General features: G+C 38.0%; 9 protein-coding genes and 3 non-coding genes across 31 annotated transcripts; 3 read left to right on the top strand and 9 right to left on the bottom strand.

Moving 5' to 3' along the window:
• Positions 1–20,756: 20,756 nt before the first annotated feature.
• nkx6.1 (NK6 homeobox 1) lies at positions 20,757–27,993 on the bottom strand. Its single transcript, XM_077232926.1, has 3 exons — positions 24,266–27,993; positions 23,914–24,086; positions 20,757–23,179 (listed from the first exon to the last, which is right to left on the bottom strand). The coding sequence occupies exons 1-3, from the start codon at positions 24,804–24,806 to the stop codon at positions 22,934–22,936; spliced, it is 960 nt and encodes a 319-aa protein (XP_077089041.1). The 5' UTR covers positions 24,807–27,993; the 3' UTR covers positions 20,757–22,933.
• A 76-nt stretch (positions 27,994–28,069) lies between these two features.
• rpl17 (ribosomal protein L17) lies at positions 28,070–31,227 on the bottom strand. The gene is made up of 6 exons (XM_077232932.1): positions 31,100–31,227; positions 30,983–31,023; positions 29,348–29,482; positions 28,681–28,779; positions 28,335–28,526; positions 28,070–28,147 (listed from the first exon to the last, which is right to left on the bottom strand). Exons 1-6 carry the CDS (start codon positions 31,137–31,139, stop codon positions 28,100–28,102), a joined length of 555 nt encoding a protein of 184 aa, XP_077089047.1. The 5' UTR covers positions 31,140–31,227; the 3' UTR covers positions 28,070–28,099.
• On the bottom strand, positions 28,226–28,291 carry LOC143741218 (small nucleolar RNA SNORD58). The gene has a single exon (XR_013204969.1). It is a non-coding gene; the product is annotated as a small nucleolar RNA SNORD58 (small nucleolar RNA).
• LOC143741217 (small nucleolar RNA SNORD58) lies at positions 29,227–29,293 on the bottom strand. Its single transcript, XR_013204968.1, has one exon. It is a non-coding gene; the product is annotated as a small nucleolar RNA SNORD58 (small nucleolar RNA).
• LOC143741219 (small nucleolar RNA SNORD58) lies at positions 29,567–29,634 on the bottom strand. Its single transcript, XR_013204970.1, has one exon. It is a non-coding gene; the product is annotated as a small nucleolar RNA SNORD58 (small nucleolar RNA).
• Positions 31,228–56,736: 25,509 nt separating the features above from the next.
• On the top strand, positions 56,737–61,384 carry nefma (neurofilament medium chain a). Its single transcript, XM_077232907.1, has 3 exons — positions 56,737–57,838; positions 58,697–58,821; positions 59,242–61,384. Exons 1-3 carry the CDS (start codon positions 56,810–56,812, stop codon positions 60,575–60,577), a joined length of 2,490 nt encoding a protein of 829 aa, XP_077089022.1. The 5' UTR covers positions 56,737–56,809; the 3' UTR covers positions 60,578–61,384.
• A 2,692-nt stretch (positions 61,385–64,076) lies between these two features.
• nefla (neurofilament light chain a) lies at positions 64,077–71,911 on the bottom strand. Of its 2 annotated transcripts, XM_077232915.1 has the most exons (6): positions 71,605–71,911; positions 67,111–67,182; positions 65,630–66,810; positions 65,429–65,553; positions 65,041–65,354; positions 64,077–64,949 (listed from the first exon to the last, which is right to left on the bottom strand). In XM_077232915.1, the coding sequence occupies exons 3-6, from the start codon at positions 66,668–66,670 to the stop codon at positions 64,390–64,392; spliced, it is 2,040 nt and encodes a 679-aa protein (XP_077089030.1). In that variant the 5' UTR covers positions 66,671–66,810; positions 67,111–67,182; positions 71,605–71,911; the 3' UTR covers positions 64,077–64,389. The 2 variants fall into 2 exon arrangements, with proteins under 2 accessions (XP_077089030.1, XP_077089031.1); XM_077232916.1 differs by lacking the exon at positions 67,111–67,182 and having other exon boundaries at positions 65,630–66,625; positions 71,605–71,813.
• pgam2 (phosphoglycerate mutase 2 (muscle)) lies at positions 67,903–69,795 on the top strand. Its single transcript, XM_077232931.1, has 3 exons — positions 67,903–68,451; positions 68,819–68,999; positions 69,401–69,795. Exons 1-3 carry the CDS (start codon positions 68,035–68,037, stop codon positions 69,568–69,570), a joined length of 768 nt encoding a protein of 255 aa, XP_077089046.1. The 5' UTR covers positions 67,903–68,034; the 3' UTR covers positions 69,571–69,795.
• A 5,017-nt stretch (positions 71,912–76,928) lies between the features above and the next one.
• crkl (v-crk avian sarcoma virus CT10 oncogene homolog-like) lies at positions 76,929–82,982 on the bottom strand. Its single transcript, XM_077232927.1, has 3 exons — positions 81,745–82,982; positions 80,301–80,772; positions 76,929–78,930 (listed from the first exon to the last, which is right to left on the bottom strand). Exons 1-3 carry the CDS (start codon positions 82,053–82,055, stop codon positions 78,796–78,798), a joined length of 918 nt encoding a protein of 305 aa, XP_077089042.1. The 5' UTR covers positions 82,056–82,982; the 3' UTR covers positions 76,929–78,795.
• Positions 82,983–86,989: 4,007 nt separating this feature from the next.
• med15 (mediator complex subunit 15) lies at positions 86,990–110,448 on the top strand. 16 transcript variants are annotated; one of them, XM_077232892.1, is made up of 18 exons: positions 86,990–87,144; positions 88,024–88,111; positions 88,219–88,270; positions 88,372–88,386; positions 88,493–88,651; positions 88,761–89,011; positions 93,656–94,150; positions 94,351–94,542; positions 103,946–104,053; positions 104,500–104,618; positions 104,714–104,847; positions 108,320–108,454; positions 108,539–108,602; positions 108,683–108,749; positions 108,852–109,012; positions 109,631–109,797; positions 109,882–109,980; positions 110,127–110,448. In XM_077232892.1, the coding sequence occupies exons 1-18, from the start codon at positions 87,077–87,079 to the stop codon at positions 110,261–110,263; spliced, it is 2,511 nt and encodes an 836-aa protein (XP_077089007.1). In that variant the 5' UTR covers positions 86,990–87,076; the 3' UTR covers positions 110,264–110,448. The 16 variants fall into 16 exon arrangements, with proteins under 16 accessions (XP_077089007.1, XP_077089009.1, XP_077089008.1 ...); XM_077232894.1 differs by having other exon boundaries at positions 88,372–88,395; positions 93,656–94,141; positions 94,354–94,542; XM_077232893.1 differs by having other exon boundaries at positions 88,372–88,395; positions 93,656–94,141.
• Positions 110,449–110,511: 63 nt separating this feature from the next.
• ccdc74b (coiled-coil domain containing 74B) lies at positions 110,512–119,327 on the bottom strand. 2 transcript variants are annotated; one of them, XM_077232930.1, is made up of 7 exons: positions 118,410–119,327; positions 117,810–117,857; positions 117,579–117,693; positions 117,266–117,485; positions 117,088–117,188; positions 110,761–110,817; positions 110,512–110,652 (listed from the first exon to the last, which is right to left on the bottom strand). In XM_077232930.1, exons 2-7 carry the CDS (start codon positions 117,835–117,837, stop codon positions 110,517–110,519), a joined length of 657 nt encoding a protein of 218 aa, XP_077089045.1. In that variant the 5' UTR covers positions 117,838–117,857; positions 118,410–119,327; the 3' UTR covers positions 110,512–110,516. The 2 variants fall into 2 exon arrangements, with proteins under 2 accessions (XP_077089045.1, XP_077089044.1); XM_077232929.1 differs by having other exon boundaries at positions 119,102–119,327.
• Positions 119,328–119,519: 192 nt separating this feature from the next.
• smpd4 (sphingomyelin phosphodiesterase 4) lies at positions 119,520–134,574 on the bottom strand. Of its 3 annotated transcripts, none has more exons than XM_077232908.1 (20): positions 134,444–134,550; positions 134,024–134,092; positions 133,810–133,896; positions 130,401–130,537; positions 129,603–129,678; positions 129,314–129,410; positions 129,123–129,175; positions 128,869–129,020; positions 128,653–128,785; positions 128,501–128,572; positions 125,605–125,694; positions 124,240–124,388; positions 123,958–124,048; positions 123,711–123,811; positions 123,045–123,208; positions 122,700–122,905; positions 121,063–121,293; positions 120,440–120,571; positions 120,229–120,357; positions 119,520–120,122 (listed from the first exon to the last, which is right to left on the bottom strand). In XM_077232908.1, exons 2-20 carry the CDS (start codon positions 134,060–134,062, stop codon positions 119,802–119,804), a joined length of 2,460 nt encoding a protein of 819 aa, XP_077089023.1. In that variant the 5' UTR covers positions 134,063–134,092; positions 134,444–134,550; the 3' UTR covers positions 119,520–119,801. The 3 variants fall into 3 exon arrangements, with proteins under 3 accessions (XP_077089023.1, XP_077089025.1, XP_077089026.1); XM_077232910.1 differs by having other exon boundaries at positions 134,024–134,105; positions 134,444–134,533; XM_077232911.1 differs by lacking the exon at positions 125,605–125,694 and having other exon boundaries at positions 134,444–134,574.
• Between the last annotated feature and the right edge of the window lie 9,024 nt (positions 134,575–143,598).

Below are 143,598 nucleotides of genomic sequence, written 5' to 3'. Positions count from 1 at the left end.
CAAAGCCTTGTGCAACACCACATTCCATACATCATGTTGATACACTGGATGTCTTTATAAAGGTGGAAAAACCCTGCGACCACTTTATCAAAGAACCGGTTAGTTGGTCAACACAAAGTCATTAACCTTTGACCCTGATCAATTTTAGGCCAGAGGAACAGCACCAGACCAACTGATTGTTTGGGAAAGTGATTCTCAGAAGCTTCAAATATTTTTTGTTATTTATTATACTTTACCTTTATATATACACTAAATATATATATTTCTATTTCAAATATCAAAAATGATCCTGAAATTTCTTATTCTGAAATTTCCTATTTCATGTTAATACTTTTGCATATAGTTTGGCTCTTACAGTAACATTAATAAATGTTCATTTTGGATTTTAATGACATTGATTTTTTTATTTATTTACTCATATACATTATATAAGCTAACATTGATGGGTCGCCTCTTGACATCCAACGTAAAAAATCTGTGTTCTGAAGCAAAACCATTTAACAACCACTGCTTTTTAACAATATCCTATGATATGAGGCTTGGCAATGCAAGATCTTTTAAAATAAAGAGGCAGCAGACTAGTGCAGCCCTGTAAGGAAGATTGCTAAATGTGACCTAAACAGGCAGCCATCTCCAGACCTGATTTGAAGGAGTGTCTCCAGTGACAGAACACTGTCTCCTTCATGCTCTGCTATAAATGGTTCCACTGTCGGGTAGAATGGGTGGAATAAACTTCACTCTCCAATCCCCTGGCCCATTTAAACAGCAGATGAAAAGGTGGAGGGACAGGCAATACATGTTACTCCTCTTTCATTCGGCGCTCGGCAGCTGATAAACAAAGCAGCGAATATCCAGTGCATTTTTAGACAGCCGCTTTTCACCTGTCACTCCACATAAAGAGACAAGCTGGGATTTTCACATGCTCTCACTTTCTCTATTGCTGACATTCACACAGCAGCCTCCAAATGAGTCTGTATTTATTAAGGCCTCTTTTTTTTCACTTTCTCTCATGTCTCCGATGGCATAGTGACACAAGATTAATTCCAGTCAGCTGCTAAAAATAATTATTGCATTATGGGAACAGTGATCATTATTTAGAACATGATTAAATATGTCTGCATCTATTGACTCGAGGCCCTGTGATTTATGTATTTATTTAGTCAATAGTCTAATGTAAATGATGTAATTAATTATAGATAGTGGTGTCGGGTCGTTGGTGAGAGGAACCAGGCGGGCCGCTTTGTGCCGCTCGCTCTGACAGATGTGAGAGGTGGTTTCGGAGCAGTTCAGGGAATTATTCGCCCCCCTGATTTATTTCTTTATCTGTCCTACCTCCGCTCTCTATATGTGCTCTACATCTTTCTCTCTTTTCACGACTGCCATTACACCTGATATACTTCTGACAATCCACTTGCTCATCATTCATTCTTCAAACTGAGATTAGTGTAGGGCACAGTTTAGCTCCCTGAACAGTGCAAGACAAGGCTGTGGGATGGAGAAACGGGCTGAGTGTCTAAAGGGACGTGTTCTCATTTGCAGCTGGGTAAAAATTAATGTTTTTCAAATGAAGCCAGAAGAACATGAGTAGATCAAGCTGTTCTGAGAGCTTTTTCCTTCGGTGTTTGATCTGAAATGTAGGAAATGTGTGTTGTTGATTTTTATTTACAGGTGGACTTGAACTGATATATATATATATATATATATATATATATATATATATATATATGTAATTACATTGTAACAAAGGTAAGGGTAATTTGTGTAACAATGTAATTGCACAAATAATTACTGAGTATATTACTGTGCTAATATAAACAAACAATGAAAAGTTAAATTTTTACAAACAAATTTTTACTAACTAAATACTGTAACAAATGTATTGCTCGTTCATAATTAATGCATACCATATTTATATATATATATAAGGTATACCATATTTATATATATTTTACACACATATTATATTATACACACGCATATATATATATATATATATATATATATATATACCGTATATTATACGTAAAATTGTATTTAAAAGTCAAATTAAACATAATGATTTTAACCCTGTTGCCTTTCTGAAAGCATATATTTATATTAGGCTACTTTATATTACAAAATAATAATATTAATAATAATAATAATTCTATCCATTTCAGAGAATGGCTCAGAAGGATGACTGATTTGTTTACTCCCCGTGAAAAAAATCTTTCTCCTCTGCACCGGCCTATTTCCACTCTCCCTGTGGAACGCTTCATGACTACATCCCTCCCAGAAGGATCATTCGGTCATCCTCCAGTCTCACTGGGACGTCGAGGGTCACGTAGTGTCCCTTGTCATGCCCGAGTGAAGTGATTTCCATTTTAATGTCACACTTCTAATCTCTCAAAGATGCAATGTACAAGACACAAAGGCTTTAAGTGGTCTTCATATATCACTCATTCCCTGCGCTTTCACTCAGGTAATCATCACGATTGCTCTCCATATCTCAATATCTGCCATCTGAGGTGCAATAAGAGTCCTGCCCGGCCATGGCTTACAGCCTCAGAGCAGGCTGAGATTTTTGTAGGACATCATCCAGGCCCCCCTGCCACACGTGTTTCGTGCAGCAGGGGGACTGAAATAAGTGAACCCCATCCATTTAGCTGTATCAATATTCTGCTCATTTGGGATTCCTTTAATGGATCCATATATGGCTAAGATGTTATTCACTGACCCTAATGATAATGACACCCTGACTGCAATAATCATAAAAAGTTTGCCAATAACGCTAGGTTTTAAATGCTTTATCTGAGAGAAAAAGCAACACTACGCAGAATTCAAACAAAAAAGGTCTCAAATGAATCAACCCCGTTAAACCTCAACATGCATCTTCATGCATTTCCTCCTATCGTATCAAAAAGCAATCTAAGATTATATGCAGAGTATATGTTTGCAGTAAAGCCAGCGTAGTAGAAAAGCACCACAAGCCCATCTGGAGTACGATCAAGCTGTGTGGCTATACACACTGTGTCCGGGTGACTGCTCTTCTGGCACACGGCACACCATCATTTTTCCCTGTCACGGACGAAAAGGGGGAGGAATTTGCGGAGGAACCCCACCGTGGAATGTTTATATTTCATAAACAAAATGATGTTTTCACCATTGGCTGGGACGGGTGGTTCCAGTTGCTGAATTTCTCCTATGCCTGACGCAGATTATTAATGCGCTCGAGTAACTGTTAATTTCACTTTGGGGGAATGATTTATGGGCAGGCTAAGAAGAGAGGCATAATCTAATTGAGATCAGAATAGCTGTTTCTTCTGTAGTCACGGCAGTCCCATCCAGATGGGGCACTATGATTAATACCTAATGAGCAAATAATCCATTAAATTAATATAAAACCATTTTTTAACAACACGGCTCACTTTAGGAGGGAATAAATAAATAAATTGAGACAGAAGTGTTTCTTGTCTTCTTTGTGTGAGAGCGGTTGTAATCAAACCGTGAAAAAGCTTCTCATTCGGTTAAGAGATTAGATTGTTTGCTCGCCCGGTTTACAAAATAATAACAAGAAAAGTGAGATTTGATGGTAGGGCGGACCCAAAATGCGATGGCTGGAACAATTACATACCCATTTAAATATCAAAATGCCAAACATTATCACAGCCAACTAGAAAATAATCAAAACAAAATTACTGGTGGTGGAACAAATTATTTAGTTTGAATGTCTGCCAGTGGCTGTGTGTGAATTGAAAAAGACAATTGACATGGCACCAGGGTTTTAACTTGAAAATGGATCCAATTACATTAGACACCTTAACAGAAGTTTCAGATTTAAAATATGGGAATAATATGCAATAGAAGGGCACTGATAAAAGGTTTATCAAAGTTAAAATGTTGAATAGAGTCTGCAAAATTAAACTTAAAACCAACTGTGACACATTTGATTGCTCTTTAAATGATTTATATTTATCGAAAAGGGGTATTATAATGAAGGAACAGATCCTGCATCAGTAATATCTGAAGCTTATGTCAGAAAGATCCATATTAATAAATGCTGACACCTTTCTTAGCCAATGTCCATATTGATTTTTCATGATGGTTTCATCGGTGAGCACTATAACATACTTCAGCAGTAACTTTAGCTGGGCAGCTTGACCAAAAATCATTGAAAGTCCCTTTTTAATGCTTCATTACTGAAATGGGCTGCTCACATCATTCAGCCGAGTTGCTAATGAGGTGAAGTGTGAATTTAGGTCAACAAAAAAGACCTCCTTATGCAATTATGTCAAGTTATTTATTTGCTTAACAGTAGTTTAACCTATCCTGACCGGCACTGTTTACCTTTCATATTCAGTTCTTCACATTTATACAGCTGGGTTGTTTCTTTTTAGGACTGTGAGGTGTGAGTTTTCCAGTCTCACATTTGATTTACATAGATTTAATCTTTTTGTAGTTCAGTTGTGATGTTCTCTAAAAATGAATACACATTGGTTTTGAAAATGATTTAGAAAAATTTGCATTTAATCACTATATTAAGTATAATTAAATGCAAATAATAATTGTAAATTTTATTTTTTAAATTAATAAATATATACATATTACTATTATATGAATAATATAACCCGGCTGTCCAAGCTGCCATCATCAGTGTGAAACTCCATATCATTTTATTCAGGTGAGCAGTGTACTGAGAAGAAAGACTTCAATTCACTTTGAGAGGAGGGCTGCACTTTCCATTCCATAAACATCTAGAATTAGATTGGACACACTTTAACTCATTGGCTGTAAATTGGTGAGACTTTGAGGTCACCAGACTTTACTGAGCTATTATAATGTGCCGGTGAGTGACCTCTTCAAGAAATATAGCCTACATACAACAAGACAACTAGCCTATTGCATTGAGAGTGAGGAACTGTACAGCAAACACCCCTGCCCATATTGTTCAGAACAGATCATAGGAAAACTGAATTATTAAAACACTAAATCACTTTCAGGGTCAAATATATTGAGCCTGCCTGGATGTATGTGGATGGAAGCAGATTGATTGTCTTTTTCACAGTGGTTTTACATTTCTGCATGCTCTTATGTGTTCCCTGTCTCTTATTGGATGCAAAACAGTAGGACAGATTTTATTTACTGATTCAGTAGCCTAATTGTCAATTCTTACAACTTGCACTGTCATGCTGTAAATGTAGCTATATTTAAGTTAATTCAAGGTTTAAGTGGATTTTTGGTTGTTACAGAAAAAAAGGGATTGGATTTGGAGTTTGTAGGCTATTCACCAATTGGAAGTTGATTGTGTCGAGCTTTCCGGTGACGGTCTCATCTGCTTCGGTGCTTCCATTTATGTCCGTTATGCTGCTTGATAGTGCAAACTGTTACTTGTTATCATATTGTCATATTATTTCAAAGTATTATCGTAATCATAAACACACTGGGAATGCGTTTTCTGTACAACGACATAACTCGTCGCGGCTTAACGACCACACCTACGATGCATCGTAAACCGTATTGTTGCAAATTTGTCGTTTATTTTCTTAATGACGTCACGCAGGTGGTGTAATAGCCTAATAACTTTTTTTAACGAATCCGTTTGAGATCGAATTAATGCTATAATTTTTTGCTATAGGCCTACATTATGAACATGTCATCTGAGTATAGGCTACTAATTCTCATTTTTCTCAGTTATTTTGTTTTATTTCCAGATTGAGTCCCGTTCTTATGTAGGCTAGCCTACTCGAGTAGCCTGCATTACGCACATGCGAACTCCTTAAAAACGACGCTTTAAATCTCTTGACAAACTAAACGACGTCAAATGACATTTGTTTATAATTCGTAATAAAAGATAAAGATTGTACTGAATGTCCGCTTGCTTATTTTGCTCAAGATGAGGATTTATTGAGTCCACTTACATGCAAACAAGAAATTATGCTTCTACCACAGGTCGAAGCTGTCGTTCCAACCACACAACTTTGCGATGCTGTTTGCCAATGATTGTAGGAACAATGGTTTCGGGAAACACTGACTCGGTGACGACGGAACGTGCGACCATATTGGCTAACAACGCTTTCGGAAACGCACCCCTTGTAGTGCAAATTCTTTTACCAGGGGAGGGGAGGGTGTGAGATGAGCCGGTTTTTTTACCTCGTCCTCAAGATAAGAGAAAACTAGGTAGAAGACTAGAAGTACAATGAAGGTAGGCTTTATTATCTAAATTTCTGGATGCTTCATAATATAATTTTAAATCAGAATACATATATGACAAAGGGATCTAAAAATATGGCTTCTTATAAAAAATAAGTGTTCCTGTGGCACAATTTACCCCAGGTTGGAGGTAACTTGATCCGAGTCAGTGGGTAAGTTGCACCACCTGGGTGTAAACTGACTAGGCCTACATAAATGAATCTGATTCAAACCCATGTGAAATTTTAAAGATAATTTACCTCTTTTAAAATGTATTTAATAATAATTTCCTTTTACAAATAGTCATATTTCTATTCTTAAAGCTAACTTAATATAAAACCAAATTGCGTTGTAATTTCAATATATTTAATTGTTTGCATTTCTGAAACAATATGTTGAACAAAGTTGCACCTTCCCAAAAACAGACTAAACAGAGAGTTTGTTAAGTAATATTAAATAAAATCTGAATTAGAATGAATGAATGAATAAATGTCACTGAAAATACACATTTGGTAAAAAATTTCTTGGCATGGTTTTCTGCAATGCCGAACATATTAGACTATTAGGGAGTACAGGTGAAAAGATATGACTATAATCTGGTGAAAAGCATCATCTGGTTCTTATCAGAAAAGGATTTTGGCGTAATTGTACATTTTAAACTAAACCAGTTGCATAATATTACATTGAAGTTATACCAGTTTATACTTCAAACTCAGAGATTTAACCTAATTGCCTTATGTAAGTTAATATGCTGGCTCAATTTACCCCACAGCATTTGGCTCACTTTGCCACATAGCTGCCATTAATGTTTAGCTAAATGATTTGCATGGTTTTATACATTGCTAAATCCCCAATATTGATCATAAATATTTTTAGTCCTGGACAAATTTACTTTGACATAACAGCCAATGCATCTGTTATGCTAAAATTTTACTTTGACAAGCCAAAAACAGTTTGTAAAGTAAATGGGTGCCTTCCACTCCTCCCATGTGTTTCTCCTTTTCACAGTCTGGCCGAAATGATGCAGTTCCAAAATATATGTTCACATGACAACAGAACTGTGCAGTTGCCAAGATAAAGGGGGTGGGTCAACTTACCCAGTGGCTCATCTTACCCCACTCTCCCCCAACTTCATTTTTTATTCTTCCCATTATTTTTCCGGCAAATGAATCAGAAGACATAATCACAGAAAATAGCTTACTAATGCGTTGCCACTAAGGTGAATGCAAGTATCCTGAGATGCTGCATGTATGCATGCGTGGCAAGATTTGAATAATCTGTAAAATCAGTTTTTTTGTGCTGGCTTCATTACTCTTTATAATTTGTTTACATTTGTTTGCAATTTAAAATTTTTCACTAGCTAATGGTTACCTCATTATTGATCTTCAATCTTCAAATCTACCCAGTACATCAGCATTGCTCTCCTCACTCTCTACTTATATCAGCCTCTGGAATTAAGTTGAGAGCCATAAAGTCGACTGCCATAAAAGAGGATAAACAAATAAAAGCTGATTTGCCAAGAAAATAAAGTAAATGCACATTCCAGAACATTCTTGACAAGATTGATCTGCTGGCTTGTGAATTCGTTTATGCCTTTTATTTTCATTTTGGGGTGTGCCTATACTGGCCACACGCAAACTTTCAATTTTCATTTTCATTTCAATTTAATGATGATATTTAGTTGCAGATATTATATTATATGTTTCCCTATAGCCATACAAGTCTTGGCCACTTGGGTGGGGAATGGATCAGGGCTCTTGTAACAGCAGGAGCTGCTTTGAGACAAATTGCTACAAATTGTGAATTTTCCATTTTAGAGGATTACAAAGAGGCCCCATTGAGCTGATCTCCACAGCACACACACAAGAGCAGCAGGAAACCAGAGCAAAGCTTAATGAACAATGAAGCTGAGAGAATTATCTGAGTGACAGCTAGCGTCTTTTCAGCATGAGATCTCAAGAAAACTGTCAAGTTACGGATCCTTCTTTAGGGCAAAAGCGCAGTGGGAGAATTTATTTGATCAACTTTTGTTTTTCAAAAAATGTTGCCACTAAGTGAATTTTACATAATTAAATAAATAAAAATAATGCAATATTTAACTAAAATATAATTAATTAAAGTATTTTTTGTTGTTTTTAAAGAGTTTAGAAGTTTTTATCGATTTTTAAAAAAAATCTTTCAGTTGAACTTTCATGTGGTTTCACAGCTAAGGTCCAAATCTAAAACTGTAAATAAACTAATGACTTACCAAGCAACTGAAATCCTGATTTATGAACCTGCTCCGGTCTGAATTTTTAAATATGTTTGTGGTTTGGTCCTGAGAAGGTTAATATTTACTCTCACAGTTGTCCCACAGGCCTTCAATACCTGGCCTAGCGTGAGAACAGACACAACTTGTGTTGTCTACAAGTGAGAGGTGAGAAAGAGACAAGACCCCAGAGGAGCTTGATTTATGGTTGTGCTCACCAGAAAACGCTGTTTTATGTACCTAATCCTGCCTGGGAAAGTTGGTATACATGATAGAAAGTTGTCAGTTCCATGCAGATAGAGTGAGCAAAACAAGGCTCAAATTGTTCTTTTTTTCTCCTTGTCAATTTGCTCCCGGGCTATAATGCTATTTTCCCATGCTCGCCAAGGCCCTGTCGTTTGTTTAGCAATGTTGCAATTGGGTGTTAATGCCTCTTTAGTTATGTCACCCCTGTCTGTTGAGGAGCAAGAGAGGCGCCTCTGCTTTTCCTCTCTCAATCCTGGACTGTTTCAGATGGGGGAATTAAGACTGTGTCAATGTGAGGTCAGAAAGTGACAGCGCAGGAATCTAATCCTCTTTACATCATGACTGGGAAGAATCTGACATATCCCATGTGGTAGCTGCTCTCTTCCGCCATAAAGTGGCAGGCACTTCAGGAAACTTATTATTGATTTTGTTTTATATTGACTGTACATTATCTCTGTAAATATTATTACTCATCAAATAATTAAACACGTGGACATTAAGTATTGTTGAATTATTTTAGCATTTTACCTGTATCGTAAAGTTAGTCCGTTACAATGTGCAAAGAAATCCTATCAATAAAACAAACACTTATTAATATTATTACTGAAAACCTCTGAGGTCATTTTCACTTAAATTGATAACTGAGGCGCAAAATGCACCACACTGTAAAATATTATATGTTCAATCAAAGGTATGACAACATATGTTTTTACATTGCTTTAACTCATCAAAATAAGTTAAGCAATTTTCAACTTTTTTTATGTTATACAAGATTCAACTTATTTTTTAAAGTGTTTAATGTAATTTAAGTTGAAATTACTTGATCTAAAAAAAATTAGGTAGCAACTTTTTTCTTTTTTTTTTTACAGTGCATGTTGTAGGCTATTTATATGAAATGAGAAAGAGCATGCAAATACACTGAAAATAAATTTGGTGTAAAAGCAAGCAAGAAACCAAATTAAATTAAACTTAAGATTTTGAAATGGAAATAAATAAATAGTTTTTCTTGTAAAATTGTTCCAGTATAATATTTGATTTCATCAAACGTATTGTTTTACCAGGTGGCGATTTCGTGCGTTCCATATAAACGTATAATTTAAAAAATATATGCATGAACCACCCTTAAACTTAACCATCCATGGGGCGTAAGCAGATCACACACAAATGTATGAATGAGTTTGTACAAATTCATACAAATTAGCCATGAGTATACATGAGTATGTTTGTATGATATACAGTGTTTCCATGGACGAAAACAAATATTAAGAATTATCATACTCATAACACAACAGATGGCGTGCTTGACCATTCAGAAAAAAGTATTTCAGAGGCCAATAATAATAAGCCATATTTCAGACCAAGTCCAAAATGAACCACAGAGTTCAGTTAAGTGAATGTCTACTTTTGAGCTCTAAATTATGGTGCTACAGGACCAGGAATGTTCATTTATAATCTATGCCTTTTGTTTGCTCAGAAGCTTTGACACAGCCTTTCCAGTCTAAACTTTTGACCCCTGGTCACTGTGGTACAGCTGATGGTGTTTGAGGAGATCGTAATGGGGCTCATTTCAGATGGAATCATTCCAAGTGTAAACAATGGTTCTGATGCCTCATCCAGATTCTCCTCACACACTTCGAGGAAGGAGATCCTGGCCTCATTACTGCAGCCAGTGTGACGATCATGTCCAGAGCCATGGGGACTTGCCATTTTGCCATCTTCCATGAGGTGAACTTCTTACTATTGTCATTCGGCCAATATTTCTGGTGCATTAGATAACCAATTTACACGATGATAGATATCTAAACACTGGATTTGCGCATTCAAGCATATCAAGTAAATAGTTTCTTAGCATGTTTCCCAGAAGGGTGTTTTTGTTGATTTAACTTCAAATCAAAAGACATATAACCAGCTGTGTATTTATCTATTTAGATTTTATATTAAAAACGCAATATATGTGCATGAACGTCTTTCAATGGTTTTCACCGAAATGTCTTTGTTTTTGCTTTGTTTGTTTGACCTTGCAATCTCCATTGCAAACCAGCAATGTCTATTTCAGCAAGAACCCACGATTTGTGTTTGTTTTATTGACTGGCCACCGACCAGAGTTGTACCTCCTTAGAGTTAAATGGGTTTTCATTTTTTATTGGCAGGCCACTGACAGAGGTGTTTTATTGAAGCTCTTTAGAGTTTAACAGCTCGGAGCATCAATGTGTGCTAAAGAGATGCCAATAAAATCAAACAAAATAAAGTAAAATAAAAATGAGATGAGAAACACCTCAAACCTAATGGCAAGTTAAAAAAAAATAGAACCATTAACCTCAGGCGATTAAATGGTAGCAATGACCTGTTTAGTTTTATCACTTTAACATGCTCAAACATCATTTTGTCATAGATCTCATTGGTTCACATGCTGTTTCAAAATGTTCTGCTTCACAGTAGATCAGCAGACAAACTTGATGTGCACAGTGCACAACACTGTCTAAGTTCTTTCAAATATGGAGCCAGTAGATAAACATTTCTCTGAAAGGGTTATTGACCACACAAAGCATCTACTCAGAATAGGTTGTAAGATGCCCAAAACATAGTTGTTTTTTAGTTTTAGTTGAAGAGCGTTTATATAGTGCTTCCAATATTCAGTGACAGCAATAGTGACAAATATATCCATGAAAAATAAAGAGGTATGCATAGGATCATAGCCTGCTGAACTTGAGGTCTCGTCATTATTGATTATGGAAATATGCCTGACTATGACCTAGGCATTTTATGAGCCTTAAGCATTGATTAAATACACACCAAAACATCTTTGGCAATAAAATCAGGAGTCCATTCAATTAGTGTCTCTCCTGTCTTAAATTCTTCCTCTTTAAAAGCATTTCATTCTTTTATGTATTTACTTCATTGTCCAAATATTAAATTAAGCTCGGGCCGTACTGATGGCGAATGACCTCCTGTGGAACATTTGACCTCTGACTTTTGACGGAGAGTATCGTCTGGGGCTCTGGTCATGTGGTGAATCAGAGGCAAGAGGTCAGAGCAATGCACTTGCATGAGGCTACAGCCTCAGATTTGGCATTCAGATCAATAGATTCTCAAAGATTGACTTCATAAGTAGGTCATAAGAAGCATTTTGGATATTAGCGCTGGTCAGCAAGAGGCTGCGTAGAGTTCATGCTATGGTCTCTCACTTAAGCTCTCGCCCTAACAATAAAACTGAGAATACATGAATCATCTAAATTCAATAGGCAGAAAGAGAAAGAAAAAGGCTGGATAATAGTCTCTTCCAACAGATGATAGACATTTAAACAACCAAATTTTTGAGTTCAATTATTTTTTAGTTCAATTATTTCAATTATTTGTTTGTTTTGTTTATGGCTTTGCTTTTTTCTTTGCTTTGCTGTTGTCTTTTAAACAACTGTGTTTTGGAGTTAAAGTATTTTCATCTGTTTTGTTTTGTTTTTTGGCTTTGCTTTGTTGTTGTCTTTTTATTAAACAATTAACTGAGTTTTCGAGCTTTGCTTTAGTCTTTGCTTTGTTGATATTTTAATTTTATTTTGCTGTGCTTGTTTTTGCTTTTCTTTGACTTGATTTTTTATTGTTTATTGATTTGTTTTTGTTTTGTTTTTGGATTTGCTTTTATTCTTTGCTTTGCTGTTTTTTTTAATTAAACTGATTTTTTTAATAATATTTGTTTATTGTTATGGTTGTTAATATGATTTGTTTCTGAAAGTTTACAGATTTTGTTTAATCATTTTAAATTGTGAAAAGTTCATTCTTCATCACTGAAATTGTGCCATTAGTCGTCATTTAAATTGTGTTTGATGATGTTATTTGGGTTTTTAACACCATATTTAATTTTTTATATCGCGAGTTATTAATAAAATGATATTAACATTATTTTCTCAGTCAAATATTTAGTGTCGACCAGAGTATAGACTATGTTTTAGTGGCCAGGTTTGAGTTTCCCACAGCAGTGTTTTTACAACGATAACACATCGCAGTATCATGACCCAATATAGTATAGCTATATCAGTTTGAACCACTAGCAAAAAACAATATGAAAGACATCACTTCAGACAAATGACAGAAAGATATGCGCGAGCTCATCAATGAAATTCACGCTGCGAGTTAGTTTAAAATTCCATATTTCAAGAACCGAGCACGCGGGGCAGAAGAATACCACCCAGAGCTGCAGGGTAATATCATTTCCATGTTCACTTTTTCATCATTTTTCATCAGACCCAATATTTAATGCTGTTAGCCAGAACGCACCGGCGGTCACAATGAAAAGCTTGTCAATGGCCGCATGTGTCAGACACACAGCCGCTATTGAGTGAGCTGTCTCTGTAATGGAGTGACGAGTCTGGGGAGAGACACCCCCTGAAACACATTTGGGTAATATGCCAGGGCAGTTCCTGTTTATCATGTGATTCATTCACGAACGGGCGCGGTACATTATGTACATAATTCACTGCTTACATTTGTCAAAACATGGGTTTGTATGAGAGCTAATGATCCGCATTAAATTAATGACACCATAAAGGAGAAAAATCCACTGTTCACGCAGGCATGACAGGATCCACTGGCCCTGCTAAAGCATTAAACTTATAAGGGGGTAATCAGGCCCTGAAAACACAACATCCAGCCAAACACAACACGGCAAACGGCGCAGGCTATGTGCGGTTCATAAAACATTTTTCTAGCCACTAACCTTCTTGCGCTTTGTATAGGTGTTGTGCCTAATTTAGACCCCGTCAAATTATCACCCCCCTAGCATTGAGACGTCGAAAAATGGTCGAAAAAGTAGATTAACAAATATGAGTAAAACCTCTTTAGAGCTTAATTTGAACTAGGCCTATATGGCATTAATAAATTATTATATTATCATAAAAAATTATAAGAAATCATTATATATATATATATATATATATATATATATATATATATATATATATATATTAGAGTATAGGCCTATATAATATATATATATATGTTTAGCTCCGCCATGCAACTCTAAATGGTGCAGGTTGGTCCTTAAAGGGGTGGTAAAATACGATTTCACTTTTCTAGCTTTAGCTAGTGTGTAATGTTGCTGTTTGAGGATAAACAACATCTGCAAAGTTACAACGCTTAAAGTTCAAAGCAAACGGAGATATTTGCTTTTAAAGAAATCAATTTCTAACAGCAAACGGCCGGTAGGGACTACACGACATTCCTTCAGGGTTGCTGACATCACTAACCCCTAAACCCCTCCTCCGAGAATACGAAATAAGGGGGGCGAGGCCATTTTATATTGCTTTGGAGAAATGTTGTTGTGGTATAACTTTAGTAGGCTGGAGTGTTGCCGCAACACCGGATTGCAGGTCCACTTTGTTCAGCCTTCCTAGGGTTAGGGATCAATGGTTAAAATTTATTTTTAACTCGGTCCCTCATAATTATTACCCAAATCTCGCTCTCTGTGCTGCACATTTTACGGAGGAAAGCTTCCACAATCTTCACGAGTTCAATGCAGGATTCGCACAACGGCTTGTCCTGAAAGATGGAGCAGTTCCAACTTTAAGAACAGAAGCTGTTGTTTACGGGCCAACGATTTATGATTTATTTTTCGTCAATGTGTTTTCCTGTAATAGTTCGTATTGTCAATTGTAAGTTGTAGTAAGGAAGTAAAGAAATGACAACACTGTTTGGCTCTGCAAACCAGTTTGTTAAATGCTCAATTAAAATTATCCGACAAACACCTAACGTTTTTTTAATCTCAACATCGAACTTGGAATTAGAGTAAATTATTCTTTGATTAGAACTTTTATGTATTGTTTATCGCTTGTTTATCTACAGGCATGGTAAACATGGTTCTGTTTTTGATTTGGCTACTGGATTAAAGCCAATGTTTAGTGTTCGTTTTGGGTTAATAGTTCTGGCGACAGATATTTGGCTACAGTTGTTGTAAAAATACAAAAGTAACTGTGCCATACAGTCAGTAACGATCAGTATAGATCCGCAGTCTTTACTCAAAAAAATCCCTTTGAGGACTGTAGTATAATTTGTTAGAACGATTATATGAAATTCTTGTTTATGAAGCTTATCTTTTGTAATACTATAATAATTAGTACAATTAAATAACAGCGTATCTAAAAAGTAATGAAAGAACAACAAAAAAACAAACCTTTCTGATACGTCGTTTAACAGCCGTTCTTGAACAGGTTCTGCTCGATCATCTTCACTAACATTCTCTGGGTCTGATTGGTTTTATTGACGCCATTGTTTATAATACACCAAAGCACAAACTACCGGTAAAGATACGGGGCGTGACTTTTCCGAAAAACGTGTACTAGGCGGTTAGCAAATCACAACACACTGGGCCAGCTAACCAATCTGAGCCCATTGCGTATTTTTGAGGGACTGGATTCATAGAACCCGGAAACCATCAGACCGTTTTTACAAGGAGGGGAAGAGCAGTGTAGAATAAAGGTAAAATATATGAAAAATAATGCACTTTTTTCAAAACGAAGCATGAACACGTTACACTGCACCCCACAAACACAATCAAGCCTTCGAAAAAATGTGTTTTACCACCCCTTTAAAGCAAGCTGACAACTTGGAACAAGCTGATTGGTCACTTATGTAACCAATAAGCTTGCTGCTCAACATTTAAATAGCTGGTCACCATTCCCTATAGCAGGTTGCAGCACGCTCTCAGAGTTCGTCTAAAACTCTCCACCTTCCCCAGCTCCACCTGTATAGATCTGCTATGGGTAATTGATATATGGTGTTTGTGCAGCAGCAGCAGTATGTCTTACATACTCACAGCAGTGTATCGGCATATGTATTGGCAGAAGCAAGTTCCAGAAGCCTACTTGCCCTGCAGCAGCAGCAGCAGCAATAATAATAATAATAATCTACAACAACAGCAATAATTAACAGCAGCAATTCAGCAGCAATATAGCAGATCTATTCCGCCAAGACCAAATACATTAACATTGTCATATCCACCATGCTAAAAACCTTCATAGAGTTGTCATGATATATATATACATACAATTATTAAACATTTAAATATATTTATTTATACTCTCTCGCTCGCCCTCTCTCTCTCTCTCTCTCTCTCTCTCTCTATATATATATATATATATAGAAACAGCATTTCTTAGAGTGTGTATATATATAATGTTCATAATTATGTTCATAATAGAAAATAATCACCTAAGTAATCTTACTTTTTCTCCCCATACTCACTTTTGATCAAACCTTTGGAGCTGGATGACACTTGGCTTCAATTCTGTGTCCTCCAATAGCAGGAAGTACACTATCAGCTGATTCCTGCTCTACCCATAATCCTCCCTCTCTCTCCAATGTCACTATAGCTGAAAGATACGAGACATGACAGAGCTTGTCCACTACTTTCATTTCATTAAAAGATGTAATACATTCAGGATGCACTTTATCACCTTTTTATTGTCTTTTTAATTCATCGCACTGGTCCTCTTTGTGTCGGCCATAACTTTTCTCCCGGCGAGCGAGGGCTACGCATCTTGCCACACAATACAGCCCTAAATGCATGTATAATAAGGCTTTGATTTCAGTGGCATGCTGGGTCTCCTCAGCCAGCCAGGGAGAAATCTATTACTCCTGCCATTTTCCTAAGTGTTTGTACCCTACCATGACCCTCTACTTTATCTGTTGGTTTTTATTTTCAGAGTGCATGCTGTCCATATGTTACTCTAATAGTTGCTATAATTCTTGGCCAATAGGGCTCATGTTTTATTGGAGTGAGAAAAAAAAGAAGACAAAAAAGGAAAAAAGACAAGGCAAGAATGCATTTTAATATAAAACCTCTTTAGCAATACACTAATGGGCTGACATTGATGTATTTGCATAGAGATGAATTATACAGGCCTGGCTTGACGTGACTTTTAAAATATGATTGAGGAGGTTATTATTGCTTCACTATGCTATGTGTTAGCAGGTTATTTTAGCATGGCTAGTGCTAATAAAATGCAGGACTCAGGACTTGGCCGATGAGGGCAGTTTATTCATGGTCTGAGCCGTCTATTGAAGGTGCTCATTTTGACATTATTCTCCCCTAGTCCCCCACCACCATAAGCATTAAACAAAATGCCAACGGCTTGGCTTGCTTTATGGTTTTTGAATAACTCTTCCCACAAAAAAAGAATTAAGCAGCACATCCTTTTTCAACTATGAGAATAATAAATAAAAAAATCTTGAGGACCAAATCAGCATATTAAAATGATCAAAATGATTTGACACTGCTGAAAATGGCAAAATAGTTTTGCCATCACAAGAATCAAAATAGAAAGAAGTTGTTAGCGCATAAAGGAGCGTATCCCCGTAAGAAGAGACTTTTTTCAAAAACAAAAAAAATCTTGCCCCAAAAATTTGTTATATACACTCTTTAAAATAAAGGTTTTTTATTGGCATCTATGGTTCTATGAAGAACCTTTAAATGTGCAGTAAGCATTTTCTGAGAAATTCTGTTGAAAGTGGTTTGGACCAAGAGCCAAAACACACTTGTAGCCAATCAGCAGGTGCCTGTGTTGTATAGCCTGTTCATGAATTTGGGGGTGGAGCTATCAAGATAGGGTGTGACCCTTTGGGCTAGCGGCGTGTTTATTTTTAGTGATTTCAAATATCAACAGCATTTTTCAGAAATCGCTTACTGCACCTTTAACATCCATGGAATATTTCCATTGCACAAAAGGTTATTTATAGTGGAAAAAAGTATCTATAGATTTTTAAAATGTTCTTCACACTAAAAAATGACAAAAATGGTTGACAAAAATGGTTCTTTATGACCTGATCACTGAAAGGTTTTTCTATGTCATCACTGCAAAAACCTCCACTTATAACGTTTGTGAGAAAAATAAGAATATATAGAAACTAAGGTTCACTAACTGCGTTCAATAAACCCATCCCTTTTCCACAGTGTACGAGTCCTTCCGTCAGATTAGTTTAAATGTGCTTATCTTTGGTTGTTTACCACCATTTGATTGTGAATCAAGATTTGTTTGTAAGCCACTGCAACTAAAGGCTTTGACAGATTATGAGAACATCATTAGACAAGATTACAGGAGATTATAAACACTAGAGTCTGTTCATACCACCCAGGATGCCCCCCGAAATTTCAGCTCCTGGAGAACAATACAAATATACTCAAGAGACCACACATCAACCTCAAACCTAAAACTCCACATTCACCTGCACATACATACTTAAAAATAGCAAAAATTAACCAAGCAGATACCCAGCTAACATACACATGTTCTAAGAATGTTTTGCTAACGCTCGCATTAAGTTATTTCTAAAAGTTCTCTGATTATTTTGTAAACGTTCTAAAAACATTTTTCTTGATAATGCCAACGTTCCATTTTATAATTTTCGAAACATAATGGGAATGTTACTTCTGCAGCCCATCAAGTAGCATTAAAAAACTGTTAGGAGAAAATCCAACTTAACGTTTCAGGTAAAAACATTCAATGAATGATATATATTGTTTTTGTGCTAATTAAGAACATTAGATAATATTTTATTTACATTGTTGGAAGAGCATTAGTAAATTTGAGAGAATCTTACCACAACATCAGCTAACGTTTTGAGAACATTCCCTGTTAAATAAAAATGTGTGGTAAATAGCTTTAATATTACATGAGAGAAGAATAAAGTGTATTATTATGGACACTATGCAATCATTAAGGGAAGAGTTAAGAGGTATAATAAGAGCAAAATCCTTCATGCAAGAAAACCTCCCATGAAACTCATTGCACTGTGACAAGCGCCCGGGGTTTTCATAATAGGGGATCCCAAGGTGCTCTTTATCAGGACTCTCCAAATGGTTGAGAAATAGATAAGGCCTCAGGCGCATGTAAGCCAGCATTCATTCTCTACGGCTGCAGCCTCTTGTGACACAGTCTTGTATGTAATCTCTTGTAGTACATGTTCAACTAAGAGCACATCAATGGGCTTCTTTATCCAAAACACACAGTTATCAACAAATTAGTCACATCACTAAATGTCAAAAGACATCTAAGTGCCATGGATGAAGATATGTGTGGAGAAAAACACTTGAGTATGGGAACTGCAGATGAGATCCAATGGTGGATTATTTTGTTAATCTTTTTATCTACCCTTTTTATATATATATTTAGAAACTGAAACCAGAATTGAAAAATAAGAATGGCTCCCTTCGGATTAATGAGCCAGAATTTTAAATTTGACAAGAACAGGAATTTACCCATAATCCTCTCTCTCTCTTGTTCAGTGTCACTATTGCTGAATGGTACGAGACATGACAGAGATTCTACTTAAATTTCATTCAAATATATAACACATTAATACATTAAAATAATAAACAGGAAGTTGAACTGGAATGACAGGAACAGGAAGTTACTGCATTGGAATTTAGAGAAATGAAGCACAGGTAGCGCATTCTGCGAAATGAAGTGTTCTTCCACCCTGGTCTACAAACATTAATTCATTAAACATTACACTGTAAACTGCGATCAGTTGACTTAACTTAAAAAAAAATGAGGAAACACTACCTTAAAATTATTAGGTAAATAAACTTAATGCGTAATTGAAAAAAATAAGTTATGTGAACTTGACAATTCCACATTATTTATTTTTTTCAATCAAGCATGAATTTTATTTACTTAATAATCTATCTATATCTCTATCTATCTATTTATCTATCAATCTATTAAAAAAAGGTTTTTTTTTACTTCTTTCAAAACTTTCAAACAAGTTCAAATGTCTAGTTATATGAATTCCTTTGAATTTCAATTAATTTTACGGCATCCTGTTTGCAGCCCAGTTATAAATTTGGGAATTTAAAAGGCATTTGAAAATAATTTCTGAATCTGGTGATAAACTGTACATTTCCAATATGCATGTCATCTTAGGCAAGGGCTGTGGGAGGCAACTGCTATTTCTCAACTAATTAACCTCACTTACAACAAGTGTCTGAAGGGAGAGCAGCACTGACCCAGGATCATGTGGCCAGCTGCAGCCCCAGCACTGTTCCTGGAGCAGTACATCAGCAGGCACTCAGCAGATGCTAAGATATCTCCCCTGAGGAGCAGACGCCATGTTCACCACACCTGGACCTTGGTGATGGATCATAGTTCTACTCAGATCAGGGGAACGAGCAAGCCCGCAGAACTATATGCCTGGTCCACCTGCTCTGCCTCTTTCATTGCACTTTAGAAATGTAGGGACGTTGTAAGCATTTGAGTTGAAAATAATATAGAAATGTATCTATAACATCTACAATGAAGTATTGTTCACTTAATCATTGCCTCCATAAATGAAGAGGAATTGGTAAAGAACCCTGTGTCAATTTAACCCCACTGTATCATTCATACATAATCATAAAAAATAATACAAAATTAAAACAAATCAAAACTTCTTTATTAGTGTTCATTTACTAAACAATGGTGTGTTCAAAATCCACTAATTTTCAGTCGCCATTCAGCATTGTTTGTTCTTTTGCATTAGCTCATTTCATGATGTGCTCATTTGAAATGGCTTTGTACAGTAGTGCTAATGAGCATATTCATGAATGTATTTTAATGTGAAGCAATCAGAGATTAATTGTTGTAGATGAGAGTTCATTAAGCTCTCCCTCAACAGTAATTTGATACCTTATTGACATCAGGTCATTGGCCTACACATGTAGAAAAATAAGGATAGATTTATTAGAGTTTGACATGCTGAAATCTCGAGCCTATAAGAAATAATGCAATGAAAACAACATAGATGTTTTTGTAAAACAAGACCAACTGTTGAAGGATATAGAAAATGATAAAAAATTATATATATTTTATATAGTATTGTTTATAGTATAAGTTTTCGTATTGACAACGTTCTCTTATTTCTATTTTTTAATTTATTTTTATTTTATTTTTATTCTTATTGGAAAGTCAAAGCCCTGTTGGGTAAAGGCCATTTGATTGATGCAACAACCGAATAAAAGAAAATATGTAGTAAAAGTTGAAAAATGGCTATTTGCAGAAAAATACTAAAATGGGGAAAGACTAGTATTGGAATGCTGGGGGAAAAAAAACAAGGCAAAATTCAACATGTGTCAAAAAGAATGTTTAATTTTATTTTTTTAATGTATAGATTAAAATATTTTACATTTGCAAATTGGTCAGACCAATTCTGACACGCTCTCGATTAGACACAGATTTACAACTTTACATTTCACGCGTGTAAATTACAAAATTATTGTATGTCTAGGGAATGATAATGATAATTTTTTTAACCGTATGATTTGCTCAAAGAAATCCAAGAAAAGTTGGTAAAATGCAATTTCCTCACCTAACCATGACAGTTTCCATGATGCATCAACTCATCAGACATTCTGCTTCTTTGATTATATATATATATATATAGGCTATCTTTAAAATAGGCTAAATATTTTTTCTTTTATCGTAGAATTAACTTTTCAGTTATAAATTCAGCCTAAATTGTTTTATTTCAAACACGATTTTATTTGTATGCACTATGCACTGAGACACATCCTTGCAAAGTGCATGAGATTAAGTTCGTCTTTGTCAATTCGATAACGTGCAAAATACTGAACATCTAAAGGCTGTCATGTGGCTGTCTTTCGATTAATAACAGTTTAAAACCATTTCGTTATTTTGGCAACCCTTTATGAACCGTTAATGTTATAATCTGAGTTGCGCATCAAAATAAGTATAATTAAATTAGTAAAATGAATAGCCTAAATGTGTAGAAATAAAAAATTGAGTGTTTTTTAAAAAAAAAAGTAAATATAACTGTAGGTATACCTACAATGATAAATGTAACATAATAGATAATGCTGCATCGCTTCCAAAAAAAAAAAAAAAATCATGCTGGTTTTTAACCTGTGGAGAAGCATTGGACCTGCTGTCCTTCAAAAATACCAGCTCAAAATATTTTCTGATAGTACAACGGTGCACGGTGCATCATCTCACCTTATAAATTAAAAATTTCTGTTGGTTTGTTGAGAACAAATCGGTTGAGTGGTTTTCAATTTCCAAAGAACATGGTGATCTAATCGCGCGAATCAGCTGACATAATGAAGCTGCGACGCGATCAGCTGAAGACCAAACGCTTTATTACTTTAATTTTCCCACCAGTTATGTCCTTTTTTTCATCGACATTTCTCAATGAACGAAAATATATCGAAAAATCTAGTAAATTGTGTAAGAGTTTGGGGTAATTGTCTTTAAAACAATTAAATGTGTTCACACAGAGCAATACCAGAACATGTTTATTCAGTTACTGAAATGAAACAGATCACTGTGTTGATATTGTCGAATAAAGAATAATAATACAAAATATTTATTGGACTATATATAAATTACATTTTACTAAGTGTTGCCATGTCAATAACTCACTAAAAGTGAGACAACTTCTTGCAGAATTGAAGATTCAATAATTAATCAAGAATCGGCCAGCACATGTTTTAATGCTTGAAAACTTCGTAGTAGTTTATTCACAAAATATTTATATTCGATTTGATAATAACAGGAAAAAAAAATATCCCATATGTTTAACATTTTATTAAATAAAAGTGCAATACACAACCTGCAAGGCGCATTTTGCAGGAATCAAACACTGTTACAAACTTAAAATATCATAAATTAATCATGAAAAAAATTAAAGAAACGTTCTAACATTGGTAGACGAACACTAGCATTATATTACAAATATATGGTTAGGTGTTTGTTTATATTTACACGTGTTATGGCCTTTTTTGGCTGAGCCTAAATTTAGGCTTATGTCTTAAACCATCAGTGGTAAACTCAGAAAATTGTTCTATATTTCCATGGTTGATTATTTTTTAAGGAACAAAGGGCTGAGGCAACTTATACCCATAAACAAAAAAATAAGGGTGATAAGCACCAGTACAAATTAAGGATATGAAAATGCAAATCACAAAGCCTAAACCAAAAATTAAACTGAGGCGAAGTGAACGAATTCTGCCATGTTTACTATTCAAAATATTTTACACATAAATATTCACAGTAATATAATTCCTATGCGATACAACTCAAGCTGTTAATTTACAAAAATGTACCGTTGTCTTTACGTTGAAATGTGTCTATTGCAGACACTGATGCACGTTCAGCTCCACCAATAGTGCATATTCCTCTGATTCGCATCCTTCCTCTCAAACCAGAGCTCAAACTTGGTGAAAAACAGTAGCCTACAGTATTATTTTTGACACTTCTTGATGAATTTGACAACCCATCTCCCGCTTCCGCTTTACGAGCTCTCGTTTTCCGATGTGTGAATAATAAGAGCTGAGTTTGGTTTGTGTTTTTTCAGTAACTGTGTTATTTTTTCATCGTCCGAGTTTGGGTCTAAAGGTTTGTTGTAGTCGTCGTCGTCGTCTTCATTTTCCGAGGCCCCTTTCAGCCTTTCGGTCTCTGAATCTTGTTTTTTCTTCGCCGTGGCCATTTCAGCCGCGTGCCGTTTTCTCCATTTTGTTCTTCGGTTTTGAAACCACACCTTTACAATTAAAAAAAGAGAGATAAAAACGCATTTTAATCTACACGGAAATTATGATTTATCTTCATCAAAAAATCAGCATACCAAATGGGAATTACAATAGCATGTCGTCCAAAAAATGTGTTCAGTGTCAAACAAATTAAACAGATTTTTCCTGCATGAAAAGGCTGATATATATATAACACAATAATAACTTGAACAGAGCTCTTTAAAGAACATCTCTGTATCCTAAACTCCTAATTTCACTTCAAGTGAATATTCCAATTGGAAAATAAATGGTCTATGTCAAATAAAAGCTAAATCAAATAGCCTATATCAACGGATAAAATTCGACCAGTTTTCTGAGGTATTAAATTAAATTAAATAGGCTAGTTTTAGGCTATTGCAATAATTGCAACAACAAAAAAAGTGCAGTTGTGCACATTACAATTTTATACAAAATAATTTGTTTTACGATAACTCCATGACTGAATAACTGTAATATAGCCTATAAACGAACATATTTTTTCTCATTTTTGCAACGTTGCATTAAAATGTAAATACATTAGAGAAATAAACTGATGTAGAACTATGTATAAAAGTTATAAATTAACAGATATAGGAAGGTATGAATAAACACATTAGGCCGATCCCACACTGAATTCTCTTTTTTAATAGCTAGACATTGAATTAATGGATAATCAAGTCAGTCAGGGTGTCCCCCTCATACATAAACTAAACTAGGACTGTCTTACCTTGACTTGGCTCTCTGTCATTCCTAAAGAGTAGGCCAACCGCGCTCTCTCGGGTCCAGCTAAATACTTCGTTTGCTCGAATGTTTTTTCCAGAGCAAAAATTTGCTGCCCGGAAAACGTTGGTCGAGTGTGTTTCCTTTTTCCATCTTTGTCCAGCAGCACTGAGTTTTGATCTGTAGGAGGACAAAAAAATAAAATTAAAATAAATTAGCTATTGTTATTTTTACACCTTATTTTGATTAGCAGTGTTTGTGCTTATTGTTATCAAGTAGGCTAATATTTTGGATGAGTAGCCAAATTAATCGCTAACAGCCTTTCAAGAAAGTTAATCACGAATGAATCGCGCACTTACGTGGTGAACATGCAAATCTGGCGTCTCTCCAGTGCGGGCTTTGCATGACTCCAGGCCAGAATATCGGGGTTCTGCCTGGCAGGTCTGTCAGTGGTTTTGGGTAGCGAGCCACCGCCACTGCACTGGGGCTGAAATACAGCCCTGGAGGCGGCGGGGGACTCAGGCTGCTGAAACGGGGCAGTCCGGACAAGATCCCAGCGGGAGAAGAAGCCGCCGCTGCCGCTGCCATTCCGGCGACCATCGATGGGCGACTGAGGATGTCGTTAATTCCGTGAGGGGTGGCGACCGCGCACTGATGCTGTGATCCGAGAGCTGAAAGTCCACTGGATGTTTTGATCCCCGGGGACGACACGGGGATACCACCTGGATTCGGAGAGGTAGCTGTCGGTGAAGTGGAGGATGCTGGTCCAGTGGAAGATAACGGGTAGGCTGGGTAAAGGGGTGTCTTCATTTCGGTCATACTGTGTAAAGCAGCCAAAGGTGGGGTATTGAGTAGGAAAGCGCTCTGGCGAGACCCGTCCATTTGCCCCACCGCTAACATAACCAAGAAACTACAACTTTAACTAAATATTGCGCAAGAAGCAAGACGGTGGAGACCGGAGAAAAACGTGAACACAACCGTAGAATAGCCTACCGAAAAGGAAAACCAAAATAGGCTACCTCACAATCTCACAATCTCAAGCCGTCAGACAAAACGTAATTTCTCTAAAAAAAATCCCAATCAGATGTACTGAAGCTTCAAAACCCATCTCCTATGGCAAAATCCATTCCCTTCTTTCAGAGCTTGCAAATATGGCATGATACAACAGAGAGTCGTCCTTTAAAAGATAGAGTGTTTTGAAATCTATAAATAAAAAGAGAGTCTTTCTGGGTAGTTCACATGAAGATCTGGAAGATAATAAAACATTTTCATCAACCTGCTGTCTTTTGCTGCAAAAAGTCAAAACTTTGAGAGCGTGCCTGGGAAAGTAGAGGGGCTCGGTGGGATGTGATTGGCTGAGCTCGGCAGTGACGTGCTCCGTGTCAGCTGAGTGCCTCTGTCTGAACTGAATTTAGGAGTATGTCCTCATTGGTTCTCATTTGCACATTAAAAGAGCTGCCATCCGACCCACTATTAAATACAAAAAGGGGACAAAATCAATGTAGTCAATTTGAGATCTATTTCTTAAATAAAGGGACATCTGGATGCGTGCCGGTCATGTGAGGCAGCGGGATATCTTATGAGCTTAAAAGTCTCTGTGGATATGCAGCGCTTAAACACTCCGATATATCACAACACAATCACAGAAGGATGAAGCTTGAATAAACACTATCATTTTACTAAGATACACCGGTGTTTTGCCAGATGAGAAGTTTGTGTCATATTTTTACTCTAATTCATTTTATAACTGTATAATTAATCTCTTTTAATTTCTTTTATAACTGTTTTAATTTTCCTTTCCATTTATTTTGTGATGATTTTAATTCCTTTCTGTCTAAAGAACTTTGAATTGCCATAGTGTATGAAATGTGCTATATAAATAAACTTGCCTTGCCTACTAGCAACTTTGAGCTCCACCCGGTAGCTACATAGGCTACATTTCCCACCTTCTCATCAAAACCTTCCGCCGCTTTTTTTTCAAATTGATATTGGAGTTTTTATTATTGGCAAATATTACTGTATTATTTCATTGGTTTCTTCTGAATAAACTAAGCGCCAACTGAATACATGTGAAATATTAGAAACTCACAGGTGCAGTCTTAAAGGTTCTGTAGTCTACATCTCTCTATATGCATATAAGCCACATGCTGTATTAATCTAATTAACAAAATATCAGAAGTCCATTAAAAATAAAGAGGCTGACTTGTACAGAATATTATTTATATAGCCTAAGTTATGCAAAAAAACAAACAAAAGGAAACATTTTTTGTCACGGAGTAGAATAGCAGAGAAAAGGATACATCATCTAAGGTTTATAACCTAATGTAAACTGCAAAGTGTTGCAGCATCTAGTGGTCAAAGAGTGAAATGGCATAAACTGGGAAGTGGGAACTGATGCAACCCCTCCTGTTGCATTAAAAATTACCTGTCGTATATTTTCATGTTGCATAAAATTTATCTACACAAATGAGATTCATAGATTTACTACGTTACAAATAAAACTGAGCTACAAATATGTACATACTAACGCATATTAGTACTATAGAGCTCTATTAAATTATGGATTTTCTGAGGAATAAACAACTCAGAAATAGCAAAAATCCCAAGAGGAATTTACACGTTTTAAAATTTAAGTCCAGAAAAAAAAATCCTTTGTATTACCTCCGTATATAGCCTACATAACCTAAACTGAGTCCCTCAAGAGAAAAGCTCTTGGCACTTTTATTTTGTGTGGACGTGGACAGATTTGCGGCGCTGCGGCGCCCTCTAAAGTTGAACATAGCGTTATGTCTTCTGGTATTAAATTGCACGGACTTCGTGCCAAAAACACAAAACGATTTTTAAATAAGGCAAGACTTATTTTATATAATAAACTTATTTTAATCTAACTATAAATACTTAGTCAATGTTTTGTTATATAAAATATATCTATATGCATATTCTGGTTGTATATTTTGCTGACTGCATAATTTGTCAACATCTGATTAGACAAGTATTTAAATGATTGACAAACAAATATTAAATCTAACTATTGAAGGATGTTAACCATCTAGTTAAACACCATCAAGGTTTCATATCAAACTATGTTCTTTAACCAACAACCAAGCCAATCACCACAAGGTATATTTTTGGCAAAGGACACTCAAAGATCTCCATTCACAAGATGAAAGTACACAAATCAATACACACTGTAAAAGTCTTTGTTTAATGCACTACTTATTACACAATAGTAAAATAGAACCACTATTTTTACATTTTTGGGCTTCTGACTAATCCCATAGTCAGAAATTCTAGTGTTCTACCTGTCAAATAACCAAAGTTTTGCTTAGTACCGATGTATTTCTGATTGGCACTAGTGGACCATTTCAGCAGTTTGACACTGCTTAGACAATTTTTTCCCTTTTAAAATGACATGAGCATCATGACTTAGGGGGTTTTCACACCTGAAAGTCCGTACCAAGGTCCGAACCAAAGTTCACGCTTTAATACATTTTATCCTTTCAGAAAGTTTTGGTCTGGTTTCTCACTGCAATTATGCGAGCGCACCAAAGAACTTTACGTGACACACTTGTGTCCTGTCGTCATCATCTATGTGGGCTGCATCTCGACATTGATTGGTTTGTAAATGGACGTGCGTGTTGTCAATTCGGCGGGTAACTTTGACAACATGAATGAACAGAGGCATATCGTTGCAACTGTATTATTTTTTCGTCGTGCGAACATTTTATCGTCGCCGGGAGGAAATGAGAAGACTGCAAGCAATCATGCGATTACTATTATTATGTCATCAGACCATACTTCAATTAAAAACCTTGTCTCCTCCTCTCCCCATGTGCTACCACGGCTCATTTTTCCTGCCACCTTATGTTCTGTCGACTATGCGGGAACTTCCTGTAAAAGGTCTGAAAGTCCGAACCATACAGAAATGTTTTCACACTAGAAACGAACCAAACCTTTGTTCAGTTTGATCCGGACCGAGACTACCTCTTTTCGTCAGACCAAATTTCATCTGTTTGGTCCGGACCGTGGTAGGTTTCACACCTGTAATATGGATTCGGACCAAACTGAAAAGTCCGAAAGTCCGGACCAAACAAGGTAGGTGTGAAAGGGCCCTTAAAATAAAAAAGAAAACTGAATATACAAGAAAAGGAGCAGAGTCAATGTGTAGTACGAACGTTGGACTTTATTTACATTTACTCCCGAGCCATAAGCTTCTGCTTCTTCAGTTTCTTCTGAGAAATCTGCGAAGAGAAAACAAATATTAGTTCATGTGCATTCAACAGCAAGAAACTCCACACAACTCCATTTAATGCACAAAGGCTGCTCAGAATAGTACATTCTTTTCATCATTAATCCAAAGGTGTCCTAAGTGGTCATCATTACAGCCAAGTGAACTACTTTACTTCAGAAGAACATTAACAACCATACCTTTTTCTTCTGAGACACCTCCTCCTCTGGTTTGGGAACAATCTGCTCCTTCTCAGTGAGGATCATTTCGATGTGGCATGGGGAGCTCATGTAGGGGTTGATGCGTCCATGGGCACGGTAGGTACGCCTACGCATCTTTGGGGCCTTGTTCACCTGGATGTGCTCAATCACCAGAGAGTCCACATCCAAACCCTACAAGATAACAACGTCGGATGAAATAAAGCCAATACCATAGTGGTAAAGCTGCATTCATGCAAGCCAAATTACAGTCAAACTGAAGCTATAATGCTGCCCAATACTAAGTTGAATTGAAAATGTATTAGTGTATTTGTTCATAAAGTACTACCTTGAGCTCAGCGTTGCTTTCTGCATTCTTCAGCATGTGGAGCAGGAACTCTGCACTTTTCTTGGGCCAACGTCCCTGAGTCCAGTTATGCTGCTTGGCCTAGAAAACGGAATAAGGACAACACCTGTAAGCTTAAACGTCATCTTAAACTGAAACGCACTTAGCTACAATACTGTTCTTAAGTTTGGGGTCAGTTTCAAAGAAATACTAAAAGTGACAGTAAATATTTCTAAAAAGCATTTTTTTTTTACTTTCTATTTAAAGAAAAAAAAAATCATTGTCTTCACAAATTTAGCAGCACAATTATTTTGAACATTAAAGCTATGAGCATCAAATCAGCATGATTTCTGATTAATGATGCTGGACATGTAGCTTTGATATCACAGAAATAAAATTGCAAGTTTATATATTGAAATAGATTTTAAGTTGTAATATTTCACAATATTACCAATTTGACTGAAATGCAACCTGCATAAAATGTAACCTAAAGCAGAAGACTTTTCAAACACTTTTACAGAACCCAAACTTTTGAACTTTACTGTACACGTTGCTCAGAATAAGTTGAATTTTCATAGTGAACTCCAAAGGTGTCCTAAGATGGTCATCACTGCAACATGGATGGACTAGTTTTTAAAGGCAGCTTTAAATGAATGGGACAAGACCTCACCTGAGCACAACGGCCAACACCACCATTGTAACGTCGGAAAGGAACACACTGGTGCTTCACCATCACATCCTTCAGGTACTTGTTAGCCTTGCGTATGTGCATGCCTTTGATGGCCTGGGCGGTCTCACGGGTGTTCTGAGGGGGGGGAACAGCAAGACATCGATTAATAAAAGTCCACTTCAAGTAAATCAGCCCATCAGCACTTAAACTACAAAGGTGGCTACTCAGAATATACTTGATTCTTTTCATGATAATTAAAAAGGTGTCCTAAGTAGTCATCATCGCAGCCACAGTGCATTTGCGGTTCTATTCAGGCATGGAGTGCAACTGATAAGTACTGACAGGTAAAGCCCAATTAATACTTCTGCGTCGAACTCACGCCGTAGCTACGCCATAGGCTGCGTGTAGCGTGCGTACCCTGGCGTGCACCTCTCCAAAAATGTAACGCGTCAATTCTACGCAGACGCAAGCGCTGCGATTGGTCTGCAAGAACCCCTCCGTCAGGTCTCACATGCTCCCTCTGCACGTGTAATTGCGCGTCAACGACGGAGAATTATAAATGAAAACCAACGTGCAGTCTATAGCGCAGAGGCTCCGGCGTAGGTCCGACGCAGAAGTATAAATCAGATATGTTTTGTACAAGTGCCAAGATTTAATAATTGAAGGTCAATCTAAACCTTACGTTTAAATTAAGAAATACAACATTAATGATCATGAAGTAGGTATTTGCATTAATAGAATGCACCGATATCACAAAGGAAACTTAAGTCACACCAAAAGATACCAAGCGCTAGCTGCATCTGAAATCGCATATTTCAAAACTATATAGTAGGCAAAAAACAGCATGTGACAACAGTACACCAAAATTCACAGTACTCAAAGAGTAAGGCTGTGTCCAAAATCACATACTCTTGAGTAGGTATTATTTTGAATAAGTACGTACTTCACCAGTAAAAAAAAGCATATTCTATATAGTATGATTGTTTGTGGCATGAATGTAATCCGGAAGGACAACATTCGCCATGCTGTCATTATCATGCGAGCAGTTGTGTCACTTCACTGCCATTCATTAATTCTCTCCTGTGGCCTTAATGGGATAGTAAACTGTCCGTCATATGCACACTTCAGGATCCTGGCAAAAGTAGGTCATCCTGGTACTTTCTAACTACTTTTATAGAAGTACTATGAATTTGGACATACTTTTTAAACACCGTTTTTCACCTAATATACAGGAGGGAAGAATACGATTTCGGATAAACCAGATGTGATTTCAGATGCAGCCATTGCCTCTATTAAACATTTTTGATTTAGCAATGAACTTATTAAAATATTAATTTCTATAAAAACCAATTAACCAACATCTGTACCCACGTAGTTATTTTTACAATGCAATTAAATTCTTTACACTCCAATACAAAGTTTTTAATACGATTAATCTTATTGTTACAAGCAAAAATTCTCATTCCTAAGGAGAATTGAATGGGGAAAATGCTCCTATGTTTATGGTTGATAAAGAATATGGTGATCACTGTAGCATTTATCAATACAACCTGCGAGCAGTACTTTTAAGTTGGTCCACACAGACCATGAATGTCAATGTCTTGGAATCACTCTGATTGTGACATGAAGTCTTACCTTGAAGTGAACACGAAGGTTTGAGCCCCTCGACTTGCATGCTGTAGGATACAAAAACAATGAATCCAATGTTCAATATTGCACAGCCATTTGGCTAACAAGTAGCAACCAACTCACACTTAGTCGGGTTCTCTGGGTCGAGTGAGTAGCGGACCATTTTCAGAGATCTATACAGAGAGAACAATTCACACCAGATGGTTAGAACAGGCGGAAACCAGATACCAAGCACAACTGTTAATGACAGTCCACAAAGACAAAATACACTGATACTAGAACAAATAGTAAGGGCACAGCATGCTACATACATCGATTCATACACAGAAATTGCCATGTCTGGCTACAATTAATTTATATCTGTGGAGTTTACAATTCAATAATATTTCCCATTCGCAAGCACATGTAGCTACATTCATGTAAAGACAGAGTCCCTGTCCGAGACTAGAAAATGGCAGAACACGGGCGATCATCTATCCCATAACACAACATTATATGATTTTATCTTCGACGACAAGTCATATTCTCTGAGAAGGCTAAACACAACATAAGTAAAAACGTCGATGTGATATTTGAACGCAAAAGTATTTGATGGCGTTGATATAAATGGATTATTTTTGAACATCGCTGCAGTGGGATTCGTATGGGCACTTACGTTCTCGGGCCGCAGAAGGGAAGAGGAAGTGAAAGGCATTCTGGGAGAACAAATCCGTTTTTGCTTCTTCGTGGAACGTCAACTGTAGCAACGAGCGCTTTGATAAAGAGGTAGCGCCGCCCAGTGGCTCAAATGAAAACACAATAATAAATAATACATTTTCAAAAAAAAAATATATATATATATGTATACCAAAATAATAATAACATTTTTAAATTTTTTAATGTCTTTTATTGATCAAAAATCAAAAGAAACAATACAATTAGGCTACTATACACAATTTCAAATGCTAGGGGGAGGTATGAGCAATATTTGGCCTATAAGAGTGCACATGCTTGTAAAAAAAATATTTTGTTTTTCAAGGGCAATATTAACTTCAACTGTCAATGCTTCACTTAATTTTTAAACACTATAAAACATACCCTCCTGCCAAAACATCCTGCTTGCAAAAAGCTACAGCTTTCATCTCTTTTTAAAACTTAAATAAAGTTTAGCAGGGTATATTCTGTGGAGGAGTTTAAAAGAGACTTATTTGACCTCGTTTGTTAAGAGATAGCAACTGGACAAAGACCAGATTTTCTCCCAGTCAACATCACTCCAAAATGCAGTTCAATGGCTGTGAAACAGTATCTTTTTGGAAAAGGGCTCTAATTGATCTGTTATCATTATTACAATGAAAGGAGAAACCTATTTGTCCTACAAGAGCTGTTTTTGTGAGAGGGGAGGGAGTTCCAGGTAATCCAATCTTTTTTGTTTAAACAATATATTCCAGAAGAAATGGTCCCAAACACAGTTGCAAATTCCCTTGCTGGTATGGGAATATTATATTTTGCCAAAAATTCCTAATTAGTAAAAAAATAAAAATAAAACACCATCCTTATTGTGCCAGATTAAGTATATGAAAGGTGAAATGTTTTGTTTTTAAAGATGATAAAATGCAGAAAGTTTCACATGTATTTTGCTGATATAAAAGTTACATACAAGGAAGACATTTATGCCGCCCAGGCTTGGTAAAATATGGAGGGGAATAACATTCCAAATAGAGACTCGATATAAAAAACAAGTTGTCTAATCCAGCTGATTTTAAATATATTGTTGAGTGTAGCAAAGACATTTGGAATGAGTTTTGAAGACAACGTTTCTCTTAAAAGTTTCTCTTTGATTAAACTTAACCCTTTTTAAAAGTTTTTTTTTGAATAGGATTAAAATTAAATTAATGATCAGTTCATTTAAGGCAAATGGGAAGATTGTGTGACGAAACACACAAACAGGACACAATAAAACGGACAACAATAGAGTCCTTCCACTACAATAAAAATTCAATAATAAAAGATGTAGCCCTGGCTCATTAAGCCAGGATTAGGGCCTTAGTTCAATTAGGACAATTAGCTTTTATAAACATGCCTTAGAAAAAAAAACATTACTAGTGTGCATCTAAAGACAAAACAATGACACTGACATATTTTAAGATATACCAGTGTAAGTTGCTTTCAGTTAAAACCGCTCAAACATGCATTTTAGTCTGGGTTTAAGCTTTCTTTAAAAACTCTAATACAAAAATTTTGATTACATATAGAGTTTAAAGTTTAGAGAAAAACAATAAAGAAACAATAAAAATAAGATTAAACTAACAAAAATTATTCAAATAAAAAATAAATCTATACAGTACTATAGCCAACATAAGAGGCACTAAATATTTTTACACATATATGATATTCATATTTCACAGCATAACTTGGATCTCTTAACATGAAAATTTAGGCTATAACTGCCTTTGAAATTAAAAAAAATATATATATTTTTTTAGAGCTACCAGAGCACTGTCTTTGGACTAGGATTCTTGAAAAATAACAATCTTCAAAATAACAAAGTATATATGTGGTTTTCAAATGTATGAATAGTCTATATAAAATGGTTGAACTATTTATTGAATAACAATAAACATACATACATACATGTATAGGGGAGACATTTAAGATATAGTAATTTAAAAAAAATCATCATAAGAGATCTATTGAAATGTTTACCCTTCTTCCCCTGTAGATGGCAGCACAGGACTAAACAGAATGTGCGGTAATTTATTCAGTCAGACCTGTCCAAAACATAGGTAGCCTGTTTGTTTATTATACAAAAGAAGATGGCAGATGTAATAGGGCTTTGTGAAATGTGTTGAAAAAGTGTAGGTAGCACATAAAATAATATCTCGTCAAAATGTGCTGCATTGTTCATGTGGTGTGATAGGATATAAAGCTTATCAAAGCTTCACTCTAATCCTACCCTTCAAACCATGCAATATAGTGTACATCCTAATATAGCACCTGTTCATGTTTTATATATTGAAGGCTTCAACATGACACTTTATTTCCAATTGTATTTTCCAGGAGGTTACTCCTTTATATAAAAATAAATACAATGCAAATATAACATGACAGTAATAGTTAACATTTTAGAGCATTTTATCTGAGCATTTCATTAGATCATCATTAACATTTATTCTATTGATATTACGCCTTTATTTGAGAAATTAATAATAACCAAGACAGCTGTTGTTTTAACGGTACAAATAAGTACAAAAATGTAAGAGGTAGGCTACAATTGTTCATTTATCTCATGATGAAACTGCCTGCCCATTGTCATAATTTGGCTACTCTTTAGGAAAATGAGACTGTATATGCGGCAGCCACTGCATGTCACATGTCTGTCATGTCTTTGTGATAAACATGAGTGTTGTTATGTTGGGCGATGTGCTCTTATCATTGTCTGGTCCCTCCCCCTTGTTATCTGATTATTGTTTTATTCGTCCCACCTGTTATCCTCGTTACCCTCCTTATTTGCCTTCCTATTTAATCTTCACTCCGCACTTGAATCCTTTCTTCCATTCTCCACAACCCACCGTGACACTGCATCAGTCAAAGCGTTTATTTGGCACAAAGCACTGGGCAAGAATTCAGCAAACCTCTATGAAATGTGTAGCCACAGTCAAAAACTCAATATTGCAACCATATTTCCTGTCAAAAGGAATAATGCCATCACTTTTCCCTCTGTGTGTGAAATGAATACGGCACTACTGCTTCATCAGTCAGACAACTGTCTCCATCATTAATGCAGTGCGTTTGTTCTCAGGGTGAGAGATGGTTGATTTCAACGGTCTGTCAGTGGCGCAGGTAGGTCTACACATTGTAGAATTTCATGTCGTTCCCATTAAGATGCTTCTGTTTTTGCTGACCCTCACCTGCACAGAGATAACGTATTGGCCTACCCAGCCTGTCACTCCGCAGTATCGAACCGATTCTCTTGTATCCTGCTCGGAAATCTGCTGAAGCTCACATGCAGGTTAAATTACGGACGCCCCTTGAGAACAACTCCAGAGCACTTCAGGATGATGTTAATGCTGCGACTGGTCAACTTGTACCCAGCATTACATTACAGCAGATTTGTTAGCCTTGCACAGTCTTGTTCAGTGCGACAACAATATATTGATCCATTAAACCTGCCCTGTTATTAAGCCTTTCATATGCTGAGCTCATAAAGTCTCTTATTTTTCTCTATACTATAAATTTAGTGTTTCGCTATATATTGGACAACTGAATGATGGTGACGTTGCATTACTTTTTGCTTGCTCATATCCTCATTGTACCTTGTTCTTACTTGCCGAAGCGTTTATCTTGAATGCTCCTGTTCTTAAATATAGGAAACCTCAATATATTTCTAGAGAAACTTTCTATAATCTAATACATTTGTCTTTGTCAGGTAGGAGTTTCTTCTAAGAATTGCACAATCCATTCTAATCACATCGCCTGAAATATCTTGAGCATTTTTCCACTCCATTGATGGCTCTTTATTTTGCTGATTTAATTTAGGCCCAATCTGAAACGGGTTCTAAGTTACTTTCCATAGAGGTAGTGCATACGAGGATTGGACTTGTCATTGGGCTCTTTCAACTGGGCGGTGAACCTATGCCATCTGTCAAAACTATAACATGGAAAAAAATCACAAATCACAAAATGAACACAATCACATGTGTTTTTGAGTTTTGTGAGTTTTTGTTTTGTTTTGACAATTTAAGTGCAGTGCCCAGGATTCAAACTTATATATAGCCCATAATCATAAAAAAGAAAAATTGTATAAAATAAAATGAACAAATAAAAATGACATTTGTGTGTAGACAGAGTTTTATTTAGTGATTTAGATGGACAGTTCTACGGTGTTGTTGCTGTCAGTGTTGGGGAAAGTTACTTTTAAAAGTAATGTGTAAAAAAGTAACTAATTGCGCTATAGTTTCTTTTTATGGAAAGTAATGCGGTACAATACTTTTGCGTTACTTTTCTCAATTGGGCTGGGCTAACTTGTTTGATTTTTAATAAAATAGTTATATTTTTTGGCAAATGTAAAGGCCCTTTCAACCCAAAAAATGAAATGAATAAAACTCAGGCTGAAGAAAATGCAAATTCACGCCTGTACAGTAGAGGGCGCAGCTCAAACTTTTCAGTTGTGCTGCCATTCTGGATTGCAGAGGAAGAAAATTCTTCGCTTTTACTTCAGCATTAAAAAAATGAAACACTGTTACAAGCTAAAGTTATTTTTGCTGCTTAGTATGGTTGAACTGGATTATTGAATGTCAGCAACAATGTCATTGGTTAATAAAGTGAGATTAAATGCATGAAGTAGGAGAACGGAGATGGTTGTAACATGGGGAGAGTTGTAACACCATTTCCAACAATTAGGGATAAGATATGAGTCATGTGATCACCCGATCCAACATGGTGATAGTCAAGGCTGGAAACAGGCACATGCAGAATATATAGAGAAAAAACTGATTTTGAGGTCAAAAAGTGAAATTTTTGTCAAATTACTAAATATGTTTAGTATTTGTACTAGATAAAATAGTATGACTTATATAAGATTAAATAGCAGTTTCTTAAGCAATATGTGATGCATTTCCCTCTGCTAATATCAAGCCACTATGCTAATACAGCAAAACATTGACTCTTTATAAAGTATCTCCTTATTGTCTGTACACTTACAAAGTTCTCAATGCTTCAGTTTGCAGGTGGAGACCCTAATTATGTTACCCTGTTAGTGTGGGGCTAGTTTGAGCCTTGCTAGTGGTATTAACTATTTTTATTTTTACTTATTCGATGCCCCATACACTAGCGTTATAAGCTAATCTGTGGTAAAACTAAAACTAAAGATAAAACTGGGTACATTCGATTATCATGAAAACGCATCCCAGAGAACGGTCGACTCGGTACCCATGTGTTATTTACCCCTAGGTTCATTTTTGTCTGGAATTGTCCTTTAAGTACAGTACTCAAGAAAATGTACCTTGTTACTGTCCACCTCTGGCTGCCAGACACTATAAAACTGGTCTGGCTGACCATTAACAACAATGTTGTTGTTAACTAAAACTGTTAAAATATTTTTTATTAATTGAAATAAAGTGGAAAAAACGAAAATTAAAAATTCTGCCTTGGCAACAAACTGAAATAAAAGTTGAAGTGCTAAAACTGCTAAAACTGAAAGTGAAATAAAAATAAAATAAAGATAAATAACTAATAAACACACAACAAAAGTAACTTACATTAAAATTAAAACTGAAAATATAAAAATAAAAGCTTGAAATTAATTTCAATGATTAATAAATACTATATATTATAAACAACAATAATAAAATGACACTGGTTCTATGTGAAAATTTTAAATGTTTTTGTAATATAATAGAATGAGATATGTTAAAAGTATATGAAGATTTTAATATTTATTTTATATTATGAATAAATCATATTTATATTATAAAATAAAACAAATTGCAGCAAGATGCAATTCAGCCTCGTTTAATGTTTTATGCAAGTTTATGGTTCAATAAATCAATGAATTCAAGCCATTCTTCTTGAAGCATCAAAGGGTAGAATTATTGAAAAGATATTTTATTTTGAAAGTTGATTTTATTCATCAACCCAGCTTAGGTTCCAAAAAAACAACAACATTTTCCCAGCATGAAGAACCGAGAACCGAGAACCTTCTTCTCCTGTGAGAGGGCATTGGATTATAGAGCTCGGATTAATGAGAGGCCTGAGGGAGGACAGTCATGCAAGCGGCGCTAGAGAGAGCGTGCAGTGGGTTATGAATTACACCCCTGTGTAAATGTACAAGCCTATAAGTGCCTGACTGACTGTCGGTGCAATGAATTGTGATGAACTGGTCCTTGGGTGTGTTGCAGCAGCGTGAGTCGCGAGGTGTGCTCTTCCTCACGGCATCTCTCCTCCTCTCCCTCCTCCTTACTGCAGATAACTAGAGAGTGATCAAGAGGAGGGGTGAGACTTTTGGAAAAGGAGAGACTGCAGTACTGCAGAAGCTGGGCGTTGGCTCTGAATTTGAGGAGAGGGAGTAATGCAAGATTGTGAACAAATGAGGTCCGGTGGAACAACTGAATGTAAAAGAGGAGATGAAACCAGAAGTATTTAATGTGAGAGGGAGAGAGAGATAGAAAGAGCTAAGGAGGGGTTGTATTAACACTTCAGCACTGCTGTGAAAAGATTGCAACTGACATCTTTAAGCCAAAAGTTAATGAGCATTTAATTGCTTATTGATGATTTTCAGTGACTTCTTTCACCTTTGTCTTATCAGTTAACCATTTACATACTTTATGGGACAAGATCATGTAATAAATAAAATGAAATAAAGCTATAGCAAACTGCTCACATTTATACAAATATTTACTTCAGCATTTGGTTGTAAAGATCGCAAAAAAAAAGCTTGTATAAAACTCCAAGCTGTGATGAAATGATCCTTAGAAACAATGCGTCAGATGAACACTGATGTCTTAGTTATTTGTTACTGGAAATTGCATAATTAAAACAAGATTTAGCATGGGATTTAAGAATAATTAATTACAAAAAAATGTAGAATATATACACAAAATGAATATGAATAAATAAATTATAAATACTACTTTTATAATAGCTTATATTTAATAGCTTGTATTCTCAAAACTGTGATGAAACACTCCTTACAGGTGATGGCCTAAAAAAAACAGATTTATTATTGAAAATTGTGTAAATAAACAACATTTAGTATGGCATTGGAGGAAAATACATTTAAAAAATGTAAAAAAAGAAGAAAGAAAAAAAAAATATATATATATTTTTTTTTATTTTTTTTTCGGTTCACATGACGTCACTGTAGCTTTGCGCCGCCATCTTGACGACCGGCGGTCTCAGTAATGCCTGCAATATGTTGTGCAGTTGGCTGCAACAACAGCCGAAAGAGGAACCCCGAACTGGTATTTTATTCTATACCAAAAGAAAAGGATAGAAGAAATGTCTCATATTGTATGAATGTCTAATATTGTATCATGTCTCATCTTTCTGTGCGCACACACCCGAGCCGAAGCGTGCAGCCTAGACTCCTATACAGCGCGCGAGTAATGAATTGAGCTCTGTTTCGTGTCTGAATGGACAAATACACACAACATTATGTTTAAATGTCCGTTTTGGAGAGTATTCACGTAAAATAAGTCGGTTATGTCTTAAACAGGGTTGTCATCCATTCATATATTTTAGATTCATTGCACACCAACTGAAATATTTCAGGTCTTTTATTGTTTTAATACTGATGATTTTGGCATACAGCTCATGAAAACACAAAATTCCTATCTCAAAAAATTTGCATATCATGAAAAGGGTCTCTAAACGAGCTATTAACCTAATCATCTGAATCAACTAATTAACTCTAAACACCTGCAAAAGATTCCTGAGGCTTTTAAAAACTCCCAGCCTGTTTCATTACTCAAAACCGCAATCATGGATAAGACTGCCGACCTGACTGCTGTCCAGAAGGCCATCATTGACACCCTCAAGCAAGAGGGTAAGACACAGAAAGAAATTTCTGAACAAATAGGCTGTTCCCAGAGTGCTGTATCAAGGCACCTCAGTGGGAAGTCTGTGGGAAGGAAAAAGTGTGGCAAAAAACGCTGCACTACGAGAAGAGGTGAACGGACCCTGAGGAAGATTGTGGAGAAGGACCGATTCCAGACCTTGGGGGACCTGCGGAAGCAGTGGAATGAGTCTGGAGTAGAAACATCCAGAGCCACCGTGCACAGGCGTGTGCAGGAAATGGGCTACAGGTGCCGCATTCCCCAGGTCAAGCCACTTTTGAACCAGAAACAGCGGCAGAAGCGCCTGACCTGGGCTACAGAGAAGCAGAACTGGACTGTTGTTCAGTGGTCCAAAGTACTTTTTTCGGATTAAAGCAAATTTTGCATGTCATTCGGAAATCAAGGTGCCAGAGTCTGGAGGAAGACTGGGGAGAAGGAAATGCCAAAATGCCTGAAGTCCAGTGTCAAGTACCCACAGTCAGTGATGGTCTGGGGTGCCATGTCAGCTGCTGGTGTTGGTCCACTGTGTTTTATCAAGGGCAGGGTCAATGCAGCTAGCTATCAGGAGATTTTGGAGCACTTAATGCTTCCATCTATTGAAAAGCTTTATGGAGATGATTTCATTTTTCAGCACGACCTGGCACCTGCTCACAGTGCCAAAACCACTGGTAAATGGTTTACTGACCATGGTATTACTGTGCTCAATTGGCCTGCCAACTCTCCTGACCTGAACCCCATAGAGAATCTGTGGGATATTGTGAAGAGAAAGTTGAGAGACGCAAGACCCAACACTCTGGATGAGCTTAAGGCCGCTATCGAAGCATCCTGGGCCTCCATAACACCTCAGCAGTGCCACAGGCTGATTGCCTCCATGCCACGCCGCACTGAAGCAGTCATTTCTGCAAAAGGATTCCCGACCAAGTATTGAGTGCATAACTGAACATATTTATTTGAAGGTTGACTTTTTTTGTATTAAAAACACTTATTTTATTGGTCGGATGAAATATGCAAATTTTTTGAGATAGGAATTTTGGGTTGTCATGAGCTGTATGCCAAAATCATCAGTATTAAAACAATAAAAGACCTGAAATATTTCAGTTGGTGTGCATGAATCTAAAATATATGAAAGTTTAATTTTTATCATTACATTATGGAAAATAATGAACTTTATCACAATATGCTAATTTTTTGAGAAGGACCTGTATATCATGGAAGGCAAATTGGGGTAGCCTAAGTCTGGGGCAGACGATAAAGGACAAAAGAAAACTGGGGGTAACAAATAAGGATCGAAACTTAATAAAAAAATTAAAATGTTATCCATCTATCTCTGTCTTTCTCTCTCATTCAAATGGGCAGTTTGAGCGGCGCCAGGCGAGATCGGTCGTCAATTATGGCGGCGTTCCAGGTGGCATCTATGAATATATATATATATATATATATATATATATTATTCTCAGAAATAAAAGGTTGTTATTCTTGCTTTTATTTGTGAGTTTAAGAGATTGTATAATTTAGGATATTTTTAAAAATATATAGATTTTTATGTTTTATTACGTATTCAAACTACTCAATAGTGTTTCTAAACAATATGCAGCATGAAATTTTCTGCAACACTGGGGGGATTTTACCAGCACAGGTGTTTGGTGAGGGAAAAAGGAAGCGTTGCGTATCTCGATTACTAATAGCTGCATTCAGATTTTTTAATATTTAATGAGAGGAATCTGCAGAGACCAGAGTAGAGGCCTGCATTCGTCACACTGCAGGAGATGCTTGGGGACATTCGGAAAGCGCTTTTCATCAAGGACTTGGGCCGATCTCACGAGGTTTAGCCAAATGTGCCATGTCTAACAGAACACGCACAGTCTTTCACTACAACACCGAGAGTGAAACACATTCAGAGGAGGAGCACAAAGCTCAGATCTCTCCTGAGAGAGAGAGAGAAGTGCTCCATGGCCTGTGATCCTCCCGTGTCTTTGAACTCAAAGCAGTGCAGAGTGAATTAAACAGCAGATAAACTACGTGGGAGGAAAGAGAAAAAGTTTTCACATTTGAAAAAACTCCTCCTTAGAATGAAGCTCCTATTTATATCGTTATGTTTCAGAACTCTAGCGCATTTCTTTTGTGATGCAATATGAGGCTAGTCAAAGTCAGACTGTCGAGTCCAAAATCGAATGAAATCTAATGTAAACCTGGAAAGAAATGGAAAGTTCTAAGATTATTAACAATAAGTTAATAAGTTGTCAGGTTGTTCTTAGTTTGGTGAAAAGGATCCTGACTGTAATGTGTTTTGTCTTGTTTTTAAGTGAGTGTACAGCTTTGGGGTTGTTCTCTAGGCCATGTGCTCGAGGCATGGTTTCTGGATCCTGACACTTCGGCCTAGTCTTGGTTCAGTTTCAGTGTCGGGGTCCTGACATCTGTGTGCTTCTGTCCCGTCCTCTGGTTCCCTGTTTATTGTTTAATTTGCCCATGCCCGCTCTCTCTTGTTACCCCTTTGATTTCCTTCCCTATTTATTCTCCTTTTGTTCTCGGTCCTGTGTGAAATCATCTATGTTTCTTGTGCGGAAGCCTTGCCTGTTTGTCGTGCCTTGCTCCAGTCCTGCTGCCCTGGACTGTGTTTTTCCCCCATTGGGGAGGTTTAAGTTGTGTTGTGTGTGTGTTTTTTTTATTTTTATAAAATAAAGCCCTTTTTAAAGTCCTCACAATTCTTAATCCAGACCTGTCACAAGTAAATTAGTGACATTGACATTGTAACTTCTTTGTACAGACAGTTAGATGTTCGTCTATTGGAACTCATGATGATCTTTGAATCATTCTCAAATCATGCTGGACGTTTTACACAAACCTGCTTGAGTGCCGCAGGTTTATAACCTAAACATAGCCTAAAAGTCTCAGAATTTTGGACATCTTTAGATGAAGTCCATGGTTTTGTGGTATTTCAAATTATTTTTATATTTCTGATGGTTAAAGTACCTGAACAACACCCCCCCCCCCCCCCTAAAAAAAGGCTCTACCTATATATTGAGCAAAATGGAATAACACAAGGATTGCTTAATAATTAGTTAGTCAACACCATTTTCTTATCCTCTCTTTTATTTTTTCTGCCTCTCCCTCCCATTGCCTCTCAGTTTCTCATGTTTTCACTAAACAATATTCTTCCCCCCTGTCCATTCTTACACAGCATGCATTTTCCCAAGGTCACCTCCAATCAACTCATTGCCCACGGATAACACAATATGGCTCTTATGAGACAAATGCATCTATGTATTGAGAAACAATTTTGTAGATGAAGCCAGTATACCTTCCTCCCAGCTGTCTCAGCAGAATTTTTCAAGTCTGAGAGTCAGCACTATTAGTGCCCTGTGTTCTCTCTGTCCAACAGAGGGCAGCATATTATCTGTAGGTGAATGCAATATAGCACCACCAAAACAAACTCTCACTCACACACACAAACACACACTCAGATGAACACACAGGAAGTACAGCAGCTCTGCAGTGCAGAAAAGAGGCTGCACCATTATCAATTACACCTCCATCTCACATCGGATATCAGCTAGCGGGCCTGCGGACGCAGCACATTTCCCTCAGCCCAGAATGGCCCAGTCCAGAGCTAACAGCAGCAGAAACCTTAACTGTGTTCCTCTTCACAGCGAATGTCTGCAGTAGTTCACTTTACTACATTTTCATGTTCATTTGGAATACCGTCCATATATATATATATATACACACAGTACCAGTCACACAATTTTTTTAATATTTATATTTTTAATGATTTTGAAAGAAGTCAAGCCTGCATTTATTTGATAAAAAATACAGAAAAAAACAGTAATATTGCGAAATATTATAACAATATATTGCTTATTTAAAATAATGGTTTTCTAATGGTATTTTAATATACTTTCAAATATAATTTATTTCAGTGATGCATGAATTTTTTATCAGCCATTAATCCAGTCTTTGGTGTCATATGATTCTTAGTAATTTCTAGTAGTTTTAAATATATATGATATATTTAACATGTATTTATTAAAAAATACTATATTATACCATATAAATCATATTTACTCATACTAAATGATTTAATATTACTTTTTATATAAATGTTTTAAATTGTTTTTTAAACATTATATGTCTGTGAAAAGTGTGTTTTGATTAGATAGATAGATAGAGAGATAGAGAGAAAGATAGAGGGAAGATAGATATACAGTATTGTCGAGTTTATCTGTGGTTCATTGTTGCAACATGACTCGCATGCCATTAAATCATATTAGGTTTCTCTGATTCTATTTGTTCTTCAAGCTGCATGTTGCTGTGGGCTGAAGGGGTTGCTGGGTGTGACTCAGGGCTGCAGTGGGACAGGCTGGCTGCCCTTGTCTGCCATAAAACTAATCACATCCATATATCTCCCTCACCCCGCGAGGTGAGACAGCATTGCATTAGCTTTTGATTAAATATCAGATACTGCTCCTGCAGGAAGGAGACAGAGAATGTAAATATCTGAAAGTCTGTGCAGTAACAGTGGCATCACCCTATGGAAAATGCAGTGTCTCTAGTCTCCACCCTCAGCTGTTTCTGCAGTGATCTAATTTTCTCCTGCTCCTGAGGAAATACTGCAAAATGATATTTCTTTCACGGATATGAGTATGTTTTGAATTCTGACAAAGTTTTTATGTAATAGAGGCAGCCAAGAAAAGTTGATGATCCTGCAGAGGCAGTTGTAGAAAGCCAAGTGCATTTCAGAAACTCCTGGCACACTGAGCTTGTCTGTGTAAACATTTATTGTCTAATTGGCTCTAGCAGAGACAAAAGCAAATTACTGAGAGGAACGTGGGGAAAACTGTCTGTTCTGTTGTCTGTTAGAATCTGCAAGCAGGCAGAGAGCCCTTACAAGAGCCTGGAAACAGCACAGCAGAGCCAAGCACAGGATGGTATAGCACAGCACAATATAATACAGAGAAAGAGCAACACATCAGCTCAATACAATCCAGGACATCATAAAACTGCACAGTACTACTGTGGCAATGCAGTGCAATAAAACACAGCACGATACAGTGGCCCCAAAAAAGTTTAGGCCATTTTAGGCATATTTAATATGTATGAATGTCATGTCATTGCATGAGATAAAATATTAGGCCTATCTTGTTTACCTACAGGTGAGCAAGTTTGATTTGAAGTTTAAAGCATGACCTTTTTTAGACAAAATAAATGTTTAAATGGAAAACTAATTGTTTCATCTAAATGATGCAGGTCAATGCAGAATGAATAATTTTTTTTATTTCATTGGACGTCTCAACTGTTTGGCAGTGGCTCAGAAAGCACTGACATTTGATTCCAAAATGATTAAATTCTTTGCTTTAGAGGCACTGCGAGAGTATCGACTGCAAATGACTAAGTCGACTTCACAGAACAACTCGATTACCAGACTATTACACATCTCAGAAGATCTGTAAAAGCTATGGGAATTCTGATTCGTCCCAGTGACTCACACTTGATTATGTTGACCAAAAGATATTCGTTTACAGTGTCACACTTTTTGAATCTGATCTGAACTAAATTGAATCAACGTTGAGCTGAATAATTAAACAATGGATGCATCTCAATCAACTCCCTAGCTATAAGGTCATGAATCAGAATATTGTGTACAGGAATATGGGCACTGTAAGGACAGTAAGGATGATGGCTTACTACACATTGGGACACTGATGAGTCTAGTTCTGGCAACACGACAATGTCCTCATTGTACAACATCACTACTGGTAGGCTAGCAGAACTGATATGTGTATTGTATATTTTTTCAATGTTATTTAAAGTACGTTATGATAAATACGTTGCTTGTTACTTATACGTGTTGTATTTCAGCTGTAAATAAATAGCAGTGAAGTTGGTAGGTCACATGATAATGACAGCATACGTCCAGATTAAATTCTTAATCTTTTTAGGGAGGAAAAGTTTCAGTGCACTTGGAGGGTTTTGAATCCCTGATCAGTGACTATTGAGATGCATCAATCTTCTGTAGTGTTGCATTTGATGAAGTTTGTGGCATTAACACTGTTATTTTCCTGTTTCTTTCTGTGAAGCTGCATTGAAATGCATGATGCATTTTGTAAGGCCTTAAACTCAAGTTTTAGGAAACGTCTTGTCATTCATGCTATCAATAAAAGTCATATAAATGTGAAGGGAGTGGATTCTGGAATCCACTGCCGCTTCAATGTATATCTAATGAACAGTGGTGGATAAAGTACCTGTATACCTGAAAGTATATATATCTTACCAGAAAATTACTTTGTCACTGTTAAAGTGAGTTAAAGTCACTGTTTAGAATATTACTTGAGTAAAAGATTTAAAGTATGTGATATGTATTGTACTTCAGTATGAAAAGTAGTTTGAACTCATTTCCAGGTTTTTGGCCTACAAAAATACATAGGCAATGTCTGAAATCGCATACTCTCTTGAGTGGGTACATATTTTGAATAAATAATTACTTCAGGACCGATAAAAAGTATGTTCTATTATGTAATCCGGACATACTATGTTCGCCATGTTGTCATCATCATGTGACCTACCAGCGTCAATTTTCACTTCCATTTATAAATCCTTTCCCGTGGCCATGGGATAGTAAAGTGTCCATCTTATGCACTTTTCAAAATGTCACCGGAAGTAGTAGGTCTTCCGGGTACTTTTTGCCTACCTTTTTATGAGTACTTTGAATTCAGACATACTTCTTTTGTCACAAAATGTTTTTTGACTACTATAGTAGGCAAATATGCGGTTTTGGATGCAGACGTAATCACTGCAGCACTCGACGTTTAATTAACAAATCTTACGTCACTTCCCCTTTTCTCAAGAATCGAGAAAATACATTTCTCTGGAATCAACTATTGAACCGTAATGTCTAATGTTTTTATAAAAACAATAAAAACAAAAGTCTTTTGTTTTTTGTGAGTCTGTAAAAGTCTTTTGTTTTTGAAAGTCTGTAAAAGTGTCTATATTTCGATATATTTCAAAGATCAAGTTTGTGTGCTAAGTAAGTTAAACTCCTCAACCTCATTTGCTACCATTTCTGCTTACTAACATGATTTAGCATGCTATTGCTTCAGAATGTAAAATATTGGACATGTCTCAGGCTTCTGCTGTGGGTTGAATATCTTATAACTGAATTAGTGAATTCAGAATATTGTTTTAGGCTACCATCTAAGATTGCAAAGGAAAAGTATATGGAGTCTTTTATGAATATGGGTCACACACTTACTAACTACTGACATAAATATTTGTGGTATAAAGAATAATTTACGTTATGCATTTGGTTTAAAGGTAGGATCGATTATCTTATGTTTTATTGTTTGGATGATTACCTGCTTTAGCCTCACATATATATTTAATATACATTTAAAACAAAAGAGTGAGAGATTTATGGTCCCCACAATTTTATTATGCCTTCCTTTGTGGTTTACTAATGAGTTGAACAAATGGACTATATTGTATAATCAATAGTTTATACATTTTCTCAGTATATTAATTATGAATCTTATTAGTATTAGAAGTAATTTGGTATCTGGGAGGTGAGTGAGGCTCTGACAAGACGTGCTGTGGTGGTCAATCGGAGTGGACGAGTCGCATTTCAAGGCATCAGTAGGGAGTTTGTCGCTGACTGTCTGGTAGGACAAGTGTATTGAACTTGATCCTGGTATAGCAGCTCTGACAACTAATTGAAATACTTGCTATCTTTGGACGTTCTCTAATTACACTATTTCATGGGTTATTTGATGCAAAATAAATAAAAACATGGCCTCATATTACAGTTACATTGAATAGTAGCCCGACACTGCAAATTAGAAACGAAACATGTTCAGCTCTTCTTCAGCATTTTATTATGGCATAGTTGCAGTTGTATAGATGAGTTGTTGAATCAATTACATGGTCATTTAAAGTTGCAGGGTAACATTTCTGTTCCCAGAAAGTAGGCAGTGTAAAAGTGCATGTGTACCAGAACATTTAATATATTATAATAAAAATATGCAATATGTTACTTAAAACAAAAAGTATAATATATATATATATATATATATATATATATATATTATAATAGGAATATGTGACATTTTAAAACATTAAAATAGAAAACAGTTGTTTTAAATTGTAATAATATTTCACAATTCTAATGTTTTACTGTATTTTTAATCAAATAAATGCAGTCTTGGTGTGCATAAGAGACTTCTTTCAAAACCTTACTGAACTCAGACTTTTGTAATCTAGTGTATGTAAAAAAATACACTAACAAATCCATTGCAAAAATAAAATAAAATAAATTAAAGGGTATTTTTAAAGTAGTAATAATATAAAAATTTAATTGAAAGAGAGGACGGCAAAGGAAAAGTCTTTCGCATCTATATACTGTATATAGTCAAGAAAACTAAGAACTAGTTCGGTTGCATAATAAAACACCCAAAAGGATTGGCTCTTTGTCTGATTAGGAATAACTACACACACAAACACACATAGTATGTGTAAAGGAATGTAATTTTGAGGCTAGACATCTCAGTACACAGAGGACATTTATGTTGTGTAGACTTTCTTTCTCATCTATCAATGTCTATTGCTATCAGGGACCCTGTTGTAAAAAAAAAAAAAAAAAGGATGTCATCTAGTCGAGAAGACTAGAAATAATATTCATGTTAATCAGATATTTGTTGTGTCCGAAATTGCCCCTATACCCTCATATTAATATCAAATTTATTTCGAACACAGTTCCAGTGGGATTGAATGTTCGATTGAATAAGTGCACTCAATAACGTCCACAATGGTTTCGGACACCCAAATGGCTGTTCCCTCAAATAGTGCCCTATTTGAAGTCTCTAGTAGCCTTGGTGTAAATATGACGTTGGGTTCTGACGTCAACCCGACTTTATTTTCCAACCAAAATCCAACGTTTGTCAGCCGTTGGATGTTGACGTCAATCTGACATCAACCCGACTTTCATTTCCAACTAAAATGCAACCCCTGCAACTAAAATCATCCCCTGACTGACGTTACTACTTTCTACTCAAGGACCTGGACAGAAATGTAGTGGAGTAAAAAGTACGATATTTGTCTTTCAAATGACGTGAAGTTAAAGTAAAAAGTTTCCAGAAAAAATAATACTCAAGTAAAGTACAGATAGTATACTCAAAAAGTGTATTTAAGTACAATACTCAAGTAAATGTACTTTACTGTCCACTTCTGGCCATCATTTGTTTCAGTCTGCTGGGTAAAATCATTTTGTCAAAAAGTAAAGCAAGCGTTCCACAGTCTTCTGACACGATGACTGATCAGTGTAAACGTTTAGCTACATAAACTAGAGTCATATTAAAGAGGTGGTGAAAATGTTTGGTGCAATCATAAACAACACAAGTTACAGTATCATTTAGATGGTTGCGTATACATCACAAGTTTAAGATAGACTTGTTAGCGAGAGCTTGTGGGTCCATGCAAGTGTGTGTGCATGCATGTATCCTGGTCCTTTTCTGCTGAAAGTCATCTTTTGTTGGCTAATCTAATCTATGAAGGGTAAGCAGTATCCTTCCCTGTCCCCTGAGAGGGACAATATGTCGACACAGACATCAGTGATGTGATGACACTCCTCGAACGCTTTCACCTGATGAAGGACTCAAGTTTGTATTGGTTAGTTAGATCACATGATGGAGAGATCCAGCCACAAAGCAGGCTAACTTTAGGACACAAATAAGATGCCAAAAAATTTCAGATGTGACACAAATAAGCTGAATTTCTAGGATGTTAATAAAATATTGCTATTTGTTGCATTATCAATAGTTCAGGTATGATAATCAGAAAGAGGGGAAGGGGAGAAGGAAAATGCAAGAGGAAGCTGCTGATGCATTGCAGATAAACTGCGTATCCTGGGCAACCCCTCCCTTTTCTATCCATACACGCACCCCAAGCTTTCTCTATGACATCATCACATCACATCCTCCAACCTGATGATGTCCCGTGAAGGAGATGTGACTCAGCCTACAGACTAATGCATTTGTCCCCCTGTAAGATTTGGCAACCCTAAAACACAAGCACAATCCAATCTCTCAAATCTATCATTTGCTGTAAAAGTAAAGATGTTGTGAATATAAGAAAGCAAATGACAGATCACGTGACCCTGAAAGTAGAGTAATGATGCTGAGAATTCAGCTTTCCCATCACAAGAATAAATGACATTTTAAAACATATTAAAATATAAAATAGTTGTTTTAAATTGTTATAATCTTTCACAATATTAATATTTTTACTGTATATTTGATCAAATAAAGGCAGCCTTAGTGAGCACAAGAAACTTCTTAAAACATTTGAAATCTCCTCGACCCCAAAGTTTTGAACGGTAATGTCAATAAAAACTAAATCTGAAATTGATTTGAAATTTGAAACGTTCATTTAAACCCCTCCATTTCCTATTCATATACATATGCTGTAAAAGCAAAGAGGACAGTCGACTCAAAAAGATGACAAAGATGACAGTTGATACTTTAAAAAGCAAGACTAAAGCCATCTATAGTTTTTCAATCATTCACTGATGTCAAGGGTCCTGCCTTACCTTTGAAATGCTGAGATAGTGGATTTGAGCTACTCATCAATTGGAGGCATGGGGTGAGGGAGTGCGTTCAATAACTGTGAGGAAAACGGCAACTAGTCATTCACGTTCCTGGGGGTGAGCTAAATGAACACAGTTCTCCCTGCCATCATTTTAGCCCAATAAAAAGCCTCCTCCTGGGAATTTTGAGCAAGCATTCAGATCTAATAAATCTGTTTGGCTTTGTGACACCCAAGTGCAAGATAGAGTGAGAGAGAGGGGGGGGGGGGGGGGTGTACGCGAGATAATTGAACTGGTGTTCTAGGATAGGGTGATAATAATGAATGTCAGAATCTTACCATCTCTGCCTAGTATAAAGGAACAGATCTCCTATAGGCCTACATGAAAACCAGGGGTGTTTCCTCCGAGGAGGCAAGGGAGACAGTGCCTCCTCAAAAAATTGGATGAGAAAATGATCCATACTACAAAAATAAAACAATGCAAATATTACAAAAAGTGGCATTAAAAGTGTATAAATCACTCGTTTTTCTAAATGAAATAAGCGACACATAAGGTAAAGTTACAGCAGGAGGCCGCATCTCTCTTGCCAACCCTTGAGCACATTGAGTTTTCATTGAGAACAGACTACAGCATGCGGATGGTTTGATGGGGGGTAATAGAGAATGAATGGGGGAAAGTTATGATTGGATGAATGGATTGGATATGATGACCAGTCTGTGACCATCTGTGGATATGTGATCAGTCTTTACCGAGCTTGATGACTAATGAAATAAGTTGACTATTAAAAAGAACAGCTCAATGTATTTAAATATTTAAATCAATATTTAAACAATAAAAAATATTGTTTAAATTGTTACTCCCTTTAATCATTATTTTGGAATAAATGTAAAATGCATAAAAACATTAACTTGATGAGATTTATATTTGGTTTTAATAAATAGAACATTAACATAGTTAATGTAAAAATACAAAATTGAATTGTATTTGGTTTCTCTTTTTATGTAATGTTTATTTAATCAGGACAATGTGATTTTGATTTATACTTTTTTTTTTAAACACACACACAAAAAAAAACCGGTGAGGGTTAGCGTCCTTATTCCAGAACACCACTGCACGCCACTGATGAAAACACTGTCATCATTTACTGTCATCACCCTTGTGTTTCCAAACCTGTAAGCTGCTATTTTTTCTGTGGAAAAACATCAAGTGTTGTCATCTCGAAAGTACAGTAATTATGACGGCATGAACACAGCATGAATCTGCAGCATTCTGGTGGTACAGCAGTCACACGGTACAAGTTGAAGCTCTCAGAAAATTCCCAGTTTATAGCCCTATGCCCTCATTCACTGGATTGGAAAGACTGCCACTTCTGTGAAGTTTGTTTTTGCTGTTTAATAATCTTTTGAAACTTAGCAAAGCTCAAATAGTAATGAAAAGATGTATCTTGAACTCTGTCATAGAAACTATGTACAATCCTTAATTAAACAATGTAATAATCAATTAAAAAGGTTATTGCTGCTTTACGGGATTAAATGAGTGCACTCGATAACGTCCACTATGGTTACAGACACAACTACAAATGGCTGTTCCCTCAAATAGTTCCCTATTCTTAGTTCCTTTACTTTTACTTTCGATCAGTTTAATGCATCCTTTAATGCTGATTAATTTTTATTAAAGTAAATACTGGCCCCAAACTTTTAAACGGTAATGCATATGATAATATGCTATTATCAGGCTGTAGGGTCTGGACCAATCAGACACACACTAATTATTCATATTCACTATATTTAATGAATATAAAGGTCTATGAAACTCTCCCCCAAAACTAACCTCACAAATGAAGTTACTTTGTCAGCCGGGTGTCCGGTTACAGAACACTTTAAGACTGATAACAGACTTTACGACCTCAAAGGAATGTGGCCACATGCGCCACATGCTTGAGAGAGAGAGACCATCTTTAATTAAATAAACTTTGCGGTGTTACTCTGATCTATGAAGGAACATGCCTCACAGAAACTGTGATGATTTACTGTCTCGTGTACTATTAGGTATAACAACATGGTATGTTTGATTGGGGTGTATGTGGTTGAACGACCACCCAACGGTCAATATAACCTCACCTGTATCATGCTTCCTAGCAAATTAATCCTCATTTAATGACACACACTTTGATGTACATCACCTTCTCTTAGAATGCAATGTGAATTTGTTATGTCTATTTGAGCTTGAATGAACAGTCTAAGCATGCTGGGGACAAAGACCATAAATCAACTAAGAGCCACTTCCCCTCTCGGACATGTCACCTTACTCATAGGTCCATTCAAACCTTAGGGGTTGGTTCTTTCTCAGGGTATATCAGAGGCAGGCAACAGTGACCGCCCTCTCTTAGTTTTTTCATCCAGCCGCAACACTGTTCTGGTGAGACTGGGGAGCCCCCTCCCCCTCCACGGGGGCCCCAGGGCCCAGCAGGCCTCGATTCCAACCACATCCGGCCTCATGGAAAAGAGAGAAGACTCTCTCACAAAGAACCAAGGACAATCTCAGGAGTTTTGGAACAAAGACTCCAACCAACAACGACTCCAATCACCCATCCTTCCGACTTCCTCACTTCTCCTGGGTGCTCGGCGTGGCCTCAACAGAGTCCCAGGCCTTCACCAAACCAGTCATGCGTTCCTGGAGAAAGAGAACGCTCAACCAACTTCCACTTGACACTGCCGGAACCATCAACGACTCCAATTTTCAACAACTTCAAGAATTGTTCCCATTACAAATGCAAGTATTCAATTCAATGAAATGTGAAAATGAAATTCTGATGGTTCTTCTCATAGACCCTCTTCCGGTTTCCAATTTCATCCTATCACTAAGCTATTTATGTATTCATGTGTGTATGTTGTTAAGTTTATTTATATTCATATAAATATCTATATTTAGTTAATAAAACTTGTACATAATATGTATTTGGTTCTGTTTTGCTTGCAATACAAGTCACTTTACGATCACGGTTTTTGCTACTGGCTCAAAGTACAAGTACAGGCGAAGAAATAATTATTCTTCGGTGGCCATGGAAGATACCCTTTTCTTAGAATAAATTAATAATCAAAAGAGTTTGTTGGAAGAACTGATTAATTGATTGTAATATTAATTCAGCCACATCAAGTTAATCCAATTAACTGACCCAAATATTTATAATTAATAATAACAAGATATTATTGATTATTAATATTTCCAAAAAGCTGAGTTCCTTACAAGGCTCATATATTTACAGCATATTACTCATGATCCTTATAACATCTACTGCAGTTTTTCTCTTGCAGAGTATATGGAGATATGATGTTGAAGCATGTTTTTTTTTTTACTTCTCCAACTCTTAAGTGCATTGATTGCATGAGTATATACACATGTTGTAGGAGTGTCTAATGAGGTTGGATTTTGTCCATGACATGAACCATTAAGGCTCTCTGCACATATGATGCTGCTCTCTGCTTCCACATCGATATGCTGACTCCCAACATCTTCGTTCTGCTAACCACCTTGGGGGGGATGATGAGAATACGGCCATAAATCACAGTTAAAAAAGAGACCAGCAGGGGTCTCTCTATCATTTACACGCACATACACTGCAAACACACATGCATTAACCCATTCTCTAACTCTCCCCTTGGTCATGAATAAAACATTGCTGGCAGAAAAACACATGAGAGGGCAAGGAACGGAAAATGTTTAGTTGAAGTTAGGTGGAACCTTAAATGAGTCAAAAATTAGGCAGATCAATGTATTTCCAAATGCTTTCAGATATAAAGCACTTCTCACATTGTCTACAGATTACTGCTGAGTCATCCGGTCTCATCAGGGGAGGGAACCGAGCAAAAGAATCCCTTCAGAGCTGATTTAACAACAGAATCCTCCAGAGATTTAAATCAGCATCAAGCCTTCATGCACTGCTACACTGCATTTGTACCAGAGCTTATCTTGCAACCCACCTTTTTTTGCAACCCATTTGTATGCACTTTTTTTTTTTTTTGCACCAAACATATCGATATTACAAGTTTTAAAAGATCCCATTTGATTTGTTTTACGTTTCTGTTCTTGGCAGACTTTTTCTTATAAAAGTCGCTTACATGAGCGTCTGCTTCCATTAATGCGCCGCATACCTCCCCCAATCTTTCTTTATTAATAAATCACAGACTGCGTACGTGCCTCATCACCGTCATACTGATTCTGAGTTCACTGCCCGTGATATCGTCACATTACAGCTGGATCTCCAATAATACATCACAGGGCTGCTACTGTAAGGGCGTGCTCTGCAGCATTACTGGTGTCCTGCATTGAATTTTAAACCGCACTGCTCTGCATGGCCACAAAAGCACCTTGAGCGACAGGCGCCCTGCTCCTCAGGGATGGTTTGCACATTTAAAATGGATGGTCTTCTCTCAGGGCTGGACATGCAGAGTGGACAGTAGAGACATAAGGTCATTGAGTTCAGGAGCTCTTCTTCTGCCGCTCTGCGTGATTGCACGCTGGCTAAATCTGGCTTCAATGCTCAGACACAGCGAATCCAATGACAAAGCAAATAGGCCTATAATTAATTGGAAATGTCTAATTTTAGTCCTCTCAAAGGGACAAATTCATCGTCCTCTCTTGGTTCGATAGGAATGGCTTGGAACATGAATGAATCATTTTGAATTTTTGGTGATATGATTAAACTCTCCTGAACAATAGAAAATAGGCTATTGGAAATTAGCAGTTGCTAATGCTAGATGTATAAGGTCAGAGTGACTTTCAGCACTGTGTAGCTCCGAAGGAAGCACTTTGGTTGAATTATCTTCTGGATCAATCAATTACCATCTCAACAGTCTCGGGTTGCGTTTTCTTAACTGAAGTATCTTTAAAATGTATGCTCAAACAGATAATAATAATAATGAAACTCTAAGATGTTGCTAAAAATAATGCACATCTTTGGCATGTTATGAGCCTGTTGACCGCCCTTCTGCTCATTTTTCTCAGGTTTCATTAGAAACAGGGAGGTCAGATAAGCCGATGCGTCACATGTCCTTCAGGTTAGTCTATAAATTAAAATCCTTGCATGTGAAGCAAATAACAGCAGGTGTTCTGTTAGAGGAAGTCAGCACTATCTGACACGTCCCAGTCCCATGCATGACTTGCATACTTTGTCTATTCGGAAACGGGAGTATTCTGGTTAATAAAAAAGAAGTAATTTGTCAACCAGCACAAAAAGCCAAACTCAGATTTGCACTAATTTGCAGCAAATAATGTTTTGCAGCAGAGCAGTGCTTCCTAACTTCAAGGATGACACAATTATGCCAAACGTACAATAATTTATGCATGCTATTGTTTAAAATGAAAACAACATTGTTCTCACTGTTGAGTAAATGCTACCGTACAATTTTAAACTTTTACCCTAATCCTGAAAAAAATGAGATTTTTAAGGTATTGTTACAGGTCATAAATAGATAATTTATTTTTAAATAAGCAAAGAAATGAATTGAGATCAAAAAGCCATCCAAACTGTTGCCTTCATTTTTCTATTTCTAAATCTATTTTTTTCACAGTGCAAGGCACATGTCTGCTCAATGTTTCTCTTATAAGAAATCAATAAACAGATCAATGCCACGTTCTCAAAAGAAAATAGGGTTACACTGTATTTTAAAGTGACATTGTTACAGTGTATTTAGGCTACACAAATAAGTACTAAATAATATGTACTGACTAAAGGCTATAATTAGGGTTAGTTACTTGAAATTATGCATAGTTTACAGTTATGCAACACGTGTAACTAAACCACCTTAAAAATAAAGTGCTACCGAAAATAGTCATTTCATAGTTGACTTAGCACACTACAGCTAAATGCCCTTGAATGTGTCTGAGATACGAGCCGCTGTCCTTGGTGCTGACTGTGGACGCTCAGTCAGTGATTGGGCTGCGTGATCAGACTCTGTCCATGTACCAATGATGTCACTTCGAGTGTAACTGTAGCCCAATAACATCATAATATATAGCCTACGACGTAAAATCATATTGTACTTCTATCGAAACCAACGTATAATATATTCTGTAAGAAATTGTTCTTTTAAAACTTTTTATAACCACTCAGGGTACAAATTGTGAAGTTTTGGAGGGTGCTTTAACAGAAAATGTTGGTTATAGGCAGCGTCTAAAAAGTAAGCTTAAAATGTATTTATTTTTACACAAAGACGTGTATAGACCTAATTTCAATTGAGTTTTTAAACATTTGTATAACCGCAAAAGTTTAGTCGGCTAAATGTGCACGCTATAGCGAACAGAGCTGCGGGAATCACTGTCTATGATAAAACAAAATTATGCCTATGTCGTTTATCAATTTATTATAAGCCTAGATGATTAACACCACAAATACATCACAAACTTTCAGTGTCCTGTTTAAAAAGTAATTAAAACTTCCAACAATATTTTTTCAAGTTATTTTTATTGGTCATTAGCCACCCAAGCACTCGTTATGTCTGACTATAGGTTTCTGAAATACTGATAAAGATAAGAGTAGCAATCAGGACCCTCCCACATCGTCGGATCAATGGTCCAGTCAAAACAAGCCGGAGTTTTTTCGTAACAGCGCCTCGACTATATAAAGGCAGGTAGAGCTGCTATCCAGCGCTGAGCGAGCCACACACCCTACACCTATTCACTACTTTACCTCACACTTCTGTTCATCTGTACGTTCACACCCCGTTCGTCCGGATGAGTTATTCGATAGACACTATAGGGAGTCCCTATCGGAGGGTGATGGACACCAGGACGAGCTATTCGAGCCCCTCCAGCGGGTTCCGCTCCCAGACTTGGTCGAGGGCAAGCCCGAGTTCTTCTTCCTACAAGAGAACCTTCAACGTCCCGGTAGCGCGAGCTTACGGCTCAACGGTTCTGAGCTCCACTGACAGCCTTGATTTCACTCAGACCTCCATCCTCAATGGAGAATACAAGCGCTCCAATGAGAAGGAACAACTCCAGGGACTCAACGACCGCTTCGCGGGCTACATCGACAAGGTGCACTTTCTGGAGCAGCAGAACCAGCAGATCGAGGCGGAGATCCAGGCACTGCGGCAGAAGCAGGTGTCGCAGTCTCAGCTGGGCGAACTTTACGACCAAGAGCTGCAGGAGTTGCGCTCCATGCTGGAGCAGACCCACAACGAGAAGGCGCAGATCCAACTGGACACCGACCACATTGAAGTAGACATCCAGCGCCTTAGGGACCGCTTCGATGAGGAAGCCCGCATCAGGGAAGAGACGGAAGCGATCGTCCGTGCCCTGAAGAAGGACATGGGTGACTCAGCACTCGTCAAAGCAGAGTTGGAGAAGAAAGTGCAGTCCCTCCAGGACGAGATCGCGTTTATTCGCAACAACCACCAAGAAGAGCTGAGCGATCTGTTAGCGCAGGTGCAGGCGTCGCAGATCACCGTGGAGAAGAGGGACTACCAGAAGACGGATATCACCGATGCGCTGCGTGAGATTCGCTCGCAGCTGGAGGGCCACTCGACGCAAAACCTCCAGCAGGTGGAAGACTGGTTCGTGTGCCGCTACTCGAAACTCACGGAGGCCGCTGAGCAAAATAAAGGCGCCATCAAATCCGCACGGGACGAGATCGCAGATTATCGCCGCCAGTTACAGTCCAAAACCATCGAGTTGGAGTCTGTCCGAGGAACCAAAGAGTCTCTGGAGAGGCAGCTGAACGACATAGAGGACCGACACAACAATGACCTTTCCAGCCTTCAGGTACATAATCAAATGCTTTACACATTAAGCATTTTTAGCATAACATTTGATTTGGGCATTTCAACAAAAAGGGAGTTAAATATGCAAGTCTGATCCTCCAAAAGTGCGTGTTGTTTTATAAGTGCTTTAAAGTGCACTGAATGGTGAAAACATTACCGTTATCTAATAGTGTGTTTTTTTATGTTGATAATCTAAAATAATGTTCTTCAATTTAAGAATATGCCATTTAAAAACTAATATTGTTAGACCACTACTCTGAACATTGTGGTGCAATGGTTGCAGCCTTTGCTGCAGTAGTCCCTCATAAATCACTTTAACTTTTAAAATGTGTTGCAGCTCTCCTCAATAATTAAATTAAGTCACAGTAAAGTCTGCATGGCTGTTTAATGCTATTTCCTCTGAGCTCACTATTGTAGAGTATGAAAAGCCGAGAAATAGACTGGACATTCATCAGAGGATTTGCGTATGATGGTTCATTACATCATAGGTGCAGTGGAATGGTGTTAGAAAGGGTTAAGGAGAGGCAGACACCCACAATGCAGTCTCTCCTCTTTGCTGAGTCACAGCAGAGGTAGGGTTTGTTCATTGGCTGTGTCCTGGAATCACCTCATGCACATAAACTCAATGCACCTATTGATTGTCCTTGAGGCCATACAGTGATGCTGTGAATTATAATTTAATTGATGCAGTGAGAGCATTAGCATAATACACACAAAGAGTTCCTTGTAGCATGAATATGCATAAACAAACGATTATCTAATGATTCTAATGATTAGAATTTGACAGTTTTTTTTCTTTCAGTCTTCAGCAATATATTTATTTGACTAAGCTGTCTCAATATTTTGTCTGACTCACTAGGAAACCATCCACCAGCTGGAAAATGAACTCAAGAGCACGAAATGGGAGATGGCACGGCATCTTCGTGAATACCAGGACCTCTTGAATGTCAAAATGGCATTAGATATTGAGATTGCAGCATACAGGTAAGATTGGGATCAATTTTGGGTGTAAATGCTATTTATTTGTACATATTTATATTAACATATGAATAATATTATCAATATAATTGGTTATTAATAATAATTATGAAGTAATATACATTGATATTATATAATATATAATATTATATTATTTAAATATTTTGAGTAATATTTATTAACAATTTTGATAAATATGTATTGTTTAACATTTAATATTTTATTTAAATATTTCATTTATAAACCATGCAAATGAGAATATATATTATATTATTTTATGAAAAGAATTTGCATTTCTTTAACATGCTATTAATTGTATTTTGACAACATTTTGTAGCCATAAAAAAAAAAATTTACATATAATTTTGATAATGGCCTAAACCACAATTATATCTCCTTCTTTTATGCCTTTCGTTTTTTATGTAGAAAACTTCTTGAAGGAGAGGAGAGCCACTTTAGCACTTTCCCATATCGCCAGACCGTCACCAAAGGCCCCAAGGTCAAAAGTGAGCCGCCTAAACTTAAAGTTCAACACAAGTTTGTGGAGGAGATCATCGAGGAGACGAGGGTGGAGGATGAGAAGTCTGAGATGGATGAGGCTTTGGCAGAGATGGCAGAGGAGTTGTCAGCTGCCAAAGAGGAAGATGAAGGAGAGGAGAAGGGAGAGGCTGAGGGTGAAGAAGGTGGTGATGAGGAAGGAGAGAAAGGAGAGGAAGGTGAAGGTGAGGCGGAAGAAGAAGAGGAGGAAGTGGTTGCCTCAACCAAAGCCAAAGTAGCCTCTGGAGCCCCTGCTGAGGATGCAGAGGAGGGAGAGAAAGAAGGAGGTGATGAAGAAGAAGCTGGAAAGGGTGATGAGGAGGAAGAGAAAGGAGAGGAGGAAAAGGAGGCTGAGGAGGACAAGAAAGAGGACGATGCGGAGGATGAAGCAGAAGAAACTAAGTCACCCAAAGCAAAAGCCTCTCCTGAGAGTGAGAAAGCAGAAGAGAAGCAGGCCAGCGGAGGAGAAGAAGAAGGAGAAGAAGAGGGTGATGAGAAAGATGAGGCAGATGCAGGTAGCGACAAAGGATCAATGGATGAAAAAGAAGCCGAAGCAAAGGAGCAGCCTAAGAAAGCAGAAACAGAAACGGTAAAGGAAGACAAGAAGGGAAAAGAAGAGAAAGAAGAGCCCAAATCGGAAAAAGACAATGCAATTGTGACAGAAACCAAGACGGAGACGCCTAAACCAGAATCTCCAAAGAGTGAGAGTCCAAAGAGCGAAACCCCGAAGGAGACACCTAAGACAGAGACTCCAAAAAAGGAAGCCCCCAAAAGTGAGTCTCCCAAGACTGAGAGTCCTAAGAAAGAGGAACCGAAGGAAGAACCACCCAAGAAAGAGGAGCCAAAGTCAGAACCACCGAAAGCTGAAACTAAAGAAGATTCCCCAAAGCCAGCAGATGAGAAAAAGAGTGAACCAGAGAAAAAGCCTGAAGATAAAAAGAAAGAGGCAACCGTGAATGGAGACATGGCCAAAAAAGACGAGAAGAAAGAGTCCGATAAGGTGGTCTCCAACGGAGTGGATGAGAGCCCAACCAAAGATGAATCGAGCCAGAGGGTGGTCATCACCAAGACTGTGGAGACCATCACAACTGGGGAAGGCGGAGTCAAACAAGTCACAAAAACTGTTACCGTCACCGAGAAAGGAGAGGAGGTGGAGGAGAGCGTCCAGGAAAAAGTGGTCTCCAAAACCCCGGAGAAGGCCGTGAAGTCCACTGAAGCAGATTAGACTCAAGCGTACAGCTATAGCCGACTGAAGAGGAACGGAGGAGGAAGCATTCAAGCAATCAACACAAAACGAACATAACGAAGAAATCATAAAGCTCAACAGATGTACCTAATTACATTAACCACACTAAAACAAAAACAAGCATAGAGAGAAGCCACAAGATGCAGCAAGCTAAAAAAAATGCATGTTGAGTGACAGCTTTAAATGGGTTCTGCTGCGTATGTGGTCCAGGACGCCGGGGACTCACTTTCACTTTTGTTCAAACTGCAATACCTGGGGAGGGGGGCGGTCACTTGAATGTGGCATCTGCATGCCAGCTCAGGGGGAGCGCGCTCCTCGTTCTCTGAGATAGAATAATAACCACCCTAATATAAAATACTGGCGGAGTGGTAGGGAATGACATTTGATTCAAGTTAGGGTAACAAGGGGTGTAGAGATATGTTCTTCTGATAAATTAGCCTTATAAATATTATTATTGCGAGGACACCAACTGAGCGAAAAATGAAAAAATAAAAAAGGATGAAGGCGATGGTGAAAATAGCCCATGGTCATATACACTCAGTACATAAAGCAACTAAGAAACTCTTAGCCTTAAACATGCTTTTTACCGTTGTCAGTTATGTTTACCTGATGAGTGCATTTGAAAATAAACCTGTCAATGCGCACATACATTATTGTATGCATAGGATTGACTTAAATTCAACTACTTACCGTTAATGAGGTGCTACCGTTTGCTGTCCCATGTCTTTGTTCATCTGAATGAATTTCTCAGCAGCATTTGCTCAATAAACATCATATTAAAAAACACTATATATATATTTGTTGTCTTTTTTCCTCATGTGGTTTGCATTTGGTATTTGCACATTATTTGAGAGTGTGGTTACATATTCTTCATAAGAGATAAGAAAATAATACTATCAACATTCACTGCAAGTTCTGAGTGATTGCCTTTGAAAAAAATGTCTAAGTTTGTTTTAAAAATGGCAGCAAGTAAATTCAAAAATGAAAAAGAACATCAAGAAATTAAAAATTAAAATATTATCCATAAAATCATATAAAAATTATATATATATATATATATATATATATATGCAGTTGTGGTCAGAATTATTGACACCCCTGGTAAACATGATCAAAGATGCCTGTAAAAATAAATCTGCGTTGTTTATCCTTTTGATCTTTCATTCAAAGAATTCGCAAAAATCGAACCTTTCATTGAAGTAAAAGAATTGAAAATGTGGGGAAAATCACATTATGAAATAAACGTTTTTCTCCTAAACATGTTGGCCACAATTATTGGCACCCCTAGAATTGTTTAGGAGTAAAACATCTCTGAAGTTTATTCCCATTAATATTTCAATTTTTTAGCACATCAGGGTGACTAGGAACATGAAATTGTCTAGCTATGACTTCTTGTTTCATAGGAGTTTAAGTATGAGGAAACACTTAATCATCCATCACAATGACTAAAACCAAAGAATATAGTTCTGATGTGCAGCGAAAGATTGTTGAGCATCACAAAATAGAAAGTGGCGGTAAGAAAATAGCTCAAGATTGAAAATCCTCATTTTGACCATCAGGGCAATTATTAAGAAGTTCCAATCAACTAAAGATGTTACGAATCTGCCAGGAAGAGGACGAGTGTCTATATTGTCTTAATGCACGTGTCAAGGAGAGTTTGAGTGGCCAAAGACTCTTCAAGGATCACAGATGAAGAATTGCAAAGATTAGTTAAGACTTGGCTAAAAACAAAATATCTGAGTTATTTTTTCAAATAAGTAATGCAAGTTCCTTTGTTTTCCCATTTAATGACTGACAGCTCTCTTGTTCCCATGTTCAGACAAATCGAAGTGCAGACAAAGTAGCCTGTGTAAACATGATTGTTTTTGTAGTTCTAGACTAAATGTGAGCGTGCACTTATCTCACTTGCACAAAAAAATAATCAATATTCCTCAAAATGTATAAAATCAGTGAAATGCAGAATCAGAATAGGCCTACTATATGCAAACCTCCAATGACTAAATATGTTAAATAAAAAATAATTTTTAATGCATTTAATCTCACTTATTGACCAATGTACTTGATTCTGACCTTCTGATTCAATTCAACCATGAGCAAAAATTACTATAGATTTTTTTTGTTTTTATAGGAAAGTAAGTGTTAAACTTTTTTCTCCTGCATCCTATTCTTCCGTTCTCCGGAATGGCAGCACAGCTGAAAGGTTTGCTTGAGCTGCCCCATCTACTGTACACGCGTGAATTTGCATTTCCTTCAGCCTGAGGCGTATTATTTCACTTTTGGTGTGAAAGGGTCTTTACATTTACCCAAAAATATGACTTTATTGTTATTAAAAAAAAAAAAAAAAGCCCAGACCAGAGTGAAAAAAAAATAACGAAAAGTAAAGTAACGCATTACTTTTCTAAAAAGTAACCAAGTAACACAATTAGTTTATTTTTAAGGGAGTAATGCAATATTGTAATGCATTTCTTTTCAAAGTAACTTTCCCCAACACTTCCACGTACATTGATTTCAATGCAACATTCATATTGGACCCATCAAGGCATTACTAATATAAAATGGGACAACATTTTATGAAATATGGGGTATATCATTCAAAAAAAGTGATGATACTGTTATAATCTAAGTGCTTCGGTCAATTCAAAAACTTTTACAGAATTATTTATTAAAAACAGCTCAGGGTTTAGTTCCCTGATACTGCTAAGGGCTCATTAAAATGTGTGCCTCAAATTTTGTGCAGTACAAGTTATGAACTAAGGACAATAATTTATAACGGTTCACTAGTAATTTGGGTAAAATTTTCAGTACTGCAGTAGTTTTTGTACTGTATATAATATACTGTTAGTAAGTAAAACTCTAAATTTAAAGAAAAAATGCTAAATTAACTTGCTACATTGAACTTGGTGTCTTCAGAACAGAACCCATCTGACATGCATGATTTTATTCTTACTGTCAATTTTATCTCCTGATCTATGTGCATGTTTTTGTACATATACGTTTTCTGTAAAGCACTGTTTTAAAGGATTAACTTTTTTATAGGTACTTTTGAACCCTTCAATTCTGTACAAAAAGGTGTGTACAAGTGCAATGAACTGTTTAATTAATGATCATATGATGAGTAAGGCTCTTAAAAAATGTCTCATTGGCGTTTTCAATTTACGAAATTTGCTGCATCTAATTTAAATTAAAGGCATCCATTAAACTAAACAGACATTAGAGATCTTAATAAATGCTATTTTCTGTTTATGAAGTTTTCCCATATTAGGCATTCTGCATTAGTTTTTTTTTTTTCAATTAAATATACCACCTTTTTTGAATAACATTTACAAATGTTGCAGATTTATATCTTTTATATTTTAATGTTTCAAACGCCTACAGGTATTCAGCAAACTAAACAGACATTAGGGTACTTCTGCATAAGGAAACTATAAAAAAATTATTACACCCACAAAAAATGTCAATGAAATAAATCAGCAAAACCTTTTGATCATCAAGAAGCAAGTTTTTATTACACTGGCAGCAAAGGTTCACTTATTGCAATCTATTTCAAGACTGATGTACATTCAAAAATATAATTTACTTCACAAGCATACATACACTCAGGTATGCAGATCATCTCAGTAACATCAGACAAATGTTCATTTGTTTTAAAAGCTGATAAGTTGACTTTAGTTTCAAACATTGTATTGCAATTTGCTCTGAGCACCATTGATCAAGTTATAGCAACAGACTGAAGGAAGACTAGAGAAGCAGGTCAGGCTACTGCTATTTGTGCTGTTATATTTACAACATTTTTACTTTCCCTTGGGTTTCTCAGTCTCATCTTTTCCCTTTTCCTGCTTCACACTTTCCTTTTTCTCACTCTTGCCTTTCTCACCATCGTCTTTTACCTTAGGCTTTTCTGACTCTTCCATTTCCTTTGCTTTTGGTTTCTCAGGCTCTTCCTTGCCTTTTTCCTTTGACTCAGGTTCAGGTGCAGGTTCAGTTTTCTCTTTGGCTTTCTCTTTGGCTGCAGGTTCTACTTCCTCTTTGGCTTTTTCAGCCTTAGGCTCAACTTTTTCCTTCTCTAACTTGTCTTTTTCTGTCTTAGTGTCTTCCTTGTCAGTCTCAATCTCCTCTGTGGCCTTATCATCACTTGTGTCAGCTTTCTCCTCACTTTTCTCTGTCTCAGTATCCTCCTCTGCAGCCACTTCCTTCTCCTCAGCTTTCTCTCCCTCTTTCTGCTCACCCTCTTCCCCGTCTCCCTCTTTTTCGTCACCTTCTTCCTCTTTAACATCTTCCTTTTCTTCCTCTACCTCCTCCCCCTTTTCTTCTTCCTCTGTTGCAGCCTCGCCTTCCTCTTCCTGTTCAACACCTGTTTAAAACAATAATTTAGTTATGCACTTCTTGTCAACATTTAGAATAATAAAATATTTGTATTTATAAACTTTGCATCTGAATCTTACCGTCTTCTTCCTCCTTTGTTTCCTCTTCCGCTTCCTCTTCCTTTACTTCCTCCTTTTCTTCTTCCTCTTTCTCCTCTTCTTCTTCTTCTTCCTGGGTTGGACTGGCTGCAGTTTCTTGAGCTTGACTGGATGTGATGACCCCATCAGCTGAGAGGGATGCACTGACCAGGCGAGAACTAAGCATGTAGGGGGCTCCAGAGCTCATGCTGGACATTGAGAACATGGGCCGGGAGTAGACAGGACCAACCGAGTAAGCACCGACCATACCTCCCACACCCACATTGAAGCGAGACTCCTCCCCCTCAAGCAACTTCCTGCAAAAGATTACGTGACAAATCAGAATTATTAACATGAATTGAAATGTCTGATGTCATATTAACAATCATACCTGTAAGCAGCTATCTCAATATCAAGGGCCATCTTGACATTGAGAAGATCCTGGTACTCTTTAAGGTATCTCGCCATTTCACCCTTAGTGGCTCGAAGTTCATCCTCAAGATCACTGATTGTATCCTGCAGGAAAGGATGGATGTTCAAATTATGGTTTGAGAGCATAAGATAACTAAAATAGAGTTTTTCTAGTACTAACCTGCATGGCAGCAACCTCTGAACTCTGCTTGTCCTCCACCTCCCTGAGCTGCCTCTCCAGAGACTCATTCAGGCCCTTGCAGGCATCGATCTCAAGGACACATGCCTGAAGCTGGCGGCGATACTCTCCTGCTTCATCCTTGGAGTTCCTCATTGCGTCACTGTGGTGCGCCACGCTCTCCGTCAGGTGGCCCATCTTCCCGCGGAACCATTCTTCAGCTGAATGGATGTTCTTGGCTGCCAGCTTCTCATACTGGGCTCTGATGTCCCGCAGGGCGCTGGACAAATCGGGCTTGACGGTCTCCGCCTCGACGGCGATCTGAGCTCCATACTGAATCTGGGCCTGCAGCTCTGAGATCTCACCCTCATGGACCTTCTTCAGGAACCCCAGCTCATTTAGCAATATATCAACCTTTTTCTCCAGCTCCACCTGGGCCAGAGTGCTGTCGTCGGCCTCCTTGCGGGCCTCCAGAAGCCTGCCTTCGCTGTCCTCACGGGCAACCACCTCTTCCTCGTAGCTGGCCTGCAGGCTCCTCAAAGCATCTTCCATACTCTCGCGGTGGCTCAGCGCGGCCTGCCTCTCCATGCGGGCCTCCTCGACGGCGGTTCTCAGAGAGCGGACCTCCTGCTCGTACAGGCCCCTCAGGCGGGACGGCTCCACGTGCCTCTGCCTCAGCATTAGCAGCTCAGTCTCCAGGGCACGGTTCTGCTGCTCTAGTTCATGGACACGCTCAATGTAACCGGCAAAGCGGTCATTGAGCTCTTGCATCTGGGCCTTCTCCTGAGTTCGCACTGTCCGGAATTCGGAGCTTACCTGGGCGGCGTGGCTGATGTCCATTTCCACTGAGCGGCCAGCGCTGCTCAGCAGGAGACCAGCGGAGCTCCGTCCGGGGGAGGCATAGTGGAGGCGAGAGGAGAGAGAAGGGGTATGGGTGGAGAACGTGGTGCGAGAACGACCACGCTGAGAGACCCGGGGGCTGCTCTCCACATACCAGCGCTTGTAAGAGGACGAGAAGTAGGGGTCAAACCCGACGGCACTCATGGCTCCAAGGACAAGCTGCTCTGTGCCTCGGTACCACAGTCAGCTCGAACTGCCTTCAAACACTGATCTGCTGCTCCTACCGCAGTCAGTGCAGCTTTTATAGCCAGAAAGAAGCTCTGACGCAAGTGATTTTCTAAACTCTGACAATGCAGTATCAATAGCAGCATGAGAGAGAGAGAAACAGAGAGAGAGAGAGAGCTATGCGCAGATGTATGTGCAAGTACGAGTACGATTAACAAACAAACACGATTTTGTTAATAAATTGAGGTTTTTGCTCTGAAATTATACATTTTTATAATTATATGTTTAAGTTCACACTCTGTAACTGCCACCAAGGTCAAGAGGCTAAAATTAAGCAAATTATTATTTGCATTGTGCATCGTTATATTATTTTAACATAATTTAATTATGAAACATCTACGTTAAAAATATATACATACGGCACATGGTTTCCACTGCAGATATAGAGATGAAAGCAGGAGGAAGAGAGGAAAGAGGAGGGAGGGGGGGGTCTGGAAAAGAAGTGAGGAATGGTTACAGCTCTATTTTCAGTGCTTTACCTGTGGAAACACACCATCGCCTCTGCTGGATTTAAGAGGTATTACACACAATACAAAGAAGTCAATGTTTTTACTTATGCAGACTCAATTGTTTTTTAAATGGCAGTTAAGATCATGGAATGTTTTATTATAAACATTCACACTTATGTAAAAATTGCATGAACATACATAAATTGTTTTAAAATGTAATTACAATTAAAGCAACAATTTTCAAATATTTAAAGATATGTTTATGCAGGGTTTATATAATATCGATAATATCACAAATAAACAATTGTGTGTATATATATATATATATATATATATATATATATATATATATACACACACACAATTTTAAGCCATAGAAAAAGCTTGAAAACATTATTGAGGCTCTACATGCTCTCTCTCTACATTTGAGCTACAGTATTTACTGAGGGCCTCTTACAGCCTCTGAGATCTAGGCTGACTCTGATCTTTGCACTTTTACTCCACACCTCTCAGTTTAAAAGTCATGTTGCTATTTCGAATCCTTTCATGACCTCTGCCCTTCGAGTAGTAGATAGATATCCGGTCCGCCCCCTTACACATAAGAGTCAATAGGAATGTTCAACTGTCATTCTGAAAGTGAAACATTGTGATTGGTTCAAAGCAGGAAAGATATGACATTCATGACAGGCCACATACCAGACTGCTATAAAAAGAGAATAGCACAGGCACGCAGGGCTCACTGTCTGTCACAGAGTGTGTGCACAACAGCAAGGAGGGCTGTGTCTGGTGGGCTTAGTCTGCAAAATACTGTAGTAAAACACAAATTCTTTCAAAATGGCTGCTGCTCATCGTCTAGTGATTGTACGCCACGGCGAGAGCTCCTGGAACCAGGAGAACCGTTTCTGTGGCTGGTTTGATGCAGACCTCAGTGAAAAGGGTCTGGAGGAAGCAAAGCGTGGTGCTCAGGCCATCAAAGATGCAGGTATGAAGTTTGATGTGTGCTACACCTCCGTTCTGAAGCGTGCTATCAAGACTCTTTGGACCATCATGGAGATCACAGACCAGATGTGGCTGCCCGTAGTGCGCACCTGGCGTCTAAATGAACGTCACTATGGTGGTCTGACTGGTCTGAACAAGGCAGAGACAGCAGCCAAGCACGGAGAGGAGCAGGTCAAGATCTGGCGCAGATCGTTCGATATTCCCCCTCCTCCAATGGATAAGGACCATTCATACCACAAGATCATCAGTGAGGTAAGACAAAGAAATCAGATTAAATATATATATATATATATATATATATTTAATCGTCACTTCATAGACAATTAAAATTCATAATTTATATATAAGCCACTTTGTATAATTATATATATATATATATATATATATATATATATATATGTGTGAAATGTATATGCTATATATATATATATATATATATGTGTGTGTGTATAAATAATAGGTCTCTTTAACTCATAAAGGTATGTTATAATACCCTATAATACTAATATGTTATAATTATACATAATGCATATGAAACTTTGCTTTTACGTCACTCATGTAAACAGCTATGTGGGGATGACTGCAGGTTTGATGATTTTCCTTTTCTCTGTTTTACCAGTCAAGGCGCTACAAGGGTCTGAAAGAGGGTGAGCTTCCCATCTGCGAGAGCTTGAAGGACACCATTGCTCGTGCCCTGCCTTTCTGGAATGAGGTTATTGTACCTGAGATCAAGGCCGGCAAAAACGTCATAATCGCAGCCCACGGGAACAGCCTGCGTGGTATCGTCAAGCACTTAGAAGGTGAGTATAATCCCACCAAGCATTTTGTTAAAAGACTATTCAGGGACTCAAGCGGGCGATTGATGTGTTATATAATAGAACTGCATGTTAGCTAAGCATGTCAAGAAACAAGACAGGAACAAGAACATCTAGCATTCAGACATAGAACGTGTCTGACCACCAGGCTTCAATGATCCCCAATGACACATAGACTATTCATAGCCCTCATTCATACACCAAAGAGACGAGAAGGGGGTTAGGTTCCTGTTACGGGCACAACCTTTCAGCAGAAAGGTTCTGCATTCTCCCTAGAGAGCTAGAGAGATGCACTTTAGAAAATAAAGGTCACACAGGTCAGGAAAAGTCAAGGCGTAGAAAGCTTCAAGAACTATATTTGACAGGATTTTCACCCGTGTCTACAGGCATGTCAGATGCAGCCATCATGGAGCTCAACCTTCCCACTGGCATTCCCATCGTCTACGAGCTGGATAAGGACCTGAAGCCCATCAAACCCATGCAGTTCCTGGGAGACGAGGAAACAGTGCGCAAAGCCATGGAGGCAGTGGCCGCGCAGGGCAAGGTCAAAAAGTGAAGAGCTGACACAAAACCAAAGACTGAAACACTCCAAACACAAAGGAAAAGAGAGCACTATTGGATCCAAGCCTGTTTGACGACCACTGACTGAATAAAAGTGAATAAAAGTGCTACCCTACCCCCCCCCCCAAACATTCTCACATTACATCACGATTTGTAAACCCCCTTGTGTTGGACTGCCCCACTCTGACACAGCAAATAAAAGTGAGCACCATTTTGTGTACCTCCTTTTTCACTTGAGTCATTCCTCCCCCTCTTCTTCCCTCTCTGCATTAATTCAGGGATTTCAGCAGAACGGTACGCTGCTGTGTAAGCTGACCCAAAGGGCACACCAAAGAGGTTGCGGAGTTCATTTTGGCAGCCGTCCCGCACTGTGGTGCAGTGGCGGCTCATCTAGCCATAGTTCTCAATAAGAGCCCGCTGCACAGACGGCCCATAATGGCTACGGCATCCTGCCAGCACCACAATTAGCAGCAGCTCAGGTTCTCCGGTGACAAAAGGACAGGGGTGTGTGTGGATGTGCATGTGTGACGGTCTGTAATTAGAAAAGGACGAAGCCAGAAATCCACGGTCACAGTACCCCAAATTTGCTCAGGGACTTATTCATTATGTAGGAAGACTAATTTTAGGTTGAACCTTCAGCACTGACAGCATGGAGAAATCTATAGCATAACTAAAAACTTATATTGCTAAATATATTACTTTAAAAAAATACAGAAAGTGGGCTAATATTAAAATTTACCAAAGGATTAGTATCCTGTGAGTGTGTGTATATCGTATTTGCATTTATTTAACCTGGCTTCGATATTTGTATTGGTTATTATTGCTGGTTGGATCGATCATGTTATAATAATAAACTTTATTTTCTACAGTGCCTTTAAAAGTAGCATCTCAAAGCGCTTCACAACAATAGTAACATGATAAAACAAACAATTATACAAACAATGCATTAACGACAAGAAAAAAATCCAAATAAAAACATATTATGAAATGTTAGATTAATAATAATAATAATAATAAGAAGAAGAAGATGGGAATTACAAATAATTATGTAAAAGCTACCCTAAACAAATAAGTTTTAAGTGATGATTTAAAAACACTATGGGATTCAGCTTACAGAAAAACATTTAAACACTAAAAACACTATATTTAGTAGAAAAACACTATATTTACAGAAACACACTTAAACACACTTTTTTTAAACATAAAAACACTAAGGGATTCAGCTTACAGAAAAAAATTATGTAAAAGCTACCCTAAACAAATAAGTTTCAGATTTAAAAACATAAAGGGATTCAGCTTACAGAAAAACATGTTGCCATATCTTTAAGCAAAAATGGTATTTCTAAATAAGCTGGGTGCACAACTAAGAAGTCTTGAAGGGTCACTAGCATATAAGTATTTCTAAACAAAAAAGAGGATATGAGATAAAACACAAATGAGCTATCAGTGAGCCATCAAACTTTTAAATGCATATTTAGCACTTAGTGCCATAAAGGGCAAAGTATAAAGAGCAAATACTACTTTGTTAAACAGTGACATGGTGCAATGACACATTTTTTGAGTATTGGTAAGACTCCGCTTTACTAAATCAACCCAATACTGCCATCTAATGTTTAACATTATAGTATTGCACAATACTCTGGACTGCCATAGAAACTACAGACAAACTACGGAGAGTAAGTTCATTCTAATTTTTATATTTGAAAAGTTTTATTACAAAGTCTTGGTTTATAGAGAGGGCGGTTACACTACTGAGCCCAAACAAACACTGGCAAACGGTGGTTAATTGGCAAGCAACAAGAAGTGGCATCCAAATAAATGTCTACTTCTGTCTTCGTCTTTGAAAATAAATCTCTTATTTAAGTTTATAGGTTTTATAGGTTTATAGGAGTCTTACGAAACTACATTTGTTAGGACAAATAATGTAAGTAGCCTAACGTTAGACGTTGTTTGTCTAGAAAACCACAACAGTTCTTACTTCCTCTTGATAAGTTCTTACTTCCAGTCAGTTCTGGCCAAAATATCTTACCGTTCTTGATAGACTCATTCATGCTCAGGACATGAATTCTCTCCTCCTCAGGCACAGAGAATTCCAGCTCTGTGTGGGTCAGGCTGACTGACTTCAGGAGTGGTGAGGTGTTTCAACATGCTCCTCTGCTGAGCTGATTTTTGGAACTCATTCGCTCAGTCCTGTGTGAAAGACAGATAGTCTATATCAGAAACAAAACAAAAAATATCGAGAAATAACTGTTAAAAGGTGCAGTATGCACAATTTAGAATACCACACATAACATGTCCAACTTGACGCTAAAACGATTAGTAGGCATATGCTCAGTAAACAGCAAAAAATAAAAAAGTAAAACTAACAACTCTGAGAGCCTGCCCACGCTTTTTAACCAATCATAAAATGCTATTTTCCTGTCAATCATTTTGCATCAGACTGCTCAGATGAGGTGAAGGGATTGGTGTCAATTTCGGTGACTTGTCTGTTAGCAAAACTGTTAAAATCACTTATGCTGTTCTAAATGCTGGGTGGATGTGTCCTCCTCAATGAATGTGGTGCTTATGGCCCTAGTGGCATATTCACAAACTATATTTACATTTTGTATCCTATATCAAAATTTTTGTGTTCCTTTAACGATATCTTAGATCATTTTTGTACCCTGCAAACTTTTGCTTCCTTTAATAAATTAACATGATCCCAACTTGCATTCTTGCACTACCACTTACATAGACATGAAGACAGTATTCTGTCATGTTTATTCAATTCAAATTATGGAAACAAATATCCTGTTCTAATATTGTACTGTTAGAGAGATTGTAATTCACTATAAATTCCAATAATTAAAGTAGCAAAAATATTAATAGAGTGAATTTTCTGGCAATCATTTAGCACCATTCTGGGGAGACAAATCTTTTGAATAAACTAATAATCTTCAGTTGCCTATACCTGATGACAGAGAAGGAGGAGCAATAGAAATGTAAATACAGTAGGCTGTAAAAACAGATCATCACGCATGATAGCTTGTGTAAAATATCACTGCTAACCGATGAAGTCTAACATTTATTTCCTGTTTTAGAGCTCATGCTCAGTTAAAGAGAAATGCCCCATATAGCACAAGTACATCCCGGAGACATCTATTTGATGTCTGCATTAACATCTGCAAGATGTATTTTTTAGAGTGTTTGCTCATCTGCAATACGTCTCTAGGACGTTTCTTGTTAAATGTCATATAGGCATTTAGAAGATGTCTCTAAGATGTTTAAGATTTAGAATGTATGTAAAACTGCCTTGTTTTCTAAGACGTTTATCATATGTTTTTACACAGCAGGTGCTTCCCAGATTAACTTTTGCAGATATCTGCAAGATATGTGCTATCTTTGTAGCTGTAAAAACAGAGAGCCAAATCTATTCAGGCTATTCTAATAACGGAGAAATTATCTAATATTTTATTTTTATGCCATGGCAAAGTAATCGATTGATAATGCCTGTGCTGTGGGTCATTGCTGTGGGTGCTTTGGATGATTATTTTGTCTGGGTCAGGGTTGCCATGTCCGTGGTGTTCGTGATTTTTTTTCTCCCACGGGTTAAAGGTTTGACATATTTCATTAATCATATTCGTCTGAAATGCTTGTATTGACATATTTTATATTATGCCCTTGATAAAATTGTGCTAGATGCTACGTTTTGTGATCGCTACGAAATAGTGGTTTTCATTTTGCATAACAGTGACTGTAAAATATGTATTTCTATGTCAAGGGCATGAGTTTTGATATTTGGGATATGCTCATTGGGGTACTTTTGGGCTATTTTATGATTGGCCATTGGGATAATTTTGTTACACAGACCTGGCAACCCTGGCCTGGGTGCAGGAGATGAGAGAAGCTGAGCGATGTTGGACGCTCAATGCTTAATATAACTCTTAGGATATGTAACAGAAGTTATAGATCCAACCAAATTTTATGTTGACAAATCAGATGTGGTGCAAAAATGTTTTGAGTTGTAGTAGGCTAATCATGAATGGAGCATGTTAATTTACCAGTAGATGGCAACATTTCTAAAAGATTGGTCAAGCAGGAGAGAATAACGAAACGTGAAAATAGCACGATTTGTCTGTTTTACATGTGAGCTGGAAAAGTGTTTCTATATATAACATTTTGCTTGACCCCCTGCTAAAACATTATTCATGCACTATAACAAGTCTCAAAAACCCATTAAAAACCATTTGTTTAAAAATTAGAGTAAAAATCAAAGCATGATTTAGGCCTATTTGCTCATAACTCAAATGTTTGTGATATTTAATAACCAAGGTTAAGTGTTTAAATGTTAAGTTTAGGTTAAGAATTGTTTTCAAGATAACTACAAAGATGTTGTCAGTTATTCGACCGACCACAACTGATGATGCCAGATTGCCAGTTGATCCTTATTGACTTTTTTCCCCCCCCCAACATGCATCATCAGACTCTCATCAGACTAGGCCTGTTATTTCTCCTGTTGCATACATTATACAGCAATAGTGTTTATGGTTACTGGCTATCTATCTGTATTGTACTGAATAGTAGAGAGCCTAATATAGGCTGCAGATTGTGAATTATAATAATAGTGCTTTAAACCTACTCATTTTAGTTTCTTACTAGGTGAGGGCACAGGGAGAGAAGAATAAAGCCCCGGTTCTGACTCTATATCTGACCCAGATTCTAGAGAGCCAGTGGGGGGTCACGATAACTCAACATGGCCTCATTTCCACAGCAGAAGGCAGCGGCGTATGTCCTGTAAATGTTTAATCGTCATCGCCACCAAATGGAGCGTGAAGACGATTCTGTAAGGGCTCAAGATTGATTTAGACAACACAAAGCCAACATTCTGATAACATTTACTCTGCTACAGAAGCAGGATGATGATTTAACATTTACGGTCCAAATGTTTCTCATCATATGTCAGAAGTAGCCGAAGTAAATTTGGCAAATGTGTGTCATTTCTCTCCAACTAGCATCCCCAAACAGAATTGCAAACAATTTTCCATAAGTATGGTATTTTAAAATCATGTAATAATAAAAATTAATCAATTTAATAACAATAAATGCATATTTTGAAATTAGACATTTTCAAGCTTCTACCATCATTTCAGTAGTTAAAATAATAGCCTACTAGGATGCATATACTTTTTTGTTTGTTCCAGTTAAAATGCACTGATGTGGCAAAGGTTCAGCTGACTGAGACTTATCAAAAGACTAAATATAGGCGCATTGATTCTGGCTTTCTGCACACACGGATTGTTTTTGCAGATTGTCTGTGAAATGAGGTTTACCTTGCAGCAACTGAATAGAAAAGAGAAATTGTGATGTATTAGACTGGATGATTTCAGAACAGATCTTCATGTTTAGTCTTTACATGTTTGAAATGTGCCATTTTTAGCTGATATTTAGGCTGTCACTTTAAGACTGGGCAACCCACTCATTATGGTGGTTCAATCTATAGCAACAGAATTAGTCTTGGGACAAGCTGGTAATGGGCTAAAATAGGCCTGCATTGACCTCTGTTTCAGAAACCCAGTGATTGTTCTCAAAAACAATCTGTTTCCATCAGTTTTGATGAGTGGTGTCACGTTTAACTTGCAGATGAAGAGGAATCCTCGAGTATGTGTTGTTGTGGTCAAATTGTATCAAGCTTTTAAAATAAGCTTTCTAAAGCACAGTGACAGACAGACAGACTTGTGGTTTTTAAGGGACAAATGCTGTACTGTTGGAAGTTTCCATGTCATGTATTACACATGCAAGTAGTGTCAAATTCACAACTAGTGTGGAGAAATGTTCAGCTAATACCATCAAGCCTTTAACATCACCTGCTCTGACTTAAAACATCTAAAAGTAAATTATATATAATAAATCTGGTGTCTTATCTGCAATTTTGGCCATATAGCAACAACAACAAAAATGAAGATCTCATAATTGAATTTTATGCATTGCTAATTTAATCTTGAATTTTTTTTACTTTTGTATCTCTGATTCAACTGACAATATCCAACGGATATCAAAGTGAGCTCCTTTATATTTCTCCCTCTTTAAGCTGCCTAAATAAATATAAATATCAAAGCCCAGCAACAATTGCGCAATTTGTTTTATTTTTAGCTCCTCGATTGCAGTTTCTGTCAGGTTTCAAAAACGCAAACACAGTCCTGGGGTAATGGGTTGATGCAGTCAAGCTTATCTGTATCTGTTTGCATGAATCTTTAGACCAACACAACCATCTAAAAGCCATGAGCAAACGCCTTGCAATTTAGTTGGTTTTGAAGAGTGACTGCATTTGTCACTAACAAAACTCAGTTTAATACATTTGCATTTGGAAAAATCTCTAAAAACTGTCCGTTTTAAAATGCAGTATGTAGTAGGTTATATAATTAAATATTTTTTTAGGACTGATTACATAGTTTAAATGGAGCAAATCTTGCCCACTTCAAAGGTGAGGTGTATTTCTGCACCACCATTCCTCCCATCTTTCATATGTTGAGTAAATGTTGTTATGTCTGGCTAGTCTTGTGTAGTCACTCTTTTGACGATCAACATGAACTAGTCTGGTCCAGTTTGCAGCTTATTCAGACTATGGAATCTATCGAATCTATCGAACTGTAAATGTGACTGCAGTCCTATTTGTTGCTGTTATAGTGGCACAGAAATGACATACTTTACCTTTAAATAATTGTTATCTGGCCTCCAGGTGATTGTTTACAGACTTTCCCCCAAATATAACTTTGTCACCAATAGCTACAGGCTGCTGAGGCAGACTGTCATGATGAATCCATGTCAACACAGCCTTGATTCACAAATTCTCCTTTTCAGACTTACATGTGAAAAGAACGTGTGCCATGAGGAACCTTTCTTGCACTGAATCATACAACCGTTCTGTTCAAACTGATGGGATAAGTTTATGTGTATGCATGCAGAACAGCAAGGTCAGAGCCAAATAACCAAAATGATGGGATCCTGATTTACTGAATTAAAAAAATGCAACGCTTGACCTTCATAACTTTCTCTAGGTCATTATAGCACAGGGTTTCTTTTTTTGGACACTTCATTAAAATTATTTTAATTATGTCTTCTCTCCAGGGCACAGTCACAATCACAACTGGTGCTAATAAAAAATTCAAGGGAGATGGAGAAACCAACCTCTTGTTCCAGATACTGAACATTGTCTCTAAACAGGCTGTTACATCACCGTTTTGTTGAACAAAATGTCTGTTGAAACGCGGGCTTCAAAATGACCCACTTTAGGAATTAGAAGTCTCCAGAATGACATTTGCAATCCCCTTTACAAGGTTCCCATTCTATTTGACTAGTTAATTTAATGAGCAGCCATTTGTGATTTCTAAAGTTTTATTTTATGAATGACTATAGCAGAAACTGCTGTGGTGGCTTTTCATTTGTACGTCACGTACCAATCTTTAAATAGATGTAAACAATAATACAATTGAGAGCAAAGTAAAACAGGAAAAATTTGTATTCGCTATGTTAACTCCCATAACATTTAAAATTTTTATTAAAATTCATAACTTTTCCAGATCTGGATATATCTCAAATTTAAACACCTAATATTTCCAGGTTTCCCATGACCATGGCAATCCTGTGACTCCTTATGTAGGCTACAGGAAGCTGGTCAAATGCACACAGAGATGTAGACATACATTTTATTTACTCGTTCTGTACATAATGGGTAATACCAGCACTGGTGTTAACCATGGGAAATATTATTAACATGTAAATGGTGTAAGAAAATAAAAGGCACAAATTTTCATTTTAAACAAACGAGACCACATGGATATTTTGTAATGTAAAACAAGAAACAGTAATACTGTTTAAGCCTTAGCCAAAACAAAAAAGGAAAAAGTATGCATTTGAAACTTAAATTATTTGAGCACTTAAGATACGGGTTGGTCTATTGCTTAATATGAATGTTTAACCTTAACTTGATGCTACGGATGTAAACCCGACAAAAGAGGTGATCACTTCAAAAAGGAGAGAAAACGAAAATCGACAGACAAATAAAACATAACATGAAGCAGCATTTAACCTAAGAGGCAAAACCCTCTTGGCCAGAAGGTCATGCACAGAGGCCACCAGCAGGCTTTTTAAATCCCTTTTAAGAAATTGCCAGTTTATTTCAACACACAGTAAATGCTTGATTCAACATCTGGCTACATTTGAAACAGATTACAGATGGACAAAACCAAAAAGTTGTGTGCATGTCAGGTTACTGAATCAAAATTGGGCAGAAACCATCAAAGTTGAGGCAGAGACTTTGTGATGTGATGTAACAGTCATGTAAAAAAGCAAGATCCAGACTTTACTGTAACCAGAGTAGAAGAGGATGAGAGGAAGAGATGAGCTCACGACTGCACAGGTGACATTTCCAGCTTGTCCAATGGAATAGATGAGGTGTGTTTTTACTCCCCAGACCCAATTTTGCATCAAAGGCATCACAATTGGATGCAAAAAGCTCCACAGACAAACCCTTCACCATTCAAAAGATCCCCAGAGTCTCGAGTCACAACCATCTAGCTACACTACTACTGCAATTTACAGATAAGTTATTATGGCACAAATAAAAAGGTTACAGTAGACTAGTCCCACATACTAGTTAAGTCTGTTTCTAAGGTTAATCAGGAGTGGTGCAGTTGTTCGCTATTCTAAGATCCTGCAACCTCATACCCTTATCTTCAAGTCATGGCTATTACAAAGGGTCAGATCAGTATCATTAGGATTTTGTTGACATGTAACAAGACAAAATAAAAGACAAATTTTGGAACAAACATGTAAACAATTGGCAATCAAACCAGAGGGTATAATTATCATAATTTCCCTTTCTTAATATATTTCAGCTAGCAAAAGTCAAAGCTAAAGGCAGAAAACTGCAGGAGAGTGGCAGGAAGGCGTAGGTCAATGTTGGAGGCCTCATTTCACCTTGTCACAGAAACAGATTGCAGATGTGTGGAAATAACAATGTTAAGGGCAGACAAAAAAACAACAACATACTGATTCGCCTGTAACCAGGTGAGGGGGATTAAGAACCGTTTGATTTCGGAGCTGTAAACAGTCAGAAGCCACGCAAATGGTTTGCTAGAGAAATGCGCCACAGCTGAGCCCCAAGGCAGGCAAGCGTAATACCGGCTGTGACTTGATGGGGCGTCCGGCGAGCTGACGGGGTGCTGACAGAGCATGGTCCAGATCATTCGCTCTCATCTGGGTTTTGGGGGTCCAATATTTTCACATGGGTAAAAGGGAATAAACCTCTCCGGCCATTTACCTCCCCTTCCCACTGACCGCTGATGTTCATCCTAGTCACTTTCACAATGTCGCCCACCTGTGAGGAAAAAAAACAGGACACATTTTTTTTTTAAAAAGCCATTTAGTTTCATGTTTAGTATGAGGAAAAAAATATGATTGGCTTTTTAAAAAGCACAGTGAAAGCTTTGACATTTAAAAAAAAACATAACCTAGAAAATTCAGGGAAAGCCTGGGTAAAAGAATGGCCTGCCCACCAGAAATTAGATCCAAGGAAAAAAATATTTTTCAAAGACATGAAAATCCTTTGAGTGCTTTAAACTGGACAGAATTACTGGTTTGTTTATACCCATTAAAATAAAAAATACCACTCATCTAAAATCAAACTTAAAATCATAATTAAGGACAAAATCCTCTGGATTAACTGACATGCTTCACTTTCTCAACATTCCTGCAATAGCTGTTCTAAATCAGACTATTTTGCTTTAGGCCACAACAAACTGTGCGTCATAATCCCCGTTTCCAGCAGACAGATGGAAATACAAAATGGGGCCAAATTACCAAGTAAATCTGCATTTGAACCATGAGTTTCTTTACCTTTTTCTAGTACCTACCTGAATCAACTGACATTCTCAGGCTGACTAAGACAAAAATTATGTAATTTTCTTTTTACAAATAGACAGAGCCTTGCATGTAGAAACAAATGGAGGGCTGCTGGAACTTGCGATGTGGGATGACTAAGTATGGAATTTCATTGTAGACCCTGAACAAACCAATGGACTACACTGAATTAGACACAAAACACAAAAAAGTAGAGGTCTCTGTGTTTATTTTACGCTACATCTCTCCTCAAGCAGTTCTTAAAGAGATATGTGGCACATGCAAATTTCGAACTAGGAAAAGAAAAAAAAACTATCCTAAAATACACTCAGTAATCATAAGAATAAACAGAGGAAGTGAGGATATGAAGATTTATTTTCTCTAATATTCAACCCAAGGCTTTTTTTTTTTTTACTTACAAATATGTTGATAGGTCTGTCTAAGGAAAGTCCCTCAACGACATAGGACTGAGCTGACAAGCGTGTCATCAAGAGAAAATATTTGTCATTTCACATTTCCATGCTATCACCACCATCTGACCAAATGTAATGAAGGGTAAAAATCCTTTTAAATGGGTTATCACTGCACCAGTTAAATCGTATAAACCATAGAGAAATAGCTTCATTAAGTGTTTATGGCAACAAGCACTGCATCCTGTATTATACATCAATGAAAAAAATCTATACAGACTGAATAATCTTGTGAACTGAAGGAAATAAATAGATTTTAACATGCATAAGGCTGCCCCATATTATCCCTCATCAATAAAACAACGGAAACTAGCAGACGAACCACGCTGGTGACAAATGAAAATTCTGGTTTATGGGAATCCATCATTTAGCTACCTACCTCCAGCGCTAAGGCAGTCTTGTCATATGCGCATGGCACTCGTTTCTGGATGGCCTTGGCCAATACTGGCCCGTTCTGCATGGACGGCAGCGGGTTGATAACAGCGCCGGGTGTGATGGGGGGAATGGGCGATGGAGTCTGAGGCTGGGCATAGGCGTGTGCTGGCTCAGGTATGCCGTAGCTATTGGAATTTCGTGAACCATGGCCAGGCTGACCGGGATGATGCGAAGGTCTCACCAGCTTTTCTACATAGGGAACAGGAATCATGCCTACTCTGCCATCTTTATTCTTGGCACTCCACCACTGCTCCTCAGGCTTGTCCAGAATAATTAGGACTTCACCCTTCTTGAAAGGAAGGTCTTCAGCATCGCTACCAGTGAAGTCATAAAGAGTTCGCACATACTCCTGGTTCTCATCTCCGAGTCCCCCGGATGGCTGAATAGGACCACTGGGCAGAGGGGTACTGGTGTACCTGTAGGACAATGATAAAATAATTTTTAGGATTGACTAATCAACAACAAAAGGAAACTGCATATTTTAACAGCATAACTAAGAGGAAATGGTTAAATCCACTTATTGCTAGGGCAGTTGGTCTTTTGTAATATCCATTCCACTTCTGAATGTGCTCTTTTCACATGTACAGTTAACTTCCTGGTATCTTGAATGCAAATTACTTAATTTCTTTTTATTGCATTGCATGGCTCAATGAGGACATACAGAAAAAAAAGGGGAATTACAGATGTGTTTAACAACATCTCACCTTGATAATATTTATCTCCATGAATAAGAATGAATGTGAACAAGAACCAGCAAAGTTATTGCAAACGGTTTTAACAGTCACTAACAGTTTAACAGTAACACATTGCTGTTATTCCAGTTTTATTATTACTAATGTATTAGATATCAATACTTAGACACTAGCATCTATTTTAATTGTTTCAGCAACATTGCTCTTACTAGGCACAATTGATATTTACTTGTCATGTTCGATTAATTGAAAAGTGTCAATTCGGACTACTCGATTAAAAATAGAAAACTAGTTGCAGCAACAGTCTGAATACACTAGTACAAAAACAATTTTTACCAGTAAATAAATTACAATTACCAGCATCTGACGAATAGTAAATCTTTAACTAGTACCAGAAACATTTGCAATGTATTACTTGTCACTACTAAAATTGTGACTAGTTGCAACAGCAGCTTATAAATCAGTACTGGTATCGAATGAATTGTCACTAGTGAAACTGACAGATAAGTTAGTCATAATTTATTTGATAACCTGCAAGTAAATAAAAATATGAACTAGTAGCATAAAAACAGACCCTAATAAATTGAAATGAATGGACGTTTAAACAGCCTGCCATATCAACGAAGGGGAGGGAAATGCATTAGTGAGTAGAGGGGTGGATGATGTGACGATGTCAAAACTAATGGAAGCTCTTACCTTGGTGCTGGCTCTATCAAGGTGGTCGTATCCAGATAATGTATTTTATAGAACTCTAAAAGGCCAGGTAGATTGTCAAACTCTTGGTCACCTATCTTGAATCTCTTGTTTGGCAAAGAGTTGATGATATAGTGAGAAACTTTGGAGTTTTCGGACACTGACAGTACATAATCACCAGGGCAGGTGGACGAATCTCGCACCAAAAACATCCCATGTCTCTGTCCCTGAAGCCTATTCTGCGCCTCCTGTCTCGAAACCGGCCCGAAATACCAGCTAGATCGGTCCGAGGAGTCGAACCGTGCAGACGACATGTTTCTTCGAAATACACTTGTAACTGATGAACTCGAAAAGAAAACAGAAACGAGCAATAAATTAAAAAAAGCAAATGCCCTTTCTTACAAGCGACCGAACGCTTTCTGACCCGACAGTCCTACTGAACCGCAACCTGACGTTTGACCAGACAGGCTGCGACTGGCGACAACCAACTTTGATGCATTGCTAAATTTTCCACCAACACAAGAATCACGACGGGCGTAGAACAGGTTTAAACAACCCCAAAAGTTCGCAACGCACCCAAAAACGCGTGTTTAGAGTCAAAGTTCCCCTTTCCGCTCTCTCTTCCGTGAAAGTAGCTGCAGCTTATGAGACAATATAACGCGTTAGCCAGCTAACGTTAGCCGTCTTCCGTCACCGTCCGCTCAAGATGAAGCATAATATGTTAATAAATCGCCTTGCATAACGATTCAAGGCGACATATATCAGTTGCGTCCAACGGCGAGTTTTCCTTCGTGTATTACACCAAAGTACGGAAGAGTTTTGTCTCTTATTTAGACTCTCAACAGACTTTGAAGGCTGTAACAAAAATGGCGGCCCGCAACACGTCTTCACACACAACGAATTCTGAATAATCTCGCAACAGAAAGTTTCCCACCTTGCTCCCCTAATATGAAGCACGACTTTTCCACGCGACAAGACGATCGAAAAGATTTAGAAATGTTTCAGTTTGTTGTGTTTTCTGTTCCTCCCCGGGATTGGTGTTAAAGCTGCTTCAGCTCCCCACACCGTTCGAGAAATGGCGTCTGGAGGGCGGATCTGCGCGCGCTCCCGGTATGCCTGATCACCCGTCACGAACGCCTGAGTGGCGTGCATTTCAAATGCTCTCAACCGCGATAATGAAGCACAGAAGAAGACACTGCTTTGGAGATTGTATAGCCTAGAGCGAGTGGCCTATTAATGTGAAAATTGTAAGGTGTTTTTTTTTTTTTTTAAGTTGTAAGGCGCTGGTAGTAGTGGTCTCATTTTGGATGGCGTGTTGGCCCATCTCATCTCTGTTGATGACATGGGCTATTGACATGAGTTGTAAAAATACTACTTCACTACTTTTTGTGAAATTATGGATATTGTTTAGGCCTAAATATTTTAAGCAGTATCTAGCCAAAATGTCTCCACATTTAATTGTACTTAAGTATTTAAAAGATATCTTGTAGGCTAAGGACTAAATATAGGCTTTAATAGTCTATTTATGTGTGTGTTAAGTAGCCTATTCAGTCACAGCAGAAAGTATTTTAAGTAGGCTACAGTACATTATAATTTCTCAATACATAGATCTAGGAATAGGGAAGTTCACATCACAATTAACGACAAATTAGAATCACTTTTAGGAAGTTTTTTTTTTATTCAATTGATGAATGATATTGACAGCTGAACAGGATCCATCCAACTTTAAAGAGCTTGAGTAGGCTACTTAAAGCAATAGGACATAACAGTAGCACTTGAGTAAAGAGAATATTATCGTGTTACTATTATCTGGCCTTTAGCCAAGTTCTTTATCCTGGATATGAGTAAATGATTATGATATTGCACTTCCTGAGGCATTAACCCCAGTCTGCATGGAAAGGTACAATGTTAAAGACAGCACAAAAGAAGAAAAGATTATATTCAGGGCATAAATGCAAACACTTTATCATAGAACGTTAGATACAAATAAAAAACAGCAATTCTGATAGAGCTGCACGATTATGACAAAAATCATAATTGCCGATTATTCCCTTGAAATTGTAATTGCGATTATTAATTACGATTATCACAATTAACATTGATTATTTACAATTTACAAAATTATTATCACACACAACTACTGTCCCCCTTTACTTAACATACACATAAATTGTAAGATTGACTCATAGTAAAGACTAGAAAAACATTAGGACTATGCTAAAGCAATTAAATAGCTGTCCCTAGTTTTTGTTAATACAATGTTGATATGAGTTAAAAAATTACCACATTAATTTAAAAACATTTAAAAAAACACAAAGTGAAAATAAAGTGGCATTTTGGGGCTATGGAAACGACACTTACCATGGTAAATACACAATAGCCTACTAAAAAAACTGTTAATAAAACAGCTCCTGGTGAATAGAATGAAAATCATACCTGCATGCAAATCCTTCTCAGCTAACACGTGATCTATTGATATTTTACTTTTATTTCGGGAATTATTAATTTACATTGTAACGACGTTGCATGCTCGTAGTTTCTTTTGCACTTTATACAGTGAAGCCATACACAGCGCGAGCCGCCGCATTTGAGCACAGCATAACAGCTGACAGGACAGTAAAGTCCGTTTTTCTGAGGTGAAATACTTTTTATTTCAGCGTACACTTACGTCACTGCCTGGTATGTCATATTGTGCTGGGTTTTCTGAAGTAGCCTAGTCGTGATTCGCCTCTCATAACATAATTATGCTCTAAACACACACGCAGAGTGGATTTTCTTTTGTAATCGCGGCTTTGAACGAGTAGGCTACGTAATCGTGGCATCCGTAATCGTAATCGCAATTAGAAATTCGATTAATTGTGCAGCCCTAAATTCTGAGATCATACAAGACTGGCATTTTCAAGGACTCTTTTCTTCCTTTAATAAAGAAGAGCTCTTTTATATACAATGCCAAATGAAGCTGCTCTTGGCGCAATACCTGAAACATTGTCCCCTCAAGTCTGACATGTTACAGTAATAGATTCACATTTATTTTACAATGTCTTGCAGTATTCTAAATCTTTCCTTGGATCAGTGGTGCAACAAATTGATTTGAAATATCAAAAGAGAAACCTTCTAACACTCCTGCCAGGTGGGCCACAGAGGCTTTTCACTCAAGTGCGCGCGCGCGCGCGCACACACACACACACACACACACACACACACACACACACACACACACACACACACACACACACACACACACACACACACACACACACACACACACACACACACACACACACACACACACACCCAAGTGTGCAAAATAGGTCAGATGGCCCTAGTGAGTCAAAAAGCTTGTATGAATTGTTACTTGAAGTGTCTAAGATCAAACAAAGTCAAATCTGCCTTGTCAAATCTACCTGTGAACTTAAGGCCCGATAGCTTTTTCCATTGATTAATATAGGCCTATTCAAATGCATAAATATTACACACACTCTGGAGATCGGTGCATGGACTTCAAATACCTTTCAAAACTAAAGGATACTGAACCATCACTGACACTATTACATCACATCCGGACCTTTACAAAGATGTGCTCATTGTTTAGGCAAGGACAAACGTGCAGTGAAACAAAAAATAGTTATTTTTATTTATTGATATCATATACTGACCTCAGTCCTCTTGGCAACTTCTGCCTCTAGCAGCAGTTTGTCAAGAATATGATCATACGGATATAGTCTATACTGCCATACAACTGTTAAGTCTTAAAGTAGACAATGTCAACTGCACTTATAGTGATGCAACATGCGGGAAATTATAAGAAATGCCTTTTGTCAAGGCCTTGAATTGCCTGCCATCTTCAGCATTACTAATTGAAGAAAATGGGGTTTTTTATGTTTGGGCAGGAAGCCAACATTTAACCGAGGTGTGAAATGTAGACGCTTTTCTTTTGACATGTCACCCATGTCTGCCCAGTAACCACACCCAACACACATCTGAAAATGAAAATAAAAGTCAGTAGCCTAATGCAATGCTAAAGTAACTCTCACTGTTATAAATGTTGAATTCATATTAGTGTTATTATAATTTAAAATATAATAAGCATAAAATACGTTTTCGGCACTTGAAATAAAATAAATAAGGTAAACATTAACTGAAATAAAATAAAATATATAAGGTATAACATTTCTCATGTTTCTCATTTAGTTTAACTTGATGTCCTAAAATAACTAAACGGAAATACAAAAAAATATATTTTCAAATAAGAAAAAACGAATAAAAAAGACAAAAACACACAACAAAAGGACTATTTACTGTAACATGTAAAAAAAACCCGGAAAATATAAAAATAAAACAAATTAAAAACATTTACAATAGGCCTACTAATAACAACTATAGTATCTCAATAATCAGTTTTATAAAACCATATATGGCAATTATTCACGTACACATCAATGAAATCAAAATACACTTTAAGCATGATTTAAATTATGGTTAGGGCTATAAAGCATATAATTGACACATGACACAGGTTAGTGACAACCACTAGGGGTTGCAAATGTAATCTAAAAACCATACATCATTCAGAGGTATATCTATTGACGTCAAAGGAAATTTGATTGAAGATTTCATTGTGCGCTAATAGCCTACACAAATTACAAATAATAATAATAATAATAATAATAGGCCTGATAATAATAATAATGTAATAATAGGCCTAATAATGAATACCCTTTATATTCCAGATTTGCTAGAGGAGATTTTGAGAATATCGCGCTGTTTTTATCCAAGCCTGGTAGGGAAGTCAGACTAATTTCTGCGAATCGGTTCTTTTGTTTCATTTCTTTCATGTCAATGAACCGTTTCGGTGATTATTTTACGTAGCCTAGCCTATTGCACTTTTTTTTATCTATTTTAAATTTTTATTTATTATTATTTTTCAATTATCATTTGTTGTGTAATAATTTAGTTTGTTGCAGATATTCAGAAAGGTAAAGTATTTTACACCTACATATATTTTGTATTTTCGCAAACACTTTCGATTTAATATCTCTAACGTTACCTAAAAAGCTGTCACGTTTTAATAAAATAGGCCTACAGTTTACAACTCTGTTGTGTGTTTAATAAATCTGAAAAGAAATTAAGCCGTAAACTTATATTTCAAGTGGATTTATTTGTATTATTTCTTCGACTCGAGAACAGTTCTTTTATAGATTCTTGAACAAATCTTTCAGATTGAGCTGGTTCAACCGTTTCCTTGAAAAGATTCGACTCAGTGGAATGATTCATTTGCGAAGCGGACATCGCTAACTGGAAGCAGCTTGTTCAACGTTGTTCAGCAATAACAGTTATGGAGGTCCCAGGTCCTGATAGTGATTGGAGGAGTCCAGCCTTTCGACAGAAAGTAGTGGCGCAAATGTGAGCATACAAATATTTTTTTGGTTATATCCGTATATAAAGCGCATATAAAGTCTCAGAGTCAGCTAGCTAGTTAGCTGCTAACTAGCGGATGCTCAGGTTTGTTATCAGCTCATCTGTTAAACAGTCGAAATTTCAAAATAGGCTGTATTTATATATGATATTTATCTGATCACGGCATTATGTTCATTAAGTGAGATTACATTTTCTGTTTAGAGTTTGTTTAGCTATGCGGTTTGCTAATGTAAAGTAAGCCTAATTAAATTCTAGTCAAATATGTTCAAGAAAAATATGTATTAATTATATATAAATGCTGTTTAACGTTGTAGGCAAATAAAATTAACCTTAAAGATATATTATCGCTCTTGTGATCACTTTAGGCATAAACTCTTCTAATAGTTGCCAAATTGCTCCTTTTGTCATCACTTTGAAGAAACAATTACCAACATATTTTGGAATTGTGTTTATATGCTTTGGATTGACTTTTCTTTATTGTTAAAAGGAATTTATCCCCAAACTTCTGTATCAGTAAAAAAAAAAAAAGGTGTCTTGAGAATAGACCTAAATTAGTAACTTATTTCTTTCTTTAAAGAAGAATTCATAAATTCATTTGCTTGCGATACTCTTGTTGGTGTAATACTATGATAATACACCTTAGTTCATTTCAGAATTTCATGCATTGATTGTTGTAACCCTCTTAGAATATTAAGTTTATTTTCTCTTTGCTTGTAATAGTTTTATTCTTTGTTTCAAGAACTCTTCTAATAATTCTAAATGTTCTGAGACATTTCTTAAATGATTGATAGTGTCAGTAAACAATAGGTAACATTTCTTGTGCATCAGTTGTGATAAAATATTCAGACTTCTGCTTTATTGCAGAGATGAAGCCATGAGAAAAGCAGGAACTGCTCACACAAAGTCCAGTACTGACATGGAGAGCCATGTTTTTATCAAAGCAAAGACCAGAGTAAGTACTACTTTTAAATATACGCGTTAACTCGCTGTTTAACGGAAATGTTTTGTGTGATTTGTTTAAATATATTTAATATTTTTTTTGGGGGGGGGGGGGGACAGGAGGAGTATTTATCTCTGGTTGCAAGGCTGATAATTCATTTTAGAGACATTCGTAAGTAGGCAATTCACTGTTTACTATGCTTTTTTTTTCTGTCTTACTGCTGTAATGTTTGGATGTGGACCGTGAATTAAAATTATTGTGTTTAATTGCAGATAAAAAGACTCAAGGTGGGCCTGGTAAATTAAAGAGTTATTTAAGATGATCTTAAGTCTACTATTTAACTGTCAGAATACATTTTCTGCTGAATTTCAAAGTAACATTGTTTATTTTTAGACCCCATGAATGCCCTGCAGAATTTACCAGGTGTGGGTGGAGGTGGTCCTGGAGTTATTGGCATTGGACCACGCCCCCCTGGCGCACCAATGGGTGGTATAGGGCAAATGCAAATGGGTCAACATGCCATGCAGGGAGTAGCGGGAGGCCAGCAGGCTGGTAAATTCAATAGCTGTCAACTGATTAGAGAGACTGTGTGGCTTTATAATAATCTTATTCTAATTCTCATACATTTCCTCAAAATGACATGATGCAATATCTACCCCAGCAGGAGGTGCAGGGCAGATGCAGATGATACAGCAGCCGCAACAGCAGCAGCCCATGCAGTTCCAACTGCAGCAGCAGGCAGGCATGCAGCCTCAGCAGCCAGCAGCTATGCAGCAGAATGCCATGCAGCAGCAGTTCCAACAGATAAGGCAGCTCCAGCAACTTCAACAGCAGCACCATCAGAATCAGCAAATGCAGCATCAGAATCAGCAACAGCAGCAGGCCCAGACTCAGCAGCAACAACAGAACCAGGTAACGGAGAATCGAAAGATTAATGTTTGCTACTTAAATGGTGGTGATTAGGGATTCAGCAATACCACTTTTTCCAGAATTAGGCCAGTTGTCCGATACCGATAGCCTACTTTCTTTTTTTTTTTTACTCGCTGATACTTGTATTTTAATTGCATTTGTAATTTTTACATATATAGGGGTAGATAAACCAAAATAATATGAATAATATTCATTGGACTAATTGGTTTAGCAAATATATATTTCATTCAGTTATTTTCATGCTTAATTATGCCTGTTAAAATGTTTGGTTCAAGCCTCTGTTACTTTCATTGTTCATTCTATTGCTCTATCATATTTAATCTTTCATTTATTAGCACAGGGCATATTTAGAGCTGCTTCAGCAGGGCTCAATGCTATATTTTTCTTCTACTTTTCTTTCTTCTAGAATTTGAATAATGTAATAATATTGAATAATTGAATTGAACAGTGTAAAACAACATTGCATAGTCTTCACTGTATAAATTAAATATAGATTAATATTCCTTAAAGTTAAAAAATGTATTCAATCAAGAGCAATGACTGATTTTTTTGTCATTTGATTAACATTAAAGGATTAGTTCACTTTTTAAAAAACTTTTGCTGATAATTTACTCACCCCCATGTCATCCATGATGTCCATGTCTTTCTTTCTTCAGTCGAAAAGAAATTAAGGTTTTTGATGAAAACATTCTAGGATTTTTCTCCATATAATGGACTTCATGGGGTAACAAACGGTCCAAGGTCAAATGACAGTTTCAGTGCAGCTTCAAATGGCTTTAAACGACACCAGGCGATGCATAAGGGTTTTATCTTGCGAATTCAAAATGAACGAATCTTTTTTGGAGTCATTTAGTTCATTCAACGAACGAAATGACTCGAAAAAAGATTTGTTCATTTTGATGAACGAGTTCGAACAGGAGAGTCACGAACGTGCATCACAGAGCAGAGCAAGGCGAGCATTTATGCTTATAAAACTTAAACCTTTTTATTTATTTTTGAAATGACCGATCGTTTCGCAAGATAAGACCCTTATGCATCGTCTGGTGTCGTTTAAAGCCATTTCATTTGAAGCTGCACTGAAACTGTCATTTGACCTTGGACCGTTTGGTACCCCATGAAGTCCATTATATGGAGAAAGATCCTAGAATGTTTTCATCAAAAACCTTAATTTCTTTTCGACTGAAGAAAGAAAGACATGGACATCTTGGATGACATGGGGGTGAGTAAATTATCAGCAAAAGTTTTTTAAAAAGTGAACTAATCCTTTAAAACACAGCAGCAGGTTTATTAAGCTGCTGTCACTTCAAAACCGAATGCACGGATTCAATATACTGTTTCACATGTGTTTTATTTATCAACTGTTTACGTTATCTTGAGGTCCTGTCCAAACGGAGACGCGTTTAGCTGTATACGTAAAAAAAAAATGATCGTATCAGCGTTTTGTCCAGATGGATCCGACGTTTTGGGAGACTGAAACCGCTATTTTTTGAAACCGGTGTGAGTGGATAAATCTGAAAACGACCTCTTTTATTTCTATATTTATTATTTAGGCCTACTTTAATGTATTTTTATTTATTTATTTTACTTCTTTATTTATTTACATTTCTTTCTTATGCTATGATGCTTGTATTTTTTCTGATTAAGACATTTCGTATTTTGTAGGGATGGGCATTTCAAGCAAAAAAAATGTTCGACGATAGCTGGGAATGATTAGAATATTATTCAAAATACGCACCCCCACACGTGCTCACCAGTGACACGGCGTTCGCTCTGACATTAAATTTCTCTGTACTGTAGGCCTACGTGTTGTAGCCATTAAAGTAAAGTTAGTTTCATATTTATGTTCAAATAATATGTTATTTTTTCCATTAAATCTATGTTGATTATATGAAAAGTGAACAGTATGAGTAGCCTAATCATAAGATGCGCAATATCGAGAGACATCATTTTGACCACTTTATTAAGTTTTGTTTTGTATAAAGCCTTTCTTTAAAGTGAATTTCGTTTTGTATAAATTGTATCTTAATTTTAATCAATGTTTCATCAACCAATTGCCTGGATTTAATAAATAAATAAACAGCAAATATAGCAGATAATATAATCATGACATGGAGGCGCCGACGCGATATAACTTGCATTGCTCGTAAACTGGAGCTTATAAATGAACTCATAAATGAACCGAAACTCAGAAATATCTACAGTATAGAAAGTTTGAAATGTCTACTTTAAAAAAACAACAATTTAAAATGAAAAGAAACAGACAACACTTATAATCTGTATGAAGTGTGCATTTCTCTCTATAGGCACCTTCACAATACTGCGAAGGTGGCGAGTCAGCATCGTCACAGAAAACACTAGTTTATTAATAAACAATAAAAATGTCTCCTTGTTATATTTGATTCGTTATATTTACATTCATAATGATTAGGCTATTTGCCGGTTCTCAAGCTTTATGCGTCTGCTAACTAATCGAATATCGTGACTCATCCCTATTTTGTACCAGGCCATTTATGGTTTTTCATATTGTTCAATGAAGTTCTTGGTAAAAAAAGAAAAGAAAATAAGCTACTGTGCCTAATATTATTGTATACAGTTTGTATACTGTATATATAATAAGTCTTCTCTGTTTTAAGTCTATCCGTGTCAGAATTACAGAGCCTCGTACTGGTCTGGCATGTAAACTACATCGGTTTGAGTCGGCTTCAGTGGTTTCGTGTGTACGCAGATATTTCTTGAGACGCCGCCGTGTTTACGGAATTTTTTTTAGAACGAGGAATAAAAACATTGTATAGGGAAAGCTCTGGCTTCGTGTGGATGTGGCCTGAGACATTGCTAACTAAGTTTACTAGGATATTCGCCAAGATGGGCGTCTTTAGATCATTTTGAGTGAATTCGTCAGTTCAAGCGCAAGAAAACGTGAAGGAGAATTCAATGCGGTATCCAAGCGCTGTCTGAGACGCAGCTTTCTGGGCGCGTGCTTCGGATGTTTGTGCACAGTAAACTACTTGTCCTGTAATAATGTAGGGAACCACTTGTTATACATAAATAACATAACCGTTCAAGTTTTTACTTGCTTATACGATTTAGTTTTAATGTAATGACTCACGTGTGCTGTGTGAACAATCAAGAGCATGCAACAAGTGTGTCTCTCTCTCTCTCTCTCTCTCACTCTCACTCACTCCCTCATCAACGTGCCTTGATTTACTTTCTTTGCTATTTACATATCCGACCGAAATACAAACTTTCCAGCGATGTCAGTGAAAAAGGGATGTGCTTGACAAGCTCGCATGTCTGAGCCACTGAGTGCTTATTCCACTCCATGTGTTTCGCTTATCAACTTACGCACACCAGTTATATACTGTAGGTGTAAATATTTAATTTGTTTAACATTGTATTAATTTGATACATTAACTTCATAGACATCCATCTCTGATACATCCATTCCAGGGCTCGCAAAATTGGTTAAGAGTCAAAACATCAATCAACTTTTTCAAAACACTAATATCAACAATTGGATACAAAATATTCATATTAGAATCAATACAAATATGCATCTGGTTCTAACTGAACTGAAATTTGTGTGACCAGTATGGAACATGAATCAGTCTGTGTCAGATTCTGAATCATAGATTCAACAGCTCCGTTGTTTTAAAGTCTGACAATGTTAAAAGTGTTAATGAGTAATAAGTGTAGCAATACATAATAATAATAATAATAATTCCAGACTTTTTGAGGCAAGTAAATGGTGCTCTAATAATTTTATGCTGCTTATAGCAGAATATATGATGGTCAAGTCACCTTTATTTATGTAGCTTGTTACCATACATATTTGTTTGTTTCAAAGCAGCTTTATATAGTTATAGTGTGTTAGCACATGGATTCAAACTTTCTGACACTCAAAGTAAAGCATTCATGTGAAAGTGGGGCTTTCATTTTTATTGATCATGAGCATAGGCGTAATTTGCGGGTGGGACATGTCCCCACCACTTTTTTTCAGGATCGATAATGTCCCCCACCGCTTTTTGAAACATTATGAGGCACAGTGTTCTCTTGTGGCTCTCGCAGTATTCACTCGGACGTGCTCTTCAATCTATTGCCGTTGCGATGTCTCTCTATTTGTTTCGGTGAAATCACAAAACAAAATGCACACAAAAGTGTCCCTGTTTGATATAGACAGTAACCACTGATGAACATATTCGGTTTTGATGAAAAAAAAAAAAAACTATACGAGTGCGGATTAGAACCCAGAACATCTTGACACGCTTGGCAAAAGATCTACCGCTAGACCATTGAAGAACTCAAACAAAATTTGTAGATCTCGGCACTAACAATATTAGTAGATCTCATTAAAAGACTAATTACACCCAATGTAACGTTACTATTGAAATTGATTTTTAGACTTCGTAATGTAATTTTTTTTCCAAAAATTGTTGTTGTACATATATCTGATTTAGCATTGTATTAGCAACCCGACTGGAAAACAAAAATTAAATCATGAAATCATGGCCAAAAAAAGTTTCTACATGACAGTATTTGAATTAAAGTGTTAATTTACTTACTCATTATTATTTATAATTTCATAATTTACTCATTGTGTATTTATTCTTTTAATGTCTTTAATTCCAGTTGCACCAAACCAGAATGCTGCAGCAACTGCAACAGCAACAACACCAACAACAACAGCAACAACACCAACAGCAACAACACCAACAACAACAGCAACAACACCAACAACAACAGCAACAACAACAGCAGCAGCAGCAACTGGCTCATGCACAGGCTCAAGCTCAAGCCCAGGCCCAAGCTCAAGCTCAAGCTCAAGCCCAGGCTCAAGCTCAAGCTCAAGCACAGGCCCAAGCTCAAGCACAGGCCCACGCTCATGCCCAAGCCCAGAGTATCCAGCAAATGCAGCAGCTTCAAGCCCAGGTACAGGCTCAGGTCCAAGCTCAAGGTCAAGCCCAGGTACAGGCTCAGGGAGTGGCAGGTCAGATGCCCCCTCACTCGCAGCAGCAAGTCTTGGTGCCCCAGTCATTACCACAAATGACTCCAGGACAGCATCAACAAATCAGCTCACTCAACCAACAGCAGCAGCAACATCTGAAGCTCCAGCAGGTAATGCAGGTAAAGATCAGCTGCCCTAACAGGATGCAATCATAATGCAAAATGCATAATAACCACTTTGAGTCTCCGTTTACACCTGTTATTGACATCCGTCTCACTTCATCTGAACACAAGTGGTCGGGAGAGGCAAATGATACGCATACTACCCCAGCTAGTCTTAGTTTCTGGTATATCTTTCTGTTTGCTTCTGTTTATACAAGCAGGCGAGAGTATTACAGCAGCAGCAGCAGCAGCAGCAGCAGCAACAGCAACAACAACAACAACAACAGCAGCAACAACAGCAACAACAACAACAACAACAGCAGCAGCAGCAGCAACAACAACAACAGCAGCAGCAGCAACAGGTTCAACAGATGCAGCAGGCGGCCCAGCTCGCAGGAGTCCCTGGCCAGGTAAACCCAGTGCAAGCCGTGGTGAGGATTGAGATAAGAGACTTGAGCGTGAAGTGATTGCATGCTACCAAAATCAATACTTGAATTTCTTTTGGACGTCAGAACTGTTTATTCCTTGCCTGGTGGTGGGCTGTAGTGTAATGCACAATGTCTAAATAACAACAGAAGGATTATACATCATTTTTCTTGTCAATAGAGGTTTAGTTGTGAGCCACAGCGGTGGGCCTTGTTCTCCAATCACAGCTCAATGTTTATGACCAAATAAGCTACTGACATCTTCAGCAGTGTTGGGGAGGCTACTTCACAAGTAGCTTGACAAACTACTCATAACTAGCAAGCACCACTGCTACTATTACTCATACTTGGGTTTAAGGGTTTTTCCAAACCCCTAATTTAAGTATTAAACTTTTCCACCTAACTCGTATTGTTTGTGCTATCGACATAAATGATACTTAAAACTTAAACCATGAATACTTAAGGTACTTTGAAAAGAAGAGCACGAGCCGTATTTAGACAATTTGTAAGCGAACAGCTGAATAATTCTATATAATGTGTATTTCAAAATAAAATATGGCAAAATAACAAGTGTTTTTTAAAATAGGCAATTGAACTTAGTTTTGAAGTTTTAGTAGAAGTTTAAGTACTTAAAATTTATTTTGAAATGTATAATGTTTCAATATCACAATTGTTAAAAAGTACACTACTTGTTGGGAAAAAAAGTCTTGTTACTGTAAAAGCTGATAAATAAAAAAATCACTATGCTGACAACGTGGTTAGTTCTTTAGCGTAGCTAGTTTTAGTTAATAAATGACCAACACTCTTTGCTACAAATGCATTCTGAAGGCTAATTTTGCTTTATTTGTCAGCACTTGCCATATACACTGAACAAAATTATAAATGCAACACTTCTGTTTTTGCCCCCATTTTTCTTGAGCTGAACTCAAAGATAAGATGTAAGACTTTTTCTATGTACACAAAAGGCCTATTTATCTCAAATATTGTTCACAAATATGTCTAAGGGTGCTTTCACCCTGGGCTCGTTTGCTGTGGTCCGAGCGCGCGCGCGATTGTTCCCGACGCCCCCCGCAGTATTGGTCTGGTTTCACATTCAACTTGATTCTATCGAACTCTGGTGTGTTTGCGTGCATCTTACGTCATCGCAAACGTGCACGGCACATGATAGAAAACACAACGCGGGTCAATATGTTGTGTTTTTTATTAATTTGGTGCTATTATTCATAGCTGAGTAAAAAACACAGGTTTAACTGTGTGTGTGTCGCATAAGGTGTATTTCCGCTGCTTGGAAATGGACTCTTTTGAGGAGACAGTGGATTTCCATTAATTTGTTGCCCTGATAGCACGCACTATGCGCGAATACACTGCAGACTCAATCTTGCTCGTAAATCATCAACACTATCATCTCTTACGTGTCTTTTATTTAACTAAATACATCATAATCGGCTAAAACACATGCGCAGGATACTTTACCTCCTGAATAAGTGCGCACCCAAGTTCGTGTTGCTTTCACATACACGCGAACCGAAGCACGGTTTGGGAGCAACCGAACTCAGACCACCTCCTCTAGGTAGTCTCGGGCTCGGTACCCTAGTGCGCACCTGGGTCCACATGACAGCGTTCACATTAGCGATTTTTCATGCGAACCTTGCCCCATTCTGAAATAAACTGCCAGTGTGAAAGCACCCTTAATCTTTGTTAGTGAGCACTCCTCCTTTGCCGAGATAATCCATCCACCTCGCAGGTGTGGCATATCAAGATGCTGATTAGACGGCATGATTATTGCACAGGTTTGCCTTAGGCTGGCCACAATAAAAGGCCACTCTAAAATGTGCAGCACATTTTATCACACAGCACAATGCCACAGATGTCGCAAGTTTTGAGGGAGCGTGTAATTGGCATGCTGACTGCAGGAATGTCCACCAGAGCTGCTGCTCGTGAATTGAATGTTCATTTCTCTACCATAAGCCGTCTCCAAAAGCGGTTCAGAGAATTTGGCAGTACATCCAAATTGGCCTCACAACCGCAGACCACGTGTAACCACACCAGCCCAGGACCTCCACATCCAGCATCTTCAACTGCAAGATCGTCGGAGACCAACCTACCGGACAGCTGCTGCAACAATCGGTTTAAATAACCAAAGAATTTCTGCACAAACTGTCAGAAACCCTCTCAGGGAAGCTCATCTGCATGCTCGTTGCCCTCATTGGGGTCTCGACCTGACTGCAGTTCGTCGTCGTAACCGACTTGAGTGGGTGAATGCCCACATTCGATGGCGTCTGGCACTTTGGAGAAGTGTTCTCTTCACGGATGTGAGGTGGATGGATTATCTCTGCAAAAGAGAAGTGCTCACTAACACAGATTTGTGAAGAATATTTGAGAGAAATAGGCCTTTTGTGTACATGGAAGAAGTCTTAGATCTTTGAATTCAGCTCATGAAAAATGGGGGCAAAAACAAGTGTTGCGTTTATAATTTTGTTCAGTGTGTGTGTGTGTTTATATATATATATATATATATATATATATATATATATATATATATATATTTATATATTAGTGCCGGGATTTGATTAAAAAAATTAATCTAATTAATTAATCGAAATTAATCGCTTTTTAATTGCATAAATATTTGACCTGAGAACAGTGAGAAGTAATTTTTTTCACATGGATTTTTAGAATGCCCTTGAAAAATGCTGCTAGCTGCTCTGTTTTGCGTTGAGGTGATACTTGAGCCCCGATGTGCTGTGGTGATATGCGAATTGCTTGTTGCATAACTTGCACACAACCATGCTCTTATCGACGCTTCCAACCACGGGGCCAACCAAAGCGGTCTCGTCAGCTTCTTCGTTCATGTTCACTGTGGTTTGTTGTTGTCTGAAGTCATGAACGCTAGTTGGTGCTCCTGTATAATCGGTCCGCCAAAACTCATCCAGTGAGAAACGTTCAACGGTGCGGAAAAATGTTGAAAAAATGTTTAACGCGTTTAATCTTAATTAACGCGTTAAGAGTCTGTAATTAATTAATCTTAATTAACGCGTTAAAGTCCCGGCCCTAATATATATATATATATACATGTATGGGATGCAACGATACCATTTTTTCAGAACCAATCTGATACCAAAAATTCTAAGTCTGCCGATACCGATCCGTTACAGCGCAGTGATTTTTAAATTTTTTTTATTTCTATACCTCTGTGTGTTAAACATCATTATAAAGAAAACCAACTAATTAAAAAAATTATGATCATAATCTGATTAAATTAAACATTAAACTAGATTAATGGAAAAATCAGCAAAAGTTACTCTAGAAAAATCATGAGCACAATAATTGCATTAAATTTAAACATTTAGTGACTAAAACATTATTTAGTGGAGATGGAGAGCAAATAAAAGTCAATAAGTGTAGCACTAAATCTGTTCAAATGTTACACATTGCTCTTTGTATTTTTCATTACACAAAGTATTATAATATGAAAGGCTCCAAAACCGAGTGGCACAAAGCGCTTATGTGCAGATTCAGAATGATGCACTTGAAGCATCATGGAGTCGTAGCGTGCACGCGCAGGGCTTCCCATTGGAAAGTTCAAAGCAAAAAGGAAAGAGATATTGATCCGTAGTATATTATATCAATGCAATAGTTTATTAAGTCTTTTCTTTTAACAGTTTTAAATTTCAGTTACAATTCATATTGCTCTCTATTCCATTGCTGTGTTCTAAAAGACACCCAGGAGAAAGTTACATGAATGGCAATAAACTACAGCAAGATAGTCATTTTATACAAAACCATAGGCCTTTATCTATGGATCAAGTATAATAATAGGAACATTGAATCATCTTGGAGAGAGTTTCATTATGTTGACTGTCGTAACCGAAAGCGACATGCTGTTTGAGTGCTGAATGGAGAATGACTGAAGCAGAGGGAAGCACTACGGTTGCTTCAAGTCCAATTTCTAACTTCCCTTGCGAAGGTTGCGTGCAGTGGAAATGCAGCTTTACATGAACTTGAATTTAACGACTTCAATATTCATCTCTGTCACATTAAACTATGGAATTGCTTTAGAAGACATAATATAGTGGATGAAAAGTTGATGGTGCTTTGTTTTTGTTGCTTTTGTGAGACTTGAATAGGGCTGCACGATTAACCGCAATTTCCATGTAATCGCACTTAAATCAAGTTGGCTTATCAAGATTTTGAAATCCCAAAGGCTGCAAATATTTTATTTTATTTCTTTAATTTTTTTTATGCGCAGCTTATCATTGATGCACGGCTCTGTAAACGCTGCACCATCTGAAAGCACTGAGTTTGAGTCACTTGTAACGTGCATTTGAAGAAGCAACATGCGCCAAACAAATTTCCAAACATGACAAGCATTTAATAACCTCTTGTCTAACAAAAGACAACATTTAATAACATACTTTTACTCAACTCCCTTCATAACGGCAGTTGTGCATCCTTCTGTGAGATGATGTGGCTTCTTACACAGAATAAGGCAGTTGTGTGTTTATTAGTCATGTTTAATCAAAGCGTAGGGATTTCCTGGAATGACGAGCGTTATCTACTTCAGTGGCGAGGCATATTTGGCGTGTCCACGCGAGAGCGTCCTCTGGCGTTCAGATGGAGCAGCATTTACTACCGCAGTAGTAGTATTTAAGCTGCACATAAAATAATCGCATAATAGTTTGGAGTGGACCATTGTCAGTGCAGCGCGAGCCGATCTTGATCAAGCGACACTGTTACTACACAGTGCTAAGAAATCCAGTAAAGAAAGCATTTAAATTCGCCACATAAGTTATAACATCGCTGCGAGATCTATAGTGAAAAGCATTCAATTGTCTCCGTTATTAACTAGATCTCTATTAGATCAAACAGCGCTGACATGGAAACCAGGAGAAACAATTCCATAAATTAACTAGTTATAGGCTTTAAGTCCACAGATCAGCAACGTTCTATGAAGCCAGTGCCTCAAAAATACGCAATGGACTCAGATTGGTTAGCTGGCCCAGTGTGTTGTGATTCGCTAACCGACTAGTGCACGTTTTCCGGAAACGTCACGCCCCGTTCCTTTACCGATAGCCTAGTTTGTGCTTTGGTGTATTATAAATGATGGCGTCAATAAAACCATACCAATTGGAGCCCGAATCAGACCCAGAGAATGTTAGTGAGGATGATCGAGCAGAACCTGTTCAAGAACGGCTGTTAAACGACGTATCAGAAAGGTTCGTTTGTTGTTCTCTCATTACCTTTTAGATACGCTGTTATTTAATTGAACTAATTATTATAGTATTACAAAAAAATAAACTTCATAAACAAGAATTTCATATAATCGTTCTAACAAATTATACTACAGTCCTCAAAGGGATTTTTTTTACTAAAGACTGCGGATCTATAGTGATCGTTACTGACTGTATGGCACGGTTACTTTTGTATTTTTAGAACAATTGTAGCCATATATCTGGCGCCAGAACTATTAACCCAAAACGAACACTAAACATTGGCTTTACTACAGTAGCCAAATCAAACACAGAACCATGTTTACCATGCCTGTAGATAAACAAGCGATTAACAATACATAAAAGCTCTAATCAAAGAATAATTTACTCTAATTCCAAGTTCGCTGTTGAGATTTAAAAAAGTTTGTAACGTTAGGTGTTTGTCGGATAACGTTAAGTATGAATGAGCATATAACAAGCTGGTTTGCAGAGCCTCATTTGTTTACTTTCTTTACTTCCTGAACAAAGTGGACTTGCAATCCGAGCACTGATTAAATAAACAGCGTTTCGAAGACATTGCGGCGGCAACAACACTCCTGTATAGGGCTGGGTATTGTTCAAAATCTTGTGATCCGGTGCCAATTTCGATACCTCAGTTTCGATACCGGTTCCTAACAATACTTTTTTCGATACCAATTTTATGAAATACATTTGAACAAGATTACATAACTATAATTATATAAATTATATATATATATATATATATATATATATATATATATATATATATATAAACATAATCATATTTTTTCAGTTTGACTCATGCTCCTAGCCAGTTCAAAAAGGAAAAAAAAGCACAAAGGAACAAAACATTTTTTATAAAGAGCTCATGCTCACCAAAGCTGAATTTTTAAAAAATAAAAAATACAGTAAAACTTGTAATATTGTGAAATAGTATTACAATTTAAAATCTTATTTGAATATATTTCAAAATGTAATTTATTGAAATTAATTGAATTCAAAGCTGAATTTTCAAAATCATTACTTCAGTGTTACATGACCCTTCAGAAATATGAAAACAGTTTGCTGCTTAATATTTTGGAAACTATGATACATTTTTTCATGATCCTGTGTGATCAACAAGGTATCTCTTCATTTACCAGTCGAAGACGGAGCAACTTTTATGTTTACTCGGTGCACTGTCAAGGTCTTCATCATATTTGCAGTGGTATACCGGTCTTTGCAGCAATTATTTTACCGCAAATACTGCATCGCGCGCTGTTGGCATCGAGCCTGGAGAAATGAACCCACACTTTTGATCGACTTGTCCACATCTTTAAGGTATTATGTGTGTGTGCTGGCGTCTTATATGAATATGTGCACTGAGAGTTTGTGTGTGTTCTCGCGTGTCATTGAGTATGTGCGCGAGTTTGTGTGTGTGTTTACGTCTCATAAGTATGCGCGTGGAGAGTTTGTGTGTGCACGCGCGCCTCTTGTGTGTGTAGAGTTTGCGTGTATGTGGATTTCATATGTATTTGTTTGAGCACTGACGTTGACGAGTTAACTCCTTAGGTATCGAAATCTGGAACCGAACAACATGTCATTTTTCGATACTCGATAGTATCGAGGCAATTCGGTCGGTACCTAAAAAGTATCTAACTCGGTACCCAGCCCTACTCCTATACCACAATAAATCTTCTCCAACGCAATATAAAATGGCCTCGCCCTCCTTATTTCGTATTCTCTGAGGAGGGGTTTATTGGGGTTTGCTGACGTCAGCAACTCCCAAGGAATGTCGTGTAGTCCAAAACCGGCTGTTTGCTGTAGTCTTTAGAAATTGATTTCTGTAAAAGCAAATATCTCCGTTTGCTTTGAACTTTGAGCGGTGTAACTTTGCAGATGTTGTTTATGCTCAAACAGCAACAATACACACTAACTAAAGTTAGAAAAGTGAAATCATGTTTTACCACCCCTTTAATGTAGTAGCACTAACTGAAAGGATGGATGTTTGGCAGGAATACTTGCTTTCAATGCTTTCAAGAACGTCACACATCTTTTCCAGCACTTCAAAACTCAAATATTATCATATTTAAATCTTATTTTTAATGGAATGACCAAAACATTATTTGTTCGTCTTTCAAAGATTACCCCCATTTATAAAACTACAAGTCTCAAGATGTAGGAAAACTTACACTTAAATATATATTTTTTAATAAAAAGAAAAGACATTCAATTACCATTGTAACCAGTAGGTGGCTGCCATTTCCACTCCCAAATAAAATTTTTTTTTGAATCTTTTTGCTTTTGAATTATTATTTCAACATTATTAATAAAATTGCTGCCCTCAAATGTTAATCCGTAGCCTCGCAAACTTGAAATAAAACTGAAATAAAATAAACCTTTGTTTATAACTACTACAATATTACATTCATTTTTTTTATAAGGAGCTGTTTTTGTTGAATATGCTAAGACACCTCAGAAAAAGGGTCAAGTATCATTGTTCAAAGTAAAGTAAAACATTTTTTTTAAATAAATTAAAAAAAAAATAAAAAAATCAAGGAAATTTCTCCGGTATTTCTTTCTTTTTGCTGTATCGAAAACGTAACGAACCGTGACGCCACTGTATCGTATCGAACCGAACAATGAATTTTGTGAACCGTTACACCCCTAATATATATATATATATATATATATATATATATATATATATATATATATATATATATGTTCTTAGTTATGTATGATAAAGATATGCTCAACTAGATGCCTGGTTTACTTTTCCAAATACATTTAGTCAGATCTCTCCCTCAAGGGTGGCCCTTTCATCTGCAAGCATTCGGTGGATAACATTTTGCTTCATGTTGCTTTTATTCACCTTTTCCCATCTGTGTGGCCCTAGTTCATTCTAAAGCCAGAAATCTCTATTCTGTTGCAGAGCTGTGAAATACAGCAGAGCAGTCAGTTTAAGTTTGAATAGCGTTAGTTTTTAATCTCATTTGCATGATGCATGTTTGTGCAGCTAACAGCTAATAGACTGCATGCTTGCCGTTTTAAACCCACTAGCCCTTTCTGCATGCACCTGAAAAGAAATGCATTCCTTTTTAGGTAAGCCTGCACAAAGCTGTATAAATTACAGTTTGCCATGATTGTTAACATACTCTGATATTTTCCTTTGAGCCTTTAAATGATTTCCTTAATGTGTTTCAAGGGAGGTTTTGATGGTTGCATTGTATTCGCCCATCTTTTGATCCGAGCTCCCCTCTAAAAGCCATTAGCAGATGGCAAGCTCAACTACAGCTTTAATTTAGAATTGAAAGGCTTGCTGGAGATGCAAGTACCAATTGCATCTTTCCTTGCCTTGCATGATTCTGGTACATGAAAAGAGAGCATGAAATCCATTGGCCAGTGGCTTGACTTGTCTTAACAATAAGTGTTGTTAAAGGAATAATCCGGGTTCAATAAAATTTAAGAACAAACGGCATTATTTTGATTACCACACTCATTACCGTGAGCCGTTTACAGTGTAAATGGGATATTTTTAGAGTATTTAAAAGCAGAGATGTGATGACAGTAATTTTGCAAAAGTACTTACATGATTTCTTCTGTAAAAACTTGAATTATTTGAGCTGTAAAAATCTTCTTGCCATTTTACAGCAGTTTTAGAGGTGAATTCATTGATATTATCTGTTAAATATAAATAAGATTAATTGTATAACTTTACGCCGAACAGTTAAGTTAGTAAGCGACTTTGGATTGAATCGTCCCCATTGACTTCTATTGTAACCGCCTTATTGTATCCCAGATTTTTCCTTTTTTAAAGTAAAAGCAGGAGAGACAAGTCCTTTATTTATTTATTTATTTATTTTATTTTTTAGTAGCAATCAACATTTTCACAACTTAGTGTAGTCATTTGAGCTTTACTCGTATTAAACCCGGGATATTCCTTTAAATGCTCTTGGAAGGACAGGAAGCTCACCATACTGCCGTGCTGGCACATCTTTTTATTTTTGGACAGCCTTGTTTTGCATAATTGAATGTGGCTATGTGCATCTATGCTTGCAGACCTGCCGAATCTATTTCCGTTTGCATTCTTGCATGTGCTTCCTCATGTCCGCTGATGCACTGCATTTATTGTTTTGCTTGTGACATGTCTGTTGTCCCCTCTGTCCTCCTCAAAGATGATGCCCCGTCCTGGGATGCAAATGCCACCCCGGTTGCCCCGCGCCACCCCGAACTCTGCCATTCCTCAAAACCCCGCTGCCATTGGAGGACAGCAAATGCCACAGGTATTTACCGCAGGGCTGAGTACAGGGTCTCAGCGCTGCAATCCAGTGGGTGCGTACGTCTGTGGCTTTACACTAGAGCGAAGGCTGTCCATAATCCACACTCCTCTGCCTCCCTTTATCCCCCAATCCCACTCCCAACCAGTTTCACAATCAGAAACATTTAGTCAGAAATTACCCAGAAGCACTTAGGCAAGTGAAATTAAAAAGTGTGTGGCACAGGTAAGTGGACTGGATTTTGTTATGAAGTGACATTAGTGAGGAAGTTAATAAGAAGCAATCATCTACTGGTTAAACAGCCCCATCTACTGGTGCTCTACAGTCAAAGCGAACTGATCTTGACTGTCCAGTATGTCTGTTATCTCTAGGTAACTGGCTACCCGCTCTCCTCTACTCATCTATTTACTTTGAACCCACTTTAATTTTCCCTCTCTCCTAACTTTTCAAAGGGTCAGCAAATGATGTCATCACCCTCCCCAGTTCAGGTGCAGACGCCCCAGTCGATGCCACCTCCCCCACAGCCTCAGCCATCCCCCCAGCCTCCTTCCTCTCAGCCCAACTCTGTCAGGTATTGTAAAATAGTTTAGTTTTTCTCCAATATGTATTTACTAGTATTAACTGCAGAAGGTTAATTCAACCTTTTTTTTTTTTTTTTGCCTCTAGCTCTGGTCCGACTCCATCTCCAGGAGGTTTCCAACCAAGTCCCTCTCCCCAGCCATCCCATAGTCCTGCCTCTGCACGCACCCCCCAGAGTTACCCCCTCCAGGTACCTTCACCTGGACCCCTGAATACACCAGGTACAGAGAAGCTTTCTTGTTTTTAATATGCACACATGTATATAACGTTAACGCATGCGATTCATTTTTGTCCAGTTTAACGCGTTAAAATATTTAACGCAATTAACGCAGCATCCATTAATTTTAGTCATCCTTTGGCTAATAATAATAATTTTTATCCAGACATCATTGGCTGTATTAGTATCAGTGATGCTGACCTTCATTCATAAAAAGATGCCATTAAACAAGTATTTAAAATATACTGTCTTCATGTTGTCTCTACATTACTTTAATTTGGTTTTACATTTTACATTAATTTAGATTAACTGTGAAATTATTACATTATAAAATGCACGATATATCGACCACATACCGATATAGGCCGATAAATGGTCATTTTTGATGTTATCGATCCGATAAGATGTTTCAGCGCGACGAGTGCGTCTATGGAGTTAAGCCTTCATGACAAGCACGCCAATGACAAGTTCTCTTGAGCCTTCACAGCATTTTGTGCCATTGTAAGTTTTAATATTTGTGTAATATATCTGATTAATCTAATATAGGATTAGGATGCGTTTGGTTGAGTTAATGAACGATGCAGTAAAGAGCTTAATTGTACCGATCTGACTAATCTCACATAGGATGCGTTTCAACCTGCTAGAAAAGTTCTTCAGTTTCCGGGTGCTCGTTCTCTTCAGCTTCAGCGCGTGCGATCAAACAGCAATGCAGAACATTAAAAGCTATGATTGGGACTGTCATATCATTATAATTTTATACACTTAGTTGTAAATTCTTTGGGTTCAGTTGCATTCTTCAGCAACCGTTGAGTTGATTAACCTTCTAGCAAGCGATTCAGTTTAACGTTCGTTCTCTTCAGCTTCAGTGCGCGCAGTTTAAACAGCAATGATGTAATTTGAAACAGTAAGCCTAATATTAAAGATGTTAACTATTACTATAATATTAAAAATGTTAATAAAAAAAAAACACTGATGCGTTTTTATTAATAACTTGTATTATTTTCATCAACAATATGGTTTGATTAAAATAATTTCCTTATTGTCCGTGCAGAGGCGATTCCAATTTATTTATCTATGGTACATGCATTTTGTTTCTTTATATGCAGCCCAATATTATCCAATGACTTGTTTGCATTATTTAGGTATTTTATTTTAATTTTTTGTTAGGCAATAGATTTTTTGGTAACACTTTACAATAAGGTATAATTTTTTAATGCATTATAACATGAACTAACAGAGAGCAATAGCCTTTATTAATGTTAGTTAATAAAATATTTGTGTTCCTGTTAGTTCACAGTGCATTAACTCACAGATACAACTTTGGATCTTAAAAACTTCTTATAAAATGTTGAGCTTAACATTAAGATTAATAAATGCTGTAGAAGTATTGTTCATTAATTGTTGGTTCATGCTAACTGATACTAAGAAAATGAAGCCTTATTATAAAGTGTTACCATTTTTTAATAAAGAAAGTTGGGAGTGTAAAATTAATTTGAAAAGTTAAGGAATCTTACACTGGTTCAAACTAGGCTACTGTATTTTGTTTGATTTATGTTGAAGTGTTTGGGACATGGCTTTTAATGGTGAGCCTTTTGTTTATGTATTCAGGCTATCAAAGTATATCAAAATTTGAATTTAGATTTATCGGCCAATATATTGGTTATCGGCTTTCAAATGTAAAGAATTATCGATATCGGGCAAAATTGTAGTATCGGTGCAGTGGCGTAGCAAGTCAGTCCCGGGCCCATATGCAAAAAAAAATGTGTACGGGCCCCCCTAACCCTGCCCCCCAAGTACATTGAAGATTAATTTATAGACGTTCACTGTAGTGTATCAAGAAAATACCATACCAAACAATACCATAAAAAACACTCTACCCAACAACTTTTCACAACCAGAACGGAACAAAAACAAGTCTAAAACCAACCAAGGCTCACCCAATGTCAATAATAAACTACTGATCTTGGCACCGCGGCCCAAAATGTAAAAAACATAAAACTACTTACTCATTTAGTTGCATTCTCCGGGCCTTTCTTTCGGCAAATTTATCCACGAGCACGATGTCACTGGTGTTTAATTCATGGCTTTGTGCATTCTCGATGGAAATAATTGCCCGTCCCAATAGTCTGTTTATTAGCTTCAGTTTTGAAAATGAGGGCTCCGCTGAAGCAACAGAAGGGATGGTAAGAAAGAGAACTAAACCGGTCTATTTTAGTTAGTTTTTGTGTCGAAACTAACTTCTCCACCTTCTTTTTTCTCTTTAAGGCCCCACTTTTATGTTTGTATTTTTCCATCCTTTAATGTTCAATTAGCTAGCGTCTAGCAACCTCTCTCACACTGTGTTTTCTTTTTTTAATTTGACGCGGCGATGCCGTAAAAAATGACGGTACAGTTCTACGGCAGCCGCGGGGTGCAAAAAATAATAAACGCATAATAAATGCACACAAGAAATGACGGAGAAATTAGACATTATGGAGAAACAAGAAATTATTACACATGACATGCATACAAAAATATATTGATTGTGGCTACACTTTAAAAATTAACCTGTTTTAATTAAAAGTTCCCCATGGGCGGGCCCCCTATCGGCCCGGGCCCATTTGCACGTGCATACCCTGCATGCCCAGACGCTACGCCACTGTATCGGTGCATCCCTAATATAAACCTATAGAAACATTAGTGTTTTTAGTTGCGATTAATCACAGAAAAAATTTGCGTTTAACCATGTTAAAAATTTTTTTTTATTGATTAGCAAGTCTTTGGGAACAACTAAAACTATTTGTCAGTCAATAACAACTGAGACTGTGGAAAAGTACTATACATGATAACAGGTTGCATTCTTGCTGCCATTAATTAAAGGCCAAAGGACGCCATACAAAATATAATAGTTATGTGTGAACAAAATACAATAATTATGTGTGAATAAAGACTATTTTTAGTTGTTTCAGTTTGTTGTTTGCCTACTAAATGACAATAACATTTTTAGTTTTAAACAAGTTTTTGACAGATTCCTAAAATATTTGTGTTTTCTCTTTATTATGACAGGTAGTCTAATAAATGTAAGCATTGTATATATTTTTTAACATGGATAATACAAATTAATATATTGTTTTCTTTTTTACATTTATTGGTATCAGGCAATTTTATATATTGGATATTTAATTGTACATTCTCATTTCCCTGTATTTTAACTTTTCTAATTTTTTTTAATAAATCAATTAAATGAAAATTTTAGAGATTTATTTTAAGACTGCATTTTTAGTGCTGTAAATTATAATCTTGTGATGCCTAAATGTATTTGCATCAATTAAATGTTAGATTAACTTTATTTTTAATTTAACTAGACATTTTCAGCCAGTTATTGGTTATCAGCCGAAACATGAAAATAATTATTTGCCTCTCGGTGGCAGCCAGAATTGAATTTCGGTGCAACCCTAATTAAACTTTTTTTCTTTTCTTTTTTTTTTTGATTGCAGGGAATCCAGGCTCTGTGATGAGTCCAGCTGGGGCCTCACAATCTGAGGACCAGCTTTACATGGATAAACTGAAGCAGCTGTCAAAGTATATTGAGCCGCTGCGCAGGATGATTAACAAAATAGACAAAAATGAGGGTACTGGAGACTTTTTCTCTTTTAGAGCTGATTTAACTTTTCCCCCTTGATTTTAGTGCTCATGCTTTGTTTTGTTCTTTACAGACAGGAAGAAGGATTTGAGCAAAATGAAAAGTTTGCTAAACATTTTAACTGACCCCAACACAAGGTAGGAAAGCAGGCATGCTGAACACTCTCTCTAGTGTTGATTTTTGACTTTAAGGTTGCATTATTGCTGTTTTCCACCAGGTGTCCACTCAAAACACTACAGAAGTGTGAAATAGCATTGGAGAAACTAAAGAATGACATGGCAGTGGTGAGAACTTTTTTTTTCTTCAAGATAGGAAGTCAGTTAAGTTGCTGTTCATTTAAAAGCAGTAACAGATTTGTACAGTGATGTCTTGACTTTTGTTTCCAGCCGACTCCTCCCCCTCCACCAGTGCCCTGTACCAAAAAGCAGTACCTTTGCCAGCCGCTGCTGGATGCTGTTTTGGCCAACATCCGCTCCCCGGTTTTTAACCATTCACTTTACCGCACGTTTGCTCCTGCTATGACAGCAATTCATGGACCTCCAATCACGTAAGATTAACAGCTAAAATTATAATTGATTTCTCATTTAAGGCCAGTTACCAGGGCTGCATTTATTTGATCAGATATACAGTAAACTGTAATATTGTTATGATTTAAAATAACTTTTGTATTTGAATATATATTAAAATGTAATTTATCCTTGTGGTGCCACAGCTGAATTTTCAGCAGCCATTGTTCCAGTCTTCAGTGTCACATGATCCTTCAGAATTAATTTTAATATTCTGATTAGATGCTCAAGATATATTTTATGATTTAGTATTTAAAAAAAACATACTGACCCCAAACTTTTGAATGGTAATGCATGTTATACATTTTTTAAATTATATAAACTATTCATTTATAACAGAGTATATCACCATGTAGTTTATTTATGGTTTAAAAATATATTTTTTAATAATGTCATTATTAAGATTGAATTATTTTAAAATTGATTGCCCGCAAACCAAAAGATAATCGTAACAAATGAAGTATTGCATTAGTGCAAAAAACAGCTTCACAATATTTATAGTTTTGCATTAAAAAAAAAAAAAACCATTATATTGTGTATATACCACCAAGCTTTAACTCATAAATTTACATATTACAAAATATATTCCTTCATTACAGGGGTCCCTCAATTCCTTCTCGTAAACGGAAGCTTGAAGATGACGAGCGCCAGACCATCCCGAACATACTTCAAGGGGAGGTGGCACGGCTTAATTCCAAATTCCTGGTCAATCTGGACCCGTCTTTTTGCAGCAACAATGGAACGGTGCATCTCATATGTAAACTAGGTCAGTTCAAAACTTATGCCCGCTATATGCGTCATGTACACTTGTACAAATGAAACATTCACTCCTGGTACTGTCTCTGTCTAGATGATAAAAATCTTCCCAGTGTTCCCCCTCTTCAATTGAGCATTCCCGCTGACTATCCCGATCAGAGCCCCCACTGGGAAGAAGACGGTCAGCAGTATGGTGAGTCTTCGTGCATTAACTGTCAGCATGCTATCTTAGGCTGCCTTTTAAAATGCAAACCCTCTTAAGCATCCAGTTTAAATGAAAATACATAGGCTGTGAAACATATGAACTGAACACGTCCTTACCTTCCTCTCTGTTTTCAGAGGCCAACCCTTTCTTGCAGACTGTGCATAAGAACATGACCTCTAAACTCCTTCAGCTTCCTGACAAGCACTCGGTGACGGCACTGCTGAACACCTGGGCTCAAAGCGTGAGACAGGCTTGCCTTTCAGCAGCTTAGATGTTTTCCCATCAGCACTAGCAGCCCAGTATAATCCTTGCACCTCTTGGAATGATGGCAATATATTAATACTTTCTTTGTCGTTTTTTTTTATCTACATGAATAATCATCTGTTTTCTTTATTCCAATACACTAATGCCTTAACTGTTTGTGCATTGCTTGATCAATAAAGTCATTTAAACAGCTGTTTCAATCGTAAATGTGTGGCACAGAACTCAAATACATGTAGTTATATAAGCACATGACTGGTCCTTCAGCGCATATTCCTCTGTAGACGACGTCTCTGTACAGCCAGTGTTCTCCTCTGTCTGTCTGCTATGTTGTTGTTGAGGGTCTGTTTGAGGGGAGGGAGGATCACTTTCTCTGCTTTACTAGCCTGAGACACGGGTCTGTTCAGATAGTAACAGAGCAAAGGTTGAGATATGCAAAACTGACTTGTTCTTGGCATGCAGGTTTGAAGCAAAATATATATTTGAAATTTACAAGCATTGACTTACAGTCCTCTAGGCAGGGTTTGGAAAGAAATTTGAGGAAATGTCTCTGAATCTTCAGCTCTGCCAAAAAAAAACAAAAAGATGTGTGTGTGTACTGTATATACATGCATACATATTACATATAGATAGGTCCCACTTTAAATTAAGCGTCAGTGGCGGTTCTAGACCATTTCAACTGGGGGGGCCAACCTGGGGCCAGTTGTACTGTTAGAGGGGCCAGTTACATTTAGACCTTATTGTTGTCATATCATTTTCTGCACTGCAGTGCAGGCTTAACAGGCAAAATACCATTTTTATAATCATTCAACAATGCATTTGCATTTCCATTATATTTTTACATTTGCATTACATATTCAGTATTAGTCACAGTAACTGTAATTGACATGATGTCCTTCTTTCTCTTCATTTTGGTGAGAACTATAGAGCAAAAGCAATGGGGACCAAGAAGCGTATTAATTCATTTACTGAAAATAACTGACTTGCTAGGTAACTACTAACCGTTTACAGGGTTCCTGCACACTTTTCAAAGTCAAATTTAAAGCTTTTTAAGACCTGAAGAAATCAAAATTCATACCGTACATTAGGGGTGTGCAATATTGACAAAAATATATCTCAATATTTTCAATGTTTTGTTGATAATTAGATGATATTTTACTGATTGTGTTTTTGTGCTGGTGCCATGGCTGGTTTAGGGCTGTTGTTGACAGCAGACTTACAAAGATATTCATATTTTTTAATATTCTATGCAGTGGTCGGTTAACAGCAGGGACCGAAATTAATTTTTTTATTCATTTTTTATTAATTTAATTTGCCTCCTTAAATTGATTTCCAGGGGCATTTTCACCTTTATATGGACATTCTTTCTAAACTTATTTAGAGTTATGAATCACCTTTTATGTCAAATACTAACATTCAAATTATACAGTAATTATACTTATTTATACAATAATACTTAATTATACAGTACCACTGTTACCAGTCAAATGAAATAATTTAATCAAAATCCATCTTTGCAGTGCAGAGGTGACACAGAAGCGGCATTAATATATTTACACTCCATTTATAATTGCATAAATAAAGCTATGAGATTTTTTTTAAATCAATATTTAAATATGAAATGATTTCTAATTGTAATGTTCTAATTAAAGGGTACTTTAAATATGAAACTAAAACCGCCAGTAGGCAGCGGCAAGTCACTGTGTTAATAAGTGAGTTGAGGGATTCATTCATTCAACCGATTCGTTCAAACGGCTGATTCATTCGGGAAAGGAGCAAGTGATTCCTTCAAAACGCGGATTTCAGTCAATAAATCATCGCTGTCTGTTGCATTGAGACTCTGCTACGATTTCATTTTGAAATTCTAGTCGGCGAAATAAAGGGAAAACAAACAATATTGACAATATTGTGTCTAAAAAGTAACTCCCAATGTTCACTTATTGTTAATTTAACTGTTGTAAAACATCAATATCACAGTTGCAATTGTGCACGGGAAAACGGCACTCTTGCTGATCTGATATTCTAATATAAGAACATAATATGATATAAATATAAGACATAAACTAATTTGGGGACATAGCCTACCTATGAACCGCACACAGCAGTGAAAGGACGAGAGATAAACGCGATGTCAGCTCACAGTGCCTCGTATACAGTTAAAACATTGATTACAATATCATAATAGACAATGCATATCGCACACCCCATACGCACATAAAGAATGAACTTGCAACTGACCAGCTTTCTCCTTCTCTCCTCTCTCGCGTGCAGGAGACAGACGTTATTCTGCCGCGATTCCCGCCAATGTGATGCGAATTGTCACGTGAACAAGCAAATCCACAAAGATAGAATAATAAAAAAAAAATAATACGCATACAACGATAGCAAAAAAACAGTTTTGTAAAAAGTATTTCACACTCCACATTTAGGGGGGCCACAAGGGGGGCCAAGCTTGTTGTCACAGGGGCACGGGCCCCCCTGGCCCCCCCTCTAGAACCGCCACTGTTAAGCGTCTTTAACATTTAAATGAATCATTTGATACAGTACACTTGCTTTTACGTTCTACTTAAAATATAGGCATGTACTTGCATCTGTAATTAATTTCTGCAATTAAATCTATAATTACACTGTTGATCCTCCCTTACAATTTAACCCGCCATTAAATCTAACCATATCACCAAACCTGTCCCTAATATCCTGTCTCAATAGCAGCAAAAGTTTTGCAATCAAATAACATGAACACAATAATAAAATTGTACCTATCATTTTTTTATGACAGTTAAAGAAACCGATACTCGGTTACTAACGTAACCTCGGTTCTCTCTAGAGAGGGAACGAGTATTGCGTAAGTTTAGCTTACGCTACGGGAAAGATTCATCTTCTCGAGATACTGAAGCCAAAAAATTATCCTTAATTTTGTATAACTTGTCGTTCAAATGGCCAGGCACATGCGCCGCCCTCAGCGAGCGCAGGTTCGTCTGTGACCAAATAAGGAGGCGTTCCGTCAGATTGCAGAGATTTCTGGATCTGACACCGCCCTGACGGTTTACATAGGATACCACAGATGTGTTGTCCGAGCGGACAAGAACATGCTGGTCCTGTATAAACGGGAGGAAGCACTTCAGCGCGTTCTCGACCGCTATCATTTCCAGACAGTTTATGTGAAAACCCTTCTCCTGGTCTGACCACTGGCCAAAGGCCGGTCTGCCCTGAACAGCGCGCCCCAACCCGAGTTGGACGCGTCTGTCGAGATGACCTTCCGATAAGAGATGGTTCCCATCATTACTCCATGCTGGTACCAATCGGCCACTAACCAGGGCTGCAGAGCTGTTATGCAGGTCTGAGTCACTCTGATTTTCTGGCCGCCAGACACCCAGGCTCGGCGAGGCGCGCGAGCGTTCAACCAGCGTTGGAGCGGGCGCATGCGCAGTAGGCCCAGCTGGAGCACCGCTGCAGCTGATGCCATACAGCCCAACATCCTTTGAAATGTTTTCAAAGGGAGAAAGCTGCCCTTCTGGAAAGATGCGGCTAGGTGGCGAACACGGCGCGCGCGCTGTGTCGATAAACGAGCCGTCATGGTCACCGAGTCCAGTTCTATTCCTAAAAAGGAAATTGACTGGCTGGGCAGTAATGAGCTCTTGGTCCAGTTGACCGTGAGACCCAAGCTTTCCAGATGACTGAGAAGCACTGTTCTGTGAGATAGTAGTTCTGTCTCTGACTGTGCCAATATCAGCCAATCGTCCAGATAGTTCATTATGCGCAGCCCCTGACTTCTCAGGGGGGCGAGCGCCGCGTCCATGCACTTTGTAAATGTACGGGGTGCTAGGGACAGGCCGAACGGCAGGACGGTGTATAGATATGCCTGACCGTCGAAGGCGAATCTCAAAAATTGCCTGTGACGGGGTACTATCTGAATCTGAAAATAGGCATCCTTCAGATCTAGAGAAATAAACCAGTCCCTCGGGCGAACGTGCGCGAGGATTTTTCTGGTCGTAAGCATTTTGAACAGTCTTTTTACAAGCACTTTGTTCAAATATCTCAGATCTAGGATAGGTCTGAAGGCTCCGTCCTTCTTGGGTACGAGAAAATATCGGCTGTAAAAGCCTGACTCGCTCAGAGAAGGCGGCACCTTTTCTATAGCCCCTTTGCACAGCAGCTTTGCTATTTCTGCGTGAAGTAGGTGTGCTACTTCCGCATTCACTATCGTCGTGGTCCGGGCTTGAAAGCGTTTTATTAACGCCCTGTGTTTCGTGATAACACTTAAACGCACAGGCGGGACCCGGGGGAAGGTTTGTGTTAGCAAGCGTGAGCGCTCTCTGGCGGGCACGAGACTTACGTTCATAAGCTTTTTTGATCGTGTAACAGAGCGGGCAGATAGTGGGCACAGACCTGTGGACACATTTCTTACATTCAACACTCGAGCGGCTTTTCTGCGCTTTATGAGAGTGTGCTCTGTGAGTGACACGGGATTTTGAGTGCTTATGTGTAGGGGTGAACACTGGGGCGTGGGCACATTCTCTACACTTAAAACACTGACGGCGTGAGCCGGACCAGACATTATACTCTTTTTGAGATTTCTCTGGGTCGCCGTGAAAACGGCGTTTGTGTGCAGGCGAGAGGGTGAATAAACCGGCTCGTTGGCTGCTAGTTGAACCACTGCAGTAGCCTGTTCGAAGGGGACTGACAGGGAAATGAACTTTGACGGCGGTCCGGCCGCAGCGGGACACGCGCGTCTTTTCTCTCCCGCTGTTAGGAGGGCTTCGCGTGCTCAGACTTCAGCGTGAGCCTTTGCCGAGGCCCTGCTGAGGCTGTGCTGGACGCTGGGTGCTGGTTCGCACAGGAGGCTGGCTTTGTCTCTCGCGAGAGCGGCCTGTGGCGGAACTCGAGCGTCGCGGCAGGAAGAGGTTCATGGCCTGCGTGGTCTTTTGCACCATAGAGAAGCGGTCAACAATCCCGTTCACCGCTGGGCCGAAGAGACCAGTGGGGGAAAGCGGCGCGTTCAGAAAGGTGGCTCGCTCAGTTTCCCTCATATCCGCGAGCGTTAACCAGAGGTGCCTCTCCGTCACGGTTAACGCGGCCATGGCTCGTCCGATGGCCTGGGCTGCAGCTTTGGTGGCGCGGAGAGAAAGATCCGTCGCGCTTCTCAAATCCGTAATCGCAGCTGGGTCCCGGCCCTTCTCATCCCATTCACGGAGGAGGTCGGCTTGCAGGATCTGAAGCACAGCCATCGAGTGTAGAGCAGACGCGGCCTGGCCAGAGGCGGCATAAGCGCGGCCGACCAAGGCGGAAGTGGCTCTGCAGGCTTTAGACGGGAGGGCTGACCGTGACCGCCATCTCGCGGAGGGCGGGCAAAGGTGCGCTGCGACCGCCTCTTCCACAGGGGGAATCGCTGTGTACCCTTTCTCGGCGGCGCCGTCCACTCGGGAGAGCGACGCGGAGGCCTGTGACTGAAGTCTAGCCGAAAAAGGCGAATTCCACGACTTCGTCAGCTCCGCATGAAGTTCCGGCAGGAATGGAGCGGGCCTGGTTTCTGAAACTGCGCGGCGGCGACTTTGAAGGAAGCAGCCGTCGAGCCTGTTCGGCGCGGGTTCCTTCGGCAGCGACCACTCGAGCCCGAGACGGTCGACAGCTTGCGTCAGCAGGCGCATAAGTTCCGCGTCAGCTCCAGCGCGGGTACGGGCGGATTCCTGGATTGACGAGGAGGCGGAGTGAAGCGACCATTCCTCGCTGTCTGATGCCAGGATAGAGCAGCAGTCTTTTGTGGCGTGTCCCACGGACTCATCCTCCGAAGTGACGGCAGTGAGGCTCGCAAGCGGCAGCTGCGCGTCAGTGAGGAGAGGTGGGGAAGGCGAGAGCGAGGCTCGAGGGAGGTTCTCCGGCGAGCGCGTCGCTGTGGCCACAGGTTCCGGCTGTCTCAGGGAACGGCGCTTCTTTCTGCGCGGTCCCACAGGAGGCGGAGTGACTGCTGTGGTGTTGAACGCTTCGAGTCGAGCCCGCAGGGTCGACAGCGGAAGCTCCTCAAAGAGCTCGCAGCCCCCGGACGCGAGGGCGAGCTCTGCGTGTTCCAGGCCCAGGCAGAGAGCGCAGATCAGGTGGCGGTCTCCGGCGCTGAGCGGGGCTTTACACGAGCCGCAGGAAGTGCGAGGCATCTTTAAAAAGACGCTCGCTGCTCTTTTAGAATGATTTGCAAAAAGGATACGTCGCCGGATAGCGTAGCTCGCACGGATGGCTGAAGGTGGCGAAGACGGCCGGCTTCCTCAGCGCTGTCCTAAGCTGGCTGTTCGCTGTTCGACGGCGGCGGTGGCTTCTCTCAAATCCAGCGATGCGAAGAGCTCGCTGAAGAGTCGAAAAATCAGAGAATTCAGCCTACAGCCCCTATTTTATACGCTAAGCCACGCCTATCTGGTGGGCTGTGACGCTATAAAGGCGCGGGCGCCCTTCATTGGGCGTGACGTCACGCCGGGCGCACTGGTAGGCTGCAGCAGTTGCCCGCAGGGCAGCCAATGAGCACGCGAGATGGCCTGCTCTAGGTCTGCTAGCTGCTGCACTGCGTTGACAAGTTATACAAAATTAAGGATAATTTTTTGGCTTCAGTATCTCGAGAAGATGAATCTTTCCCGTAGCGTAAGCTAAACTTACGCAATACGAGAGAACCTCTCGTAAGATAACTAATATAAACGGACCTATATTTTTAATATTGGCAGGGCAATGAAATATTTCCATTAAATATACATTAAAAAAAATTTATTTGATTTTGGGATGAAATATGACTGGGACATTTTCTTGACAGGCTTTTTGAGATGCGAAAATGAAATGTGGTGATAAAGAAATTACCTTTTACCATCAGAAAGAAAAGCCTTGGTCAAAATGTAATTCTCTGCAGTGATTTTCTTGTTGAAAACAATGTCTTTGAGAACAGCCTTCACACGTAGGATCTGAGAGGAGACAAATTAAAATGCATTATATATAGTCATTCTTGTATAGTGAGAGAGATTGAGAAATATGGTCTCACCTCCTGGGACTGCAGGCTATTAGCCCTGTACAGTTGGCGTATGATGACCTCACATTCCTGTAGGGTGGGAGGTCGAGGGGCCTGAAATGGACTGCACTGGATCATTAGAGGCTGAATAGAAGTGATGAATCTCGCTCTGGCTTCTGAAGGACCTTCTATTCTGTCTGCTGCGAGGGTCTCTGAAGAATTTGATCTAGTTTCTCTATAGTTTAAAGAACTGCTGTAGGCAGAATTTATGTATCCACTTCTTAGATCTTTGTAATAACTATTTAATTAAATATTATTATTAAATAATAATAATCTTTGCAAGCACCTGATCTCTGTGCTTTGTGATGAGCAGGTGTCCTCCAAAGTTTGCTCCAGATAGTTATTTCTCTCTCTTTGGAATTTGTTGCTTTCTGTGTGATGCCTCTGGATACGGCTGGATCCTGTCATGGGATTTTGGTGCAAGTTACAATATTAATATATAAACTTGAATCAACAGTATATTTGTCATATGGTTTTGATCGAGGAAATGTGTGAGAGAACAGAAGTGTCACTTAACCTTTACTGCTCAACTTTGGAGGCTCCATTATCAGCTTATACTGCAAATCTTTATCACATAATTAGACAAAACAAATGCAGAACTGAAAATGATGTTTAATTAATATGTCCAGTTTAATGCATTAATGAATCATGCAGGGATATAATAGGCTATGATATTATTTATAATATTCAATTTGAGAGTACTTTTTTATTTATAACATATCATTGTATGTAATAGGCTATGCGCCTTATAGTTTAATTTAATGGCCTTTCAGAAAAAGTGAACAATAAAACAATTATGAAAAACAAAATTCATGAAATGAAAAAATATCGTTTTACCCAACATAAAACAATAATGAAAAGAAAGCTATAAAATTACAACAGATAAAACTCGTACCAAACTTGTCCCAAACTGACATTTATGAAAAATACTCCAAAGTTTTCATTGTTAACCCAAAAGAACAAAAACAAAAATATGAAATTGCATTCACACAATATTTGACTCAAATATCGCATTTGTGACCACTAGTAGGCCTAAGGTCTTACATATTAGCCTATACTATCAGCAAACATTTATTTCTCGTGTAATTCTTTCAACCGTTTGATGTAAGCAAAATACCTTTACATTTGACCAAACAAATCTCCTTTAGACAGTCAGAAACAAAACAACAAAACGTTTATCTGTAAACTGATACTTTGCCACCCACCGCGGTTACAAACGCCATTCTTTCATTTTCTTCATTCAGCAGCTCGACGTCACCAGGCAACCTGTAGCTACTGAAGTATCACCTCTGATACCCCATCCCTGACACTAAATGCCCGTCCTCATTAAAGACACACTTCACCTCAAAATTAATATTCTGTCATCATCATTTACTCGTCCCCATGTTGTCCTAAAGCTGCATGATAACTCAGCTCACTTTCATTGCAGTGAGATTGAATGGTGACTGATGCTGTAATTCCATGTAACATCTTTGTATTTCACAAGAAAAGCATACCGGTTTTGACAGCATGAGTGAGTAAATGATGACAGAATTGGGTGAACTATCCCTTAAACTCACAGGCAAACAAGCAGAGAGATTATTATAGCAATCACACAGGCATCATTACTTGTATTAACGATAGCCTACCTAAACAGGTTCTCGTCATATTTTCAGTAAACTACGTCAATTAAAATAAAAATGTTACATTTTGTTGTTAAGTGTACGGACAACTATCTACGTCCCACTCACACATAAATGTATTGTTCATGAAAAGGCCAAAACATTACTCCTATAATATACAGAAGGAAACTTAACATGGTACACTTACCTTTATTTTGCCGTTTTAAACTATCTATTTCACCATGTAATTTCTCCAGAGTTTCCCTGTGCTGCTTTTGTAGGAAGTCAATATTCCTCCGCAAAGAGTCGACTCGCGTATCCATTTCACTGTGAAACAAGTTTGATTCCCACAACGATCTCAACGTCACACGCGTCTAATCAAGCGGATGACGTTTCACTGCCACGTTTCGTCATAACTTGTGTTTTACCAAATACTCCTCAAATACACTACTCTCGCACTGGAACGTTTAATCTTGAAACGGCTGCTATGGTAACAGCACTACTTCCAATACAGCTGGGAAATAACAGATTTAACAATGGCATTGCATTACTTCTTTCAGTGTGAAATTACGTGGAGATCTGATACATATCTATGTTTCTACAGCAATGAAAATACAGTACACAAATGAGACACATTATATTTAATGAAATGTAGCCAGTTAAATGCAAACTTTGGATTGTTCTGACAACCACATTGGCAAAAAAACAAAACAAATGAACTCGACTGATAAACTCATCATACAAAAAAACCAAAAACGTGTATTGGATACAACATTCCTGGTTCAATTTGTCATTAAATGTACCAATACACTTTTAGTGCAAATTCTGTATATAAAAACCTTCATGCACCTTTGCTTGAAGTTTTGTATTGACATTAAAAATATAAAAAATGCATGATGAACCTCCATCTACTGAGTCTTTAGTTTTTCGTTAAAGAAATTCAAGAGGAGCTCATAGAGAAAGCTGAGGATGAGAATGAGTCCAGTGCTGGAGAGAACACCGAATGATAGTAGTGTAAACAGCATGTAGAGCAGGAGGAGAGCGAGGAGGGTGCGATAGCTGGCCAGAACCCGCAAGCTGAGACGGACTCGCTGAGGACGCTCCCTCATCTGCCGCGTCACAGGACTCTTCCGCCGTTGCTCCACAACCGAAGTACTGCTCAGGTAGTGTCGTCCTAGTCTGCCCAGGAGGTCCTGTCGAGAACACAGCCCTTCCATGTGGTCGCCAAACTACAAGACACAAACAATATGGTCACATCTGACTGAATTTAAATGCAAATGCAAGACCATTAGGTTTAACTTTGGATTACATTGCAGGCTAAAGCAATATTCTTACTCTTGCATTAATAAAGGTTGAGATCTGGAACAGCAGTCGAACCAAAAATGCATTTTCGTAGCTCCTGATAGGTTGAAGCTCTGGGTCTCCTTGATATTCGATTTCAAATCGGCGAAGACCATTGATGATCTGTAAAAAGGAAATTATACAGGTAGAACATCATTATGATTTGCTAAATGAATATGTTAAAGTTCACCATTCTCAAACTCACCTGCAACCTGCCCAGGTCTGTTAACACAAGGCCATTCTCACTCGGGATGCAGTCTGGCAGTTGTTTAGAAGCTCCTTCATTGTCTACAGATGCTACATTGACAATCAGCTGAGACAGCTGCCCAGCATTTAACTGTACAACATAAGAACCAAAATCAACTCATTCACCTTTCATTTTATGTAATTAACTACGTAAAATAAAATACATGCACTGCTGTTCAAAGGTTTGTGGTCTCTAAGAATCCCCGATTAAAAAAATAAATAATAATAATTCTATTCAGCAAGGATGCAATATATTATTTAAAAGAAGATTTCTATTTCAAATGAATGTGCTTCTTTTAAAAAGAGATTTTTTTAATAAACAAATTCCACAAAAATATTAAGCAGCACAACATTAATAAGAAATGTTTGCGGAGCAGAAAATCAGCATATTAGAATGATTTCTGAGGGATCATGTGACACTGAAGACTGGAGTAATGATGCTGAAAATTCAGCTTTGTCATCACAGGAATGAATTGCATTTTAAAATATATTAAAGTTAAAAAATATATATATTTCTTTTTACAAATTTACAGACCCCAAACTTTTGACATACATCCAAAATAAAAGCAGGAATAGACTGACTCTAAATATTTGACAGAGATAGTCCAGGGCTTTGTCCAGGAACTCGTGAGTTTTCTTCACACCCTCTCCCAAATCATCCATCTCTCCTCCACTAAAGGTGTTGTTATGATCTAAGGAGCCGACGCCAAACCACGACAGAAAAGAGTTGTTCGCAGCCATTTCCGTAGAATGATCCGATATACGTTTGGCAGTCTGTCGGGCTTGGGCAATAATCTGGATGAGCTTTAACACCTGGAATTGACAGAAGGAATCATGGTCTATAAGATGATACATATTTTGTGTTATTCCACGTTTGAAAACAAGCACGGAAGGTTCTGGGAACTTTGGAAAACACACTGCATCCCGGAAAGATGAGAGAATGTTTTTTTAGCCAAGTATGCATCACTTCGTGAGGAATATCGCGTGATCAACGGAATGGATTATGTTGTGTTTGGGCTCTTTGTAATTGTGAAGGCCATTTGAAATCGATTTTCCACTATTTATGCATGTTTCATGGAGCCATGAACTAAAACGGCACATCAATGCACCATCTATATACTTCATTGGATGTGCGCTTGTGCAGGTTCATGTGTTAGAAGTCCACGAGGAATATTTTTAGATCTGAGTGATGGATTATGGTGAGTTTGGGCTCTTTGCAACCGTAACAATCTGCTGTGAATAATGCTGTGCCATTTTCCACAATTTATGATTGCTTCATTTAATTCTGAGTGAAAACGCAACAGTGCTCCATCTATATACAAGGCTCTGTGTGGGCCTGTGCGGGTTCATGTGTTATAACTCCATTAGGAATATCTTTAGATCTAAGTGATGGATTATGGGGAGTTAGGGCTCTTTTTAATTGTGAGCTCCTGCTGTAAATAACGATGTTCCATTTTTCACGATCGATGTAGGTTTCATGAAGATACAAGCGAAAAGGCCAAGTCTAAGCTACCTTGCTTGGCTACGTGTGTCTGTGGGATTTTTGTGTTAAAACTCCATGAGGAATATCTTTAATTCTGAGTGATGGATTAAGTTGAGTCTGGACTCATTTTAATCGTACAGCATCTGCTGTAAATAATGATGTGCGATTTTCCACAATCGGAGCAAAGTTACGAGCAAAAATGTGTCATAAGTTCACTATCCATATTATATGATTTACATATGGGTCTGAGGGGCTTCATGTACAAAAACTCGCTCAAGTTTAATAAAAAGATCGAAACAATTATGCTTGTATTCTACTCGAGACCTTTCAAATGACACACGACTATCTGAGCTGTATGATGTATTTGACATATTGCAGTACGTTGTACAAAAAAGTATGCTTTTTTTTGTTTTGTTTTTTATTATCAGCAAATAACTCAGCACTACTTAGGAGTTAATCAAACGGGCTATATTCATTGTAAAGTTCAGACTCTAAGCTTTCAAATGACACCTATTTTGAGTTGATCAAGGTAGTAGTTGTGGAATATATAAGTATAAACTTTTTCACAGCTTCGTGGAACCCACGTGCGGAGTGTTTCGGGTTTAAGGGGATATTATTCCTTTCTGTTATAACACCATTCATGAAAAGCTGTCTGCTTATCGTATGCATTTAACACTGATTTTGCAAGAAACACTAACTCTTTTTTAAGCACATGTAGATTTAATTGTTAGCTTACAGTTTTCCGTAAATCCGGACCAAACATCAGGTTGTACTGGCAGTCCTGCCCTTCCAGGCTATAAACATGACTTTTGACCTTGAAGACGCTGTCCGTCCCAATTGGCTGACGGGAAGAAAGGAAGCTGCCACCATGTGAAGGTGTCAGGAAGACACGGTTCTGTCGTTGGAGAATGGCATGCTCCGGCTCCAAAAACAGCTGCTCACCTGGAGATATAAACTCATTAATTTGTTCACACAAAAAAACAACAGTATATCATAATAAAAATCCATGGGGTGTTGTTTATAATATAAAATAATATGAAACACCACTCAAAAATTCATTAATTTATATTTCCCAAAATACCTTTCTGGATCATCTCTGACAGATTTGGTTGAACAAAGACTTTGGCGACCCTAAAGATCATCAGGGCGTGTTTGGCATTGACCAAGTCTGTGCGCATGGCTCGATTCAAGAAGACCTGGAAAAGCTTTGTGTACATAAGCAGATTCTCCTGGACAAATGAGGCCCTGTAAACGACAAAAGACCAAAAATCTTTTTAGTAAACTGATCTGAAGGTCGCATCAACTGCTCTCTGTGAAACATTTGACATACACTACCATTAAAATGATTGGGGTAGAGTTTTTGAAAGATGTCTCTTATGCTCACCAAAGCCGTATTTAATCCAAATTCAGTAAAAACAGTAATATTGTCCAGTAGTATTACAGTTTAAAAATGTCTATTTTAACACTTTAAAATGTAATTTATTCCAGTCTTCAGTGTCACATGATCCATCAGAAATCATTGTAATATGCTGATTTGGTGCTCAAATAAAACATTTTTTTTTATTACACACACACACACACACACACACACACACACACACACACACACACACACACACACACACACACACACACACACACACACACACACACACACACACACACACACACACACACACACACACACACACACACTTTGGACAGTATTGCATGTAATCCTTTAACAAGCACCCAATATATAAAATACCATTTATCGGGAACAGTTCTGTTCTGGCCATCTGCTTGAGTGTTGTTTTTTTCTCCAGTGTATCTCCAGGGCTGGATGTAACTAAGCCAAGTCTCTAGTATCTAAAACAACAAAATAAACACATTGAATTATATTTAATGCTTTTCTTTAGCTCCATGGCCCTCAATATGATTTGAACAGCACACACTGTTTATTGCCAACATATAAAGTAGGCTCCAAATGTCAGTGAGCACTCAAGAACATTTACCGCTCTGAACGAGGCATCCAAAGGCCAATGACCAAAGCAGTGTTGTAGAAAGACATACAGCTTCTGCTGGACAAACCTCTGCACCACTACACTGTGGGAGACAGAGAGTGGAGGCTTATTGACAGAGCAGTAAAACAGAAGACAGTTCAATCAAGTCCGAGTCACCTGATCGGGTGAATAGCTCCTCTTTACGACATGCCACCTTAGATTTACAGATGTTTTAGTTCTATAGCATTATCCTCAGGACAAGCTGACAGATGCTAGCAGGCTGTAAAAACCCACCGCTTGAGCTCCTCCAGAGGACTGCTGTGGGAGTGTGCAGAGGGCGAGGAGGAGATCGACTCAGGCTTTAGGCTGCTGGAGAAAGCGTGCAGATGCTTGACTAGGAGACGCACAACAAGGACGTGGTCCTCTGTAGGTGTGAAGGGCTCCTAATATATCATCCAAACAACACAAACAAGTCAGACTTTTAAGATTATTAAAAAAAAATTGAGACCCCATTTATACCTGGTATTAACTGGTTTGACTGACATTTAGATACAGTGACAGGTTATTTGAAGGACACACATCTCAAGTTAATTTAAGAAGCTCGATTAAATTCATTAATTGTTCTTTTATATTCCATATAACAAAGTATTCTCAAAAATATTGATGAAAATGTGTAAAAAAAATGTGTTTTGCTATAGTTCAAGTATAATTTGAAATTTCAAAGAATTTCTCAAAGTTTTCATTTTTAAAAGTTATAAGTGTAGTAGTAACATGTGAAACTCCAAAATGTTTGGACATTCAGTCATTAACGAGAAGCTAATAATCAGATAGAGTTTTGAAAAACTGATGACTGAAAAAGTTACGACTGTATTTTATGCTTATATTCGACTAGGTCAAAACTAATTCAGATATCCGAAAATAATCTGAAGGTTTTTTATGCATTATCAGGGTTAAAATATGAATGAGCTTTCTGCTTGAAATTACGTAAATAAAAAAATAATTTTATTTGAATAAAGTTAAATAAATACATTTTTTAAAGAAAATTAAAATTTCAATGTACTCTTAAGCTAAAAGTGGTACAAACGTGCCGAAAAAAAAGCTCCCTGAATCAATCACAAGTGGTCACAGTAAATGCAATAGAAACATTTGTTACTACTGGGTGTAAATGTGATCAGTCATTTGTCCACTTGTGTTCAGATCATCTGAGATGAATGTCAATACCATGTGTAAGCACGTATCATTTCATCCACAGTGTAATACTTTCTCGAAACCATCAGACCGGAGGCTTCACACTTTCAGTTGAAACTAGGTATTTTACAAAACAAAAGATTTTGGGCAATTTGGTCTGGATATTCTGTGTGGTGTAGTAGTGTTTGCACAGTACAAGGCATAAGAACAACCACTTCAAATAAAAGAAAATTACACCAAATAAAAAGAGCAGAACACATAAAATGTAAATAAACATATCATAATTATTTAAGAGATCACAAGACAAGTTATTAGTCACGTTAATTCAATCACACATTATAATCAGACCAAATCTCCCAACATACAAACTGGGCTTAAACCTTAGTGTTAAAACCAACCCCTAGTCTAACTCCTATTAATCTGAGGTTACCTCCAGGAAGCCCGTGGAACTGAATGAAAAGGTAAAAGTACTTGGTATGTGTGGAGGGTCCCAGAGCCTGGTGGGGCGGGGGGTTGGCACAGCATGCTGGACATACTGAGGCGGTACTGCAACAACGCCAGCTGAAGGACTCATCACAAACGGGTGGAGGAGAGGGGGAAAGAGAGGAACACGGTGGGGGGGAGGAAAGGAAGAAAAAGGGGAGAGGAGCAGGGCAGTGAACATGAGAATAGAAAGGAAAAAGGAGAGAGTGCAATCCGAGAAAAATAGTTGGATATAGTCAGGACCAAAATGGGGGGTGTAAGAAAGAAAGAGACAAATAGATATTGACCACAAAAGACACAAATGCAATGAACATGAAGATGATGCAGTTGTCCTTTTCATACCAAGGCAAACCTCTAGAGTAAGGCTGAGAGGCATTTAAAGATTTCCTAACTATACAAGTTTGATGAAATATGGCCAGGTGGATACACTCTTATGAAAATTACACAGAAATTGTTTTTTTTGTGACTAACATTTTCCAAAAGGCAAAACAAATTGAGGAATGATGCTAACTAGAGTACGAACTAAATATAATTGTTTGCCTCAGGAAGCCTGCAACTGTAGTCAAGGCAACCAAGGAACATTATTAGTAAGGTAGGCCTTGATTCTCAAGAGAAGTGTCTGTTTGATGAAGTGTTATATTGCCTTCGGCTTTACAGTTTTGTCTAATCTCTATAATTCCAAATATAACCGAATGGAGCTTATGAGAGCAGAAAAGGAGACACTGCATCTTTTAAGTTTTCACCATGAAATATACCAATAAAAGTCACCAATTTACTCTCAAATAAAGTAGTTCATTTTTGCTAAATAATTTCAGGCCATGCAAGCAGAATCAAATATTTACAGGGCATTTACACTAGAGTTTAACAGTTCACCCCAATTAATGGAAATTCTGTCAGTTTATTAATTTCATTCCAAATCCATATACTGTTATTTTTTTCCATGGAGAAGAAAATCTTAGATCACAGATATTTAAATTTTAATGTAGTGTTTATAGATAGACACACACAAATATTCAAATCAGCATATTAGAATAATTTCTGATAGATCATGTGACATTGAATAATGTAGAAATTGACTGCTGAAAATTCAGCTTCGCTAACACAGGAATAAAATACATTGAAAGAAGAAAACAATTAATTTGAGTTATAATAATATTTCTAAATTTTACTTTTTACTTTTTTTTTTTTTTTACTTTTGATCAAATAAATGCAGCCTTGGTTAGAATAAGAAACTTCTTTCAAAAACACTTATTCAAAAATATTATCGACCCTACAGTTTTGAATAGTAGTATATAAAATGTTATATTACATGAAAAAGAAAACAAAATTGTTGTGTTAAATGCAAACAAAATAACAGCATACAGGTTCAGAACAACATTTGTATGATTAAATAATGATTGAAATTTTCTAATATATTCATTTTCAGTAAACTGGTGACTTTCAGTTCATAATCTCCAGCACAACGATGTTAAATAAATGATGCCACACATAAAAAAATGATCTGGGCTGACTGGAGGGAGACTTGCACTGATATACTGACTGTAAATAACGCACAGACAGGGAAATAGACCAAAGATAGACACCAAAAGATTACATACATCCCACAGCCAAACAAAGACGGAAGACATATCAAGAAGCCAGCGGGCTGCATCATGCAGACTCATACATGAAACAATAATTCTTCTACTTCAATCACATGCCAAATATGTACTGTGCTAGTGTACTTATTCTGCCCAAATCATCAAGCTACAGAGACCACAGTAAATATTAATTAAAAAACTGTATTTCTCTTTTATTCCCTTCTATTTCCTGCAGTCATATGACTTTGGGTTGATTTTAACAGGTAAGTCATTGAGGAAATAAAACAGTTCAAGGGAGATTGATGTTCTGCACAAAAACTTCTCAACTAAAGAAACCACTAGGGGGCCTCAGTAAACTACCAGAGACCTATACAAGATGGTCAAAATCAGCAATATGCTTAACACACAGCCAGCTACAAAAGACAATTGTTCAGCTAACGTTTTTAAATCAACAGCTTGATCTGAAATAAAGCCGATAGGTTTGAAAACAACCATAAGATCATCAATTAAAGAGATTACCTCAAAGAAAAGAAAAAAAAAAACATACAAGAAAAGCATTCATTTTTCATGAACTTCTTTTAGAAGGGAGGTATATTAAGTGTATACATTACATAATATACTAAAACCAGTCTGTAGTGCATAATGTAATATATACCCTTCATACTCATGTATTGCACAATAAAAATTACATTTTGTTAGCAAATTTTGTAAGAGCAAAAATAAATGTTTTAAAGAATGGAATAAGCTGGGTCAACTGCAATGTCAAACTCTGACTTGAATAAATAACATTTTATATGCAAAATAAATATAGATGATTATGTTGATTTAAGCAAAAATAACTTAAAATGTGAATTTTAAAGTGGTGTAATAGGACTAGTAATAACACATTTAGTCCTTTAAAGACAAAACCACAAAAGGGAGTTAAGTGGCTTTTAGCCAATCTCTGTTTAGCCATTCATTAAGGTCATCTATATGCTAGTATACTCATAAAAGTAAAACAATAAGTAGCGTGGATAATACCAGATATACATGACATTAGACCAGTAAAAATGAGTTTATGATGAACAGGAATCCCCCCCCCCCCCCTCTTAAAATTGCTTAAAAAACTATAGGATATATCTGTAAACAGAGCACATGTGTGTCATTCACAGAGGGAGAGGAAGAGCATAAATCAGGGTGGGTGCAGCAGCAGTCCCTATGCAGTGAAGGGGTGAAGCATTGGAGGGTGGTGGTGTTCAGCCAGCCAGCCATGCGCAGCGGAAGAAGGGAGTGTGTAGGTTTAAGAGCCTGTATCTTGTTCTTACCTTCACCTGAGGAGACTGCAGCTTCTGGTACATCTCCAGAGAATAGTGATGGAGCCACATTTCCACAAACACCTTTAGAAACACACCACTTTATGCATAAGTATACGCCAAATCATTAAGTAAACTCATGAATTAAGAACATGTTTTCCTACCTGCAGAAGTGTCTCTGACCTCCAGATCTCTTGAGCGGCAGGGTCAGCATTGACTGAGGGTTGATGGGTAATATGACGTTTTAACAGACCAGTGCTGTAACCCCCCTTTCCAACATAAGGCACATTGGGAGACCTAAGAGAAAAAGCATATAAAAGCTTATAAAAAATTAAGAGTTTATTTGCTGAGAAAAGAATCTTTAAAAATGACAGTGATACCTGGGAGCAGGAGAGGCCACAGTGCCCCTGGTGTCTGAGAAAGGTGATGGAGGCACATTTCCTTCTGTAGGAAGGAAGTATTTGAGGTAGGTGTCAACAAGCACAAAGTACGCACTGTCAGAGCAACTCCCATGCTGCCCTGGAGGGTAGTTCTGAAAAGATGATTAAACAACATTTCACCGTTCAACTATACAATTCTGCAATCCTTATAATTATTCTATATCAAATTTTATAAAAATGACTGCAGCACTTACCTTTGGTGCAATGAGACTGGAGGCAAAGTTGAACATATAATATTCAAAAGGATCTGCGAAAGATTAAAAACAGATACGAATGTGAAAGAAAGATATAGAGTGATGAAACAGCCTTGTAACAGTTACAGAAAGTTATACAACACATTTTATTGTAAAACACAAAAGTGAGGGTGAAAAGAGCTAAGACGTACTAAGGAATAGAAGGCCTGACATGGGGAATTGAATTTTATTGTGAAACAGAGGGCAATCCGGCAGAACCCCTGCCTGAATGGACAACTTTATAGGACCCTGTACAAACAGAACAAATAAATGCAAACATGGTTGATATATTAACGCTGTGAAAATAACAATTTATACTTTGATATAAATCAGGGATGATGGGCCAAAACCTAAATGAATACCTCTGAACATAAACATAATTCGTGGACATAATTCCTTAAAACATAAACTTTTTTCAGTTAATGTGTAGAGCACACTTACCGGCAGATAACTGACTGGAAACTCATACTTGTATTCCTCAGCTTGTAGTTTGTACACCAATTTCATCATGGGACCACTGCTCGAATAAATATAAAAAAAATGTATTACAACAGGGCCACATTTTAATATTCACACTACTGTTGAAAAGTTTGGGGTTGGTAAGTTTTAAGATTTTTCAATCTTTTAGATAGAAGTCTTATACAGATTTATTTGATTAAACAAAGTAAAAACAGTAATATAATAAATACATTTATATGTATATATATATATATATATATATATATATATATATATATATATATATAACCACATAAATAATATTTTTAAAATATATTTTAAAACACATTTTATTCCTGTGATGGCAAAGCTGAATTTTCAGCATCATTACTCCAGTCTTCAGTGTCACATGATCCTTCAGAATTCATTCTAATATGCTTTTTTTGGTGCTCAAGTAACATTTCTTGTTATCGTTGAGCGGTTTAATCTTTTTTTGGAAATAGCCAAACCCCTTTTTTCAGGATTCTTTAATAAACAGAAAGATTCAAAGAACGAGATTTATTTGAAATAGAAACATTATAAATGTCTTTAATGACACTTTTGATCGACTTGATGCAATTTAATGCATCCTTGCTGAATAATTCATTTAATTTCTGTTTAAAAAAACACACACAAAAAAACAACAACTTTTAAACAATCATATATATCAGATTTGTACTTCGTGGTAATAGTAGTCATACATACAAAAACACACGGAATACCATAAAAAAAAACAAAGATTACAAACAAAATAAAAAGAACCTAGGGTCCAGGAAGTCCATGGCGATGTTGTACTCTGCAGCCCGAGCCTGCAGAAACCGAAGATTCAAGCCAGTAAGGATTCCATCCAGGCTACCAAACACGCTCTCCACCAACCAGGGAAAGATCGCATGCAGATCCTAATCAAACATGCATGTCATAAACACAAACAAGAATTTTGGTGACTTTCTTGAAAGAGCAAGGATGCATGCATGCCAACCTTTAAATAATCCAAATAAACAGAAGAGCCGACAAATGAAGCGACAGTACAGGCATGTGCGGCCAACAAACACTCAAATGAATCTGAGAAACGGGGTCGGAGTTCAGTTCTGTACTAAACAAACATCATTCATTCAGACAGCACAGAGTTTAGTCAGGGTGAGGGTAAAGTGGTGGCAGCAGGACAGCAGCTGGTTCAGTGCCATGTGCCAAGCAGATGACACTGCGTTTAATCTCTAATACATGGGCAATGGCGCAGCTGCCTTAATGGATTTCTCTGATGAAGAAAAAAAAACAACAACAAAAAAAAAAACCTTGCCTATGTTGGGGTTTAAAAAGCCTGCAACAGATCCTCCATGTTAAACTATAAAAGTGTATCACAACACTGTAAATGATAACATTAATAATTAGTGATGGGATTTATGGCTCTTTGAGGGGATCCGGATCTTGGCGATCCGTTCCTTTCAAAGAGCCGTTCAAAAGAACGGCTCTTTTGGCTCTTTTTAAATATTTAGTCAGTTTTAAGAAGCCAGCTTGGGGGCATCTCAGTTTATCCTGGAAATAATCACTGGGAGGAATGATGAGGTGAGATTTGTAGTCACATAATTAAAACTCAGATATCACACACCAATATCTGAGTTTGAATTATTCTGAAATATTATTACCTCATTTGTCATGTGTGGACTATATTCCATAGGGTTGCACAACATCCCTCTGCTTAGAAAGTGACATCACTATTTTGGATTTACCTTTAGTACAAAGTGTGTGTATGTGTAAAGCTATGTTGACTTCTGTTATTCATACAATACCTACTCACAAATAAACATCAAAAACAAAGCCGGCTGCAATGAATTTCTGTGCAAAACAGCTTTTACTACAAACACTAACACTTCCACACAAGAACATTGTTATCACACAATAACATTTTGATAAAAAACAAAAAATATTTAAAGTTGTAAATATATACTGTAGATACAATAACATGAACACGAACAAGTCATTGGCTCCGCTCCTACCCAATGACAGAGGCACGTAGGGTTTTTTTCCCACTGGAGTACTCACGTAAAGGATGCGCGCGCGTGCACAACTACTATCATCATGCTGTTAGGCAGTAGCACCCTGCGCTGGGTGCGCCCCTTCCCCTATACAGGGCCGGCTCTAGCCCTTTGGTTGCCCTAGGCGAGATTGATTTTTGCGCCCCCCCCCCCCCCCCTCCTTTAAAAATAATGAGTATTTATTTAACTAAACAAAAATGCTCTTATAGTCACTCCAAAACTTCAACAAGCAAATTATGACTTGAACTGTAATAAATTGTTTATACAAATGCTACAAAGAACGTTCAAGGATATTTCAATCATCCTACATAGTTGCATTGTACAAATACATTTTATCGGACCATGTAACTTGTAGTAGATAAATGACAATTACTACCACCACTACTATTATTACTAATCTATTAGGCTGCTACAAGGCTAGGGGGGTTCGGGGGCATGCTCCCCCGTAACAAAATTTTGTGCATTTTAATGTTAAATTCATCAATCTGGTGCACTTTGAGAGTTCAAAATTAAAAGCTCCAACCCATATTCAGTGTTCAAATTAAACAAAGAAAAATTCAAACCTCTTTTAGTTAGTGTCTGTCTACATTACATAATAATAGTTATAATATTAATCCCATGATAATACTCATATATTGTAAAACAATGCACTGACAAATAAAGGAAACTTTCATAAGTTTTGTACTAATTTCTATACTAATAGAAAGAGTATTTTTCTATACTTCACATTAAAGATGTGATTGGGCCAGCCCAGTGTCAATCAAGAAAACAACCAATGGGCCGCTGATCTACGCGTTTCATGCGGTGTCAGAAAAAACTTTTTTGACTTTTTTTTGACCAATGCATTACACCAGCACTAACCCAGCGCCGCCGATTAAGCAAAACAAAAGAAAACGATTGGGCTATTTCTATTTTAGCCCCCGGCCGCTTTTTTGCTTTATCCATCTTTTTCGACGACAACTCACTACTCGTGCCTGTTCGCTCAGCGCTCACGGCGCCCGCGCCCGCTCGCGATATTATTGGAGGGGGGTCCCCTGTCAAAATTCTATGATGAAATCTTATGAGGGCGCCTACTCCGCTACACATACCGGTATACCCACTTTTTGCGCCACTGGCAGGCTTATGTAATTGCTCCACTCGTTGCAGTGTTAATGAAGTAGCCTACAATAAAAGCGGAAAGTTCCTTACGCGGCTCTGGCGCCCCCCCTAGGGTATAAGGCGCCGGCGGCCTTAGCATTTGCCTATACTGCCTATGCCACGGGCCGGCCCTGCCCCTATAACTGAGGTAGGGATGGCTGACGCGAGACAGTCGTTCCGAAGTTTTGCGAGATCCCGAAGCGCAGATGTTTCGAAACACTGATCCGAAGCGTGATTCAAAACACCCACGTCACGTGACTACGGCTAAATGAAGCTTCTGAGTGTTTCGACAGGTGGCGTGCTCCGCCGATTCAGCATTTGATTGACAGGGTCGGGAACAGACCACACAATCGTACATCTGTATAAAAAGTGAAGTCAACTCATCTTGACCTCGTGGGTTTTTGTGAGAGGATTTTTTCAAAGACTGGAGAAATTATCTAAAAGTAGGCTAAGTCCTTCCAAAGAAGTGAAATTAATATTTTTCATAAGAATCTCTAAAAAAGTGAGACATTGTGGCTTGATGTATTTTATTAATATTCATTTTTCAGGACCAAAATAACATTCTGCACAGTGAGGAGCCTACAGGTTACAAGCTTCACATATTAGAAAAATAGCTACAATAATCAAAAAACAAATTTTTTAATGGCTCGTTGTCAAGGTTGTTACAGATCAACACCTGCAAGTGACCACTAGGTGTCACTGTTGAGACGGGTGTCGGATTGATTCGAAGCCTCGACACAATATGGCACATTTGGTTCAACTGTTTCATTGCTTCACGAAGCCTCGATCTGCCCACCACTAAACTGAGGAGCTAATTTGTGTGCATCTGTGTGAAACACGCATAGGAAAAAAAGAACGACAGAAAGAACGGCTCCCCTCCAGCCGCGACTCGGCTCCCATCGTTCATGTTTATGAGCCGTTCAAAAGAATCGGTTCGTTCGCGAACGTCACAACTCTATTAATAATAAATGTACATTGTCATTCAAATCAGAAAATTGTACCTTGGCAGGGTAATCGTCTATAATTTTGCACAACTCATGACATCTTTGATGAAGAGGTTTATTCGTCCAGTCTGCCTTTAAATTGGCCTGAAGACATTAAGACACAAAGGTTAGAAAACACACACACACACACACACACACACACACACACACACACACACACACACACACACACACACACAGACACACAGACACAGACACAGACAGTACTAACCAGAAGATAACTGGGCTGTTGCAGGGTAGGTACAGCCATGGAAACTCAGACCACAGGTCAACACCAAACCTGAAATAAATTGCTGTAACGTTAATAATACAATGACATTTCAAAACATTCAGCAAAACGAATGAGAATGTTACTTCTAGCACTCCCTAAAGTGCCAGTGAACGTTATTAATGAAAAACTGCATATTTCATGCTGCTTAAATAACCACTGTCAGACTACCCTTGAACACAATATTTTAATTTTTCTAGACGTATTTTTCTCTAATATTACCGGTTAGAAGTTAGCCAGCTAGCTCTACTATTAGCCTGCACATTAATGAGTTTGCTCTGTAAAAGAACTAAGCACTCCGTCGGGTTCATGTTCACTTAAAACAGATATTAAACGTGTCAATTAAGTTTTTGATTACATTACCTCACACACAAGAGAGAGAGAAAAAATATATATTTTAGTAAATTCCAATAGACCGCGCTTAGACCCAAGAAGAGTCAAATACGTTTGTTATGATGTCATGTCCGCCTACTAGCACTGTAACAGCGCCATCTATAGGCTGAGAGCTGCGAATGACGTCACATATAGAAATTAATAAAAAAGATCTTCCTGATGTAAATATAAAGATGCCCTATCCAAACAGTTTTGTTCTGACCATGGCTTTTAAGGATTCCGCAAATGCTACACACTCTTTTAGCTTAATTTTTTTACATTATTTTTTATTAGCCTATAGCTAATGATATTAAAAATGAACAAATTAGTATCCCATCTTTTCGACCTTCTAAAAATGTATTTAGAACAACAACAACAAAACCCTAATATTTGTAAAAAATATTGTGAGGAAATAGACATATTTAAAACAAACCAATTCCCTGTAATTGGCTTCTTTCCTTGTGAATGTGTCTGTTTTGTTTTGTTTGAATACACATTGGTGTTGTGTGTGTTTCCCTGCATGTTCTTTTACCAGTTTGTTAAAGTAATATTTATTGTATTCTTAGTTCTTTTCCTGTTTTTTGTTGTTGTTGGTGTTTTCTAGTAACTTTTTTAGAAATAGTTATAGGATGTTTTTAATAATAGGCTAATATTATTATTTTTAAAATTAATGATATGAACAGATACCTCTTGAATATAGTGTTATTTTATTCCCAAATATTTACATGTGAATTATGCATCTCGCATAAACTGAATTTGTAAAACCTTAAATCTTTTATTAGGTTTATCAGAGAAAATGTGCTGGATGAACCACAGGCCCATGAGGGAGGATTCAAAGGAACATCAGACTATATCAGTCATAACCCCCAAAATTTGTATGCAGATTAATATATAATCTTTGTGATTGTATGAAATTCAGAGTAATAAAGGCAAGACTATGGAAAACATTTGTCAAAGTAGATAGACTTCAAAAAGAACCTGAGGCAGAGTAGCACCGATAGCGCAAACAAAACAGCAGCCTAATGCAATAAAAGGTTGTCACGTCCAACAGCCGTAAGGGTTGTGTAGATATTTCTGCACATCTCAGTCAAACATATGCAGATTCAGTTTGAGTACAAAGTTTGCTAGGGGAAAAATTGGCAATCTGGATATGTAACAGCAATATTACAAAAACAATAATCAGTCATTTTTTAAAATCTGTTAAAATTGCATTATATGAACCCTCAAATTTGCTCAGTTTTTGAAATAAATGTTAATCTCACCCCAGCAAAACTCAGAAATAACAAAGAATCCACCTCTAATTCAAAAAGCATTCATGTCTGTACCAAGTGAATGTGGTTAATAATTACTTTTACATAAGGCTCATCTTCAAAATAATGAGGTCTGTATTGAAACAATGTCACTAATGTGGAGAAAAAGTGAGAAGTATCTCACTCGGTTTTCATTCATTATTGTTTGAGTATTGAGTTGAATTTGTTAATCATTCCAAGGGAACTTACATTTCAAAGGAGATTGCTTTTTGAGTTGCAAAGGTATTCAAAATGTGTATTAAAAATGAGAACTACATAATACAGGATCAGTTACTGAAAGTTACTCTTTCTTACACCATTCTTATATGAAGTATGCCTGTTCTCATCATGCTCAGTCAACACATTTAACATTACAGAGAAAATATCAAGTGCAAAAGTCTCAATTGTCATTTCCAACTTCATCTGAGAAATCTATAAACTCTGAATGTAATGATGAATAGATATAGAGATGCCATTTCTTTCCCCTAATGGTCATGCATTTTTTTAAATTTGTTTTATAATATTCTCTGAGGTCCACTTATAAAGTTAGCAAAATTTTTACATAAAAAAACATAATTTAGAAGTAACAGGCTATTTTCTATCCATGAGACCCAAGTGCTAAGAAAAATGGTTCTAAACAGTACCAAATTACGGTTCTTTGGCTTGTTACAATAGCAGAACCCTTTTTGGTGCTAAATAGAACCCATAAGGTTCCATAAAGAACCTGGTTTTGAAAGTGCTATATATATAATGGTGGTATAAATAAACCCTTTGAACAATATATTTTCATTGAAATTAGTATAATAGTATCTTCATATTATTAATATACTGTTATATATTATTTATTAATATTGTTTTTTAGTCCTCTATCTGCCTGGCCTTATTATATCTTATACATAAAAAAACAAAACAGCATGTTGTTTCAATTAGGTACATTTAATTTTTCATTGACATGGCAGATTTGAGCAACAATGACAGTGCTCTAAGTTGTTAGCTGCATACATTATTGTAGCAAAGTATGTTTTTGTGGGAAGAAAGGAACCGGCAAACGTGTAACACACTTTAATAATCATAAACAAATACAAAACGATAGCAAAGGCCCCTCACTGACAACGGATGACTGCAGCCAGATATAAAAACATAACATAACATAACATAAATAGTCCAGGCCTGCATGGTCCCCGCCACAATTAATAAATAACATTGGCATTGAACACAATATAGATGTAATGAAGACCAAGTTTGAAATATCTTCACTATCCCCTATGATGTCTTTACGTCCTTCATTATGTGTTTATTCTTAGTGGCAATTTCTCTCTGCAGACGATGAGGTTATTATGTGAGTGAATGCATCTGACATACACAGTCGAGTTTAGTTACACAATTGTGTCTCTTCCATTTGATTTTGTAAAAATAATTATGTTCATGAAGGCCAAAATTAGCAAAAATTTACAGAATCAGCCCTTTACCGTGTTAAAAGGAAAAAGTTATATAAATACATGGGATAGCTTTAATGTTTTCTTTTGTGACTGGGTATGTTTAATAATAATAAAAAAAACAATATGGAAAATAAATTCCATATCTCTGTTACTTAGCCCACTTTGTGGAGAGGAGATGATGAGTTAACTGAACAGAGCTGCTCACACTTGCATGTTCAGTTAAACTAAAAAGAGAAAAAGACATGAGGAAATTTTTAGAATTTAAATGTAAAATCATTTACCTGTTGAGAGTATGTAGACAGTCTGTGTATAGTTGTAGCTGAGCTCCAGAAAATCAGTAATGAGGAGGCTTTGACAGTTACATATTTGAAAAACAAAAAGGCGGGAGCTATGAACCCTAAACTCAAACACAAAGAACCATTTCAGCATATAAATGGTTCTTCGGGATGCTATACGGTTAACTACTTGTAAAGAACCTTTAAAGAACCATCTTTTTTTAGAGTATATGATTGGGTAACCATTTTGCATATTAACATAATTTTCAACATCCCCACTATTACACTTGTGGAATTGTTTTGAAAACTTCCAATGTTGAAAATGGCAATAGGTGAAATTCAGCCATATATGTTTGAGCCAGAGTCTGATCCTGAATCAAAAGACAAACCTTATTCCAAGGACACTGTGACAGAGCAGTAATTGATCCCTTATTTGTGAGGTAGTTATTACATTATACATTCATTTTTAAACAAAGACAGTAGAAAGGTGTTTCTCTCATTATATATTTGAAACATTTGCCAAATGTGAAGCATTTATGCATATTAAATAAGCTTTATAAGTCTTTGTTTTGGCAAATAAAGTTTAAGTACTGAGTTACCACAGAAATATTTGACAAAAGATAATTTAGGGTGTGTTGTGTAAACGAATTATGAATTAATGTAATTTGTTGCTCTGTCGTTCTTATATTCTTAAAAATAAAGTTTATCCATGCTTTTTTAGTGCTAGGATCACAAGGAAGGTGATACAAATACAAAGTTTTTCCACAATTTGACACTGCAAAACGTCTTTTAGAGGCTAATCCTCTACTATTGTGTAGTGGGGGCGTGGTTCAGCGAGGTCTGCAGCAGGAGAGCAGGGGGGCGCAGCTGAGCGGTAAGTAAGTGGGTCAAGTGCAAAATGACGAACACCTGTTTCTGATTGCAGTGATTGGCGTGGGGAGACCGGATAAAAGCCAGTCAGGTGCGAGAGTTCGAGAGAGAGAGAAGTACTGGGATCTTGTGCACAAACGGACTTGCTAAAAACGTGGACTTACTGAAACCTTGCTGAAGGACTTTTTCATTTCTTGAGTGCTATAGTATTTCCTATGGTGAAGGCGCTTCCGCGCAACTTTCTCTTCCTGTTTAATTGTTTGAATAAAAGTGTACAAGACCCAGTCACACCGACCCCTGTCTTCTTCCATCCCCACAATACTGAACCTGGAACTCGTTACACTGGTGCCGAAAACCCGGGATGGAAGAAGGAGCCACCGGCAGACCATCTCCGTCGCCACTTGAGGACATCATCCACGCGCTCGCGGGACTCCACCAAGAACAACATCGGGCCCTGTTGGATGTAAAAGAGGAGCAGGAACGACAGTTCGAGATGCTCCTCAGGGCCCAACAAGAGGACCGCCAGCTGTTCCGGAGCTGGATGGACCGGGAGGGACGGGCCGCCCCATCAACACCAGCTTCGGCCTCGGCCGTATCTATACCACTACAAAAAATGGGACCTCATGACGATCCGGAGGCGTTCCTCGACTTGTTCGAGAAGACGGCCGAGGCTGGGGGCTGGCCCCTAACGGACTGGCCAGTGCGGCTGATTCCTCTGCTGTCCGGGGAGGCGCAGATCGCCGCACAACAACTGCCAGTCCAGAACCTCCTGGTCTATCAGGACTTGAGGCGCGCTATTCTCCAGCGGGTCGGTCGGACCCCTGAGGAAAGCAGACAGCGGTTCCGGTCGTTGGAACTCGGGGAGTCTGGCCGACCCTTCGTCTTTGCGCAACAGCTCCGGGACGCGTGCCGCAAGTGGCTGATGGCCGGAGGACGCGACGTCGAGGGAGTGATCGATCAGGTGGTGCTGGAGCAGTTTGTGGCGAGGCTGCCCAAGAAGACTGCGCAGTGGGTCCAGTGCCACCGCCCGACGTCGCTGAATCAGGCCATCCAATTGGCGGAGGACCAGCTGGTGGCGTGTCCAGGGGTCGGTGAAAGCCTGCCATCATCCTCTCTCTCTTCTTCTTTTTCTTCTTCCTCTTCTTCTTCCTCTCCTCCTGTCCCTACACCCAGGTACCGAGGAACGGCTCCACCCCGACCAGCGCCGAGATGGAGGTCGGGGAGTGCAACGGAGCCCAGTGCGTGTCCAAGAGCGCCCCCTCGGAGGTTCGTTTCCCCGTCCAGCGGCGTTCCAGCACCGGCATTTTCGCTCTCCCCACGCCAACCGCTTGACCCACTTCCCGCCGCTGGAGCGGCGGGACGGTCTGGGCCGGCCTGTTGGCGTTGCGGGGACCCTGGGCATTTCATCGACCAGTGTCCGGTGATGGAGGTGGGGACGCTGGTCAGGGTCCCCGACACACCGCAGGCTGCCCCCGGTCATAGCGGATTGTACCAAATACCTGTGAGTATAAAGGGGGGTATGTATCAGGCTTTGGTGGATTCAGGTTGTAACCAAACCTCGATTCATCAAAGCCTGATGCAATCCGAGGCATTGGATAAAAGCCGCGCGGTTAAGGTGAGGTGTGTGCACGGGGAGGTGATGGAATACCCATTAATACCAGTCATTATCCAATTCAGGGGACAAAAGCATAATGTGGAGGTGGCGGTTAGTCAGCACCTCCGGTATCCGCTGATTTTGGGGACCAATTGGCCAGGATTTAAAACTTTATTGGGACATTTATGTGCGGGTGCTTCTGGGATAAAAAGGAGGCGAGGGAGGAAGGCGGTTGCTCAGGTGGGAGAGGCTGTGCCGGGACCATCGGAGCCTGTTCCGGTGGAACGGAGCGCGATTGAAAGGACAAACATTTCAGAGCGCGATGATTTTCCTCTGGAGCAGTCCCGAGATGAAACGCTGAAAAATGCATTTGATCAGGTCCGCACAATCGACGGACAGCCTCTTCACCCGGACCGACCCCTTTCTTATCCTTATTTTGCGATCATAAAAGATAAGTTGTATCGGGTGACCCAAGACACCCAGTCAAAGCAAGATGCAATGCAGTTAATGGTTCCAAAAAGCTGCCGGGAAATGCTTTTTCAGGCGGCTCACTGTAATCCAATGGCTGGGCATTTAGGGCAGGCAGCTACACTTGATCGTCTAATGACCCGATTTTTTTGGCCGGGATTTTTTTTGGACATTCACGAGAACGTGCGCAAGTGGTGCGCCTCTTGTCGTGAATGTCAGCTGGTGAATCCGCCGGCCAACCCAAAAGCACCTTTGTGCCCTGTTCCCTTAATAGGGGTCCCCTTCGAGATAATTGGTATGGACCTCATCGGGCCATTAGAGCGTTCTGCACGGGGACATCGCTTTGCTTTAGTCCTAGTGGATTATGCAACGCGATACCCAGAAGCAGTGCCACTTCGTACTATTTCCGCGAAGAGCGTGGCGAGTGCACTGTTTCAGTTAATCTCCCGGGTGGGAATCCCGAAAGAGATTCTCACCGATCAAGGCACGGCGTTTATGTCACGGACAATTCGCGAGCTTTACGAATTATTGGGCATTAAATCGATTCGCACCAGCGTCTATCACCCACAAACAGACGGACTGGTGGAACGATTTAATCGCACGTTGAAATCCATGATTCGAAAGTTTGTTCAGGAAGACGCCAGAAATTGGGATAAATGGCTAGAACCCCTCTTGTTCGCTGTACGCGAGGTCCCCCAAGCCTCCACGGGGTTTTCCCCCTTCGAGCTTCTCTATGGGCGTCAGCCCCGCGGCGTGCTGGACGTCTTTAGAGAAACTTGGGAGGACGGACCTTCGAATAGCAGAAACGAAATTCAGTATGTCATGGACCTGAGAACAAAACTCCACACGTTGGGGCGGCTCTCTATGGAAAATTTGTTACAGGCCCAGGACAAGCAAAGTCGGCTGTACAACAGGGGGACTAGACTGCGAGAATTTGCACAGGGAGATAAAGTACTTGTATTACTTCCCACGTCCAGTTCTAAATTACTCGCAAAGTGGCAAGGACCATTTGAGGTTACACGGCGAGTTGGAGATCTCAATTATGAGGTTATTCGTACAGATAGGGGTGGATCACGTCAAATTTATCACCTTAATCTATTAAAAAAGTGGAATGAGGTGGAATCAGTGATGCTAGCATCGGTGGTGAGTGGGGAGGAGGATCTCGGTCCAGAGACGAGCTCAAAATCACAATCTCTCGCTCTGGCACTTGGAGGAGACCACCTCTCGCCGGTCCAGATCACTGATATACGTAGTTTACAAGCAGAATTTGCTGACGTGTTTTCGCCCATACCTGGCCGAACGAATCTCATTCAGCACCACATTGAGACGGATCCGGGCGTAGTAGTGCGCAGCCGGCCATATCGTTTGCCTGAACATAAAAAGAAAGTGGTTCAGGAGGAATTAGAGGCTATGCTGGACATGGGGGTAATAGAGGAATCCAACAGTGACTGGGCTAGCCCGATAGTTTTAGTGCCTAAAACGGACGGCTCGATTCGGTTCTGTGTGGATTATCGCAAGGTGAATGCCGTGTCGAAATTCGACGCGTATCCAATGCCTCGGGTTGATGAGCTACTTGATCGGCTGGGTACTGCTCGTTTTTATTCGACACTGGATTTAACGAAAGGATATTGGCAGATCCCCTTAACTCCAATATCTAAAGAAAAAACAGCTTTCACCACGCCGTTTGGATTACACCAATTTGTCACCCTTCCTTTCGGCTTGTTCGGGGCTCCGGCAACCTTTCAGCGCCTGATGGACAGAATTTTTCGGCCGCATGCTGCATATGCCGCTGCCTACTTGGATGACATCATCATCTATAGTAACGATTGGCAGCGCCATATGCAGCATTTGCGGGCTGTCCTCGGAGCGCTGCGAGGGGCGGGGCTCACGGCCAACCCAAAGAAGTGTGCAATTGGGCGTGTGGAAGTCAGGTATCTGGGTTTCCACTTGGGTCATGGGCAGGTGCGTCCCCAAATTGATAAAACGGCAGCAGTTGCGACCTGTCCAAGACCTAAGACCAAAAAGGAGGTTAGACAGTTCCTGGGGCTGGCGGGATATTATAGAAGGTTTGTGCCTAATTATTCGGACCTCTGACCTCGGCAGTGATGTAGAAGAAGGTGTTGACCTTGTCTTGCAGAGGAGGTCTTTTGTCGACCTATGACATTAAATTAAATTTGAATTCTAATTAAATTTTCATTTTCAAAATACCTGTTTTTGAACACAACAACGTGCCACCATGAAAATGACCCCTTACACTGTTACACTCCTTCAAACAAAAGCATTGTGTGTGAAATATTCTCAGTCAGTTGAAAGCTTAGATACCAATCAAAACACTGGAACTTTTCTTTCATTCTGACTCTTTACATTATTTTTACTCTCTTTTGCCACTTTTTTTCTTCACTTTGAATTGTGGTCTAGATAAATAAAGGCAACTGCTGCAGTTTCATCCCCATTGCCCCTAAGGTAAATTGTCCCTTTATCAACAGCAGGCCTCATCTATCAGTGCAAAGACGGGTATTGAAATTGCTCTGCTGGCCACAAATCAGGCCAATGGATCAGTCCCTTATCTGGAACAAGGCCGTCATCACTCTCCAGTGGGAAAAAGAGGAAGAACCCTGGCACGAGGACCTTTTTCGTTGCTGGGCTGATGAATGTGACCCCCCTTGACCCTTGGATGACCATGATCACCTGGTGTGAAGTCACATCAGGGGCTGGTAATCAGGACCATTCTCTATCTCTATTAACTTCATCTTCAGCGGGTCACTGCAAATAGATAAAATAAAAGTAATTCAGGACGAACAGCCGGAAATAGCCTGTTCAAATCGGACTGGAAAAATGAAGGCTACTGTTTTAATCAAACTGTTTCCTATAGTTTCATCATTGAGTTTTGATTTATACGCTTGATTTTCTCTTCTGATGGACATTTGACACCATCATATATAAAAGTATACAAATAACGCAACTGGAAAAATAATTTTCACTATAAAAATTGATCAGGATTGATGAAATGCCATCGATCATGTCATGATAAATAACACCCTGAAATCATGGTTTTGAAAACTCATTCATCAAAATGAACACCCAAGGTCAATCTTTGCAGAGAGAAATTAACTATTTATGTTTGAATTCCTTCTCATAATAATTTTACAAGACCTCAACAAGTAATTGAACTCAGCAAGTAAAAATGATCAGAAAAAAACAATCTGCAGAT

Source organism: Siphateles boraxobius, unplaced genomic scaffold (assembly GCF_051911475.1).
Source record: "Siphateles boraxobius isolate OS27281-9 unplaced genomic scaffold, OSU_SipBor_1 18, whole genome shotgun sequence".
In the NCBI taxonomy this organism is placed as follows: Eukaryota; Metazoa; Chordata; class Actinopteri; order Cypriniformes; family Leuciscidae; genus Siphateles; species Siphateles boraxobius.
This window is presented reverse-complemented; position numbering and strand designations above follow the sequence as displayed.

What these genes read in the sequence shown, in the direction of transcription:
- crkl (XM_077232927.1), bottom strand. Translation starts at nt 82,055, where the DNA reads ATGTCGTCTGCACGGTTCGACTCCTCGGACCGATCTAGCTGGTATTTC. An exon ending in TTGATAGAGCCAGCACCAAG is followed by an intron (nt 80,773 to 81,744) that starts GTAAGAGCTTCC and finishes ATTGTCCTACAG; the next exon opens with GTACACCAGTACCCCTCTGC. An exon ending in AGACTGCCTTAGCGCTGGAG is followed by an intron (nt 78,931 to 80,300) that starts GTAGGTAGCTAA and finishes TTTTCCTCACAG; the next exon opens with GTGGGCGACATTGTGAAAGT.
- rpl17 (XM_077232932.1), bottom strand. Translation starts at nt 31,139, where the DNA reads ATGGTCCGCTACTCACTCGACCCAGAGAACCCGACTAAGT. An exon ending in GTGTTGGCCGTTGTGCTCAG is followed by an intron (nt 28,780 to 29,347) that starts GTGAGGTCTTGT and finishes TCCGTTTTCTAG; the next exon opens with GCCAAGCAGCATAACTGGAC. An exon ending in AAAGCAACGCTGAGCTCAAG is followed by an intron (nt 28,527 to 28,680) that starts GTAGTACTTTAT and finishes GTTATCTTGTAG; the next exon opens with GGTTTGGATGTGGACTCTCT.
- nkx6.1 (XM_077232926.1), bottom strand. Translation starts at nt 24,806, where the DNA reads ATGTTAGCGGTGGGGCAAATGGACGGGTCTCGCCAGAGCGCTTTCCTA. An exon ending in CAGATTTGCATGTTCACCAC is followed by an intron (nt 24,087 to 24,265) that starts GTAAGTGCGCGA and finishes GTCCTCCTACAG; the next exon opens with ATCAAAACTCAGTGCTGCTG. An exon ending in TGACAGAGAGCCAAGTCAAG is followed by an intron (nt 23,180 to 23,913) that starts GTAAGACAGTCC and finishes TTAATTGTAAAG; the next exon opens with GTGTGGTTTCAAAACCGAAG.
- nefla (XM_077232915.1), bottom strand. Translation starts at nt 66,670, where the DNA reads ATGAGTGCCGTCGGGTTTGACCCCTACTTCTCGTCCTCTTACAAGCGC. An exon ending in ATTGAGATAGCTGCTTACAG is followed by an intron (nt 65,355 to 65,428) that starts GTATGATTGTTA and finishes AATCTTTTGCAG; the next exon opens with GAAGTTGCTTGAGGGGGAGG. An exon ending in AACAAAGGAGGAAGAAGACG is followed by an intron (nt 64,950 to 65,040) that starts GTAAGATTCAGA and finishes TGTTTTAAACAG; the next exon opens with GTGTTGAACAGGAAGAGGAA.
- nefma (XM_077232907.1), top strand. Translation starts at nt 56,810, where the DNA reads ATGAGTTATTCGATAGACACTATAGGGAGTCCCTATCGGAGGGTGATG. An exon ending in ATGACCTTTCCAGCCTTCAG is followed by an intron (nt 57,839 to 58,696) that starts GTACATAATCAA and finishes CTGACTCACTAG; the next exon opens with GAAACCATCCACCAGCTGGA. An exon ending in ATTGAGATTGCAGCATACAG is followed by an intron (nt 58,822 to 59,241) that starts GTAAGATTGGGA and finishes TTTTTTATGTAG; the next exon opens with AAAACTTCTTGAAGGAGAGG.
- smpd4 (XM_077232908.1), bottom strand. Translation starts at nt 134,062, where the DNA reads ATGGCTGTACCTACCCTGCAACAGCCCAGTTATCTTCTG. An exon ending in AACAGCCCAGTTATCTTCTG is followed by an intron (nt 133,897 to 134,023) that starts GTTAGTACTGTC and finishes TAATGTCTTCAG; the next exon opens with GCCAATTTAAAGGCAGACTG. An exon ending in CCTCTGGAGGAGCTCAAGCG is followed by an intron (nt 124,049 to 124,239) that starts GTGGGTTTTTAC and finishes TGTCTCCCACAG; the next exon opens with TGTAGTGGTGCAGAGGTTTG.
- med15 (XM_077232890.1), top strand. Translation starts at nt 87,077, where the DNA reads ATGGAGGTCCCAGGTCCTGATAGTGATTGGAGGAGTCCAGCCTTTCGA. An exon ending in AATTCATTTTAGAGACATTC is followed by an intron (nt 88,271 to 88,371) that starts GTAAGTAGGCAA and finishes GTTTAATTGCAG; the next exon opens with ATAAAAAGACTCAAGGTGGG. An exon ending in AGAAGACGGTCAGCAGTATG is followed by an intron (nt 109,981 to 110,126) that starts GTGAGTCTTCGT and finishes CTCTGTTTTCAG; the next exon opens with AGGCCAACCCTTTCTTGCAG.
- ccdc74b (XM_077232929.1), bottom strand. Translation starts at nt 119,216, where the DNA reads ATGGATACGCGAGTCGACTCTTTGCGGAGGAATATTGACTTCCTACAA. An exon ending in TTTAAAACGGCAAAATAAAG is followed by an intron (nt 117,858 to 119,101) that starts GTAAGTGTACCA and finishes TATGTGATAAAG; the next exon opens with ATTTGCAGTATAAGCTGATA. An exon ending in ATAGCCTGCAGTCCCAGGAG is followed by an intron (nt 117,189 to 117,265) that starts GTGAGACCATAT and finishes GTCTCCTCTCAG; the next exon opens with ATCCTACGTGTGAAGGCTGT.
- pgam2 (XM_077232931.1), top strand. Translation starts at nt 68,035, where the DNA reads ATGGCTGCTGCTCATCGTCTAGTGATTGTACGCCACGGCGAGAGCTCC. An exon ending in ACCACAAGATCATCAGTGAG is followed by an intron (nt 68,452 to 68,818) that starts GTAAGACAAAGA and finishes CTGTTTTACCAG; the next exon opens with TCAAGGCGCTACAAGGGTCT. An exon ending in TATCGTCAAGCACTTAGAAG is followed by an intron (nt 69,000 to 69,400) that starts GTGAGTATAATC and finishes CCGTGTCTACAG; the next exon opens with GCATGTCAGATGCAGCCATC.